This window comes from Saccoglossus kowalevskii, chromosome 14 (genome assembly GCF_978046115.1).
Source record: "Saccoglossus kowalevskii chromosome 14, keSacKowa6.1, whole genome shotgun sequence".
Classification (NCBI taxonomy): domain Eukaryota; kingdom Metazoa; phylum Hemichordata; class Enteropneusta; family Harrimaniidae; genus Saccoglossus; species Saccoglossus kowalevskii.
The window spans coordinates 7,812,738-7,956,688 of NC_140654.1; the positions used below are offsets into that span (position 1 = coordinate 7,812,738).

General features: G+C 36.8%; 5 protein-coding genes across 6 annotated transcripts; 2 read left to right on the forward strand and 3 right to left on the reverse strand.

Moving 5' to 3' along the window:
• The first annotated feature begins 56,664 nt into the window (after positions 1–56,664).
• LOC100370834 (acetylcholinesterase-like) lies at positions 56,665–63,386 on the forward strand. Its single transcript, XM_006811244.3, has 9 exons — positions 56,665–57,126; positions 59,343–59,499; positions 60,134–60,319; positions 60,414–60,610; positions 60,987–61,143; positions 61,327–61,505; positions 62,002–62,131; positions 62,435–62,573; positions 63,056–63,386. Exons 1-9 carry the CDS (start codon positions 56,665–56,667, stop codon positions 63,384–63,386), a joined length of 1,938 nt encoding a protein of 645 aa, XP_006811307.1.
• A 4,229-nt stretch (positions 63,387–67,615) lies between these two features.
• On the reverse strand, positions 67,616–84,078 carry LOC102808431 (uncharacterized). 2 transcript variants are annotated; one of them, XM_006811245.3, is made up of 10 exons: positions 83,450–84,078; positions 76,100–76,311; positions 74,708–74,816; positions 72,897–73,016; positions 72,106–72,293; positions 71,133–71,255; positions 70,194–70,350; positions 69,728–69,880; positions 69,377–69,424; positions 67,616–68,457 (listed from the first exon to the last, which is right to left on the reverse strand). In XM_006811245.3, exons 1-10 carry the CDS (start codon positions 83,487–83,489, stop codon positions 68,285–68,287), a joined length of 1,323 nt encoding a protein of 440 aa, XP_006811308.3. In that variant the 5' UTR covers positions 83,490–84,078; the 3' UTR covers positions 67,616–68,284. The 2 variants fall into 2 exon arrangements, with proteins under 2 accessions (XP_006811308.3, XP_085363977.1); XM_085507851.1 differs by lacking the exon at positions 69,377–69,424 and having other exon boundaries at positions 83,450–84,077.
• An 8,506-nt stretch (positions 84,079–92,584) lies between these two features.
• Positions 92,585–95,869, forward strand: LOC100370142 (uncharacterized). Its single transcript, XM_002730499.4, has 2 exons — positions 92,585–92,793; positions 95,385–95,869. The coding sequence occupies exons 1-2, from the start codon at positions 92,686–92,688 to the stop codon at positions 95,853–95,855; spliced, it is 579 nt and encodes a 192-aa protein (XP_002730545.1). The 5' UTR covers positions 92,585–92,685; the 3' UTR covers positions 95,856–95,869.
• Positions 95,870–103,296: 7,427 nt separating this feature from the next.
• LOC100371137 (solute carrier family 68 member 1-like) lies at positions 103,297–110,580 on the reverse strand. The gene is made up of 5 exons (XM_078006760.2): positions 110,447–110,580; positions 108,856–109,803; positions 105,061–105,212; positions 104,670–104,753; positions 103,297–104,147 (listed from the first exon to the last, which is right to left on the reverse strand). The coding sequence occupies exons 2-5, from the start codon at positions 109,789–109,791 to the stop codon at positions 103,847–103,849; spliced, it is 1,473 nt and encodes a 490-aa protein (XP_077862886.1). The 5' UTR covers positions 109,792–109,803; positions 110,447–110,580; the 3' UTR covers positions 103,297–103,846.
• A 1,492-nt stretch (positions 110,581–112,072) lies between these two features.
• On the reverse strand, positions 112,073–116,020 carry LOC144345003 (solute carrier family 68 member 1-like). The gene is made up of 4 exons (XM_078006729.1): positions 115,139–116,020; positions 114,469–114,623; positions 112,827–112,910; positions 112,073–112,358 (listed from the first exon to the last, which is right to left on the reverse strand). The coding sequence occupies exons 1-4, from the start codon at positions 116,018–116,020 to the stop codon at positions 112,073–112,075; spliced, it is 1,407 nt and encodes a 468-aa protein (XP_077862855.1).
• Positions 116,021–143,951: the final 27,931 nt, after the last annotated feature.

The following is a 143,951-nucleotide window of genomic DNA, read 5'->3' on the forward strand; positions in this document are numbered from 1 at the left end:
AATAGCTCAGTTGGGAGAGCGTTAGACTGAAGATCTAATGGTCCCTGGTTCAATAACCCGGCGGGTTCGCACGAGCCTGACACTAAAACAACCATTTCGACAACTCATGTGCCAGTGTTCAGTGTTTGAACAAGCGGTCAGTGTTTTTAATAAGCGAGTGAGAAAAAAAAAGGGATAAAAACATGGTCGTGTTTCCGGTCGGAAATTAAGTGATATGTTATAAAATGTCATAAAAGCGAAATATTGGGCGAAATGAGTATTGATGCCCATTTATAGTTGGCATGCGTCACCGAATGGGGACATGGTTAGAGTTGGTAGTACCATGCAAGGTACTAATCCATGGTAGTACCAGTACTAGTATACGCGGGGAGGGAGTCCAGAGAGGGAACAGCCAGCATCCCTTTTACGGGAAAACATGAAATCTCGACGGATTTGTTTCGTTCTCACATGTAATATCAGGTTTTGCGGGCTTCTGAGTTCAAAAATGATGACTAAATCAGCTAAAAAGCAAGCGTTTAGAAACATACCTATGCAGAAGTTGGTTTGCCAGTACTTAATCCATTTTTAACACCTAGGCTACTCTATTGACATTGGTTGTTTATTTCATTGATTTGGCACTTGAGGTAGCTGATAAGCCGTGTCGAAAACGTGCACAAAACGACCATTCTGTGCACGTTTTCGACACGGATTAAAAACCAGTTGTAAGCACAAATTTTCATATGTATAATATTCCAGAAATAAATAACATTAGCTTTCTCGCTATTATTAACAGTTTCCCACTTTGAACAATCCAAAATATGCGAGATGAGTGTGAATAGCCAAATACTGTTTCGTTGCCGAAATAGATCAGTTGGGAGAGCGTTAGACTGAAGATCTAAAGGTCCCTGGTTCAATACCTCGGCGGGTTCGCGCGAGCCTGACAGAACTGTCCCGGGTTTCGGCAGATTATATTTTTTTACTCTTTTCTCCTGATTTTTTTAATTAACTCTTTCAATAGTTATGTTTAAATACTAGTAGTGTATGCATATGTATAATATGTTTATCAAAGTTACTGGTTTGACGACAAAGAGACTTGTGTACGGCGTATACGTCCAAAAAATATCAGATCACCAAAAAAACGAATAACACTATTACCCAAAAACAAATCGTAATACAAATGTTAGGAACGTTTAGAGATACTGGAGAGTACTAACCAAAGCGGCCAAAATACGGCGTTTTACCGAGGGTTGATATCAGAGTATTCCAAAAGGCAGTTTTGCGTAGACGGTAATACATGTATATTCTCATTGTGGAAATAATGTGTAAATATATTTTGTTTTCTATAAACTTATATCGATAACATTCCAGGTCAGCACAGTCCCACTGGTCAGCTGGATACTCTGGTTCCTGGTGCCAGGAAACTGATTTACGTAATTTGTGAATGAGACAAAACACCTGTTACCATTCGTTCTCATTCAACAATTACGCATTGACTACCATGAGTTCAACCATGGAACTAAAACCCATCCAATTGTAGTTCCATGGTATACTCATTACTATCAGCTGGCAATTTAAACTGAAATTGTGATCGGCTACGTATAATATTCCAGAAATAAATAGCATTAGCTTTCTCGCTATTATTAACAGTTTCCCACTTTGAACAATCCAAAATATGCGAGATGAGTGTGAATAGCCAAATACTGTTTCGTTGCCGAAATAGCGCAGTTCGGAGAGCGTTAGACTGAAGATCTAAAGGTCCCTGGTTCAATACCCCGGCGGGTTCGCACGAGCCTGACAGAACTGTCCCGGGTTTCGGCAGATTATATTTTTTTACTCTTTTCTCCTGATTTTTTTAATTAACTCTTTCAATAGTTATGTTTAAATACTAGTAGTGTATGCATATGTATAATATGTTTATCAAAGTTACTGGTTTGACGACAAAGAGACTTGTGTACGGCGTATACGTCCAAAAAATATCAGATCACCAAAAAAACGAATAACACTATTACCCAAAAACAAATCGTAATACAAATGTTAGGAACGTTTAGAGATACTGGAGAGTACTAACCAAAGCGGCCAAAATACGGCGTTTTACCGAGGGTTGGTATCAGAGTATTCCAAAAGGCAGTTTTGCGTAGACGGTAATACATGTATATTCTCATTGTGGAAATAATGTGTAAATATATTTTGTTTTCTGTAAACTTATATCGATAACATTCCAGGTCAGCACAGTCCCACTGGTCAGCTGGATACTCTGGTTCCTGGTGCCAGGAAACTGATTTACGTAATTTGTGAATAAGACAAAACACCTGTTACCATTCGTTCTCATTCAACAATTACGCATTGACTACCATGAGTGCAACCATGGAACTAAAACCCATCTAATTGTAGTTCCATGGTATACTCATTACTATCAGCTGGCAATTTAAACTGAAATTGTGATCGGCTACGTATAATATTCCAGAAATAAATAGCATTAGCTTTCTCGCTATTATTAACAGTTTCCCACTTTGAACAATCCAAAATATGCGAGATGAGTGAGAATAGCCAAATACTGCCTCGTTGCCGAAATAGCTCAGTTGGGAGAGCGTTAGACTGAAGATTTAAAGGTCCCTGGTTCAATAACCCGGCGGGTTCGCACGAGCCTGACAGAACTGTCCCGGGTTTCGGCAGATTATATTTTTTTTACTCTTTTCTCCTGATTTTTTTAATTAACTCTTTCAATAGTTATGTTTAAATACTAGTAGTGTATGCATATGTATAATATGTTTATCAAAGTTACTGGTTTGACGACAAAGAGACTTGTGTACGGCGTATACGTCCAAAAAATATCAGATCACCAAAAAAACGAATAACACTATTACCCAAAAACAAATCGTGATACAAATGTTAGGAACGTTTAGAGATACTGGAGAGTACTAACCAAAGCGGCCAAAATACGGCGTTTTACCGAGGGTTGATATCAGAGTATTCCAAAAGGCAGTTTTGCGTAGACGGTAATACATGTATATTCTCATTGTGGAAATAATGTGTAAATATATTTTGTTTTCTATAAACTTATATCGATAACATTCCAGGTCAGCACAGTCCCACTGGTCAGCTGGATACTCTGGTTCCTGGTGCCAGGAAACTGATTTACGTAATTTGTGAATGAGACAAAACACCTGTTACCATTCGTTCTCATTCAACAATTACGCATTGACTACCATGAGTTCAACCATGGAACTAAAACCCATCCAATTGTAGTTCCATGGTATACTCATTACTATCAGCTGGCAATTTAAACTGAAATTGTGATCGGCTACGTATAATATTCCAGAAATAAATAGCATTAGCTTTCTCGCTATTATTAACAGTTTCCCACTTTGAACAATCCAAAATATGCGAGATGAGTGTGAATAGCCAAATACTGTTTCGTTGCCGAAATAGCTCAGTTGGGAGAGCGTTAGACTGAAGATCTAAAGGTCCCTGGTTCAATAACCCGGCGGGTTCGCACGAGCCTGACAGAACTGTCCCGGGTTTCGGCAGATTATATTTTTTTTACTCTTTTCTCCTGATTTTTTTAATTAACTCTTTCAATAGTTATGTTTAAATACTAGTAGTGTATGCATATGTATAATATGTTTATCAAAGTTACTGGTTTGACGACAAAGAGACTTGTGTACGGCGTATACGTCCAAAAAATATCAGATCACCAAAAAAACGAATAACACTATTACCCAAAAACAAATCGTGATACAAATGTTAGGAACGTTTAGAGATACTGGAGAGTACTAACCAAAGCGGCCAAAATACGGCGTTTTACCGAGGGTTGATATCAGAGTATTCCAAAAGGCAATTTTGCGTAGACGGTAATACATGTATATTCTCATTGTGGAAATAATGTGTAAATATATTTTGTTTTCTATAAACTTATATCGATAACATTCCAGGTCAGCACAGTCCCACTGGTCAGCTGGATACTCTGGTTCCTGGTGCCAGGAAACTGATTTACGTAATTTGTGAATGAGACAAAACACCTGTTACCATTCGTTCTCATTCAACAATTACGCATTGACTACCATGAGTTCAACCATGGAACTAAAACCCATCCAATTGTAGTTCCATGGTATACTCATTACTATCAGCTGGCAATTTAAACTGAAATTGTGATCGGCTACGTATAATATTCCAGAAATAAATAGCATTAGCTTTCTCGCTATTATTAACAGTTTCCCACTTTGAACAATCCAAAATATGCCAGATGAGTGTGAATAGCCAAATACTGTTTCGTTGCCGAAATAGCTCAGTTGGGAGAGCGTTAGACTGAAGATCTAAAGGTCCCTGGTTCAATAACCCGGCGGGTTCGCACGAGCCTGACACTAAAACAACCATTTCGACAACTCATGTGCCAGTGTTCAGTGTTTGAACAAGCGGTCAGTGTTTTTAATAAGCGAGTGAGAAAAAAAAAGGGATAAAAACATGGTCGTGTTTCCGGTCGGAAATTAAGTGATATGTTATAAAATGTTATAAAAGCGAAATATTGGGCGAAATGAGTATTGATGCCCATTTATAGTTGACATGCGTCACCGAATGGGGACATGGTTAGAGTTGGTAGTACCATGCAAGGTACTAATCCATGGTAGTACCAGTACTAGTATACGCGGGGAGGGAGTCCAGAGAGGGAACAGCCAGCATCCCTTTTACGGGAAAACATGAAATCTCGACGGATTTGTTTCGTTCTCACATGTAATATCAGGTTTTGCGGGCTTCTGAGTTCAAAAATGATGACTAAATCAGCTAAAAAGCAAGCGTTTAGAAACATACCTATGCAGAAGTTGGTTTGCCAGTACTTAATCCATTTTTAACACCTAGGCTACTCTATTGACATTGGTTGTTTATTTCATGGATTTGGCACTTGAGGTAGCTGATAAGCCGTGTCGAAAACGTGCACAAAACGACCATTCTGTGCACGTTTTCGACACGGATTAAAAACCAGTTGTAAGCACAAATTTTCATATGTATAATATTCCAGAAATAAATAACATTAGCTTTCTCGCTATTATTAACAGTTTCCCACTTTGAACAATCCAAAATATGCGAGATGAGTGTGAATAGCCAAATACTGTTTCGTTGCCGAAATAGCTCAGTTGGGAGAGCGTTAGACTGAAGATCTAAAGGTCCCTGGTTCAATACCTCGGCGGGTTCGCACGAGCCTGACAGAACTGTCCCGGGTTTCGGCAGATTATATTTTTTTTACTCTTTTCTCCTGATTTTTTTAATTAACTCTTTCAATAGTTATGTTTAAATACTAGTAGTGTATGCATATGTATAATATGTTTATCAAAGTTACTGGTTTGACGACAAAGAGACTTGTGTACGGCGTATACGTCCAAAAAATATCAGATCACCAAAAAAACGAATAACACTATTACCCAAAAACAAATCGTGATACAAATGTTAGGAACGTTTAGAGATACTGGAGAGTACTAACCAAAGCGGCAAAAATACGGCGTTTTACCGAGGGTTGATATCAGAGTATTCCAAAAGGCAGTTTTGCGTAGACGGTAATACATGTATATTCTCATTGTGGAAATAATGTGTAAATATATTTTGTTTTCTATAAACTTATATCGATAACATTCCAGGTCAGCACAGTTCCACTGGTCAGCTGGATACTCTGGTTCCTGGTGCCAGGAAACTGATTTACGTAATTTGTGAATGAGACAAAACACCTGTTACCATTCGTTCTCATTCAACAATTACGCATTGACTACCATGAGTTCAACCATGGAACTAAAACCCATCCAATTGTAGTTCCATGGTATACTCATTACTATCAGCTGGCAATTTAAACTGAAATTGTGATCGGCTACGTATAATATTCCAGAAATAAATAGCATTAGCTTTCTCGCTATTATTAACAGTTTCCCACTTTGAACAATCCAAAATATGCGAGATGAGTGTGAATAGCCAAATACTGTTTCGTTGCCGAAATAGCTCAGTTGGGAGAGCGTTAGACTGAAGATCTAAAGGTCCCTGGTTCAATAACCCGGCGGGTTCGCACGAGCCTGACAGAACTGTCCCGGGTTTCGGCAGATTATATTTTTTTTACTCTTTTCTCCTGATTTTTTTAATTAACTCTTTCAATAGTTATGTTTAAATACTAGTAGTGTATGCATATGTATAATATGTTTATCAAAGTTACTGGTTTGACGACAAAGAGACTTGTGTACGGCGTATACGTCCAAAAAATATCAGATCACCAAAAAAACGAATAACACTATTACCCAAAAACAAATCGTAATACAAATGTTAGGAACGTTTAGAGATACTGGAGAGTACTAACCAAAGCGGCGAAAATACGGCGTTTTACCGAGGGTTGGTATCAGAGTATTCCAAAAGGCAGTTTTGCGTAGACGGTAATACATGTATATTCTCATTGTGGAAATAATGTGTAAATATATTTTGTTTTCTATAAACTTATATCGATAACATTCCAGGTCAGCACAGTCCCACTGGTCAGCTGGATACTCTGGTTCCTGGTGCCAGGAAACTGATTTAGGTAATTTGTGAATGAGACAAAACACCTGTTACCATTCGTTCTCATTCACCAATTACGCATTGACTACCATGAGTTCAACCATGGAACTAAAACCCATCCAATTGTAGTTCCATGGTATACTCATTACTATCAGCTGGCAATTTAAACTGAAATTGTGATCGGCTACGTATAATATTCCAGAAATAAATAGCATTAGCTTTCTCGCTATTATTAACAGTTTCCCACTTTGAACAATCCAAAATATGCGAGATGAGTGTGAATAGCCAAGTACTGTTTCGTTGCCGAAATAGCTCAGTTGGAAGAGCGTTAGACTGAAGATCTAAAGGTCCCTGGTTCAATAACCCGGCGGGTTCGCACGAGCCTAACAGAACTGTCCCGGGTTTCGGCAGATTATATTTTTTTTACTCTTTTCTCCTGATTTTTTTAATTAACTCTTTCAATAGTTATGTTTAAATACTAGTAGTGTATGCATATGTATAATATGTTTATCAAAGTTACTGGTTTGACGACAAAGATACTTGTGTACGGCGTATACGTCCAAAAAATATCAGATCACCAAAAAAACGAATAACACTATTACCCAAAAACAAATCGTGATACAAATGTTAGGAACGTTTAGAAATACTGGAGAGTACTAACCAAAGCGGCCAAAATACGGCGTTTTACCGAGGGTTGGTATCAGAGTATTCCAAAAGGCAGTTTTGCGTAGATGGTAATACATGTATATTCTCATTGTGGAAATAATGTGTAAATATATTTTGTTTTCTATAAACTTATATCGATAACATTCCAGGTCAGCACAGTCCCACTGGTCAGCTGGATACTCTGGTTCCTGGTGCCAGGAAACTGATTTAGGTAATTTGTGAATGAGACAAAACACCTGTTACCATTCGTTCTCATTCAACAATTACGCATTGACTACCATGAGTTCAATCATGGAACTAAAACCCATCCAATTGTAGTTCCATGGTATACTCATTACTATCAGCTGGCAATTTAAACTGAAATTGTGATCGGCTACGTATAATATTCCAGAAATAAATAGCATTAGCTTTCTCGCTATTATTAACAGTTTCCCACTTTGAACAATCCAAAATATGCGAGATGAGTGTGAATAGCCAAGTACTGTTTCGTTGCCGAAATAGCTCAGTTGGGAGAGCGTTACACTGAAGATATAAAGGTCCCTGGTTCAATAACCCGGCGGGTTCGCACGAGCCTGACAGAACTGTCCCGGGTTTCGGCAGATTCTATTTTTTTTACTCTTTTCTCCTGATTTTTTTAATTAACTCTTTCAATAGTTATGTTTAAATACTAGTAGTGTATGCATATGTATAATATGTTTATCAAAGTTACTGGTTTGACGACAAAGAGACTTGTGTACGGCGTATACGTCCAAAAAATATCAGATCACCAAAAAAACGAATAACACTATTACCCAAAAACAAATCGTGATACAAATGTTAGGAACGTTTAGAGATACTGGAGAGTACTAACCAAAGCGGCCAAAATACGGCGTTTTACCGAGGGTTGGTATCAGAGTATTCCAAAAGGCAGTTTTGCGTAGACGGTAATACATGTATATTCTCATTGTGGAAATAATGTGTAAATATATTTTGTTTTCTATAAACTTATATCGATAACATTCCAGGTCAGCATAGTCCCACTGGTCAGCTGGATACTCTGGTTCCTGGTGCCAGGAAACTGATTTACGTAATTTGTGAATGAGACAAAACACCTGTTACCATTCGTTCTCATTCACCAATTACGCATTGACTACCATGAGTTCAACCATGGAACTAAAACCCATCCAATTGTAGTTCCATGGTATACTCATTACTATCAGCTGGCAATTTAAACTGAAATTGTGATCGGCTACGTATAATATAACAGAAATAAATAACATTAGCTTTCTCGCTATTATTAACAGTTTCCCATTTTGAACAATCCAAAATATGCGAGATGAGTGTGAATAGCCAAATACTGATTCGTTTCCGAAATAGCTCAGTTGGGAGAGCGTTAGACTGAAGATCTAAAGGTCCCTGGTTCAATACCTCGGCGGGTTCGCACGAGCCTGACAGAACTGTCCCGGGTTTCGGCAGATTATATTTTTTTTACTCTTTTCTCCTGATTTTTTTAATTAACTCTTTCAATAGTTATGTTTAAATACTAGTAGTGTATGCATATGTATAATATGTTTATCAAAGTTACTGGTTTGACGACAAAGAGACTTGTGTACGGCGTATACGTCCAAAAAATATCAGATCACCAAAAAAACGAATAACACTATTACCCAAAAACAAATCGTAATACAAATGTTAGGAACGTTTAGAGATACTGGAGAATACTAACCAAAGCGGCCAAAATACGGCGTTTTACCGAGGGTTGGTATCAGAGTATTCCAAAAGGCAGTTTTGCGTAGACGGTAATACATGTATATTCTCATTGTGGAAATAATGTGTAAATATATTTTGTTTTCTATAAACTTATATCGATAACATTCCAGGTCAGCACAGTCCCACTGGTCAGCTGGATGATACTCTGGTTCCTGGTGCCAGGAAACTGATTTACGTAATTTGTGAATGAGACAAAACACCTGTTACCATTCGTTCTCATTCACCAATTACGCATTGACTACCATGAGTTCAACCATGGAACTAAAACCCATCCAATTGTAGTTCCATGGTATACTCATTACTATCAGCTGGCAATTTAAACTGAAATTGTGATCGGCTACGTATAATATTCCAGAAATAAATAGCATTAGCTTTCTCGCTATTATTAACAGTTTCCCACTTTGAACAATCCAAAATATGCGAGATGAGTGTGAATAGCCAAGTACTGTTTCGTTGCCGAAATAGCTCAGTTGGTAGAGCGTTACACTGAAGATATAAAGGTCCCTGGTTCAATAACCCGGCGGGTTCGCACGAGCCTGACAGAACTGTCCCGGGTTTCGGCAGATTATATTTTTTTTACTCTTTTCTCCTGATTTTTTTAATTAACTCTTTCAATAGTTATGTTTAAATACTAGTAGTGTATGCATATGTATAATATGTTTATCAAAGTTACTGGTTTGACGACAAAGATACTTGTGTACGGCGTATACTCTGGTTCCTGGTGCCAGGAAACTGATTTAGGTAATTTGTGAATGAGACAAAACACCTGTTACCATTCGTTCTCATTCACCAATTACGCATTGACTACCATGAGTTCAACCATGGAACTAAAACCCATCCAATTGTAGTTCCATGGTATACTCATTACTATCAGCTGGCAATTTAAACTGAAATTGTGATCGGCTACGTATAATATTCCAGAAATAAATAGCATTAGCTTTCTCGCTATTATTAACAGTTTCCCACTTTGAACAATCCAAAATATGCGAGATGAGTGTGAATAGCCAAGTACTGTTTCGTTGCCGAAATAGCTCAGTTGGGAGAGCGTTAGACTGAAGATCTAAAGGTCCCTGGTTCAATAACCCGGCGAGTTCGCACGAGCCTGACAGAACTGTCCCGGGTTTCGGCAGATTATATTTTTTTTACTCTTTTCTCCTGATTTTTTTAATTAACTCTTTCAATAGTTATGTTTAAATACTAGTAGTGTATGCATATGTATAATATGTTTATCAAAGTTACTGGTTTGACGACAAAGATACTTGTGTACGGCGTATACGTCCAAAAAATATCAGATCACCAAAAAAACGAATAACACTATTACCCAAAAACAAATCGTGATACAAATGTTAGGAACGTTTAGAGATACTGGAGAGTACTAACCAAAGCGGCCAAAATACGGCGTTTTACCGAGGGTTGATATCAGAGTATTCCAAAAGGCAGTTTTGCGTAGATGGTAATACATGTATATTCTCATTGTGGAAATAATGTGTAAATGTATTTTGTTTTCTATAAACTTATATCGATAACATTCCAGGTCAGCACAGTCCCACTGGTCAGCTGGATACTCTGGTTCCTGGTGCCAGGAAACTGATTTAGGTAATTTGTGAATGAGACAAAACACCTGTTACCATTCGTTCTCATTCACCAATTACGCATTGACTACCATGAGTTCAACCATGGAACTAAAACCCATCCAATTGTAGTTCCATGGTATACTCATTACTATCAGCTGGCAATTTAAACTGAAATTGTGATCGGCTACGTATAATATTCCAGAAATAAATAGCATTAGCTTTCTCGCTATTATTAACAGTTTCCCACTTTGAACAATCCAAAATATGCGAGATGAGTGTGAATAGCCAAGTACTGTTTCGTTGCCGAAATAGCTCAGTTGGGAGAGCGTTAGACTGAAGATCTAAAGGTCCCTGGTTCAATAGCCCCGCGGGTTCGCACGAGCCTGACAGAACTGTCCCGGGTTTCGGCAGATTATATTTTTTTTACTCTTTTCTCCTGATTTTTTTAATTAACTCTTTCAATAGTTATGTTTAAATACTAGTAGTGTATGCATATGTATAATATGTTTATCAAAGTTACTGGTTTGACGACAAAGAGACTTGTGTACGGCGTATACGTCCAAAAAATATCAGATCACCAAAAAAACGAATAACACTATTACCCAAAAACAAATCGTAATACAAATGTTAGGAACGTTTAGAGATACTGGAGAGTACTAACCAAAGCGGCCAAAATACGGCGTTTTACCGAGGGTTGGTATCAGAGTATTCCAAAAGGCAGTTTTGCGTAGATGGTAATACATGTATATTCTCATTGTGGAAATAATGTGTAAATGTATTTTGTTTTCTATAAACTTATATCGATAACATTCCAGGTCAGCACAGTCCCACTGGTCAGCTGGATACTCTGGTTCCTGGTGCCAGGAAACTGATTTAGGTAATTTGTGAATGAGACAAAACACCTGTTACCATTCGTTCTCATTCACCAATTACGCATTGACTACCATGAGTTCAACCATGGAACTAAAACCCATCCAATTGTAGTTCCATGGTATACTCATTACTATCAGCTGGCAATTTAAACTGAAATTGTGATCGGCTACGTATAATATTCCAGAAATAAATAGCATTAGCTTTCTCGCTATTATTAACAGTTTCCCACTTTGAACAATCCAAAATATGCGAGATGAGTGTGAATAGCCAAGTACTGTTTCGTTGCCGAAATAGCTCAGTTGGGAGAGCGTTAGACTGAAGATCTAAAGGTCCCTGGTTCAATAGCCCCGCGGGTTCGCACGAGCCTGACAGAACTGTCCCGGGTTTCGGCAGATTATATTTTTTTTACTCTTTTCTCCTGATTTTTTTAATTAACTCTTTCAATAGTTATGTTTAAATACTAGTAGTGTATGCATATGTATAATATGTTTATCAAAGTTACTGGTTTGACGACAAAGAGACTTGTGTACGGCGTATACGTCCAAAAAATATCAGATCACCAAAAAAACGAATAACACTATTACCCAAAAACAAATCGTAATACAAATGTTAGGAACGTTTAGAGATACTGGAGAGTACTAACCAAAGCGGCCAAAATACGGCGTTTTACCGAGGGTTGGTATCAGAGTATTCCAAAAGGCAGTTTTGCGTAGACGGTAATACATGTATATTCTCATTGTGGAAATAATGTGTAAATATATTTTGTTTTCTATAAACTTATATCGATAACATTCCAGGTCAGCACAGTCCCACTGGTCAGCTGGATACTCTGGTTCCTGGTGCCAGGAAACTGATTTAGGTAATTTGTGAATGAGACAAAACACCTGTTACCATTCGTTCTCATTCACCAATTACGCATTGACTACCATGAGTTCAACCATGGAACTAAAACCCATCCAATTGTAGTTCCATGGTATACTCATTACTATCAGCTGGCAATTTAAACTGAAATTGTGATCGGCTACGTATAATATTCCAGAAATAAATAGCATTAGCTTTCTCGCTATTATTAACAGTTTCCCACTTTGAACAATCCAAAATATGCGAGATGAGTGTGAATAGCCAAGTACTGTTTCGTTGCCGAAATAGCTCAGTTGGGAGAGCGTTAGACTGAAGATCTAAAGGTCCCTGGTTCAATAGCCCCGCGGGTTCGCACGAGCCTGACAGAACTGTCCCGGGTTTCGGCAGATTATATTTTTTTTACTCTTTTCTCCTGATTTTTTTAATTAACTCTTTCAATAGTTATGTTTAAATACTAGTAGTGTATGCATATGTATAATATGTTTATCAAAGTTACTGGTTTGACGACAAAGAGACTTGTGTACGGCGTATACGTCCAAAAAATATCAGATCACCAAAAAAACGAATAACACTATTACCCAAAAACAAATCGTAATACAAATGTTAGGAACGTTTAGAGATACTGGAGAGTACTAACCAAAGCGGCCAAAATACGGCGTTTTACCGAGGGTTGGTATCAGAGTATTCCAAAAGGCAGTTTTGCGTAGACGGTAATACATGTATATTCTCATTGTGGAAATAATGTGTAAATATATTTTGTTTTCTATAAACTTATATCGATAACATTCCAGGTCAGCACAGTCCCACTGGTCAGCTGGATACTCTGGTTCCTGGTGCCAGGAAACTGATTTACGTAATTTGTGAATGAGACAAAACACCTGTTACCATTCGTTCTCATTCACCAATTACGCATTGACTACCATGAGTTCAACCATGGAACTAAAACCCATCCAATTGTAGTTCCATGGTATACTCATTACTATCAGCTGGCAATTTAAACTGAAATTGTGATCGGCTACGTATAATATTCCAGAAATAAATAGCATTAGCTTTCTCGCTATTATTAACAGTTTCCCACTTTGAACAATCCAAAATATGCGAGATGAGTGTGAATAGCCAAGTACTGTTTCGTTGCCGAAATAGCTCAGTTGGGAGAGCGTTAGACTGAAGATCTAAAGGTCCCTGGTTCAATAACCCGGCGAGTTCGCACGAGCCTGACAGAACTGTCCCGGGTTTCGGCAGATTATATTTTTTTTACTCTTTTCTCCTGATTTTTTTAATTAACTCTTTCAATAGTTATGTTTAAATACTAGTAGTGTATGCATATGTATAATATGTTTATCAAAGTTACTGGTTTGACGACAAAGAGACTTGTGTACGGCGTATACGTCCAAAAAATATCAGATCACCAAAAAAACGAATAACACTATTACCCAAAAACAAATCGTAATACAAATGTTAGGAACGTTTAGAGATACTGGAGAGTACTAACCAAAGCGGCCAAAATACGGCGTTTTACCGAGGGTTGGTATCAGAGTATTCCAAAAGGCAGTTTTGCGTAGATGGTAATACATGTATATTCTCATTGTGGAAATAATGTGTAAATGTATTTTGTTTTCTATAAACTTATATCGATAACATTCCAGGTCAGCACAGTCCCACTGGTCAGCTGGATACTCTGGTTCCTGGTGCCAGGAAACTGATTTAGGTAATTTGTGAATGAGACAAAACACCTGTTACCATTCGTTCTCATTCACCAATTACGCATTGACTACCATGAGTTCAACCATGGAACTAAAACCCATCCAATTGTAGTTCCATGGTATACTCATTACTATCAGCTGGCAATTTAAACTGAAATTGTGATCGGCTACGTATAATATTCCAGAAATAAATAGCATTAGCTTTCTCGCTATTATTAACAGTTTCCCACTTTGAACAATCCAAAATATGCGAGATGAGTGTGAATAGCCAAGTACTGTTTCGTTGCCGAAATAGCTCAGTTGGGAGAGCGTTAGACTGAAGATCTAAAGGTCCCTGGTTCAATAGCCCCGCGGGTTCGCACGAGCCTGACAGAACTGTCCCGGGTTTCGGCAGATTATATTTTTTTTACTCTTTTCTCCTGATTTTTTTAATTAACTCTTTCAATAGTTATGTTTAAATACTAGTAGTGTATGCATATGTATAATATGTTTATCAAAGTTACTGGTTTGACGACAAAGAGACTTGTGTACGGCGTATACGTCCAAAAAATATCAGATCACCAAAAAAACGAATAACACTATTACCCAAAAACAAATCGTAATACAAATGTTAGGAACGTTTAGAGATACTGGAGAGTACTAACCAAAGCGGCCAAAATACGGCGTTTTACCGAGGGTTGGTATCAGAGTATTCCAAAAGGCAGTTTTGCGTAGACGGTAATACATGTATATTCTCATTGTGGAAATAATGTGTAAATATATTTTGTTTTCTATAAACTTATATCGATAACATTCCAGGTCAGCACAGTCCCACTGGTCAGCTGGATACTCTGGTTCCTGGTGCCAGGAAACTGATTTAGGTAATTTGTGAATGAGACAAAACACCTGTTACCATTCGTTCTCATTCACCAATTACGCATTGACTACCATGAGTTCAACCATGGAACTAAAACCCATCCAATTGTAGTTCCATGGTATACTCATTACTATCAGCTGGCAATTTAAACTGAAATTGTGATCGGCTACGTATAATATTCCAGAAATAAATAGCATTAGCTTTCTCGCTATTATTAACAGTTTCCCACTTTGAACAATCCAAAATATGCGAGATGAGTGTGAATAGCCAAGTACTGTTTCGTTGCCGAAATAGCTCAGTTGGGAGAGCGTTAGACTGAAGATCTAAAGGTCCCTGGTTCAATAGCCCCGCGGGTTCGCACGAGCCTGACAGAACTGTCCCGGGTTTCGGCAGATTATATTTTTTTTACTCTTTTCTCCTGATTTTTTTAATTAACTCTTTCAATAGTTATGTTTAAATACTAGTAGTGTATGCATATGTATAATATGTTTATCAAAGTTACTGGTTTGACGACAAAGAGACTTGTGTACGGCGTATACGTCCAAAAAATATCAGATCACCAAAAAAACGAATAACACTATTACCCAAAAACAAATCGTAATACAAATGTTAGGAACGTTTAGAGATACTGGAGAGTACTAACCAAAGCGGCCAAAATACGGCGTTTTACCGAGGGTTGGTATCAGAGTATTCCAAAAGGCAGTTTTGCGTAGATGGTAATACATGTATATTCTCATTGTGGAAATAATGTGTAAATGTATTTTGTTTTCTATAAACTTATATCGATAACATTCCAGGTCAGCACAGTCCCACTGGTCAGCTGGATACTCTGGTTCCTGGTGCCAGGAAACTGATTTAGGTAATTTGTGAATGAGACAAAACACCTGTTACCATTCGTTCTCATTCACCAATTACGCATTGACTACCATGAGTTCAACCATGGAACTAAAACCCATCCAATTGTAGTTCCATGGTATACTCATTACTATCAGCTGGCAATTTAAACTGAAATTGTGATCGGCTACGTATAATATTCCAGAAATAAATAGCATTAGCTTTCTCGCTATTATTAACAGTTTCCCACTTTGAACAATCCAAAATATGCGAGATGAGTGTGAATAGCCAAGTACTGTTTCGTTGCCGAAATAGCTCAGTTGGGAGAGCGTTAGACTGAAGATCTAAAGGTCCCTGGTTCAATAGCCCCGCGGGTTCGCACGAGCCTGACAGAACTGTCCCGGGTTTCGGCAGATTATATTTTTTTTACTCTTTTCTCCTGATTTTTTTAATTAACTCTTTCAATAGTTATGTTTAAATACTAGTAGTGTATGCATATGTATAATATGTTTATCAAAGTTACTGGTTTGACGACAAAGAGACTTGTGTACGGCGTATACGTCCAAAAAATATCAGATCACCAAAAAAACGAATAACACTATTACCCAAAAACAAATCGTAATACAAATGTTAGGAACGTTTAGAGATACTGGAGAGTACTAACCAAAGCGGCCAAAATACGGCGTTTTACCGAGGGTTGGTATCAGAGTATTCCAAAAGGCAGTTTTGCGTAGATGGTAATACATGTATATTCTCATTGTGGAAATAATGTGTAAATGTATTTTGTTTTCTATAAACTTATATCGATAACATTCCAGGTCAGCACAGTCCCACTGGTCAGCTGGATACTCTGGTTCCTGGTGCCAGGAAACTGATTTAGGTAATTTGTGAATGAGACAAAACACCTGTTACCATTCGTTCTCATTCACCAATTACGCATTGACTACCATGAGTTCAACCATGGAACTAAAACCCATCCAATTGTAGTTCCATGGTATACTCATTACTATCAGCTGGCAATTTAAACTGAAATTGTGATCGGCTACGTATAATATTCCAGAAATAAATAGCATTAGCTTTCTCGCTATTATTAACAGTTTCCCACTTTGAACAATCCAAAATATGCGAGATGAGTGTGAATAGCCAAGTACTGTTTCGTTGCCGAAATAGCTCAGTTGGGAGAGCGTTAGACTGAAGATCTAAAGGTCCCTGGTTCAATAGCCCCGCGGGTTCGCACGAGCCTGACAGAACTGTCCCGGGTTTCGGCAGATTATATTTTTTTTACTCTTTTCTCCTGATTTTTTTAATTAACTCTTTCAATAGTTATGTTTAAATACTAGTAGTGTATGCATATGTATAATATGTTTATCAAAGTTACTGGTTTGACGACAAAGAGACTTGTGTACGGCGTATACGTCCAAAAAATATCAGATCACCAAAAAAACGAATAACACTATTACCCAAAAACAAATCGTAATACAAATGTTAGGAACGTTTAGAGATACTGGAGAGTACTAACCAAAGCGGCCAAAATACGGCGTTTTACCGAGGGTTGGTATCAGAGTATTCCAAAAGGCAGTTTTGCGTAGACGGTAATACATGTATATTCTCATTGTGGAAATAATGTGTAAATATATTTTGTTTTCTATAAACTTATATCGATAACATTCCAGGTCAGCACAGTCCCACTGGTCAGCTGGATACTCTGGTTCCTGGTGCCAGGAAACTGATTTACGTAATTTGTGAATGAGACAAAACACCTGTTACCATTCGTTCTCATTCACCAATTACGCATTGACTACCATGAGTTCAACCATGGAACTAAAACCCATCCAATTGTAGTTCCATGGTATACTCATTACTATCAGCTGGCAATTTAAACTGAAATTGTGATCGGCTACGTATAATATTCCAGAAATAAATAGCATTAGCTTTCTCGCTATTATTAACAGTTTCCCACTTTGAACAATCCAAAATATGCGAGATGAGTGTGAATAGCCAAGTACTGTTTCGTTGCCGAAATAGCTCAGTTGGGAGAGCGTTAGACTGAAGATCTAAAGGTCCCTGGTTCAATAACCCGGCGAGTTCGCACGAGCCTGACAGAACTGTCCCGGGTTTCGGCAGATTATATTTTTTTTACTCTTTTCTCCTGATTTTTTTAATTAACTCTTTCAATAGTTATGTTTAAATACTAGTAGTGTATGCATATGTATAATATGTTTATCAAAGTTACTGGTTTGACGACAAAGATACTTGTGTACGGCGTATACGTCCAAAAAATATCAGATCACCAAAAAAACGAATAACACTATTACCCAAAAACAAATCGTGATACAAATGTTAGGAACGTTTAGAGATACCGGAGAGTACTAACCAAAGCGGCCAAAATACGGCGTTTTACCGAGGGTTGATATCAGAGTATTCCAAAAGGCAGTTTTGCGTAGATGGTAATACATGTATATTCTCATTGTGGAAATAATGTGTAAATGTATTTTGTTTTCTATAAACTTATATCGATAACATTCCAGGTCAGCACAGTCCCACTGGTCAGCTGGATACTCTGGTTCCTGGTGCCAGGAAACTGATTTAGGTAATTTGTGAATGAGACAAAACACCTGTTACCATTCGTTCTCATTCACCAATTACGCATTGACTACCATGAGTTCAACCATGGAACTAAAACCCATCCAATTGTAGTTCCATGGTATACTCATTACTATCAGCTGGCAATTTAAACTGAAATTGTGATCGGCTACGTATAATATTCCAGAAATAAATAGCATTAGCTTTCTCGCTATTATTAACAGTTTCCCACTTTGAACAATCCAAAATATGCGAGATGAGTGTGAATAGCCAAGTACTGTTTCGTTGCCGAAATAGCTCAGTTGGGAGAGCGTTAGACTGAAGATCTAAAGGTCCCTGGTTCAATAACCCCGCGGGTTCGCACGAGCCTGACAGAACTGTCCCGGGTTTCGGCAGATTATATTTTTTTTACTCTTTTCTCCTGATTTTTTTAATTAACTCTTTCAATAGTTATGTTTAAATACTAGTAGTGTATGCATATGTATAATATGTTTATCAAAGTTACTGGTTTGACGACAAAGAGACTTGTGTACGGCGTATACGTCCAAAAAATATCAGATCACCAAAAAAACGAATAACACTATTACCCAAAAACAAATCGTAATACAAATGTTAGGAACGTTTAGAGATACTGGAGAGTACTAACCAAAGCGGCCAAAATACGGCGTTTTACCGAGGGTTGGTATCAGAGTATTCCAAAAGGCAGTTTTGCGTAGACGGTAATACATGTATATTCTCATTGTGGAAATAATGTGTAAATATATTTTGTTTTCTATAAACTTATATCGATAACATTCCAGGTCAGCACAGTCCCACTGGTCAGCTGGATACTCTGGTTCCTGGTGCCAGGAAACTGATTTACGTAATTTGTGAATGAGACAAAACACCTGTTACCATTCGTTCTCATTCACCAATTACGCATTGACTACCATGAGTTCAACCATGGAACTAAAACCCATCCAATTGTAGTTCCATGGTATACTCATTACTATCAGCTGGCAATTTAAACTGAAATTGTGATCGGCTACGTATAATATTCCAGAAATAAATAGCATTAGCTTTCTCGCTATTATTAACAGTTTCCCAATTTGAACAATCCAAAATATGCGAGATGAGTGTGAATAGCCAAGTACTGTTTCGTTGCCGAAATAGCTCAGTTGGGAGAGCGTTAGACTGAAGATCTAAAGATCCCTGGTTCAATAACCCGGCGGGTTCGCACGAGCCTGACAGAACTGTCCCGGGTTTCCGCAGATTATATTTTTTTTTACTCTTTTCTCCTGATTTTTTTAATTAACTCTTTCAATAGTTATCTTTAAATACTAGTAGTGTATGCATATGTATAATATGTTTATCAAAGTTACTGGTTTGACGACAAAGATACTTGTGTACGGCGTATACGTCCAAAAAATATCAGATCACCAAAAAAACGAATAACACTATTACCCAAAAACAAATCGTGATACAAATGTTAGGAACGTTTAGAGATACTGGAGAGTACTAACCAAAGCGGCCAAAATACGGCGTTTTACCGAGGGTTGATATCAGAGTATTCCAAAAGGCAGTTTTGCGTAGATGGTAATACATGTATATTCTCATTGTGGAAATAATGTGTAAATATATTTTGTTTTCTATAAACTTATATCGATAACATTCCAGGTCAGCACAGTCCCACTGGTCAGCTGGATACTCTGGTTCCTGGTGCCAGGAAACTGATTTAGGTAATTTGTGAATGAGACAAAACACCTGTTACCATTCGTTCTCATTCACCAATTACGCATTGACTACCATGAGTTCAACCATGTAACTAAAACCCATCCAATTGTAGTTCCATGGTATACTCATTACTATCAGCTGGCAATTTAAACTGAAATTGTGATCGGCTACGTATAATATTCCAGAAATAAATAGCATTAGCTTTCTCGCTATTATTAACAGTTTCCCACTTTGAACAATCCAAAATATGCGAGATGAGTGTGAATAGCCAAGTACTGTTTCGTTGCCGAAATAGCTCAGTTGGGAGAGCGTTAGACTGAAGATCTAAAGATCCCTGGTTCAATAACCCGGCGGCTTCGCACGAGCCTGACAGAACTGTCCCGGGTTTCGGCAGATTATATTTTTTTTACTCTTTTCTCCTGATTTTTTTAATTAACTCTTTCAATAGTTATGTTTAAATACTAGTAGTGTATGCACATGTATAATATGTTTATCAAAGTTACTGGTTTGACGACAAAGATACTTGTGTACGGCGTATACGTCCAAAAAATATCAGATCACCAAAAAAACGAATAACACTATTACCCAAAAACAAATCGTGATACAAATGTTAGGAACGTTTAGAGATACTGGAGAGTACTAACCAAAGCGGCCAAAATACGGCGTTTTACCGAGGGTTGATATCACAGAGTATTCCAAAAGGCAGTTTTGCGTAGACGGTAATACATGTATATTCTCATTGTGGAAATAATGTGTTAATATATTTTGTTTTCTATAAACTTATATCGATAACATTCCAGGTCAGCACAGTCCCACTGGTCAGCTGGATACTCTAGTTCCTGGTGCCAGGAAACTGATTTACGTAATTTGTGAATGAGACAAAACACCTGTTACCATTCGTTCTCATTCACCAATTACGCATTGACTACCATGAGTTCAACCATGGAACTAAAACCCATCCAATTGTAGTTCCATGGTATACTCATTACTATCAGCTGGCAATTTAAACTGAAATTGTGATCGGCTATGTATAATATTCCAGAAATAAATAACATTAGCTTTCTCGCTATTATTAACAGTTTCCCACTTTGAACAATCCAAAATATGCGAGATGAGTGTGAATAGCCAAATGCTGTTTCGTTGCCGAAATAGCTCAGTTGGGAGAGCGTTAGACTGAAGATCTAAAGGTCCCTGGTTCAATACCCCGGCGGGTTCGCACGACCCTGACAGAACTGTCCCCGGTTTCGGCAGATTATACTTTTTTACTCTTTTCTCCTGATTTTTTTAATTAACTCTTTCAATAGTTATGTTTAAATACTAGTAGTGTATGCATATGTATAATATGTTTATCACAGTTACTGGTTTGACGACAAAGATACTTGTGTACGGCGTATACGTCCAAAAAATATCAGATCACCAAAAAAACGAATAACACTATTACCCAAAAACAAATCGTGATACAAATGTTAGGAACGTTTAGAGATACTGGAGAGTACTAACCAAAGCGGCCAAAATACGGCGTTTTACCGAGGGTTGATATCAGAGTATTCCAAAAGGCAGTTTTGCGTAGACGGTAATACATGTATATTCTCATTGTGGAAATAATGTGTTAATATATTTTGTTTTCTATAAACTTATATCGATAACATTCCAGGTCAGCACAGTCCCACTGGTCAGCTGGATACTCTAGTTCCTGGTGCCAGGAAACTGATTTACGTAATTTGTGAATGAGACAAAACACCTGTTACCATTCGTTCTCATTCACCAATTACGCATTGACTACCATGAGTTCAACCATGGAACTAAAACCCATCCAATTGTAGTTCCATGGTATACTCATTACTATCAGCTGGCAATTTAAACTGAAATTGTGATCGGCTACGTATAATATTCCAGAAATAAATAACATTAGCTTTCTCGCTATTATTAACAGTTTCCCACTTTCAACAATCCAAAATATGCGAGATGAGTGTGAATAGCCAAATGCTGTTTCGTTGCCGAAATAGCTCAGTTGGGAGAGCGTTAGACTGAAGATCTAAAGGTCCCTGGTTCAATACCCCGGCGGGTTCGCACGACCCTGACAGAACTGTCCCGGGTTTCGGCAGATTATATTTTTTTACTCTTTTCTCCTGATTTTTTTAATTAACTCTTTCAATAGTTATGTTTAAATACTAGTAGTGTATGCATATGTATAATATGTTTATCAAAGTTACTGGTTTGACGACAAAGATACTTGTGTACGGCGTATACGTCCAAAAAATATCAGATCACCAAAAAAACGAATAACACTATTACCCAAAAACAAATCGTGATACAAATGTTAGGAACGTTTAGAAATACTGGAGAGTACTAACCAAAGCGGCCAAAATACGGCGTTTTACCGAGGGTTGGTATCAGAGTATTCCAAAAGGCAGTTTTGCGTAGATGGTAATACATGTATATTCTCATTGTGGAAATAATGTGTAAATATATTTTGTTTTCTATAAACTTATATCGATAACATTCCAGGTCAGCATAGTCCCACTGGTCAGCTGGATACTCTGGTTCCTGGTGCCAGGAAACTGATTTACGTAATTTGTGAATGAGACAAAACACCTGTTACCATTCGTTCTCATTCACCAATTACGCATTGACTACCATGAGTTCAACCATGGAACTAAAACCCATCCAATTGGATGGAACTACTTCCATGGTATACTCATTACTATCAGCTGGCAATTTAAACTGAAATTGTGATCGGCTACGTACATATGAAAATTGGTGCTTACAAGTCTTAGTAGGGGATTTGGATTATAACACGATCTAAATCCAACGTTAAGCCTATAAACGTTCCATTGTTTTTAGTGCCAAATCCCTTTGTTAAGTACAACAACAAATATTTCATTGGTGTTTGTGAGCTCTTGTGTGATTGGTCAATGCATGGACAGCTCTTCCACTTCCGTGTTTTACTCCCTATCAATTTGGGCCCTGTTTAACCATAGACAGTATAGTAGTATAGTAACACCAATGTCAAACGCCGTAAGCCCAACGTAAGCAGGGCTGGAATATTATGATGAGCAAGTAAACAATGACGTCATATTTACTTCCATGCGATGTCACTAATTAATTGAATAAAATTAAAAGTTAGTTTCAGACGGCAGTAATGTTTCCGTACATGTTATATTCAGTCTGTACCCCATTTTCGACAAAATATTTGAATATTTTTGTTTTCATGGTGCATGAATCTTCTTATTATGTTATTTTCCACCGACTGTGCTCGGTTTTTGTTGTTCTGTCTTGCACTTATTTTGAAATTAACTTTCAATCTGTCCGTTTTCATGTCTGTCGTCATCTTGACTACTTATTCACACTCTTTCAAACGGAATGCATGTGTAAGTTTGTACCCCGTATTCGACAAAATACACGAATATTATTGTTTTCATGATGCATGAATCGTCAAATTTTGTTATTTTCACTGACTATACTTGTTTTTTGTTGTTGTCTGTCTCGCATTTTTTTAATAGACTTTCATTCCGTTTTCCGTTTTCCGTTTTCATGTCTGTCGCCATCTTGACTACACGTCCAGTCTTTCAGCCTGAATGCACATCTACCTACGTTATACTCTGTTTTTATTAATAATTTCAACAAAATAACTCGAATACTTGTGCATAAATGAGGCACGATTGTCTTTATTATTTTATTTTCACTATTTTCGGTTTTTTGTTAGCGTTTCAAAGGGTTTCTTTTACGTGACGATCAAGAAAACGCAAATCTTCGCTATTTTCGATGTTGATGCCCGGGCTCTGAATCACACACACAGAGTTGTTGACATGAATTGCTGTGTCTACTGTGTTTGGATCTTCTTCACTATCATTTCCACCGTCATCAAAATCCGAAAAAAAAATCGAGCAAATCATCTACACACGGGAACTCGTGATCAGCAACGGCCATTTAGAATATCGATGGAATATCGTAGGCGACTCTCATCAACGAAATTACGCAGTCCGCTTCATTGATAGTTTAGTTTGATAATTTATAAACTTAAATTCAGTGTGAGACTGTTGCTTTCAAGTTGTGTTAATACAAAGATGATTTAAACTTGTCCCTTCCGTTACCAACGTATTCCATATACGGAAATAGCATGTGTGTGCGTTTGCGTGAGTGAAAGATGCAGGCGAAATTTCTCGTCAGTTCTATATATTTCGAACGCGCGTGGTCGGCGCCTTTGATTGCGTTTATTTTGTTCTTTCATTCGCGAAATCTATCACTGGCACCGTTTATTTTGTCATGTCTCACAAATGAATGTCCAAGCTGACTTTGTTTTGGTTGTATATAGTTTTGTGGACAAGGGAGGTCATCTTGGTTGCCTAATTAACTAATTAAAATACCTGTCAGGCATCTCTACCTTAACGAGAAATGGAAATAAATGTTAACGGTTAGTTTAAATCAGCTTAACTTTTTTCCAGCCTACCCTGCTACAATAGAATCGCTGGAGTTGCTTGTCCTTCCTACTATATTGTCTATGGTTTAACTCCGGGGTTACGTCCAAACGCCACCCTCTTGACTGGAGATCTGTGTTAGAAAATAAACCTTTGTTGTTGCGGTGTACGCAAGAAGATGAACTACTTATGTTTTTAACATCACTTCACCTATTAACAATTCACCCCTAGACGTGATAATTTCATTTCAATAGTAAAAATCCGTTCTCAAAAATCCAAATAATCACAACCTCACCGAAATTCATTTTCTATTCTTACCCACAAGCCACACCCAGACCATTCATCAAAACGAGTGGTCTGGGGTATACTAGTACTCTGACCCATGCCGAGGACTTCCTGTTTGTAATGCTATATGATAAATCAGATTAACTATCACGTGAAACCAAAGACAATTGTCTTTGGTGAAACCAAATGAAAATCATTCTAAAATAACGTACTTATACCCAATTGATTCTGGAAAAAAAATGACATTTGCAATAATAATCGACGAGCAGGTACGGGTAGTAACGTTCGGTTGACGAAATAGACGATACAACAGTACTGATTGAACCTACATGAATGCTACTCTATTTCACATAACCAAATGTTGTTGTTTTTTGCTGTTGTACATTATCTTCGGTAATAACTCCGAAAGTGAAGTCTTATATCTTCAGCAGAACGTAGCCGTTAAAACTTGCAAAACGAGTCTGTTTCGATCCATCATCGCTTAAGCAGCATACAATTTATTTATTTATTGACTCATTTAAAAAATACGAACGGTGTCAATATTTAAAACTGCATTTTGTCTGTCTCTAGCGTGCCTCAGAATGATATAGATCTTGGCCGATCGTATTTTTACAAAGGACCTGAATGTACAGCACTAATTTCACCCAACCTCCTGCTCGCTTCTGTTTTTCGATTATCGTTTTTAATCGCTTTTGCAACCGCCTGTTGAATAATTTTCGCTTATTTTTTCGAGCGTGCGAACCCAAAAATATCGCCCGTCTGCATGATCGCATTTTAAATACATGGCTGTGGCATCAATGTGTTCCTGGTGTATCTGCTCTCTGCCCTAAGGAGTTAGCATTGCCTGTATCACGTAATTGTCTCGATAATCATGATGTTAAAACGATATAGCAGCCCTGGATTCAAACGGAACACAGTCCCGCTGTACGTTCGCGAACGAAAAAAAGTATGATGGTTTGGAAGTGTCGTTCGAAATTAAATAATGGTTAATACTCATTGAATCCTCAAACTTTAGCACTAAAACAACCATTTCGACAACTCATGTGCCAGTGTTCAGTGTTTGAACAAGCGGTCAGTGTTTTTAATAAGCGAGTGAGAAAAAAAAGGGATAAAAACATGGTCGTGTTTCCGGTCGGAAATTAAGTGATATGTTATAAAATGTTATAAAAGCGAAATATTGGGCGAAATGAGTATTGATGCCCATTTATAGTTGACATGCGTCACCGAATGGGGACATGGTTAGAGTTGGTAGTACCATGCAAGGTACTAATCCATGGTAGTACCAGTACTAGTATACGCGGGGAGGGAGTCCAGAGAGGGAACAGCCAGCATCCCTTTTACGGGAAAACATGAAATCTCGACGGATTTGTTTCGTTCTCACATGTAATATCAGGTTTTGCGGGATTCTGAGTTCAAAAATGATGACTAAATCAGCTAAAAAGCAAGCGTTTAGAAACATTCCTATGCAGAAGTTGGTTTGCCAGTACTTAATCCATTTTTAACACCTAGGCTACTCTATTGACATTGGTTGTTTATTTCATGGATTTGGCACTTGAGGTAGCTGATAAGCCGTGTCGAAAACGTGCACAAAACGACCATTCTGTGCACGTTTTCGACATGGATTAAAAACCAGTTCTAAGCACAAATTTTCATATGTATAATATTCCAGAAATAAATAACATTAGCTTTCTCGCTATTATTAACAGTTTCCCACTTTGAACAATCCAAAATATGCGAGATGAGTGTGAATAGCCAAATACTGTTTTGTTGCCGAAATAGCTCAGTTGGGAGAGCGTTAGACTGAAGATCTAAAGGTCCCTGGTTCAATACCTCGGCGGGTTCGCGCGAGCCTGACAGAACTGTCCCGGGTTTCGGCAGATTATATTTTTTTACTCTTTTCTCCTGATTTTTTTAATTAGCTCTTTCAATAGTTATGTTTAAATACTAGTAGTGTATGCATATGTATAATATGTTTATCAAAGTTACTGGTTTGACGACAAAGATACTTGTGTACGGCGTATACGTCCAAAAAATATCAGATCATCAAAAAAACGAATAACACTATTACCCAAAAACAAATCGTGATACAAATGTTAGCAACGTTTAGAGATACTGGAGAGTACTAACCAAAGCGGCCAAAATACGGCGTTTTACCGAGGGTTGATATCAGAGTATTCCAAAAAGCAGTTTTGCGTAGACGGTAATACATGTATATTCTCATTGTGGAAATAATGTGTAAATATATTTTGTTTTCTATAAACTTATATCGATAACATTCCAGGTCAGCACAGTCCCACTGGTCAGCTGGATACTCTGGTTCCTGGTGCCAGGAAACTGATTTACGTAATTTGTGAATGAGACAAAACACCTGTTACCATTCGTTCTCATTCAACAATTACGCATTGACTACCATGAGTTCAACCATGGAACTAAAACCCATCCAGTTGTAGTTCCATGGTATACTCATTACTATCAGCTGGCAATTTAAACTGAAATTGTGATCGGCTACGTATAATATTCCAGAAATAAATAGCATTAGCTTTCTCGCTATTATTAACAGTTTCCCACTTTGAACAATCCAAAATATGCGAGATGAGTGTGAATAGCCAAATACTGTTTCGTTGCCGAAATAGCTCAGTTGGGAGAGCGTTAGACTGAAGATCTAAAGGTCCCTGGTTCAATAACCCGGCGGGTTCGCACGAGCCTGACAGAACTGTCCCGGGTTTCGGCAGATTATATTTTTTTTACTCTTTTCTCCTGATTTTTTTAATTAACTCTTTCAATAGTTATGTTTAAATACTAGTTGTGTATGCATATGTATAATATGTTTATCAAAGTTACTGGTTTGACGACAAAGATACTTGTGTACGGCGTATACGTCCAAAAAATATCAGATCACCAAAAAAACGAATAACACTATTACCCAAAAACAAATCGTGATACAAATGTTAGGAACGTTTAGAGATACTGGAGAGTACTAACCAAAGCGGCCAAAATACGGCGTTTTACCGAGGGTTGATATCAGAGTATTCCAAAAGGCAGTTTTGCGTAGACGGTAATACATGTATATTCTCATTGTGGAAATAATGTGTAAATATATTTTGTTTTCTATAAACTTATATCGATAACATTCCAGGTCAGCACAGTCCCACTGGTCAGCTGGATACTCTGGTTCCTGGTGCCAGGAAACTGATTTACGTAATTTGTGAATGAGACAAAACACCTGTTACCATTCGTTCTCATTCACCAATTACGCATTGACTACCATGAGTTCAACCATGGAACTAAAACCCATCCAATTGTAGTTCCATGGTATACTCATTACTATCAGCTGGCAATTTAAACTGAAATTGTGATCGGCTACGTATAATATTCCAGAAATAAATAACATTAGCTTTCTCGCTATTATTAACAGTTTCCCACTTTGAACAATCCAAAATATGCGAGATGAGTGTGAATAGCCAAATACTGTTTCGTTGCCGAAATAGCTCAGTTGGGAGAGCGTTAGACTGAAGATCTAAAGCTCCCTGGTTCAATACCCCGGCGGGTTCGCACGAACCTGACAGAACTGTCCCGGGTTTCGGCAGATTATACTTTTTTACTCTTTTCTCCTGATTTGTTTAATTAACTGTTTCATTAATTAAGTTTAAATACTAGTAGTGTATGCATATTTATAATATGTTTATCAAAGTTACTGGTTTGACGACAAAGAGACTTGTGTACGGCGTATACGTCCAAAAAATATCAGATCACCAAAAAAACGAATAACACTATTACCCAAAAACAAATCGTGATACAAATGTTAGGAACATTTAGAGATACTGGAGAGTACTAACCAAAGCGGCCAAAATACGGCGTTTTACCGAGGGTTGGTATCAGAGTATTCCAAAAGGCAGTTTTGCGTAGACGGTAATACATGTATATTCTCATTGTGGAAATAATGTGTAAATATATTTTGTTTTCTATAAACTTATATCGATAACATTCCAGGTCAGCACAGTCCCACTGGTCAGCTGGATACTCTGGTTCCTGGTGCCAGGAAACTGATTTAGGTAATTTGTGAATGAGACAAAACACCTGTTACCATTCGTTCTCATTCACCAATTACGCATTGACTACCATGAGTTCAACCATGGAACTAAAACCCATCCAATTGTAGTTCCATGGTATACTCATTACTATCAGCTGGCAATTTAAACTGAAATTGTGATCGGCTACGTATAATATTCCAGAAATAAATAGCATTAGCTTTCTCGCTATTATTAACAGTTTCCCACTTTGAACAATCCAAAATATGCGAGATGAGTGTGAATAGCCAAATACTGTTTCGTTGCCGAAATAGCTCAGTTGGGAGAGCGTTAGACTGAAGATCTAAAGGTCCCTGGTTCAATAACCCGGCGGGTTCGCACGAGCCTGACAGAACTGTCCCGGGTTTCGGCAGATTATATTTTTTTTACTCTTTTCTCCTGATTTTTTTAATTAACTCTTTCAATAGTTATGTTTAAATACTAGTAGTGTATGCATATGTATAATATGTTTATCAAAGTTACTGGTTTGACGACAAAGATACTTGTGTACGGCGTATACGTCCAAAAAATATCAGATCACCAAAAAAACGAATAACACTATTACCCAAAAACAAATCGTGATACAAATGTTAGGAACGTTTAGAGATACTGGAGAGTACTAACCAAAGCGGCCAAAATACGGCGTTTTACCGAGGGTTGATATCAGAGTATTCCAAAAGGCAGTTTTGCGTAGACGGTAATACATGTATATTCTCATTGTGGAAATAATGTGTAAATATATTTTGTTTTCTATAAACTTATATCGATAACATTCCAGGTCAGCACAGTCCCACTGGTCAGCTGGATACTCTGGTTCCTGGTGCCAGGAAACTGATTTACGTAATTTGTGAATGAGACAAAACACCTGTTACCATTCGTTCTCATTCACCAATTACGCATTGACTACCATGAGTTCAACCATGGAACTAAAACCCATCCAATTGTAGTTCCATGGTATACTCATTACTATCAGCTGGCAATTTAAACTGAAATTGTGATCGGCTACGTATAATATTCCAGAAATAAATAACATTAGCTTTCTCGCTATTATTAACAGTTTCCCACTTTGAACAATCCAAAATATGCGAGATGAGTGTGAATAGCCAAATACTGTTTCGTTGCCGAAATAGCTCAGTTGGGAGAGCGTTAGACTGAAGATCTAAAGGTCCCTGGTTCAATACCCCGGCGGGTTCGCACGAACCTGACAGAACTGTCCCGGGTTACGGCAGATTATATTTTTTTTACTCTTTTCTCCTGATTTTTTTAATTAACTCTTTCAATAGTTATGTTTAAATACTAGTAGTGTATGCATATGTATAATATGTTTATCAAAGTTACTGGTTTGACGACAAAGATACTTGTGTACGGCGTATACGTCCAAAAAATATCAGATCACCAAAAAAACGAATAACACTATTACCCAAAAACAAATCGTGATACAAATGTTAGGAACGTTTAGAGATACTGGAGAGTACTAACCAAAGCGGCCAAAATACGGCGTTTTACCGAGGGTTGATATCAGAGTATTCCAAAAGGCAGTTTTGCGTAGACGGTAATACATGTATATTCTCATTGTGGAAATAATGTGTAAATATATTTTGTTTTCTATAAACTTATATCGATAACATTCCAGGTCAGCACAGTCCCACTGGTCAGCTGGATACTCTGGGTCCTGGTGCCAGGAAACTGATTTAGGTAATTTGTGAATGAGACAAAACACCTGTTACCATTCGTTCTCATTCACCAATTACGCAATTGACTACCATGAGTTCAACCATGGAACTAAAACCCATCCAATTGTAGTTCCATGGTATACTCATTACTATCAGCTGGCAATTTAAACTGAAATTGTGATCGGCTACGTATAATATTCCAGAAATAAATAGCATTAGCTTTCTCGCTATTATTAACAGTTTCCCACTTTGAACAATCCAAAATATGCGAGATGAGTGTGAATAGCCAAAAACTGTTTCGTTGCCGAAATAGCTCAGTTGGGAGAGCGTTAGACTGAAGATCTAAAGGTCCCTGGTTCAATACCCCGGCGGGTTCGCACGAGCCTGACAGAACTGTCCCGGGTTTCGGCAGATTATATTTTTTTACTCTTTTCTCCTGATTTTTTTAATTAACTCTTTCAATAGTTATGTTTAAATACTAGTAGTGTATGCATATGTATAATATGTTTATCAAAGTTACTGGTTTGACGACAAAGATACTTGTGTACGGCGTATACGTCCAAAAAATATCAGATCACCAAAAAAACGAATAACACTATTACCCAAAAACAAATCGTGATACAAATGTTAGGAACGTTTAGAGATACTGGAGAGTACTAACCAAAGCGGCCAAAATACGGCGTTTTACCGAGGGTTGATATCAGAGTATTCCAAAAGGCAGTTTTGCGTAGACGGTAATACATGTATATTCTCATTGTGGAAATAATGTGTAAATATATTTTGTTTTCTATAAACTTATATCGATAACATTCCAGGTCAGCACAGTCCCACTGGTCAGCTGGATACTCTGGTTCCTGGTGCCAGGAAACTGATTTACGTAATTTGTGAATGAGACAAAACACCTGTTACCATTCGTTCTCATTCACCAATTACGCATTGACTACCATGAGTTCAACCATGGAACTAAAACCCATCCAATTGTAGTTCCATGGTATACTCATTACTATCAGCTGGCAATTTAAACTGAAATTGTGATCGGCTACGTATAATATTCCAGAAATAAATAACATTAGCTTTCTCGCTATTATTAACAGTTTCCCACTTTGAACAATCCAAAATATGTGAGATGAGTGTGAATAGCCAAATACTGTTTCGTTGCCGAAATAGCTCAGTTGGGAGAGCGTTAGACTGAAGATCTAAAGGTCCCTGGTTCAATACCCCGGCGGGTTCGCACGAACCTGACAGAACTGTCCCGGGTTTCGGCAGAATATATATTTTTACTCTTTTCTCCTGATTTTTTAATTAACTCTTTCAATAGTTAAGTTTCAATACTAGTAGTGTATGCATATGTATAATATGTTTATCAAAGTTACTGGTTTGACGACAAAGATACTTGTGTACGGCGTATACGTCCAAAAAATATCAGATCACCAAAAAAACGAATAACACTATTACCCAAAAACAAATCGTGATACAAATGTTAGGAACGTTTAGAGATACTGGAGAGTACTAACCAAAGCGGCCAAAATACGGCGTTTTACCGAGGGTTGATATCAGAGTATTCCAAAAGGCAGTTTTGCGTAGACGGTAATACATGTATATTCTCATTGTGGAAATAATGTGTAAATATATTTTGTTTTCTATAAACTTATATCGATAACATTCCAGGTCAGCACAGTCCCACTGGTCAGCTGGATACTCTGGTTCCTGGTGCCAGGAAACTGATTTACGTAATTTGTGAATGAGACAAAACACCTGTTACCATTCGTTCTCATTCACCAATTACGCATTGACTACCATGAGTTCAACCATGGAACTAAAACCCATCCAATTGTAGTTCCATGGTATACTCATTACTATCAGCTGGCAATTTAAACTGAAATTGTGATCGGCTACGTATAATATTCCAGAAATAAATAACATTAGCTTTCTCGCTATTATTAACAGTTTCCCACTTTGAACAATCCAAAATATGCGAGATGAGTGTGAATAGCCAAATACTGTTTCGTTGCCGAAATAGCTCAGTTGGGAGAGCGTTAGACTGAAGATCTAAAGGTCCCTGGTTCAATACCCCGGCGGGTTCGCACGAACCTGACAGAACTGTCCCGGGTTTCGGCAGATTATATTTTTTTTACTCTTTTCTCCTGATTTTTTTAATTAACTCTTTCAATAGTTATCTTTAAATACTAGTAGTGTATGCATATGTATAATATGTTTATCAAAGTTACTGGTTTGACGACAAAGATACTTGTGTACGGCGTATACGTCCAAAAAATATCAGATCACCAAAAAAACGAATAACACTATTACCCAAAAACAAATCGTGATACAAATGTTAGGAACGTTTAGAGATACTGGAGAGTACTAACCAAAGCGGCCAAAATACGGCGTTTTACCGAGGGTTGATATCAGAGTATTCCAAAAGGCAGTTTTGCGTAGACGGTAATACATGTATATTCTCATTGTGGAAATAATGTGTAAATATATTTTGTTTTCTATAAACTTATATCGATAACATTCCAGGTCAGCACAGTCCCACTGGTCAGCTGGATACTCTGGGTCCTGGTGCCAGGAAACTGATTTAGGTAATTTGTGAATGAGACAAAACACCTGTTACCATTCGTTCTCATTCACCAATTACGCAATTGACTACCATGAGTTCAACCATGGAACTAAAACCCATCCAATTGTAGTTCCATGGTATACTCATTACTATCAGCTGGCAATTTAAACTGAAATTGTGATCGGCTACGTATAATATTCCAGAAATAAATAACATTAGCTTTCTCGCTATTATTAACAGTTTCCCACTTTGAACAATCCAAAATATGCGAGATGAGTGTGAATAGCCAAATACTGTTTCGTTGCCGAAATAGCTCAGTTGGGAGAGCGTTAGACTGAAGATCTAAAGGTCCCTGGTTCAATACCCCGGCGGGTTCGCACGAACCTGACAGAACTGTCCCGGGTTTCGGCAGAATATATATTTTTACTCTTTTCTCCTGATTTTTTAATTAACTCTTTCAATAGTTAAGTTTAAATACTAGTAGTGTATGCATATGTATAATATGTTTATCAAAGTTACTGGTTTGACGACAAAGATACTTGTGTACGGCGTATACGTCCAAAAAATATCAGATCACCAAAAAAACGAATAACACTATTACCCAAAAACAAATCGTGATACAAATGTTAAGAACGTTTAGAAATACTGGAGAGTACTAACCAAAGCGGCCAAAATACGGCGTTTTACCGAGGGTTGATATCAGAGTATTCCAAAAGGCAGTTTTGCGTAGACGGTAATACATGTATATTCTCATTGTGGAAATAATGTGTAAATATATTTTGTTTTCTATAAACTTATATCGATAACATTCCAGGTCAGCACAGTCCCACTGGTCAGCTGGATACTCTGGTTCCTGGTGCCAGGAAACTGATTTAAGTAATTTGTGAATGAGACAAAATACCTGTTACCATTCGTTCTCATTCACCAATTACGCATTGACTACCATGAGTTCAACCATGGAACTAAAACCCATCCAATTGTAGTTCCATGGTATACTCATTACTATCAGCTGGCAATTTAAACTGAAATTGTGATCGGCTACGTATAATATTCCAGAAATAAATAACATTAGCTTTCTCGCTATTATTAACAGTTTCCCACTTTGAACAATCCAAAATATGCGAGATGAGTGTGAATAGCCAAATACTGTTTCGTTGCCGAAATAGCTCAGTTGGGAGAGCGTTAGACTGAAGATCTAAAGGTCCCTGGTTCAATACCCCGGCGGGTTCGCACGAACCTGACAGAACTGTCCCGGGTTTCGGCAGATTATACTTTTTTACTCTTTTCTCCTGATTTGTTTAATTAACTGTTTCATTAATTAAGTTTAAATACTAGTAGTGTATGCATATTTATAATATGTTTATCAAAGTTACTGGTTTGACGACAAAGAGACTTGTGTACGGCGTATACGTCCAAAAAATATCAGATCACCAAAAAAACGAATAACACTATTACCCAAAAACAAATCGTGATACAAATGTTAGGAACGCTTAGAGATACTGGAGAGTATTAACCAAAGCGGCCAAAATACGGCGTTTTACCGAGGGTTGGTATCAGAGTATTCCAAAAGGCAGTTTTGCGTAGATGGTAATACATGTATATTCTCATTGTGGAAATAATGTGTAAATATATTTTGTTTTCTATAAACTTATATCGATAACATTCCAGGTCAGCATAGTCCCACTGGTCAGCTGGATACTCTGGTTCCTGGTGCCAGGAAACTGATTTACGTAATTTGTGAATGAGACAAAACACCTGTTACCATTCGTTCTCATTCACCAATTACGCATTGACTACCATGAGTTCAACCATGGAACTAAAACCCATCCAATTGTAGTTCCATGGTATACTCATTACTATCAGCTGGCAATTTAAACTGAAATTGTGATCGGCTACGTATAATATTCCAGAAATAAATAACATTAGCTTTCTCGCTATTATTAACAGTTTCCCACTTTGAACAATCCAAAATATGCGAGATGAGTGTGAATAGCCAATTACTGTTTCGTTGCCGAAAAAGCTCAGTTGGGAGAGCGTTAGACTGAAGATCTAAAGGTCCCTGGTTCAATACCCCGGCGGGTTCGCACGAACCTGACAGAACAGTCCCGGGTTTCGGCAGATTATACTTTTTTACTCTTTTCTCCTGATTTTTTTAATTAACTCTTTCAATAGTTATGTTTAAATACTAGTAGTGTATGCATATTTATAATATGTTTATCAAAGTTACTGGTTTGACGACAAAGAGACTTGTGTACGGCGTATACGTCCAAAAAATATCAGATCACCAAAAAAACGAATAACACTATTACCCAAAAACAAATCGTGATACAAATGTTAGGAACGCTTAGAGATACTGGAGAGTACTAACCAAAGCGGCCAAAATACGGCGTTTTACCGAGGGTTGGTATCAGAGTATTCCAAAAGGCAGTTTTGCGTAGATGGTAATACATGTACATTCTCATTGTGGAAATAATGTGTAAATATATTTTGTTTTCTATAAACTTATATCGATAACATTCCAGGTCAGCATAGTCCCACTGGTCAGCTGGATACTCTGGTTCCTGGTGCCAGGAAACTGATTTACGTAATTTGTGAATGAGACAAAACACCTGTTACCATTCGTTCTCATTCACCAATTACGCATTGACTACCATGAGTTCAACCATGGAACTAAAATCCATCCAATTGTAGTTCCATGGTATACTCATTACTATCAGCTGGCAATTTAAACTGAAATTGTGATCGGCTACGTATAATATTCCAGAAATAAATAACATTAGCTTTCTCGCTATTATTAACAGTTTCCCACTTTGAACAATCCAAAATATGCGAGATGAGTGTGAATAGCCAAATACTGTTTCGTGCCGAAATAGCTCAGTTGGGAGAGCGTTAGACTGAAGATCTAAAGGTCCCTGGTTCAATACCCCGGCGGGTTCGCACGAACCTGACAGAACTGTCCCGGATTTCGGCAGATTATACTTTTTTACTCTTTTCTCCTGATTTGTTTAATTAACTGTTTCAATAGTTAAGTTTAAATACTAGTAGTGTATGCATATTTATAATATGTTTATCAAAGTTACTGGTTTGACGACAAAGAGACTTGTGTACGGCGTATACGTCCAAAAAATATCAGATCACCAAAAAAACGAATAACACTATTACCCAAAAACAAATCGTGATACAAATGTTAGGAACATTTAGAGATACTGGAGAGTACTAACCAAAGCGGCCAAAATACGGCGTTTTACCGAGGGTTGGTATCAGAGTATTCCAAAAGGCAGTTTTGCGTAGATGGTAATACATGTACATTCTCATTGTGGAAATAATGTGTAAATATATTTTGTTTTCTATAAACTTATATCGATAACATTCCAGGTCAGCATAGTCCCACTGGTCAGCTGGATACTCTGGTTCCTGGTGCCAGGAAACTGATTTACGTAATTTGTGAATGAGACAAAACACCTGTTACCATTCGTTCTCATTCACCAATTACGCATTGACTACCATGAGTTCAACCATGGAACTAAAATCCATCCAATTGTAGTTCCATGGTATACTCATTACTATCAGCTGGCAATTTAAACTGAAATTGTGATCGGCTACGTATAATATTCCAGAAATAAATAACATTAGCTTTCTCGCTATTATTAACAGTTTCCCACTTTGAACAATCCAAAATATGCGAGATGAGTGTGAATAGCCAAATACTGTTTCGTGCCGAAATAGCTCAGTTGGGAGAGCGTTAGACTGAAGATCTAAAGGTCCCTGGTTCAATACCCCGGCGGGTTCGCACGAACCTGACAGAACTGTCCCGGATTTCGGCAGATTATACTTTTTTACTCTTTTCTCCTGATTTGTTTAATTAACTGTTTCAATAGTTAAGTTTAAATACTAGTAGTGTATGCATATTTATAATATGTTTATCAAAGTTACTGGTTTGACGACAAAGAGACTTGTGTACGGCGTATACGTCCAAAAAATATCAGATCACCAAAAAAACGAATAACACTATTACCCAAAAACAAATCGTGATACAAATGTTAGGAACATTTAGAGATACTGGAGAGTACTAACCAAAGCGGCCAAAATACGGCGTTTTACCGAGGGTTGATATCAGAGTATTCCAAAAGGCAGTTTTGCGTAGACGGTAATACATGTATATTCTCATTGTGGAAATAATGTGTAAATATATTTTGTTTTCTATAAACTTATATCGATAACATTCCAGGTCAGCACAGTCCCACTGGTCAGCTGGATACTCTGGTTCCTGGTGCCAGGAAACTGATTTACGTAATTTGTGAATGAGACAAAACACCTGTTACCATTCGTTCTCATTCACCAATTACGCATTGACTACCATGAGTTCAACCATGGAACTAAAACCCATCCAATTGTAGTTCCATGGTATACTCATTACTATCAGCTGGCAATTTAAACTGAAATTGTGATCGGCTACGTATAATATTCCAGAAATAAATAACATTAGCTTTCTCGCTATTATTAACAGTTTCCCACTTTGAACAATCCAAAATATGCGAGATGAGTGTGAATAGCCAAACACTGTTTAGTTGCCGAAATAGCTCAGTTGGGAGAGCGTTAGACTGAAGATCTAAAGGTCCCTGGTTCAATACCCCGGCGGGTTCAACGAGCCTGACACAACTGTCCCGGGTTTCGGCAGTTTATACTTTTTTACTCTTTTCTCCTGATTTTTTTAATTAACTGTTTCAATAGTTATGTTTAAATACTAGTAGTGTATGCATATGTATAATATGTTTATCAAAGTTACTGATTTGACGACAAAGAGACTTGTGTACGGCGTATACGTCCAAAAAAATATCAGATCACCAAAAAAACGAATAACACTATTACCCAAAAACAAATCGTGATACAAATGTTAGGAACGTTTAGAGATACTGGAGAGTACTAACCAAAGCGGCCAAAATACGACGTTTTACCGAGGGTTGGTATCAGAGTATTCCAAAAGGCAGTTTTGCGTAGACGGTAATACATGTATATTCTCATTGTGGAAATAATGTGTAAATATATTTTGTTTTCTATAAACTTATATCGATAACATTCCAGGTCAGCATAGTCCCACTGGTCAGCTGGATACTCTGGTTCCTTGTGCCAGGAAACTGATTTACGTAATTTGTGAATGAGACAAAACACCTGTTACCATTCGTTCTCATTCACCAATTACGCATTGACTACCATGAGTTCAACCATGGAACTAAAACCCATCCAATTGTAGTTCCATGGTATACTCATTACTATCAGCTAGCAATTTAAACTGAAATTGTGATCGGCTACGTGTAATATTCCAGAAATAAATAACATTAGCTTTCTCGCTATTATTAACAGTTTCCCACTTTGAACAATCCAAAATATGCGAGATGAGTGTGAATAGCCAAATACTGTTTCGTTGCCGAAATAGCTCAGTTGCGACAGCGTTAGACTGAATATCTAAAGGTCCCTGGTTCAATACCTCGGCGGGTTCGCACGAGCCTGACAGAACTGTCCCGGGTTTCGGCAGATTATACTTTTTTACTCTTTTCTCCTGATTTTTTTAATTAACTCTTTCAATAGTTATGTTTAAATACCAGTAGTGTATGCATATGTATAATATGTTTATCAAAGTTACTGGTTTGACGACAAAGATACTTGTGTACGGCGTATACGTCCAAAAAATATCAGATCACCAAAAAAACGAATAACACTATTACCCAAAAACAAATCGTGATACAAATGTTAGGAACGTTTAGAGATACTGGAGAGTACTAACCAAAGCGGCCAAAATACGACGTTTTACCGAGGGTTGGTATCAGAGTATTCCAAAAGGCAGTTTTGCGTAGACGGTAATACATGTATATTCTCATTGTGGAAATAATGTGTAAATATATTTTGTTTTCTATAAACTTATATCGATAACATTCCAGGTCAGCATAGTCCCACTGGTCAGCTGGATACTCTGGTTCCTGGTGCCAGGAAACTGATTTACGTAATTTGTGAATGAGACAAAACACCTGTTACCATTCGTTCTCATTCACCAATTACGCATTGACTACCATGAGTTCAACCATGGAACTAAAACCCATCCAATTGTAGTTCCATGGTATACTCATTACTATCAGATGGCAATTTAAACTGAAATTGTGATCGGCTACGTATAATATTCCAGAAATAAATAACATTAGCTTTCTCGCTATTATTAACAGTTTCCCACTTTGAACAATCCAAAATATGCGAGATGAGTGTGAATAGCCAAATACTGTTTCGTTGCCGAAATAGCTCAGTTGCGACAGCGTTAGACTGAATATCTAAAGGTCCCTGGTTCAATACCTCGGTGGGTTCGCACGAGCCTGACAGAACTGTCCCGGGTTTCGGCAGATTATTCTTTTTTACTCTTTTCTCCTGATTTTTTTAATTAACTGTTTCAATAGTTAAGTTTAAATACTAGTAGTGTATGCATATGTATAATATGTTTATCAAAGTTACTGGTTTGACGACAAAGAGACTTGTGTACGGCGTATACGTCCAAAAAATATCAGATCACCAAAAAAACGAATAACACTATTACCCAAAAACAAATCGTAATACAAATGTTAGGAATGTTTAGAGATACTGGAGAGTACTAACCAAAGCGGCCAAAATACGGCGTTTTACGGAGGGTTGGTATCAGAGTATTCCAAAGGGCAGTTTTGCGTAGACGGTAATACATGTATATTCTCATTGTGGAAATAATGTGTAAATATATTTTGTTTTCTATAAACTTATATCGATAACATTCCAGGTCAGCATAGTCCCACTGGTCAGCTGGATACTCTGGTTCCTGGTGCCAGGAAACTGATTTACGTAATTTGTGAATGAGACAAAACACCTGTTACAATTCGTTCTCATTCACCAATTACGCATTGACTACCATGAGTTCAACCATGGAACTAAAACCCATCCAATTGTAGTTCCATGGTATACTCATTACTATCAGCTGGCAATTTAAACTGAAATTGTGATCGGCTACGTATAATATTCCAGAAATAAATAACATTAGCTTTCTCGCTATTATTAACCGTTTCCCACTTTGAACAATCCAAAATATGCGAGATGAGTGTGAATAGCCAGATATTGTTTCGTTGCCGAAATAGCTCAGTTGGGAGAGCGTTAGACTGAAGATCTAAAGTTTCCTGGTTCAATACCCCGGCGGGTTCGCACGAGCCTGACGGAACTGTCTCGGGTTTTGGCAGATGATATTTTTTTACTCTTTTCTCCTGATTTTTTTAATTAACTCTTTCAATAGTTATGTTTAAATACTAGTAGTGTATGCATATGTATAATATGTTTATCAAAGTTACTGGTTTGACGACAAAGAGACTTGTGTACGGCGTATACGTCCAAAAAATATCAGATCACCAAAAAAACGAATAACACTATTACCCAAAAACAAATCGTAATACAAATGTTAGGAACGTTTACAGATACTGGAGAGTACTAACCAAAGCGGCCAAAATACGGCGTTTTACCGAGGGTTGGTATCAGAGTATTCCAAAAGGCAGTTTTGCGTAGACGGTAATACATGTATATTCTCATTGTGGAAATAATGTGTAAATATATTTTGTTTTCTATAAACTTATATCGATAACATTCCAGGTCAGCATAGTCCCATTGGTCAGCTGGATACTCTGGTTCCTGGTGCCAGGAAACTGATTTACGTAATTTGTGAATGAGACAAAACACCTGTTACCATTCGTTCTCATTCACCAATTACGCATTGACTACCATGAGTTCAACCATGGAACTAAATCCCATCCAATTGTAGTTCCATGGTATACTCATTACTATCAGCTGGCAATTTAAACTGAAATTGTGATCGGCTACGTATAATATTCCAGAAATAAATAACATTAGCGTTCTTGCTATTATTAACCGTTTCCCACTTTGAACAATCCAAAATATGCGAGATGAGTGTGAATAGCCAGATATCGTTTCGTTGCCGAAAAAGCTCAGTTGGGAGAGCGTTAGACTGAAGATCTAAAGGTCCCTGGTTCAATACCCCGGCGGGTTCAACGAGCCTGACACAACTGTCCCGGGTTTCGGCAGTTTATACTTTTTTACTCTTTTCTCCTGATTTTTTTAATTAACTGTTTCAATAGTTATGTTTAAATACCAGTAGTGTATGCATATGTATAATATGTTTATCAAAGTTACTGGTTTGACGACAAAGATACTTGTGTACGGCGTATACGTCCAAAAAATATCAGATCACCAAAAAAACGAATAACACTATTACCCAAAAACAAATCGTAATACAAATGTTAGGAACGTTTACAGATACTGGAGAGTACTAACCAAAGCGGCCAAAATACGGCGTTTTACCGAGGGTTGGTATCAGAGTATTCCAAAAGGCAGTTTTGCGTAGACGGTAATACATGTATATTCTCATTGTGGAAATAATGTGTAAATATATTTTGTTTTCTATAAACTTATATCGATAACATTCCAGGTCAGCATAGTCCCATTGGTCAGCTGGATACTCTGGTTCCTGGTGCCAGGAAACTGATTTACGTAATTTGTGAATGAGACAAAACACCTGTTACCATTCGTTCTCATTCACCAATTACGCATTGACTACCATGAGTTCAACCATGGAACTAAATCCCATCCAATTGTAGTTCCATGGTATACTCATTACTATCAGCTGGCAATTTAAACTGAAATTGTGATCGGCTACGTATAATATTCCAGAAATAAATAACATTAGCGTTCTTGCTATTATTAACCGTTTCCCACTTTGAACAATCCAAAATATGCGAGATGAGTGTGAATAGCCAGATATCGTTTCGTTGCCGAAAAAGCTCAGTTGGGAGAGCGTTAGACTGAAGATCTAAAGGTCCCTGGTTCAATACCCCGGCGGGTTCAACGAGCCTGACACAACTGTCCCGGGTTTCGGCAGTTTATACTTTTTTACTCTTTTCTCCTGATTTTTTTAATTAACTGTTTCAATAGTTATGTTTAAATACCAGTAGTGTATGCATATGTATAATATGTTTATCAAAGTTACTGGTTTGACGACAAAGATACTTGTGTACGGCGTATACGTCCAAAAAATATCAGATCACCAAAAAAACGAATAACACTATTACCCAAAAACAAATCGTGATACAAATGTTAGGAACGTTTAGAGATACTGGAGAGTACTAACCAAAGCGGCCAAAATACGACGTTTTACAGAGGGTTGGTATCAGAGTATTCCAAAAGGCAGTTTTGCGTAGACGGTAATACATGTATATTCTCATTGTGGAAATAATGTGTAAATATATTTTGTTTTCTATAAACTTATATCGATAACATTCCAGGTCAGCATAGTCCCACAGGTCAGCTGGATACTCTGGTTCCTGGTGCCAGGAAACTGATTTACGTAATTTGTGAATGAGACAAAACACCTGTTACCATTCGTTCTCATTCACCAATTACGCATTGACTACCATGAGTTCAACCATGGAACTAAAACCCATCCAATTGTAGTTCCATGGTATACTCATTACTATCAGCTGGCAATTTAAACTGAAATTGTGATCGGCTACGTATAATATTCCAGAAATAAATAACATTAGCTTTCTCGCTATTATTAACAGTTTCCCACTTTGAACAATCCAAAATATGCGAGATGAGTGTGAATAGCCAAATACTGTTTCGTTGCCGAAATAGATCAGTTGGGAGAGCGTTAGACTGAAGATCTAAAGGTCCCTGGTTCAATACCTCGGCGGGTTCGCGCGAGCCTGACAGAACTGTCCCGGGTTTCGGCAGATTATATTTTTTTACTCTTTTCTCCTGATTTTTTTAATTAACTCTTTCAATAGTTATGTTTAAATACTAGTAGTGTATGCATATGTATAATATGTTTATCAAAGTTACTGGTTTGACGACAAAGAGACTTGTGTACGGCGTATACGTCCAAAAAATATCAGATCACCAAAAAAACGAATAACACTATTACCCAAAAACAAATCGTAATACAAATGTTAGGAACGTTTAGAGATACTGGAGAGTACTAACCAAAGCGGCCAAAATACGGCGTTTTACCGAGGGTTGATATCAGAGTATTCCAAAAGGCAGTTTTGCGTAGACGGTAATACATGTATATTCTCATTGTGGAAATAATGTGTAAATATATTTTGTTTTCTATAAACTTATATCGATAACATTCCAGGTCAGCACAGTCCCACTGGTCAGCTGGATACTCTGGTTCCTGGTGCCAGGAAACTGATTTACGTAATTTGTGAATGAGACAAAACACCTGTTACCATTCGTTCTCATTCAACAATTACGCATTGACTACCATGAGTTCAACCATGGAACTAAAACCCATCCAATTGTAGTTCCATGGTATACTCATTACTATCAGCTGGCAATTTAAACTGAAATTGTGATCGGCTACGTATAATATTCCAGAAATAAATAGCATTAGCTTTCTCGCTATTATTAACAGTTTCCCACTTTGAACAATCCAAAATATGCGAGATGAGTGTGAATAGCCAAATACTGTTTCGTTGCCGAAATAGCGCAGTTCGGAGAGCGTTAGACTGAAGATCTAAAGGTCCCTGGTTCAATACCCCGGCGGGTTCGCACGAGCCTGACAGAACTGTCCCGGGTTTCGGCAGATTATATTTTTTTACTCTTTTCTCCTGATTTTTTTAATTAACTCTTTCAATAGTTATGTTTAAATACTAGTAGTGTATGCATATGTATAATATGTTTATCAAAGTTACTGGTTTGACGACAAAGAGACTTGTGTACGGCGTATACGTCCAAAAAATATCAGATCACCAAAAAAACGAATAACACTATTACCCAAAAACAAATCGTAATACAAATGTTAGGAACGTTTAGAGATACTGGAGAGTACTAACCAAAGCGGCCAAAATACGGCGTTTTACCGAGGGTTGGTATCAGAGTATTCCAAAAGGCAGTTTTGCGTAGACGGTAATACATGTATATTCTCATTGTGGAAATAATGTGTAAATATATTTTGTTTTCTGTAAACTTATATCGATAACATTCCAGGTCAGCACAGTCCCACTGGTCAGCTGGATACTCTGGTTCCTGGTGCCAGGAAACTGATTTACGTAATTTGTGAATAAGACAAAACACCTGTTACCATTCGTTCTCATTCAACAATTACGCATTGACTACCATGAGTGCAACCATGGAACTAAAACCCATCTAATTGTAGTTCCATGGTATACTCATTACTATCAGCTGGCAATTTAAACTGAAATTGTGATCGGCTACGTATAATATTCCAGAAATAAATAGCATTAGCTTTCTCGCTATTATTAACAGTTTCCCACTTTGAACAATCCAAAATATGCGAGATGAGTGAGAATAGCCAAATACTGCCTCGTTGCCGAAATAGCTCAGTTGGGAGAGCGTTAGACTGAAGATTTAAAGGTCCCTGGTTCAATAACCCGGCGGGTTCGCACGAGCCTGACAGAACTGTCCCGGGTTTCGGCAGATTATATTTTTTTTACTCTTTTCTCCTGATTTTTTTAATTAACTCTTTCAATAGTTATGTTTAAATACTAGTAGTGTATGCATATGTATAATATGTTTATCAAAGTTACTGGTTTGACGACAAAGAGACTTGTGTACGGCGTATACGTCCAAAAAATATCAGATCACCAAAAAAACGAATAACACTATTACCCAAAAACAAATCGTGATACAAATGTTAGGAACGTTTAGAGATACTGGAGAGTACTAACCAAAGCGGCCAAAATACGGCGTTTTACCGAGGGTTGATATCAGAGTATTCCAAAAGGCAGTTTTGCGTAGACGGTAATACATGTATATTCTCATTGTGGAAATAATGTGTAAATATATTTTGTTTTCTATAAACTTATATCGATAACATTCCAGGTCAGCATAGTCCCACTGGTCAGCTGGATACTCTGGTTCCTGGTGCCAGGAAACTGATTTACGTAATTTGTGAATGAGACAAAACACCTGTTACCATTCGTTCTCATTCACCAATTACGCATTGACTACCATGAGTTCAACCATGGAACTAAAACCCATCCAATTGTAGTTCCATGGTATACTCATTACTATCAGCTGGCAATTTAAACTGAAATTGTGATCGGCTACGTATAATATTCCAGAAATAAATAACATTAGCTTTCTCGCTATTATTAACAGTTTCCCACTTTGAACAATCCAAAATATGCGAGATGAGTGTGAATAGCCAAATACTGTTTCGTTGCCGAAATAGCTCAGTTGGGAGAGCGTTAGACTGAAGATCTAAAGGTCCCTGGTTCAATACCCCGGCGGGTTCGCACGAACCTGACAGAACTGTCTCGGGTTTCGGCAGATTATACTTTTTTACTCTTTTCTCCTGATTTGTTTAATTAACTGTTTCAATAGTTAAGTTTAAATACTAGTAGTGTATGCATATTTATAATATGTTTATCAAAGTTACTGGTTTGACGACAAAGAGACTTGTGTACGGCGTATACGTCCAAAAAATATCAGATCACCAAAAAAACGAATAACACTATTACCCAAAAACAAATCGTGATACAAATGTTAGGAACATTTAGAGATACTGGAGAGTACTAACCAAAGCGGCCAAAATACGGCGTTTTACCGAGGGTTGGTATCAGAGTATTCCAAAAGGCAGTTTTGCGTAGACGGTAATACATGTATATTCTCATTGTGGAAATAATGTGTAAATATATTTTGTTTTCTATAAACTTATATCGATAACATTCCAGGTCAGCACAGTCCCACTGGTCAGCTGGATACTCTGGTTCCTGGTGCCAGGAAACTGATTTACGTAATTTGTGAATGAGACAAAACACCTGTTACCATTCGTTCTCATTCACCAATTACGCATTGACTACCATGAGTTCAACCATGGAACTAAAACCCATCCAATTGTAGTTCCATGGTATACTCATTACTATCAGCTGGCAATTTAAACTGAAATTGTGATCGGCTACGTATAATATTCCAGAAATAAATAACATTAGCTTTCTCGCTATTATTAACAGTTTCCCACTTTGAACAATCCAAAATATGCGAGATGAGTGTGAATAGCCAAACACTGTTTAGTTGCCGAAATAGCTCAGTTGGGAGAGCGTTAGACTGAAGATCTAAAGGTCCCTGGTTCAATACCCCGGCGGGTTCAACGAGCCTGACACAACTGTCCCGGGTTTCGGCAGTTTATACTTTTTTACTCTTTTCTCCTGATTTTTTTAATTAACTGTTTCAATAGTTATGTTTAAATACTAGTAGTGTATGCATATGTATAATATGTTTATCAAAGTTACTGATTTGACGACAAAGAGACTTGTGTACGGCGTATACGTCCAAAAAAATATCAGATCACCAAAAAAACGAATAACACTATTACCCAAAAACAAATCGTGATACAAATGTTAGGAACGTTTAGAGATACTGGAGAGTACTAACCAAAGCGGCCAAAATACGACGTTTTACCGAGGGTTGGTATCAGAGTATTCCAAAAGGCAGTTTTGCGTAGACGGTAATACATGTATATTCTCATTGTGGAAATAATGTGTAAATATATTTTGTTTTCTATAAACTTATATCGATAACATTCCAGGTCAGCATAGTCCCACTGGTCAGCTGGATACTCTGGTTCCTTGTGCCAGGAAACTGATTTACGTAATTTGTGAATGAGACAAAACACCTGTTACCATTCGTTCTCATTCACCAATTACGCATTGACTACCATGAGTTCAACCATGGAACTAAAACCCATCCAATTGTAGTTCCATGGTATACTCATTACTATCAGCTAGCAATTTAAACTGAAATTGTGATCGGCTACGTGTAATATTCCAGAAATAAATAACATTAGCTTTCTCGCTATTATTAACAGTTTCCCACTTTGAACAATCCAAAATATGCGAGATGAGTGTGAATAGCCAAATACTGTTTCGTTGCCGAAATAGCTCAGTTGCGACAGCGTTAGACTGAATATCTAAAGGTCCCTGGTTCAATACCTCGGCGGGTTCGCACGAGCCTGACAGAACTGTCCCGGGTTTCGGCAGATTATACTTTTTTACTCTTTTCTCCTGATTTTTTTAATTAACTCTTTCAATAGTTATGTTTAAATACCAGTAGTGTATGCATATGTATAATATGTTTATCAAAGTTACTGGTTTGACGACAAAGATACTTGTGTACGGCGTATACGTCCAAAAAATATCAGATCACCAAAAAAACGAATAACACTATTACCCAAAAACAAATCGTGATACAAATGTTAGGAACGTTTAGAGATACTGGAGAGTACTAACCAAAGCGGCCAAAATACGACGTTTTACCGAGGGTTGGTATCAGAGTATTCCAAAAGGCAGTTTTGCGTAGACGGTAATACATGTATATTCTCATTGTGGAAATAATGTGTAAATATATTTTGTTTTCTATAAACTTATATCGATAACATTCCAGGTCAGCATAGTCCCACTGGTCAGCTGGATACTCTGGTTCCTGGTGCCAGGAAACTGATTTACGTAATTTGTGAATGAGACAAAACACCTGTTACCATTCGTTCTCATTCACCAATTACGCATTGACTACCATGAGTTCAACCATGGAACTAAAACCCATCCAATTGTAGTTCCATGGTATACTCATTACTATCAGATGGCAATTTAAACTGAAATTGTGATCGGCTACGTATAATATTCCAGAAATAAATAACATTAGCTTTCTCGCTATTATTAACCGTTTCCCACTTTGAACAATCCAAAATATGCGAGATGAGTGTGAATAGCCAGATATTGTTTCGTTGCCGAAATAGCTCAGTTGGGAGAGCGTTAGACTGAAGATCTAAAGTTTCCTGGTTCAATACCCCGGCGGGTTCGCACGAGCCTGACGGAACTGTCTCGGGTTTTGGCAGATGATATTTTTTTACTCTTTTCTCCTGATTTTTTTAATTAACTCTTTCAATAGTTATGTTTAAATACTAGTAGTGTATGCATATGTATAATATGTTTATCAAAGTTACTGGTTTGACGACAAAGAGACTTGTGTACGGCGTATACGTCCAAAAAATATCAGATCACCAAAAAAACGAATAACACTATTACCCAAAAACAAATCGTAATACAAATGTTAGGAACGTTTACAGATACTGGAGAGTACTAACCAAAGCGGCCAAAATACGGCGTTTTACCGAGGGTTGGTATCAGAGTATTCCAAAAGGCAGTTTTGCGTAGACGGTAATACATGTATATTCTCATTGTGGAAATAATGTGTAAATATATTTTGTTTTCTATAAACTTATATCGATAACATTCCAGGTCAGCATAGTCCCATTGGTCAGCTGGATACTCTGGTTCCTGGTGCCAGGAAACTGATTTACGTAATTTGTGAATGAGACAAAACACCTGTTACCATTCGTTCTCATTCACCAATTACGCATTGACTACCATGAGTTCAACCATGGAACTAAATCCCATCCAATTGTAGTTCCATGGTATACTCATTACTATCAGCTGGCAATTTAAACTGAAATTGTGATCGGCTACGTATAATATTCCAGAAATAAATAACATTAGCGTTCTTGCTATTATTAACCGTTTCCCACTTTGAACAATCCAAAATATGCGAGATGAGTGTGAATAGCCAGATATCGTTTCGTTGCCGAAAAAGCTCAGTTGGGAGAGCGTTAGACTGAAGATCTAAAGGTCCCTGGTTCAATACCCCGGCGGGTTCAACGAGCCTGACACAACTGTCCCGGGTTTCGGCAGTTTATACTTTTTTACTCTTTTCTCCTGATTTTTTTAATTAACTGTTTCAATAGTTATGTTTAAATACCAGTAGTGTATGCATATGTATAATATGTTTATCAAAGTTACTGGTTTGACGACAAAGATACTTGTGTACGGCGTATACGTCCAAAAAATATCAGATCACCAAAAAAACGAATAACACTATTACCCAAAAACAAATCGTAATACAAATGTTAGGAACGTTTACAGATACTGGAGAGTACTAACCAAAGCGGCCAAAATACGGCGTTTTACCGAGGGTTGGTATCAGAGTATTCCAAAAGGCAGTTTTGCGTAGACGGTAATACATGTATATTCTCATTGTGGAAATAATGTGTAAATATATTTTGTTTTCTATAAACTTATATCGATAACATTCCAGGTCAGCATAGTCCCATTGGTCAGCTGGATACTCTGGTTCCTGGTGCCAGGAAACTGATTTACGTAATTTGTGAATGAGACAAAACACCTGTTACCATTCGTTCTCATTCACCAATTACGCATTGACTACCATGAGTTCAACCATGGAACTAAATCCCATCCAATTGTAGTTCCATGGTATACTCATTACTATCAGCTGGCAATTTAAACTGAAATTGTGATCGGCTACGTATAATATTCCAGAAATAAATAACATTAGCGTTCTTGCTATTATTAACCGTTTCCCACTTTGAACAATCCAAAATATGCGAGATGAGTGTGAATAGCCAGATATCGTTTCGTTGCCGAAAAAGCTCAGTTGGGAGAGCGTTAGACTGAAGATCTAAAGGTCCCTGGTTCAATACCCCGGCGGGTTCAACGAGCCTGACACAACTGTCCCGGGTTTCGGCAGTTTATACTTTTTTACTCTTTTCTCCTGATTTTTTTAATTAACTGTTTCAATAGTTATGTTTAAATACCAGTAGTGTATGCATATGTATAATATGTTTATCAAAGTTACTGGTTTGACGACAAAGATACTTGTGTACGGCGTATACGTCCAAAAAATATCAGATCACCAAAAAAACGAATAACACTATTACCCAAAAACAAATCGTGATACAAATGTTAGGAACGTTTAGAGATACTGGAGAGTACTAACCAAAGCGGCCAAAATACGACGTTTTACAGAGGGTTGGTATCAGAGTATTCCAAAAGGCAGTTTTGCGTAGACGGTAATACATGTATATTCTCATTGTGGAAATAATGTGTAAATATATTTTGTTTTCTATAAACTTATATCGATAACATTCCAGGTCAGCATAGTCCCACAGGTCAGCTGGATACTCTGGTTCCTGGTGCCAGGAAACTGATTTACGTAATTTGTGAATGAGACAAAACACCTGTTACCATTCGTTCTCATTCACCAATTACGCATTGACTACCATGAGTTCAACCATGGAACTAAAACCCATCCAATTGTAGTTCCATGGTATACTCATTACTATCAGCTGGCAATTTAAACTGAAATTGTGATCGGCTACGTATAATATTCCAGAAATAAATAACATTAGCTTTCTCGCTATTATTAACAGTTTCCCACTTTGAACAATCCAAAATATGCGAGATGAGTGTGAATAGCCAAATACTGTTTCGTTGCCGAAATAGCTCAGTTGCGACAGCGTTAGACTGAATATCTAAAGGTCCCTGGTTCAATACCTCGGTGGGTTCGCACGAGCCTGACAGAACTGTCCCGGGTTTCGGCAGATTATTCTTTTTTACTCTTTTCTCCTGATTTTTTTTATTTACTGTTTCAATAGTTAAGTTTAAATACTAGTAGTGTATGCATATGTATAATATGTTTATCAAAGTTACTGGTTTGACGACAAAGAGACTTGTGTACGGCGTATACGTCCAAAAAATATCAGATCACCAAAAAAACGAATAACACTATTACCCAAAAACAAATCGTAATACAAATGTTAGGAATGTTTAGAGATACTGGAGAGTACTAACCAAAGCGGCCAAAATACGGCGTTTTACGGAGGGTTGGTATCAGAGTATTCCAAAAGGCAGTTTTGCGTAGACGGTAATACATGTATATTCTCATTGTGGAAATAATGTGTAAATATATTTTGTTTTCTATAAACTTATATCGATAACATTCCAGGTCAGCATAGTCCCACTGGTCAGCTGGATACTCTGGTTCCTGGTGCCAGGAAACTGATTTACGTAAGTTGTGAATGAGACAAAACACCTGTTACCATTCGTTCTCATTCACCAATTACGCATTGACTACCATGAGTTCAACCATGGAACTAAAACCCATCCAATTGTAGTTCCATGGTATACTCATTACTATCAGCTGGCAATTTAAACTGAAATTGTGATCGGCTACGTATAATATTCCAGAAATAAATAACATTGGCTTTCTCGCTATTATTAACCGTTTCCCACTTTGAACAATCCAAAATATGCGAGATGAGTGTGAATAGCCAGATATTGTTTCGTTGCCGAAATAGCTCAGTTGGGAGAGCGTTAGACTGAAGATCTAAAGGTCCCTGGTTCAATACCCCGACGGGTTCGCACGAGCCTGACAGAACTGTCCCGGGTTTCGGCAGTTTATACTTCTTTACTCTTTTCTCCGGATTTTTTTAATTAACTCTTTCAATAGTTATGTTTAAATACTAGTAGTGTATGCATATGTATAATATGTTTATCAAAGTTACTGGTTTGACGACAAAGAGACTTGTGTACGGCGTATACGTCCAAAAAATATCAGATCACCAAAAAAACGAATAACACTATTACCCAAAAACAAATCGTAATACAAATGTTAGGAACGTTTAGAGATACTGGAGACTACTAACCAAAGCGGCCAAAATACGGCGTTTCACCGAGGGTTGGTATCAGAGTATTCCAAAAGGCAGTTTTGCGTAGACGGTAATACATGTATATTCTCATTGTGGAAATAATGTGTAAATATATTTTGTTTTCTATAAACTTATATCGATAACATTCCAGGTCAGCATAGTCCCACTGGTCAGCTGGATACTCTGGTTCCTGGTGCCAGGAAACTGATTTACGTAAGTTGTGAATGAGACAAAACACCTGTTACCATTCGTTCTCATTCACCAATTACGCATTGACTACCATGAGTTCAACCATGGAACTAAAACCCATCCAATTGTAGTTCCATGGTATACTCATTACTATCAGCTGGCAATTTAAACTGAAATTGTGATCGGCTACGTATAATATTCCAGAAATAAATAACATTGGCTTTCTCGCTATTATTAACCTTTTCCCACTTTGAACAATCCAAAATATGCGAGATGAGTGTGAATAGCCAGATATTGTTTCGTTGCCGAAATAGCTCAGTTGGGAGAGCGTTAGACTGAAGATCTAAAGGTCCCTGGTTCAATACCCCGACGGGTTCGCACGAGCCTGACAGAACTGTCCCGGGTTTCGGCAGTTTATACTTTTTTACTCTTTTCTCCGGATTTTTTTAATTAACTCTTTCAATAGTTATGTTTAAATACTAGTAGTGTATGCATATGTATAATATGTTTATCAAAGTTACTGGTTTGACGACAAAGAGACTTGTGTACGGCGTATACGTCCAAAAAATATCAGATCACCAAAAAAACGAATAACACTATTACCCAAAAACAAATCGTAATACAAATGTTAGGAACGTTTAGAGATACTGTAGACTACTAACCAAAGCGGCCAAAATACGGCGTTTCACCGAGGGTTGGTATCAGAGTATTCCAAAAGGCAGTTTTGCGTAGACGGTAATACATGTATATTCTCATTGTGGAAATAATGTGTAAATATATTTTGTTTTCTATAAACTTATATCGATAACATTCCAGGTCAGCATAGTCCCACTGGTCAGCTGGATACTCTGGTTCTGCTTCTGTGATTTACGTAATTTGTGAATGAGACAAAACACTTTGTACCATTCGTTCTCATTCACCAATTACGCATTGACTACCATGAGTTCAACCATGGAACTAAAACCCATCCAATTGTAGTTCCATGGTATACTCATTACTATCAGCTGGCAATTTAAACTGAAATTGTGATCGGCTACGTATAATATTCCAGAAATAAATAACATTAGCTTTCTCGCTATTATTAACCGTTTCCCACTTTGAACAATCCAAAATATGCGAGATGAGTGTGAATAGCCAGATATTGTTTCGTTGCCGAAATAGCTCAGTTGGGAGAGCGTTAGACTGAAGATCTAAAGGTCCCTGGTTCAATACCCCGGCGGGTTCGCACGAGCCTGACAGAACTGTCCCGGGTTTTGGCAGTTTATACTTTTTTACTCTTTTCTCCTGATTTTTTTAATTAACTCTTTCAATAGTTATGTTTAAATACTAGTAGTGTATGCATATGTATAATATGTTTATCAAAGTTACTGGTTTGACGACAAAGAGACTTGTGTACGGCGTATACGTCCAAAAAATATCAGATCACCAAAAAAACGAATAACACTATTACCCAAAAACAAATCGTAATACAAATGTTAGGAACGTTTAGAGATACTGGAGACTACTAACCAAAGCGGCCAAAATACGGCGTTTCACCGAGGGTTGGTATCAGAGTATTCCAAAAGGCAGTTTTGCGTAGACGGTAATACATGTATATTCTCATTGTGGAAATAATGTGTAAATATATTTTGTTTTCTATAAACTTATATCGATAACATTCCAGGTCAGCATAGTCCCACTGGTCAGCTGGATACTCTGGTTCTGCTTCTGTGATTTACGTAATTTGTGAATGAGACAAAACACCTTGTACCATTCGTTCTCATTCACCAATTACGCATTGACTACCATGAGTTCAACCATGGAACTAAATCCCATCCAATTGTAGTTCCATGGTATACTCATTACTATCAGCTGGCAATTTAAACTGAAATTGTGATCGGCTACGTATAATATTCCCGAAATAAATAACATTAGCTTCCTCGCTATTATTAACCGTTTCCCACTTTGAACAATCCAAAATATGCGTGATGAGTGTGAATAGCCAAATACTGTTTCGTTGCCGAAATAGCTCAGTTGGGAGAGCGTTAGACTGAAGATCTAAAGGACCCTGGTTCAATACCCCGGCGGGTTCGCACGAGCCTGACTGAACTGTCATGGGTTTCGGCAGATCCTTTTTTGTTACTCTTTTTCCCTTAGCTCTTTTTAACTATTTAAGATAAGTTTCTTTTTCCCACTTTGAACATCACTCAGAAACTGCGTTAAACATAATATGCAGCTTATCCCCACTTTCTGCTGCCAACAAAACATCGCCAGGATATAGAAGTATACTGAAATTCATTAAACCTTCATTACAAAGAAAGCCACCAAATTGTGTTCCTTAACATGCGCAGTAAAATCTTTAATAAGTATAGAAAACAGAGTTGGAGACAAAACGTCTAGTTGCCTAACTCCACAATTAGTTTCGAACCAGCCAGTGCAATGCGTGCCATTGTTGATCAGTACATAGATATGATTGCGTGACAGTCAAAGGCATTTTTCGTGTTAATAAGAGCGGCAGACTTTGATAACCATGTCTCAATTCTATTTTCTTAATACAGTAGTAAGAAAAATGTGTCATCAGAACATGCCATATTTTTTCTAAAACCATTTTGCTCATTTACAAGTAAATTATTACAGCAAAGGAAATTTACAAGTATATTGTTGAGAATGACACTATATACGTTGCCCACCGCCGACAGTAAACTAATGTAACTGCTGTTAACTACTAGGACCCTGCGATCGCTCCTTGTTTTCTTTGGGATTTGGGAAATAATAGCCTTCATATTGGACCACAGAGAGTGGATCTGTTCACGGTAAAAAATACATCTGTAAAATTGAGCGGGTTTGCACAGACCAAATAGTTTTTAATACTTCATTTGGCAAACCATCTATTCCAACTGCCTTGTCAGTTTGTTTTCCTAGCTTATTTATATTGTCCCAGAATGCATTGGGATTGTCATTAGAACTGCTTTCTGTGTATTCCTACTATATACAGTCCTTTTCTATATTCACTTTCATACTATATATATATACATTTTTGTTTTCCATTTTTAGAGCAAGACGATTTAAAAAATAATTTGTCCAAATTTCAGAATGATTTTCGATTTTTTAACCACTTACCAGTACCTTTAACACAAATACGGAGATTGTGTTGCAGGTTTATATATTTCATTAAAATAAACTTCACAAAACTTGACATGCGTAATATCAAGAAGTTTCTGGGACGATATATTTTGTTCTAATTGCTGCATTGATTCCAACAATGTCTGACGACAGGTTTCCGGTGAAGTTTGAAGGAAAGTTTTAAACATCATGTTCACGTTTCTGGAAACTATGTTTATCACCCACTTTCCTACTTCAGGCAGTAGCGGCAGCATCAAGTTAGCCAGTAACCCATATAACGTTACCTGACGCCTGTAGAGACAATTTTAGACAATTTCAGGGGGTTTATGCCTATTGCAAAAACCATTTGTTTTCACTGATTTGATGTTTTCAATGGAGTTTATGTACACAAAATTGTCAGGCAAGCCATGTGCTCCCCAGCTATTTTACAAGTTTACGTGGATTTAATTTAGCGAATTTCACTTATCAACGAAAATAGCGAAATCAAAAACCAACAAATAATGAATGTTTTACAGTATCTCATATTAAACGGTGTAAATTATGTTTTATCAAACAAAGATACACAAGTATTAACTTAAAGTAGTACACCTGTTAATACAACTATGAGATAACAATATACAGCCAACTACAGCTTTGTCTTTACTGCTAATTGAGGTATAAATATCACATAATAACGTCAATAACGGGAACATGGATTTTTAACCTTTTGAATTAATTTCCCATTGGCTAAAAATCTCCATCAAAATTAGAGAAAATATAAAAAAAAACAATAAAATGCAACCTTATTTTATGAACATTTACAACAGTTTGATAATACTGTCGAAATATTAATATATGTGATATAATATAATATATTATACAATGTATCAATTAGTCCAAATAATAGAATTTACTGATTAACATAAATTATGGCATACTGTTTCAGCGCCGAAATAGCTCAGTTGGGAGAGCGTTAGACTAGGCTCAATAAGCATTAATTTCTAGTTAATTAATGTATATCTCATCACACATCATATCAAATAATACAAAATTTGCGTTTTTTACTGATGAACGTAAATTACGGCTATATGTTTAAGCGCCGAAATAGCTCATTTGGGAGAGCGTTAGACTGAAGATCTAAAGGTCCCTGGTTCAAAACCCCGGCGGGCTCGCACGAGCCTGACTGAACTGTCCCGTGTTCCGGCATATACTTTTTTCCTTCCTTGTTAATTTCCTTCAACAGTCAATCTCGAAAATTGAAATGTATCTTTAAGAATATTTAACCTTTTAAATTGAAATTTCCGGGATTTTAATTTGGAACAACATATAAAAAGCAAATAAAAGTATATTTGTTTATTAAACCTTAAAAGTGTTAAATATTGAATACCATCACAATATTTTCCCCACAAAATTTGTGTTGAAATTTTTTTTCATATATATTTTACTATAAATTCCGTATTCATTTTGAATTAATTTATCATTGGGAAATACAAGTCTCTAACAAAATATTTGAGAAAATATAGAAAGAAAATAAAATGCAACTTTATTTTGTGAAAAGTAACCACAGTTGTCTAAGACTGTCTGAATATTAATATATGTGATATAGACGAGCCTGACTGAACTGTCTCAGGTTTCGGCATATACTCATTTTTATTCAATGTCATGTGACTGAGTTGAAACCAATCACAGCATGCATAACAGCAGTGATAGATGGCGCTATTCATTTCCAAAACAAAGTCCGGCAACCAAGAAGTTAATTATTGATAGAAATATATTTTCAGTTAGTCATTACTACCTACGACCAGTTGAACATTGTGCCTCGACCCCTGACCGTCGCCATTTTAGTTTAAGGCGGCAAAGTAGACATCACATTTGTTTCCGCCATGACTGCCTTGTTTTGTGTTGTATTATCGCTTTCGCTATTCCACGGAGCAACAAGTCAAAACCCACGTCTTAATGAGGATATCATCGGCGGGCCCAACGCGGACGAAAGGCGAATGTCAGACAGTCTATACTTGGGCCTAGAATACGTAGAAATCACTTTACCATATTACGGCGTTTTACAAGGACGAAAGTTTCGCCTTGTTACACCATGGCTGACGTACGTGAGAGAAAAAATATTCTGGGCCGAACAGTTTCTCGGTATACCGTTCGCGAGGCCACCTGTCGGCGAGCTCCGATTCCAGCGTCCCGTACACGCCGATCCCTGGCAAGGTGTTTACTCGGCGACGTACCATCGTAGCGCTTGCCCACAAACGCTCACATATATCCAGACAGTGTTACCAGACTTTGATTCCAGGAAAATACAAGAAGACTGTCTATACTTGAATGTTTACCGACCTTCAGTGAGTATATAGTTTAGAATCAAGTTTAAGATTTAGTGACACAAAAATGTCTGTTAGCATCATCTACGTAAAATTCTTTTGTAATGACGTAATGTTTACTTTGTCAGTTCATTTTGTTGAACGAAACATCTTTACTAGTCATGTTCAGAGCGAAATAAATTTTGACGAAATTGTACTGGTCATAGTATATATATTAGGAATCAAATCAATTATTCATTGAGCCTAACCTTGAACTTCGAATGAACGAATCATTTCCTGTTTAATTTCGCATTTGTTTTTGAAATTGATATAGACGTCGATTTTTATTGAAATAAAATAGTCTTTGCTTCGTTCATTTTAGATATGTGCGCCAGCTTTTACTGAATTTTTTTCATAGGTTTGTGGAAAAACAAAAGTTCACACATAGTAGTTAATACATAAATGGTATATACATGTATATATATATATTTTTTTCATTTGTTGTTGTTGTTGTTATATTTCTGCTACCAAGCGACTATAACAACCCACGCTAAAAACCCAAAAGCTCAGTGGGTAGACGCTTGTTTGTAAACATTGACACGCTATGACCATCTGACGCATGCGTAGGTGACGAATCCCCCGCTTTAAATGAAACAACGCAAAATCATAATTGGCGAAATCACGAAATCACACATACGTCGTTCGTAATCCAGGTTATTTATCTATTTTATTTTCAAAATAACACAGCGAAATCATGTTCCAGTGATATTTCTAGATCAGTATCAATCGATGTTTCGATGAGGCATATCTTCTACACTTTGTAAGAGGTGGCTTATATTAAGGTGTACATATATTGTCAAAACTTAGTTGAAAGAGTAAATTGGCCAAAAATGAAAGCTGAAATTAAAAAAGTTACGGTGTTAGCGTTTTATATTGACAGGAAACTGACGCATTGCATCGAGTAACGAGTAAGTTATTATTTGTCAACACTGACCTCAATCCCCTTCCCATAGGTCTTTGCGTTGTACGCAATAGTACATGTCAAACTGGTTGTAGTTTGAACTAATCTAGGAATTACTTTGAGATTACGTAATCTTCGATTTTTGATGTTTGGACGCTATAAATAATATATATTCAGGAAACAACTCAAAAATGTGGTCTGCATCTCAAACCTATTTTTACAACCAGTCCCGTACCCATCTTTAGCTCCGCTGTCGACTTTGTCGAGCGGAGGTTCATCATATGAGTGCTATTGTCCGTCATCGTCCGGCGTCCGTCGGCGTCCGTGTCAACTTTTTTTTATTTTTTTGACTTCTTTTTGAAAACTACAAGCCTGATTGCTTTGATACTTGGTGTATATGTACCTCTTTTAGATTTATTCATTTCGTGATGATTACAATAATTCCCTAATTTTAGTGAATATTTTTGTCATTTTTGGTAAAAAGTGATATTGTCGACTCCTTGTTGAAAACAGCAAGTAGATTGCTTTGCTATTGTACATATAGGTACCTCAGGTTGACCTCTCTCAGATGTGTTAATTTAATGAAGATATCTTCAATTTTCTAATTGTAATGTGCATTGCTAACAGCAGTGCTATCTCAGCCGAGCGGTTGAGCGGTTTATGTATTACTTTTTTCACATAGAATTCCGTGTATTAACTCCATAAACCGCATCTGGTATTATCACGTTTATTTGAAAAGTTCAGTACGTGATCCCACTTTTTCACATATGGCCCTACATGGCAATAAGTAATCTATTCGCAAAATATCAAACATATCCTATGACTTTCATGAGATTGTATTGAGCGGCCTTAACTAGGTAATCCCTGAAATGATTGGAACGCATTGAAGGACTCCAATGTTTCAAAGTCGGTATTTGGTGTTCTTCATGTTTGCCACTCGAAGAGCGCATTAAATTATCATGGGAAAATCATTGTTTATCAACACAAATCTCGGGTACATATACATCATTAACTATACGTGCAACAGGAGAGCCATCTCAGTGAGTGCGTTAAAATATGTCTTCTCTCAATTCAAACCGTTGAACAGTTGTCAATGACAAGAAGAGTAGAAAATTTAAATTCTGAATATTACAGTATTAAATATTCTTCGCTTTAGACGGGATCATCTTAGATTATAGTTAATTTCATAATGCTTCCTTCGTCCGCTGCATGTGACTGGACGCTATGAGAAGGATGATAATATACACGTGTACACTATGTAATTGTTATTTAACATCGTTGTGCCATCTATTTATAGCGTGAACTTGGTATATATGACCCTCTCCTGCCTGTCATGGTGTATTTTCATGGAGGTGACTGGGACTACGGAACAGCTGAAATGTACAACGGTACATTCATGTCGGCGACTAGAGACGTCATAGTCGTAACCACCAATTATCGACTTGGTGCTCTGGGTGAGTTAGGGATGGACAATTATTTCCATTGGGGGTGTTGATAGACTAGAACCGGAAACAATAATTACGGCAAGAAAAAACATGTCGCGTTAGCATACTACGTTACGTTACTACGTTTCACTGGATGTAAAAACAGTATTATGCTGGTAACCCCAGAATTGAATTTGTATTAAAGTCATTCCCACTTTGCATAATCCACTAAAAACACTTCTCACTGACCCCTAAGCTTTGTCATTTGAATAATACCTCTCACCGGCCCATGTAAGCATAATAATGGTTTTGCAACGTTGCACAGTTCACGAGAACTCTTATCCAACAGCCTCGAAATCCTAAAATACAGTAAGTCTTGCATATACAGGCCCCTTAATGAATAAGGAGTTTCTGTCAAGTTTGCGCTCAGGCTGTCTTCAGTGCTCCAATATTTCAGGATTTGAAACTAAACCAACTGATTTTGTCATTTTCTTCATAGCGATTACAATAATTAGTGGAAGGCGTTCTACATATAATACAAAGTGAAAGCGCAACTTTACCTCTGCCCTCAAGTCAAGTCAAGTGAATTGACCCACTTGCTATTCACAAGTACCCAACATTTCAGTCCATTGTTTATTCATATTATTATTTTGATAATTTCTAGGATTTCTGTGTACCGAAGACGAATACTCCCTGGGGAATTATGGACTATGGGACCAACTGGAAGCCTTGAAATGGGTACAGGAAAATATCCAGCATTTCGGTGGAGATAGTAGAAGGGTGACAGTATTCGGGGGCGGAGCCGGAGGAGCAAGTGTCGGCCTTTCATTAATGTCGCCATCTAGCGAAGGTAAACAAGTGGATACATACGCATAACGCTTATACGTACCGCCCTCTACGATATGTATTACAAATTATCTTGTTTTACACCTGTATTTTTCCAGGTCTCTTCGAACGTGCAATTATGCAAAGTGGCACAGCTGTATCGCCGTTTGCCGTGATTCTTCCGCCGTACAAACCAAAAGATTCAGCGGTGCAGCTTGGCGAGGCATTCAACTGTCCCACAACGTACTCATCGTACGAACTTGTAGAGTGTTTAAAATCCCTACCGTATTCAAACATTTACCTAGCGGACATCCAGGTAATTCAAAATACTACGAGATTATTACGAGGATACCTCAAAGTATGCACGAAGACAGTAACGCGCAGCGGAGGTCGATGCGACTTCGCACTGTCTGAGTCCATACTTTGAGGTATCCTCGTCAAAACCTTATTATTATACATTTTTTGCCTTCCAAGGATACATCACGGGAATGCCGAAATCCAAAAAGTTTAGAACAGAATCAAAATTTACGACGTTACGGTAACATATGTATATTAATAGAATCTATCTTTAATTCCAATATTCCGGACGAGTATATCGTACACCCATAAAACAAGCAATGAAAATTACACAATTACAAAACTTTTAGCAAAAAAATGGTGATGTTATTGCATTATGTAAATTTGTTTATCAGGGAAGTCCCGATGCAGGTGCCTGGGCCCCAGTTATTGATGGGCCAGGTAACGGACGATATCTACCCGGTAATCCGTACGATCTGCTGGTTGGTGGGCATTTCAGAGAAGTCGATATCATCAATGGTATTGTCAAAGAAGAGAGATCATACAAATTACGTAAGTTGTTGCAGCAGTCCCTAATTAGGTTATTAAGTACTCAATGATGAATGGTTTTGATGATCATTTAATGATGATTTCTATGTTGGTAACATTTGACAGTCAATCGTATTGTGTTCTATTGCATAGTATTGCGTTGCGTTTTACTGTGTTGCGTTGTGATGCGTTCTATTCTATTAACAGTGGATATACCAGGAGTACATTACGGCGTCAGGCACGAGTACTTCATGATGGGCGTACACGATGAGGTCTCACAGCGGCACATTTTCGGTGTCGACACCCTCACTAACATCTCCGTATTCGAATATACAAACTGGACAATGCCGTTGGATGAAACGTCGATTAGGGATCAATACATAGACGTAAGTTTCGTTCAGGTAACATAGCGCGTGTGAATTCTGACCAAACTAAGTCATTATATGCTAGTCTGAACGAGGAGTGTCACATATCACACACATAGAAATGTAATGCTCTCCATAACATTGCTTTAAAAAGACAATAAGAGTGTAGAAAATTATCTGCCGAAATCCGGGACAGTTCAGTCAGGCTCGTGCGAGCTCGCCGTGGTTTTGAACCAGGGACCTTTAGAACTTCAGCCTAACGCTCTCCCAACTGAGATATTTCGGCATTGAATCAATTTGCAGTAATTTAGGTTTTTAGGTATATTTTGGGTGATTTGATGCATGATATATTGTAATAATAATTTAATGTTTATAAGTTTCGTCAAATAATTTTGGAAACTGTAAATACACTCGCATATTTTTGATAAAATAAAATAAATACTGGAAGGTCATACGGTACTAGTATGCTAATAAAACTTGGACACCGTCACGGTAAGTTTCTTTTTTCCTATTTCAGATGTTGACCGATAGAGATTTCGTTGCTCCAATGATTCAGACAAACCGTTATCACGACCAGAGTTCAGCATATGTATTCATGTACACGTTCAACTATACCGGAGAGGTGAGCCCCTTCCCGGCATGGATGGGTACGTATCACATCGACACAACTAATCAGGGGCATACTGTAAAATGACTAATTTTCACCGGGTTTAAATTTCACTGATTTACCACTGGTATTGCAGACATATTCAGTGGGTTTTAAATTCACGGTTTTATCATTTAGATATTGTGTTCTATGCTAAATTTTACATATTCACTGGGTTTTAATTTAGCTCATTTTTCAGTCAGCGAAATAAGCCAAATTAAAACCCAGTGAATAATTAACCCCTTTATAGTATATCTACCACGTTATCACGTGCCTTCATTTAATTATTGAATTCCTTTGTTAGGCGTGCCACATGGCGGGGAACTCCCATATGTATTCGGTGAACCAATGAGTATGGGACTTCAGAGACAAAACTGGACTAATGATGATAGAACAGTTAGTGACCTGATGATGACGATGTGGTCAAATTTTGCAAAATACGGGTAAGTGGTGTCTTTTAAATGAAACTCACAATGATACACCTTTCGCGCTTTGAAGACCGTCTACAACGTCACTGGAGTGTTGATCCGTGGTCAACGGACAATAATACGAATAGTGTTTTTGAAAGATTTACTTTATCTGAAAAACAGAAAAAGAAAAAAAACGACTACACAACCAAACGGAGTTGTCGCTTTCAGGGATATTCCTTTCCACCACTCTACCGCACATTAACGTCACTGAAACATTTTTTTGATAGAGGGCGCGATTTCCAGGACGAAAAATATCCACGAATACTTTTTCTTACAATGAATCAAGAGAAAGATTTGGGATGAAATATCTCTTTAAAATATATGTGAATCGATTATTTTCCTTTCTCTCAATTATGCGTTTCAACTTTCGAGATTGCGTTATAAGATTTACACGAATGTCCCTCGGGATGTCGTCGTACTGTACATAAAAAACGTTTTTATTATACCCCTTGTAGAAACCCAACACCCATGATTGGCAGTGTTTCCAACCCACCAGCGTACCAGGAACCAGAGTATCCAGCTGATGAGTGGGACTATGTTGACCTGGAATGGTACCCATATAAGTTCATAGACAATGAAACATATATACACATTGATATTAATTCTACAATGAGAAAAGATTACCGTCTACGTAAAACTGCATTTTGGAATATTTTGATACCAAATCTCGGTGAAACCCCTTCGTCCATTCGCGATCGCTATTATTACCACTCTATAGCATCTTTCAACATTCCTAACATTTTTATTACGATTTGTTTTTGTGTAACAGTGTTTATTCGGGGTTAACGGTGGTCTGCGTTCTTCTTTTGGACATGTACAATATACAGGTGTCTCCGTGTGGTCAAGCTAAGTAACTTTGATAAACATGCTATATGTATATACCAATGCGCTTTTTTAGAAAGATGTCTTTTAAGATTCATACTGCCCTCAGTGTTCGTACCAGAGTTCTTTAGTTTGTTTTTGACGTCAGTGAGTGTCATCATTTGCGTATTCGATTGTTCAAATAAGGCCTATTTCTATTTCAGGTTGTAATATACTTCAATAAGTAATTGCCAATTTGTTTTATAACTCATCTGAATCTGTTTTATGTCTACCAGCCTGGATATATATTTGTGATTTATGATTTTTGGGCATATAATTATCAATTGTGAAAAAAAATCCATCACTTTTCACTGATTTGCGGAGATGCGGATTGGTTTTGGACACAACAATTTTCGTCAAATGTAAAAATAGATTTGCTTGACAACGCATGATTTACTTATCGATGTGGTTCTGGTAAGAGTTAGAATTTATTGCCAACGTTTGAAATGGACATTGATTTTGAATAAACAAATTTGGACATGTTTCTATGCAAGTATCTCAACCAAAAAAAAACATTCATATTTAATGTTCTTGTCTAGTGTGGCCTGGTTTCACGATGTTACAGACCGGTTTCGTTTGGTAATACTGTAAAATCATTTATTTTTACTAACATTTAATTTCACTTTTTTATGTTCTGAGCATATTCACTGTGTTTTAATTTCACGAATTTGTCAAGAAAACAATTAGTTTGATTGTCATTCTATATGTTCATGTAGATTTAACTTATCAGCGGATTTAACTTATCAGCGGATTTTACGAAATTAATTCCCAGGGAATAATAAATGCATTTAAAGTAGACATATTGCAATTATAAATCTTTCTGAAAACAAAATATATTGGAATAATATATATATATATATATATATATATATATATATATATATATATATATATATATATATATATATATATATATATATATATATATATATATATATATATATATATATATATATATATATATATATATATAATTATTGAAACTGTTGATGAAAGAAGTTAAACAAAAAAGAAAAAAAAAATATCTGCCGAAACCCGGGACAGTTCAGTCAGGCTCGTGCGAGCCCGCCGGGGTATTGAACCAGGGACCTTTAGATCTTCAGTCTAACGCTCTCCCAACTGAGCTATTTCGGCGCTGAAACAGTTGTTAGTTATTTACGTTCATCACTGAAAACACATATTTTTTATTATTCGATAAATCGTATGATGATATGTTAATATTCAGATAGTCATAGTAATTGTGGTCACTTTTCACAAAATAAACCCACATTTATTTTTTATATAACTCTCTCCCAACTGAGCTAGTATTTCGGCACTAAAACAGTAGGCGATCCTTTACGTAAATCACTAAATACTGAAACCTCCATGTTTTTTTTCTATATTTCCACAAATACTTTGATCAAGTCTCGTAGCCAATGGGAATATTATGGCAAAATTAACAAAAAATGAAAGTAAATACAAAAAACAAGAAGGAAAATGTTGCGACACAATTTTAACACTTCTTGAAAAATAAAACTACTTTCCAATTGTTTTTTTTTTATTTTGTTGTCCAAAAATAAAATTTAATTTTCTAATATATCCATTTATTAGGTTAAATAAATTTATACACGTGACCATTTTTTTTCCTTTTTTCATATCGTTGGATGTCGCAATTTAAAATCACAAATAAATTTAAAATGATAACAATTTACAGTCGGGGGCTTCTGTTCGTTTATATTTTATTTTATTTTTATATCGCATTGAACTCGATATCTTTGTGTATGTTTGACGTTTGTCTGAGCAAACAATAGCAAGAGATTAAATCACACGACAATTTAAATTACTAATCACGCGTTGGGTCACTGGCATACTGACCCCCGGGGCACCTATATAATTTGATTTAACCACCTATGGATTTCAGTATCAGTGCACGCCATGACTGAATTTAAGTATGATTAGTTAAAATTAGTTGTATTTTCACCATAAAACGAAGACATCAATTGCTTCGAAATTGCGACCATAGTGGGTCTGTGTCATTTTTTGTCACCTTTTCTCTGATAATGCTGTGGTGTCACGTGATTACTCTTGTTTTGACACATTGTCACGGTACTAATTATGCTTGGATTATTATTGAAGACCGAGACTTTTTTAGTATTCATATTGTCACAAAGACCAATGTCAAAGAACTTGAATATTTGTTTTAATTTATAATCTTTTATTTAGTCAGTTGTTAATGCCAAATGTTTGTGTACAGCGCCACCACACGTATCAGATATGGCATCTGTTCACCGAAGTTAGTAGTTTTATGGACATGCGTTAGTCTAAGTTTTATCATGTTTTCGACTTTCTCTATATTCTTATTAGTCTTATTTTTCAACGGTATATTTTAACTGTCTTATGCCTCGTGTTATTTTATTCTATTTTGAAAATAAAAATAATAATAATAATAACATGTAGTAAATTGTTAATTCCAACATGTATGTTCACATTAAAGTAGGTCTACGTATAATTTATGTGTAAGTTGGTCATAAAGACCAGTCAGGACGGTGTTTTCAAAACATTGGTGTAATTTTCAATTAAAAATGTATTTTCTCCACTCACTGCGAGATTACGGAAATATTTTATTTATTCTTTAATATACTTTAGACGGAAAAGAGGTGATCTCTGACCTCTGACCCAATTAAAAACTTTGAATTCTGTGCAGTAAATAGGAATGACTTATCCAACAGTAATTTGGAAGACCCTTCAAAAATAAAGTACGCACTGCATACAAACAAATGGTCTTGAGTGAACACAACAATGAACATTAAAGCGCGGTAGTCGTCGCGCTGCGCATGTGCGAAATATATGGGTCTCATATAAACAAAGATGGCGACTTTGACTGTTGCGCATATCAACGAGTACGAACTGAGACGTTTCCAAGCTTTAATTATGTAATTTTCATGTTATTCGAAGGTATCAAGGAGTCACCGGCGGTAATCAGTGCAAGTCGCGCCCAGGTCAAACCTCAAACTTGTGATTTCCATTTGAAGAGCGCATTGGATTGTGGGAAAATCAATGTTTATCAACACAAATGTCGAACATGCGCAGCGCGACGACTCGGACTACCGCACTTTAAGTTGAATTAAGTTGAATACCGAAGTGTTTAGAAACCACGACCTTTTCTTCTGTCAAGTGCGGGCTACTTCATTATTTTGGGATTTGTTGCCAAACCAACAGATTGTATCATTGTTTATGTGAACATAATAATCAACAGAAGGTACGATCCCCTATAGGTGTTCTCCGTTTTTTTTTAAATATGGATCTTCTAAAAGGCTTCTACGCCATATAACATATAACGAAGATAAAGGAAAGAATACATGTGCATATCACTTATACATATCAAAATACGATCTGTAATGAAAATGCTCGTGTTTTACAAGCATTTATGCAGAGTAGCACAGCTGTATCACCGTTTACCGTGATTCTTCCGCCGTTCAAACCAAAACGATTCAGCGATGCAGCTTGAAGAAGATTTCAACTGTCCCACAACGTTCTCATCATGCCTAACATTCCTACCGTAGTATTCAAACATATGTGGGACGTCCAGGTAAATTGCACCCTTGTAAAACAGTTACAATGAATACAAAAATGACTTTGATTTGCAAAAACATCGGATTCCGTCCCGCGGCAATTGATAAGACATTTACCATGTATGTATGTAACAAATTTCAAATTCAATGAATTTTGATGAAATTATGTAAATTTAGCTGTCAGGGAAGTCCAGTCTCCATTAATATATCTGTTCTTAAATGGCCGTCGAGATCTCGACTTGAGACCGAGAGATACACGTGACGTGATTATGCTGATCAAGTTGATGGGTTAGGCAACGGGAGTTATCCTCCTTCACGTAATCCGGTCAGTTGGCATTTCAGAAAAGTCAAAGAAGTGCGATCATACGAATTACGTAAGTTGTTACAGTTGTCTCTCATTTTGTTGTTGAATACTCGCCGATGAATGATTTTTCATCAAAATTGATTTATACAATTATTGTATTGTATTCAATAATTATACCAGATGAACGTTACTATTCAGTTTTTGACGAGAATTCCATGCGATGACTATTACACGTTGTAGTTTAGCACGTTGGCACCTGGTGACACGCAGCCAATAAATAATACGCATAAAACACACACTTACGCTATTAAACAACAATTATTCCAGAAGATGGGTCAATTAGCTAGTCCATTTAGTTATCATAGTTTACAAACACGCAGAAACAGCATATACTATATTTGACACAATGAATTATTCTTTTTAACCAATTTTAAACAGTATGTAGGAGATTATCTTATGTGGTCTGTTCATTGTCATATCATAACATTCAATTATTGGCTTTGTTCATGTCCGATTTATATATCTTGACGAATATTACTTTGACCAAACTATCAGAAAGCTATAGTAAGAGCCCATTCTGATTGGCATCCACCTTTGTTCTGTATAATATTACGTAACATATTCTCCCGTTTTTCTAACTTCGGAGATTTTCCTGCGTAGTCCTTGCTGTATGAGACCAGGTATAATTCTGGTATTTGATGAGAAGAGATTGCTTATATACAACGGTTGAAAATAGGCCACGTCAAGTGTGGCACGCATGTGCGATGATTGATGCCACCATGTCGACACCGCGGAGGGAATGACACAACTGAGTATAGCACCGATTATAATATATGTAAATTATATACAATGACGTCACAAACTTATTTACATATACACGAATAAATAAAACGATTTTCTATAATGAATGGAAAGTGTTTTCGGGGACATTAAAGCTATTTTTACCATCAATATCAGCAAATGACGTGTCACCTTTCTGTATATACAAAATATATTGCTATGGAAACGGATGTGTGGATACAAATTACTATTGTATTGAATGTCATTGTCCTTGCTGTATTGGTTACTCTGGCTGGTTTGGATATCTGTTGCAGTTCTGTTGTTTTTGTAGATTGCTTTGGGGCCTCCAGTGTCGTCGGTTCTAAGATAAAAATAAAAAAAAACACTAATTTGAATTTGAATTTGATTTCAAATAATGTATTTACTGATTTTTGTTATTTTGTTATTATTACGTCAAGGTCAACCTAAAGCAAGCAACACAACAATTGCTCACTGAGATCATTTCCAATAAAACGTAATGTTTTCTTCATAATAACAATTTGTGAAAACCTCATATGATGCGAAATCTGGGTGGAGTACATTTCTCCAATAATTTGATTTTTTTTAAGAAATGATACCGTGGGACAATGGCGTCCCAAAAGTTCTAATACTTTTTCACATATATCGGCTTTCTTCTATGTCTTCTGACATGTAAACGTGAGTAGGCTCTCGCCGGCCGAACGGCACCAGACCTCACTTGTTGGGTTTGGATCACCATGGAGGACACAACTCACGCGACCTCTTCAGGCTAACATAAACGTTGACCATTTGAGATTCAAATAAAAAAACAACAAATCGTTTTGCTTACCAATACAATGCTACAGATGGAATATTAAATTTTTGTGATACCACTTGTTCAATAATTGACTTTTATAGAAGCAATTATAAAAAAAAAACAGTTTTAAATATGCAAATGTAAATGGATATCGACATGCTTGGATTGGGCATGCGTGGTGGTTAAATGACAGGGAAATTCCATCAAGACGAATTGGAGCATTGCATTGTGGGTTTACATTAACACAAACAAATGTAATTACAGTTAGATGCATTACAAGGATTCAGACTGAAAAAAGTAAAACATGCCCCAAAATTCATAGCATATGCCCAAGGTCACGGAACATGCGCAATATATCCCACGATTGAGGAGATGTTAGAATGGAATTTATAAGATTGGGGCTTGTCAGCCTATGAGAAAACCATTGGATTATATTATTAGTGGTGATATCACTTTGATGTAATACCTTTAGAACTCCTCAAACTAATCGTACTTGGGGGGTTACCTCTTCCATCTTGAAGGCACGAAAGTAGATCGTGGCAGAGTGAAAGAAAGCGGTAATCAAAGAGAAAATAATGAAACAAAGATAAAACATCAATTGTATTTTTCATAAAAAAATCCCCCAGTTTCCAGCCACATTATGACATGGTCAATAAATTCTAATATAATACACACCTTTTTAAATCCACTATGTGCAGTGTAAGTGAAATGCATACCGACGGTAATGTGTCTGCATGCGTACAACCAATTGAAACAATCACTGCGCATCTAACATAATCACTTGAAATTACAACGCAACTTACAGTGTAATACATACCTGGACAATATGACGGAGTGGCACTCATTTCTAATAATGTCGCTACTATTGCTTTTGTAGTTTTGGCTAAAAATTGTATTATTTCTGGCGTAATTGGGTTGACGTCATCGCACAAACGATGATGACAAGATTGCATGTATCCCCGGAAATTAGCTGTGAGAAAAACAATATAAATTAATATAAATATCATTGTCATCTTTATTTAAAATGTAAATCATCAAGTGTAATAAACTAACTTCAATATCAATATGAACGTTAAATCTGATTTTTATAAATTTAAATCAGAAAAAAAAGTACAACCACGATAACGAAATCGACTCTGAAGGATGCCCTCCCAGAAATAAAAATAATATCGCATTTATCGCAAAGTCTGATAAGTTTATATTTAATTTAAGATCATGAACACTACAAAACAGTAAAACTTTGTCGTTTTTTATTGACACTCAAATGCAAGTAATTCTTTTACCTGAATCAGTGAGCTGGACAGCTTTAAAACTATTACTGTTTCGCCAGAAGTTATGATGATCGCTTCTAAGCTGGTTGGTATAGAAACGTTCCTGGTATGTAGTAGGCTGACCAGTGATAGGAAGTAACAGGCATTCAATACGATACGCACTACCATCCTGAAATTACGAATGGAGTCAAAGGCATGTACAGTAAATGTGAATGGCCGCTGAGATCTCGTTGAGATTGCCACGAGACTTGTCTTTTTGCCCCTCGAATAGCGTTCCATTCTCAAGTGCTTCACTGATCTTTCTAGCCATGGCATTTGGAAAAAGTGGGCGCAATGACGTGGGGGGGGGGGTAGAATGATTAAAAGTAAAAATCAAGTCTTATGGCTTTTTCGCGCTCGATATATTGGTGGTTATTTGCATCGAAAACAATTGGAGAAAACAATACGAAAGACTAAGATTGACTGCTACCATTTTCTGTATATCATAACTGTGGTCATTAGCAGTAACACATCTCTACAAGTTATCAAAAAATCGCCACAAAAAGAATTATTATAGGAGACTTTAAAAAAAATCCATTTGATCGAAACTATTTTGGATAATGAAAACGTGAATCTCAGTGGTGTCGTTTCTTGCTACCAGGCAAGCATTTTGGTGCCTAGGATCTGTATCACCCATCTTATAAGTGATGATGCCTAGGCAGAGGATGTGTTACCCACTTTATCAGTAATGATGCCTTCAAAAACATTGTACTAGATCTTAAACATGATTTATTAATATCAATTTGAGTTGTGAATCAGGGTGGTAATCACCAGGCATGACATCAGGCTATCAATTATGCAGTGTGATCATCAGTGATTCTATAAACGACTTAATTTCTTAGTAACCGATTGGTAATATTGTACAGTACGCCATACTTTGTAACTAGTTTCACTCAATCAATTAAAACTTACCTGACTGTTATAATGAGACGCGAAGGTTTCCATTAATGTTGCATCTTCTGGTCGTGAATAGACAAATAAGAAATCCCCACGAAAACCATTATCACGAATTCTAGTGTACGTATCCGTAAATAACTAGAAGAGAGAAACATACTAACTAATATTGATATGGGCATCTCAAGAAGTCCGGTCCGGGAAAATATATTACAATCAATACATATTGATCACACTATTAAAGCGCCTAAGTCGTCACGCACACATCGCATGGGTCCCACATTAACCAGGGCGCGTTGCGGCGACTGTGACACTTTGAAGATGAAAGGCACAATGCAATGATATACTGATGTCAGATATGTTTAACGCCGAGGAGTAATCATACCTACACGTGACGTGATCCCGTTACCAGATAATATTCGCTATTTAGCAATCCCAAATTATCACGTTTGAAGTGCCGTAATAAATATACGAGTATCCGTTGTCCGTTCACTCATACACAGTGAAACGAATTTAAAAATAACTGCGTCATCGGATATCGACATCAAGTGTGTTTTGCTACTGTGCTTAGGGCTCCACTCAGGGACAGTTGAAACCTGCACCCATGCGCTTAGATAACAAATGGTACGATATACATGAAATGCCTTTTTTCTTTACATGATGTTTTGTAAGGAACATATGATTACGATACAGACACATTTATTTATTATAAAATTGGATATTATTTTTTGTTGAAGTAAAGCGATTTTGTAATATTTGACTAATACAGTGTTTTACATTAAAGGGCGGCAGTCGTCGTGCCGCGTCCTGTTCGATATGGGACTCATAGCGACGTATACAACGCGTGTAAAATACGTTTATTTACATGAAATTCGAACACGCGCTGCGCGACGAACACCGCGATTTAACCATGTTTTGACTGAAATCCGTGACATGCTTGCCGAGTCATATATTTTTTTCCCATCCAGAATGTTGAGTTGATACTACTTACAACATTAAAAGCACCTGGCAGATCTTGCGTGTTGTTATTGTCATCCCAGTTCATCAAAGTATCAGCGATGAAAGCTCCCTGGAATTCAGGGGAATCACGATCCTGCAGGAACGAGACCAGCCAGTCTTCCACAAAACGCTGACTTCCACATGGTACATTCCAATAGCATGGGTCATCTGCCCAAGATACTGTCAATTCAGAAAAAAATGAAACAAAACGTTCTTTAGGTAATTAACAGTTCAGTGTGGAATATGGGTAATGTTGAGTTGAGATACTACATGTATTTGGTTTGATGAATTGATTAGTCGTAAATGGCCGCCAATATCACACCCACTGTTTCAAAAATCATGGTTACACCATTTAACCTTTTCACCACTAAATTTTTCAACAATGTTTCCTTATATTCTTTAATATTTCTGAAAAAAATTCTGTTTTGAAGGAAAGTGCAGACTAAAAACAAGACTATTTTGTGAATTTGCGATGAAAAGATGGAACTGGTGATGAAAAGATTACGGGGCAAAATAAATCGCGTGGCACTCTCGCTCTCAACGAGATCTCGACGTCCATTTGCATCAAAGTATATTGTGAATACTCACTGGTACGTACACAGTCTATTATCAACAGGTCGTCGAGGGACTCTGGTACGTACAATTAATTGAAAGTGCTCGTAGTTTATTCTTACAAGCGATACCTGTGTGAACATGCTGTAAACAAAACCCCGTATTCTTCATGTATTATTGTGTAAGTAATATACAAATATACTGTGAATGTTTTTTTTATGAAAATCTGACCTGTGAACTCCGCGTAGTCGAATGCCACGAATATGATTGTGTATTCTGGATTGCAATGTGACGTCACCACTCGAGCCGTCTCCAATAGTAATGCCATGCCACTTCCGTTATCGTCAACGCCTGTAAAATAATGTGGTTTTTCAAACACTATATAATAGCAGTGATACCTTGCTTCTATTATTTTACACGTTATTTCAACATTTATGTAAAACATTCACTTTTTATTTAACCTATGTATGGTGGACATGTAATGCTACATCATGGATACTAACAAGAAAGCGATAATATAATGTTATTACGTGGATACCTCAAAGTATACACAAAGACAGTACAGCTAGAGTATCGACCGACGCGCAGGACTGTCTGAGTGCATACTTTGAGGTATTCTCGTAGTAACCTTATTATTATACATCTTTTTCCATGGGGAATGCCGACATCCAAAATATTTAGAACAGAATCAGCGAACTTCTTTGTGTGGAGTCCGGACAAACTCTGGTAGCTGCCATGTTGGTTTGTTTTATTAGAGGACGCTTACGTGCGTAATTATTCCATAATTGGGACGTCGCATTTCCTTATATGGTAGGATGAAAATACCTTGTAAAATACCGCAAATTACGGCACGCTGTAACTTATGGCGTTACGGCGACAGATGTATAATAGTATGCAATAATGAATGTGGTGTCAATTTCTTAACTTTCGGATCCCAGTAGCCAAGTGTTACTTACTCGTTTATAATGGTTATTTGGTTGCATAAGTTATATGTTTTTGTACAACGTTGAATACGTTTCATCACGTCTAGTACGCAAATAATTTTTCGAGCCACCAAAAGTAGAAAAACGGTATAATTGTGTGTTTTTTTTATTCATTTTCAGCTGGACAATATGTGTTTTCTACGAACAAATTTATTTCCTACATGTCGCGTAAGCAACCGTTATATCTTTGAACAGTGGTTATTGCAGTAATTCACCAAGACCTTAAAAAGGAGGGTTGAGGAGATTAATTTGTATCAAGTTTTGTTGTAATAATTGTTGTAATAATTGTGTCCGATTATCTTGACCAACATAATAACATTCATTGAAATAGGAAATATTGTAATGGCAGCATTTGTTCGATGAAATAAGGATAACACGAATTTGTGATTACATTCACTTATAGGTAAACCCAGGACGCATGTGCCCTCGATTTTTTTAGTATTTTTATCACACGAATATTACTATACTGCTATGTTTTTAGCCGAAATATATTTTTAGTTCACGATAAATGATTACCTTAATGTTTTAGCAAGATGCATACCAAACAGCATTGTATAAAATTACGTAATCCACACTGCCTCTAAAAAAAATTGTATATTGAAAACTACGTAATAGTTTGAAAATGTATACATCAGTGTTGTATCCCCGGCACTCTGGCGGCCATTTTTAGTTTCAAAAATAAACTAGACCCGTTCACATACTCGCCGATATTAGTACGAGGGTTCCAATTTAGTTCGAGTTCCAGATCTTCAAAAGGTCATTGAAAGCGATAAATATACCCAATTTCAAATATTAAGTGGAAAATACTATATACAATAAATCAAATTCATCATATCTTATTTTGGTTCCCACGAATCATGTTGTGTTTACGTAACTCTTGTCACCGGAGACTTAATACGGGTCTTGCCTGGGAGAAAAGTATATTGTAAATTATTAGCTTGTATTGATTACAACAAGGTCGAACAAGCACCGATATGCCGTGACCACAATCCCACTTGTATAATTACTGCACATATAACACAATACAGTATATATATAATTGAATCATAACAGACATACCAGGCGTTGTATCGGCTGTGTCATAATGCGATCCTAGCAGTACGATCTTATCGTCCGACGTCATAGCTTTCTGGCCGTTCAGGATACCAATTACGTTGGATCCTGTGAACTGATCAAATACGTACTTGTTATCAGTATTGACATCAGAACGTCCTTCATCGCGTTGATTGACATAAATATATATATGTTCTTTGTAACATTGTTTTAGAAACTTCGTGTACGTGGTTGTTTGGCTAGATATTGGCACCACAAAACACTGAGAGAAGGGATTTGTTTTTGCATCCGTTTCAATCCCACAACCACCATGGGAATATAAACGCAACGATGATACTTGTAACGCACCCTCCTTTGATTTCAAATTGCAGCACGAGCAATGTCAACATAAAAATGAAACTTAAACAGCACCATTACACGAGTGTATAAATCGTCCAGAAATTTAAGATTTGTAGTTTTGGGACTAACATACGGCGTTCGAAGGAGTATGCACCAAATAATAATTCTGGTAATAGAAGTTCGTATAGATCTGCTTGAAAGCAAAATCTTGTGCAAATTTGTGCATAACGGCGGAGCATGAATACGACACTGTCGCATTGCTCATTTCCAATACTGTCTTCCCAGTACATTTTGCATATATATCAACGTATACCAGTGTTCTGAAATTATAATCTCGAGTTGTGGCATTGTCTTAAAGGGCGGCAGTCGTCATGCCGCGTCCTGTTCGATATGGGACTCATAGCGACGTATACAACGCGTGTAAAATACATCGTTTATTTACATGAAATTCGAACACGCGCTGCACGACGACCACCGCGCTTTAAATAAACATAACAACGAATCATACTCCGGTCAGTATAAGGATGTTTCTTGAAAATAATGGTTACAGTTTAGTGAATGTCAATTATTTTGTGAGTGTCAGAAAACTGTCAAATATGCTGTCTAATACGGTACAATGCCATGTATTAAATTGACGGTGATTATATACCAAGATGAGGTACTTTTTGTTATTTAAAAAATCTTGATTCTGGAAATTTATAAAATTGATAAAGCAAATGATGTTATGTGTTTTCCGGAACTGCCCCAAAATAGTAATTATTTGAGTAATTTTTACAAAATACGGTACTGTATCACATTACTTGAATATAATGTTGTGTTATATTTTATTGGAAGTGTTGTTTTTTAATTGTACAAATTAAACCATTGTACATTGTAATGGAATTTATTATGTGTGATGTCTACCTTAAAATATACGTGGGTGTGGTGAATTGTATATCTTCACCATTCTCGGCTAAGGATCATAACTAAGTGTCAGTCTATGTTAATATTTATAGTTTATTTAGACCGTGTTAAACCATCCAAAACGTTGGTGTATAGTCCCACGGGTTATATACTTACCTCTGGTTTCCTAGTCGCAAATTCATGCATTGACACATCTAAACCATACTCGACAAACCTGTCTCTGATGAAATCGCGGACTGCATACTTGGCTGTGATGTTAATATCATGTCGACGAAAGTCGTTGAAATGCTCTTTTAATAATATTTCCAGGTTGGCGGTGTTTACGAATGTGTAGGCATGTATGGTGGTCATTAGTCTGACGAAGACAGCTGGTAAGAAAAATCACATGAAAGCGGAGATGAGCGATACCATAACACAGACTAATGGCCACATACCTCAAAATACAAAACTATTGATCACAGTTGTCGTGTTAAAAGAAATCTGGGAGTGTGGTTATTAATGAGTCTGTGCAGTTAACGTCCATCCGTTACTCTTCGAAGTATGTTATGGGTCAGTATTTTACTGAGGGGGTTAAAAGCTGAATAAATTTATTGGCGGTGAAGGAGAGGGCAACATTTACACGCCAGCCTCCACAGACAATGTTGGCGTAATAGATGGCCGTAACTTTTACCTTAACCCTTTCCGGTGGGCCATCATTGGCCTTTTTTTATTTAACTTTACATTGGACATGAAACGCATTTTTTGTTTTGCTTTTTAACATATATACGATTGATGATTCATTTTTTCTAAATAAAATGTACCCAAATTTAGACTGTGGGTTTAATAAACATCATTTTATACCAGGATATCGTAGCAAATGTACTATGTATCTGAGTAGGGTTTATTATTGAGGGTTGTACGCGGGATTCCCTCCCACGAGGCAATACTAGTACGGCTATACTTTTTGTTAAGAAAACGTTTATTTGTTCAAGTCAAAATGCCACCACTGGAATGGCCAAATCAATCTATTAACTATTGTACAAACACAGACCGTAAAAACAAACTAATGCAGGCGTACGTGTATTACTGGAATGTTTTGGCATATGTCAAACAAGTAACAGTGCTCGGTGACCCTAATGTCGTTCAGTACGGCGCATGTCCATTTAACTTCACAGTCCATTTGCTTCGAATTACGTCCAATGCAGGTGTCATTGTATAAGATGGTTTGAATCGTCAATGTTTTGAGGTTAAACCACAAAACTCACGTTGACAGCTGAAACCCCAAATCACCACATACGACGGTATGCATGTCAAAAGACGATATATGAATAATGATCATCAGAAAAGCAGTACAGAAAACCACAAACGGAAGTCTTTCAAATCGCAATATGTTAGGTATGGGTACCAAGTATACAACGCTTGCAAACTACACTGTTTGTTTACACCAACTTCGCACGCAAACAGCACAACGACCACCGCCCTATAAACAAATGAGACGTATTTAAACACATTTTCGACCTGTCCAGTGAATTCGTGTCTGGGAAAACAAATTCCAATACCACTTGATATTTGTGGGGACAGCTAGGACAAAATATAAGTGTGATGAGATGGATAATATTACAGTTTAGTCTAAGTACATCCATCTCCCACGTCACGGTGTATGGATATCACGTATAAAGTAAATATATAGACACGCTCTTAAGAGGTTGTAGTCCCAATAATAGTGTTAATTGTATTGGCCACGGTGTATGAATTAACACATAGACCATGGGGAAGAAGAGAGTGTACTAAAACCTCTCATTGCATGATAACTTGTAGTGTTTGATCCTTTGAATGTGTGTACCAATCGAAAGCAAACACACACCTGATGAAATAAAGGTTATTGCCTCGACGCATTGTGCACATTTCGCTCGGACGCATACTTCAGCCGTGGAGAGGTAAAGTATTTCTGCACTGCGCAATAAATAAATAAATGGACTTTCCTGTGAGAACATATGATTGGAATGTGCCATAATTTATGTAGTTGATAGAATAATTGAGCTCCTTTTTCTAAGCTTCATGACAGCCTCTTACATGCAAGTGCATCATCTAAGCATAATAAAACCTGTGGTTCAATTAGAAATCCGAAAAAATAAAAGTATTACAAATTAAAAAAAACATAAATGTAATAAAACATAAATCCAAAGTTCTTCCAAGTTGGACTGAACTGAACAGTTTGTTGAAAAACTGGCAGTGGCGGCGACACAGGGGGTCAGAGAGGCGATCGCCCCCTAAAAAATGTTGGGGCGTCGTCCCTCCAAAATCAAGCTGAAACCCTTTGTCTCAGCACAATTTGCCCCTCAAAATGTAGTAAATAGCGTTTCAAAGGGTCTAGATTTCCGAATAAAGACGCGCCTTCGGTGCAAGGTTGGTAAGCAGACCTAACACCCTCATGCAACATTTCGTGCCGCCACCTCTAACTGGTATACAGTTATCATGTTCGTTAGCGTGTTCGTTTCGCTATTTCGTAATCATATTCTATCATAAACAGCATATAATGAGAATTATTTTCTGTAGAACCGTTTATTTACTATTGTAGTCCACTCTTATTATATCTATTTACTGAATATGTAAGGTGTATTTCAGAAATTAAAATAATACCTATTTTTAAATTTTATTGCAAAAATAAATGATACACTGCTAAATATACATGTCGACCATGCTAACTTGAACAAATTAACACAAAGCACAACTTCATTATTCTCAATATATGCATTAAAGTTGCAGTTATGTGCAATATAATGTTTTTTGGACATTATGTACATGCATAGATGAATGTTAGTATATAAAAGTGCCGTGCATAAACCCTCGGAGCTTTCCTTACTCACAAATCAACGAGTCTTCTGTCCAGGGTCGGATTCTGAATTTTACTATTAACTAAATCTTCTTACAACCACTTCTATAGCATTGCTATTTGTAAACATTATATTTGTAGGTAACGTACATTTCACCCAAAATATTACCCACCCAATCGGATCACTTCAAATAACGTTAATCCTTGGGACTGTTTTTCTAAACACGGATGGAATACGAAAATGGTGAAACTTTTGTTTTCCATAGCCCTTTTTAACAGGGGCTGATTCAATGAATATGAAATTTATTTGTGTTACTTACATTCAACTCATAAAATATCCGTGAAAATAAACTTAATACAAAACAGCTCAAATGTCGTTTCACTGAAAATTAATTCCAGCTAATATAAAATATTTCACAGTTATTGTTTGTATTACTACTTTGAATATGCAAACAGAACCAAAATGATTATAAATTTGCAATTTCACATAAAGTCGCCACCACTTATTTCCCATTTGGTGCCACAAACGTATTTTTGTTAAGTTTTACATGGATTAAAAATATGAAAAAATTTATATATTATTTTGATATTCATGTAGAAACACTATGGTGGTCTTTAGCTTAGAAATCGCGGTGTATAGAAAACAAAATATCGGTTTAATAAATAGAAATAATTTAAATACTCAAGCTTGTACATTAAATTCAATTATGAACCAGTTTGGTTTAATCAGTACATCTGGTTACTTCTTCTCTTGACAAATGCCTTCAGGTTATTGTGTAGAACGACGGTGACCTCTGACCCTCAGCATGGACGTGACACCGAAGTATTGGTAACACATGGAGACGAGAATTGGCGTTGGGAATGAAAAATGTCGGTAAATTACTATCACATTTTGTCGGCAATTATGAATAAAGATCGTAAACATGAACCCTGCCCTACTATATATGGTAAGTGGGTTTGACTATGTCAAAATCCAGGGTATGCATACTTTAATAGATGGCTTGTGGCTGTGTGCACCGCATGAACCGACCCCTATTTTGAGCCAGGATTTTTAATAATACCACCAAAAAGCGAGATTTGTGTCGTTTTTCGGCCAATTTGAGGTTAATTCGTGTTAGATGTTAACAATACTGTATTGCTTCTGTCGACACACGTCAACCGGTGATTTGATCGTCTTGGTATATTCGATTAGAAGGACCAAATTGCCATATTGCCATTGACATGATAGTAGACCGAAACCATAGTTTGCCTATGTTTTAACGGGTTTTCCATATGCCCATTACTCCGGTGTCTCCTGAAATTTAAGGGTATGTGTACCTGACTGGCGACGTTGCGTTTCTTCTCCCTATCCACGAACACGTGCCCTGCACTGTGTATTGAATCCATTAACATGACCACGACATCATGTAGGTCAGTAACAAATGCATCTCGTCAAACCACACAGGAAGGCACACAACGCATGGTCGGTAACCGGATAAAGTCCCTCCAGGGGAAACAAAACAATCCATTAAATATACACCGCTTTCGGGAATTGTTTGAACTTACAAGACGATTATGTCTGTTTGTATATTATCAAGGGGTCCTTGATTAGAGTTTTCTCCTCCCATCATATTTAATGCTTGTATTTCAAGCTATTGTGATACTAAAGTGAAGGGCCTTAGTTAAATATGTGAGTGCGATTTTAGTGATAACTAACCGACTTTGAATTGTTGGGGAGACTTTTCCACTCCGAAGGATGAATCGGGTAATTTGGCGGCGCTCTATACGTAATGTGATGGTACAAGTACTGATTAATATTTGCTTAACAACAACAACTCGTTTCAATTTGTTGAAGTAAATATGAATGAAATTATGCCCTTGACTGTTGTGTTATATGTGGTATATGTGTTGATTACACTATATGTATGGTTTACTGTTATTTGTTCTGCTATTGTTTCCCCATTTATAGTCTATATGAAATACATAGTGGTTCATCACTCATATTTAGTAATGTACATATGGCAACAAATTCCCTGTCATCAACAAGAAAACACAGGTGTCTTTTGAACGTAAGTTTGCGTGAGTATGGGAACCAAATCCAAATCTCGCTCACTCACTTTTGCCATGCCTGTGATATTTCATATGATTATGAACAAAGACGGGCGACTTTGACTATTGCGCAGAGCAACAAACTGAGACGTTACTAAGCTTTAACTATGTCATTTCGTTGGTGATTGGAAGGTATCGAAGGAGTCGCCGGCGGTAATATGTGTACGTTGCGCCTTGGCAAAAACACATACTCGTGATTCCATAAATAGCGCATTGGATTGTGAAAAAAACAATGTTTATCAACACAAATGTCACACATGCGTGGCGCGACGACCATCGCCCTTTAAGCGAGTTGTCCTCTCATGGTACAATCTATCAACGTCATGATATTAAAAAAGTGATAATCACCTGTAGCAAAAACGTTACAATCACCAGTTTGATCGGCTCATTCCAGTCACGCGCGGTCCAAGATGTCATGACAACATACGCAAAATGTTCATGGTAAACGCAGCGGATACGTTGTCGGTAGATCAATTTCCGGAAAAGGCTAAAACGGACGGATATGGTGTCTAATTTCTTTAGCTACTCAACACATTGAATAAGCAGGTGCAGTGGGTTCAGGGCTGTCAAATGTTCGCATACAGATGGCGCATAGTTTTAAAATTCTAACATTTTCTTGATAGAATTTGCGTGTACATCGGATATTGACTGGTGTATGTATTCTATAAAAGTTAGCAGTGCTTTACATCGAGATTAGACAGTTCCAACGTGTACTTTTGTCACTAGTGCATGAGTGGGCGTGATCCATGAGAGGTCATTGTCCTCATTTGAATCTATTTATTTGTTGAAAATAGAACGAATGATACTTGTTTTGTTAGTAGTGTTAGCAGCTGTACTTATGTACGTATGTCTCCATGGAAACGAGGGAATTACAGTAATTCACCGTTATCCGTATACTAGTGTAACATGACGCCTTTAACTCATAACTTATCTTAATAATTATTACTAAATGTTAGTTAAACATGGGTATACTAGTTATTAATGTGTACTTTATATCTTACTATTTACTAGTTTTCGACTGGTGTATTACGATGGGTAATTTATTTTAACTGAAAACAGGTGTTATTTATTTTCGTTGATTTGTCAAAAAATGAGGAAGAAAACGTATTTTACTTTTCACTGATTTACTCTGGCGAAAATAAATTGCAAGTGAAAATAAAATATACTATATTTCGTCAAAGGTAATTGAACTATAGCTATTGAATGGTTGGTTTACTGGCCAATGATAAATGTACTAGTATGCAGTTTTATATACGGGTATGTATAGATAACTGTACAATTCAATAACCGGCGGATATGTTAATTATTTAATTCGGTTTATTTTATTTCCGTTGACATCGTTGGATACAATTTCGCGTTTAAATAAAATATTTCGTTGGTGGCCCGGAATTATTTCTGCACTCTTTGTAAATTTGGCCTACTTTAAATGTAACATTACAGCCACATTATGACTCTCTTAATTCAACATGTGACGTCACGTTTACCACGGTTGAGAGGTTTGGAGAACTGAGTACCTTTTTATGGCACGTTAGTTTTTAGACGGGTCACTGCCAGTGTGTCATAATATGTACGCCCTTGGGATACTTTACCCTAAAGATCGTCCAACCCAAACCCGTACCCACTTCAGTAAAAAATATCCTAGCCGAGTATGCCAGCTGACAGCGATAACATTCTTTGCGCACATCATAGTCTCACTTGGCTACCCCCATACAAACAGTGGTGTGGTCGGCAGTGAAGTATGTTGTACACTATAATCTTTGTTGCAAAGAATGTGTGCATGCCAGCAACTTATCTCGCCAAATTGTTTACTTGAACAACATTTTCAGTTTCTTTTCTGTTTTCCTTGTCCAACAAAGTGTTACTGTTTTTTGGAATCGTTATACTATTGGAAACAGATTCATACGATCTAGCTAGTATTGCACAATGCATGTATTACTGGTGCACGACAATGTAGTTTCATTCGCTGGTCAACAACACATGCATTGGCGGCGAGTGTGTTTCAACTTTCTCTTCGAGTAACTTGTCTGAACAAACATCGCCCTGTTTGTAACGCGTGGTTGGTTTTTCTGAGGCACTGGAAAGGGCGTTATAGCGTGGGATGCCACTGTCTGAATTCTGAATAAGTACAGTGTAATGGACTATCAGACGACTTGTTTATCAATAGTTATAAGTGAAAATACATTAAAATAAAGGAGACCAAGTGCGTTATTGGGATAAAAATAGAGATAGTAACATTACTACGTCACAGGCGCGCCATCATGCTACGGAGATTGGCATCATAGTACCTTACATATACCTCCGGGCCTTGGAGTCGTGACCGTCGGACTGTTAACTGCGAACTGAAAATGGCAGGACACGTAATGTGGGTTTGATTGATATTACCAGTGCTACAATAACACTCGTATATAATGCCAGGCTAGAGCGTTGTAAAAACACGGGGAACTAAATGCGTGTACGTAATTCTGCCTTGGGTGCCTATGTCGCTGCACGTGAACAAAGCAGGCATCCGACCACAATACCACTGGCATCACAGTGAATAACAACAACAGTGACTAATTAACAAGTCTAGGAGGGAGGTTGAGAGTGATATTCAAAAGATAACTCACCGAATAAACATACTGACGTCCGCGGCGAGTGTCGAAACATCGTCCCCCGATATATCTAAAGTGTGGCTCATGAAATGTTGTTCGCTGCGTGACTGGGTGGTAATAAAAACGCAGCAACCATTGGCGTGGGTTCAAGTTGTTTACAGCGAAACGGTGTCAGAACGATCACATTGCTAAGTACATTGAAGCACCACTATGTCTAGTTAATAATTATCCCCCGTACACGGACTGTTGGCAAGTAGTATATTGCGGATGCGTGCTGATCGACACACAGACTCACCGAGCGAGCGAAACCCGTAGACGAACTCTGAACTTTTACTTGTGGTTAAGTGTCAGTTTACCAGCCGGTTAGCCGAGTAGCGGGAATCGGTTCGTGATAAGACTCGTACCACGTACATACTACTATGGCGCATAAACACAAATTGTGCGTGGTTATCGGGATAACAGCATGCTATGGAACTTGAGACGCGCTCTATTGGAACTTCCAAATGTAATAACGCACACACGAAATAAAGCCGCCAGGGAAATGCTTTCAGACAATAACAGTTCACCGATAAATTCCGAAAATTTGACGTAAACATAAACGCAAAAGCATTGAGGAGCCTGCGTTAAATTGGGCACAACCTCCAGTGCATTCCATTAGACTGGTAAACGTACACACGATTGGATTTGAAAGTGATTTGCTAATCCACCCAGGTCAGGGGTCACTGACACCTCTCCCGACGATATGACAAATACTTGTGTTCAGCTCCACGGTTCAAATATCAATTTACTCTATTCAATGATTGTCAAAAAAGTGTCTTAATCTAAAAGGGTTCGACCAACTCAGCTAATGTGGGCAATGTGTGTCCTGAGAAATGGGGGGGGGGGCATATAGTATATTTTTAATATATTTGACATCTATTTGTCAAAACAGCGTATTGTAATCCACATTTAATAACAGCACTGTGTTAATATCACCATCTTTAAAAGTATAATACCATGCTTATCGAATATTATTCTCTTACAATCTGATTAAACTATCGTAATGTTGCATAATATTGTTTATTACAAACATTAATTATACTCTCCTCGGTAATTTATTTTAAAATAAATAAGCGATAAGTACGTTGTAGTGAAGGTAAATTGGTCCAAGTTTCGCATTTTCGGTCAATAACAAGAACTCGAACGAGAAATATTAGGCAACGAAATATTGTTCCGTATTATGGGTCGGATGTACATTCTCTGAAATAACGGGAATACGTTAAAAAATATATCTGAGCCAGGTCATTTGCATATACTTTGCATATACTACGTCACAGTTTACATAGTAAGCATTCAATATATGGTGTGTACATAACGTATCAGATCTTGTAATCGTATAATGGAGTGTAGAATAAACGCGGCCATGCTCAGAGCTAACTTCATCGATCATCATAATACTGTCTCGGCGGGTGGCTTGCTCTCTTTATTAATGTGTTAGTTCAAAGTAAATGGTTGTGACGCGCGGCAAACTACAAAGATATAGAATATACTGGCGTCAGAATTAATAACGATCTAGCAAGCTAGAACTGTCCATTCGTACAGATTGGTGTTGAACTTGATTCAGCAAACCATGGAAACAAAAAAGTTGAGATGAGACGGAACAGAGATTTCGTTTGAACGCCAAGTAACGCTTACGAGAGAGAAATGTTAGGTTGCACCAAGGCTTTTTTGAATTGGTTAAAGGGCGCTCTAGAAGGGCGTTCTACACGTCTAAACTGGTTACGGCATGGTGATTAAAAGTGCCGAGAATCTGACAATTAATTAGGCTACGCGTATTCGCGGCGACAATTTGTTGGTCGAAGTTTCTTCAATAGAACATTTTCCGTTCACTGCGAGAATCACGCGTTATGCGTGAAATCGAACGTAAAAACAGGACAAACGTTTAACAAAGGTCATAGCGTCGTAGTGGCGTCAAACATCGCGTGGGATTCGACAAACGCGAAGTATTTTGATGGACATTTCCATGCTTAATCATGTGCTACCCACTTATCATGATGGGCATTTTTGATTAAGTAAGGGTATTCCGAAGCAATATTCCTCTGTCGAAGATCGGTCGGTCGATGTGAGTTACGAAATAAAGAAATTCTAGTTCAAAATCAAATCGTTCGACTTTTGCGGCAGACATTCGACGCGTGTCTTTCATACATCTCGCGAGATTTCGTAATTGTACGGAAAATCACCTATTGTAACAGTTGTATAAATCAGTTAAACGGTGGTGAGTTGATGGTTACGGCACAGAAACAACTAAAGCTTTGCATTACCGCTGAGGCTAAGTTAGTGCCTCGTATACCCGTATCTAAATAATACAAGTGGGCTCAAAGCGAAGAATGATACAGGACATACTTCGTACATCCTCAGAGGTTGTTCTATAAAAACGTTTGAGTGAATAATAGTATATTGTAATTAATATATTGTACCGGGAGATGAATCGTAATATCTGCCAAATGTCATTTGAAAACAAAATAGTTAATTTAAGTGAGTATTTGGGTACTAGAGTATGTTCATTTTAATAAACCAAGATAACACGCGACTCAAATATTAGCATAGAAAATTATTTCTGGCGCAACAAACTATAGACCGTACCCCAATTTACTGTATTGAATAAAATGACTTATATGCAACGAGATTAACAGTAAAACATTGCATCTGGTTCAGTAGTGTTCATACTTTGCTTATTCGGCACAATGTGAGTCAACTATCAAGAAAACAAATAGACAAATCTACTAAATGGACGTAGGTGGCGCTGTGATCTCGATCATAATGCCCGTAATGTGTCATCGGAGGTCATCATATCCACAAGTGCGTCCCTGGAAGTCACCATCTCCAAAAGTGCGTCCCTGGGAGTTACCATCTCCAGAAGTGCGTCCCTGGAAGTCACCATCTCCAAAAGTGCGTCCCTGGGAGTCACCATCTCCAGAAGTGCGTCCCTGGAAGTCACCATCTCCAAAAGTGCATCCCTGGAAGTCATCATATCCAGAAGTGTGTCCCTGGAAATCACCATCTCTAAAAGTCCGTCCCTGGAATTCACCATCTCTAGAAGTGCGTCCCTGGAAGTCACCATCTCCAAAAGTGTGTCCCTGGAAGTCACCATCTCCAAAAGTTGCGTCCCTGTAAGTCACCATCTCCAAAAGTGCGTCCCTGGGAGTCATCATCTCCAAAAGTGCGTCCCTGGAAGTCGCCATCTCCAAAAGTGCGTCCCTGGAAGTCACCATCTTCAAAAGTTGAGTCCCTGGAAGTCATCATCTCCAAAAGTGCGTCCCTGGAAGTCGCCATCTCAAAAGTGCGTCCCTGGAGGTCACCAACGCTCAAGAATGTCATTATTGGTTACCATTGGCAAAAGTATGAGCCACTGGAGGAGCACAGCATAGCCCAACATATGTCACTGAACGTCACCGCCACCGAAAGTGTGTCACATGTTACCGTTCCCCCATTGAAGTAAGTCACAGAATGTTACGATTATCGAAAACTGTCACATGGTATTACAGACGTTTTCACCTAAATTGTGTCACAGAATGTTACCGTCACCCAAAGTTACATCGCCTAAAGTTTGTCACTGGAAATCATCATCGTCTAACCAGGATGTAACTTTCACCTAAATGGTCATGGTCGTATATCACCCACTACGGCGTGATTAGACATTCACTCACAATGTATTATTGGTATGAATCCTAATATTGTTGCAATTATCCAAAAACGTAATAAATGTACCATTTCCCTATTTTAAAAGAGCGGGGTCGAATATTGGCATGGTGAATTATTCCTGTTATAACAACGATAAACCACTACCTCCGTACCCCTACTTACTGTATTTAAAACAATGAGTTATATGTAACTAACTTAACAGTAAAACATTGCAACTGGTTTCGTATTGTGAAGATCTTGCTTATTCAGCACAATGTAAACTACATTGTTTGTGAGTCATCGTTCTTGAAAAACGAGATAAATTTACAAATTGAACGTTGATGGCGCGATAATCTCGATGCTAAAAGACCGGGTAGTTTTTCGATGTTTATCTTTTGTTATTACAGTATATGTTTATATTATACATTGCTAATAAACGATTATTAATTTAAAATATATCATTAATATTTTTTCGGTATGTCTACTCTGGTATGTCTACTGATGTATTATAGTCCACATTGCATACCTTAATGTGAATTATTTTTAATATAATGTCAATTGTTGTGAGTAAATTTATTATAAAAAAACACTTTCCCATTAAGATAATAAGTGTTATTACTTTACGCTCATTCATTATTGTTCTTTCTAGTTAAAATTCTGTAAAACAAATGTGTTTGTTTCTTTTAATGTGGTATTCCTGCTAATAAACTTAATTACTGGTATTGTATAATTACCAACGAAATTCCACCATTTCATGGCAATTTGACAGTTTAAAAACAAGTGTTCTGAAAGTCTACTGCATGAAAAAAGTGAACACAATAGCGAATGTTTTATCTTACAAATATACAGCATGGAAGTAAGCGATGTTGACGTTTCCATTGAAGTTCTCTTGACTTCATGTCGATTGTTACATTACAAACCATATTCCATTATTGTTACTAAATGTATATATGTACAACGAGTGTACACATTAGTTGTCTTATCGCAACTGCTGACTTATCTATAATAACATTCAGTTCTGCTTAACTTAAAAAATTGCACTATGATCTCCATTTTTTTGCGAACAGCATCTGAGAACTCTAGAAATCTAAAGATGTCGGTTAGCCCATGTGATCAACAATCTTAATAGATTGATTGTCAACGTTGAGGGCGCTGTAACATTAGAATCGACGAGCGCATTAAAGATTTTTAATACAAGTATTACAAAGACATACAGTATATTCACTCTGTTTTGAAGGGTTATAAAATTATTCGGTAAGTAATGGACCAGCCGTATGATATACGATAGGCAGGACATCATTGTTCTCTTCATACTGGCCACGCATTCAACACACTGATATAAACGCAGCTATAATTGATTCAACATGTTTGAGCACAGTACGCCAAATAACATGTTGCTGTAAAAACATGTTCACTCATTTGCATATATGACTACAGTATGGCAGTTGTTTCGTTGAAGTACTTGAAATTTTACATGACTCCGTCACAATTGTATTGTTCTCCCAGATTTAATATGTTTCATTTATGTTTCACACAATAGATAGATTAAAGCGAAACTGGGAGCCTTTCGTAGATTTTCAGTGAGATAAAAGTGTTTCAAATTTCGTATTTTTTAATTAACACAGAATATAGTTTACTGAGAAATTAAATAATAAACTTCATTGAACTTAAATGCGGGGCGGGGGGGGGGGGTCGTCGCCCAATTTACCACATAACCCAAAGTTCCACTGGAGGTTTCACACGAATTGTGTTCACTGGAGGTGAAAAAATCGCCTAATAGACGGGCACATTAAAAATATACCAATGGAGGTCATCCAATGTATGTCAACATCGGTATAAACCAAATTGAAAATAAACTCATTTCTCATTTTTTTCAATAACATACTTCCAATAAGTAAACTGAGTATAATTGTGCCAACACCGGAGATATTTAGTTTTGGTTCATACGTTGAAATACATTAATATGAATCGTAATATTATTACCAACACTCAAAAATGTAACACAGTGTAACATTTCCCTTTTATATAAAAAGCGAGGTTGAATAATGGCATGGCTAAATAATTTCGATCAAAATAAGGATAAACCACTGATTCGGTGGTTCATACATAACGGGATTAACGATAATACGTTGCAACTTGTTTCGTATCGCACAGCTTATTACGCAACAATACATAATTTACGTCCTGGGAAGTGAAATAATAAACCAATCGGACTTGACCTCGATGCGAAAGTGTAATCACTATGTGACAGTATGAGAAACTGTGGTATAACAGCTGAGTTAAAATGATAACGGATTGCACAGTAAACTTAAAATCGACTCAATTTCCCTTGATGGGGCATGCTAATTGTGAAGTTTTCCTTATAAAATGGAAAAATTCAGCGTCAATATATGTTTATAATTAGTTACGTAAATTTAGTCGAACGTATGTGTGCTTCAGTCATTGATACAGCTATGGATATCGTTGACTTACATGTAAGTACACGATTGATGCGGAGATGACGGAATACTGCGGCTGGAAATTAATGATTGCTTTTAGCGTCATGAATCTATACTAGGCTAGTTGGATTACGTGAAAACACATGTATGACTCGTATATGTATGTGAAGCGAAGCCTACTTGCACTGAGTACAGAAACAACATCTGATATGACGTCAATACAAAACACATGTACACCGCTTCTGACTGGACAACAGGCTAACCCATATCGTAAACATCCCTACTCGAGAACTTTTACATTCAATAAGTTTATTCTGAAAACCCGTGAGAACACCATTGATAAGCAAATATCCGTTGTACAACTGAAACTATACGTACATTAATCCAACTACGCGCATCGTATTGATTACCGATTGTACTAAATTCACAAATGTCGCGGTACACAAAAACCGACTCAAAACAGTTACCCGTTTGTACAATACTAGTATACAGAATCAATCCCGAAAAATGTCCCTGTGTGTTCATTTATGTCAACTAACTGCATTGACCAACTTGAACGTTTACAACTTATAAACGAAGTAGTCAAATTAATGACGGTCCTACAAGTTCATTGTAATCACGTACAAAGAAACACTATTGACTGGTCTTGACTTCGGAATAGTCTACAAAAATATGTATAGTGCGTGATTGTGTTATTCGCATAACAACGTTAACCAATTTAGGATCTACATATGTTTTTCTTTTGTATTTTCTTCATTTGATTACAGTATTCTGACTTATTGTGGATTATACGGTCACGGTGGTTTGATCGACATACCAGATTATACGTTTCAATTATTTCACATTTTGACAGATAAAAGATTTTAAACTATTAAAACAACGGCAAATGTTTCATGATTTTGGAAAGCTCAAAGTGTGTTAAAATTAGTCGGCTGGTTGAATATATAAAATAATTTAATCAAAAGGACGATGTCTTAATTAAGGGTTAATGGTAGAATGGTAGAATGATTTTGTTTTCCAATATTTGTGTTAATATTGATATTATACTTCAAACAATAAAATAGAATGTTGGAACAAAAACGATATTGTGCTTTTTATTTTTTACGGGGTCCATTACAGTTTCCACAACGAACACAAGTGTAGCCCAAGTTTCTACCCTATTTACGAGTGAATGGCGTAACTCGGTCATACAAAATTTTGTAGTTTGAACAACCCGTTTCGAAATTAATTCGGTAGTTTAATAGTAGTTAAATATTAATTTGATTACTAAATCGACATAAAGGAACTGTGATTTAGCTAATTTTGTAGGTAATAATAAACAAATTATATGCAATATTATTTTTAATGTCAAACAGTTCAATATTTCTGCCAGTATTTGCGTTCCACCATCGGGTCCAATGATATAGCCAGTTTAAGAATTTAAAAAGAATCCCAATCTTGGGCAGCACAGAACATAACAGTTATTGTGCACTTGGAGAATTTCAATCACCCGTGAAAGGATTCATTTGATGAATAGAAGAGAGATTATTCATATAACCACACATAAGCGTCATTGTCAACGAGCTAACAAGCGTCTTTGTGTGAAAGGACCAGCACCGTTGTTCCTTTATGCTGTTTGTTTGGAAAGACTGTTTGCATACGTGATTGAATACGACCGTTGGTGCAATAGCTTTGGCAGTAGCAACAGTGCTCGTCCCGTGTCAAAGTTCCGGGTATAGTGTTTCCGCTACTTTCCATGTGTTTGAGTCAATTGTATTGATGTGTACGTCTGAAAGTATTTCGTGTTGTTGTACAGCTTACACCGCCTTGGTTGCACGCACTTTGCGTTGATTCATTAAACTATTAGATCGAGAGACAGGTTGCCCATTGTTACTTCAATAAAGAGGATAAATAGCCTACAGACAACCATAAATTGGAAACCAACGCACCGTGTCAGCGATATTCGTGGTCTTTTCTCCGCCATGATGAACACAGGGTAGCGCTTTCCGGGAGCGTTGTATAAATCGACTCACTGACAGGCTGGGACAATGTCCATATCCAACTAATGGAAATAGTTTCTTGACTTTCCGGGTCGGTATTCCGTTCAATACAAATAACCGAAAATGTACGTAAATAAGTTCAGATGAACAAGACTCGCCGACTAGATCACGTTTCAATGGAAATGGCAGCATTATACATTCAAGACGTTTATTTTGTTTCTCAAAATATATTCTTCCATATGTCTTTTATTATTCTTTGGTTGTCTATTTATTATTTTTTTAGATTTCTACGCTGAAATGAATTAATTTTCGTTTGTCTTACTTCTTAATGTAACAATGTATGTTAAAGAAGATCAAAGCTGAAAAAAAAAGAATATTTTTTTTTCATGATCACTCACTAATACTGGAAGTGGCTTTAGATAAAAAAAAAGACAAACAGGCTTTGTGGCAGACTAGTACCAGACTGTTGCATATGCTTTCCTGTATATAAATAACATAGTATAGCGTCTGTGTTGCAAATAATGTCAAGTGACTTTAACGAAAATTTGTTTGGTTTCAGCATGGAAGGTACTAACGGATTTCTTCCATGGTTTCAGTTTTAATGTATTATGAAAGCAGTAATTTCCACTCACTGCTAAAGCGTTCCAGTCAGAATCAACTCATTAATAATAGATATAGATGTCGAAAATAACATTGGTTTTGCTGTATTTGAATTTTCACACAAATATATGGTACCTTTGTATACATTGAAATACTGCCTCTGATCTAAAACTTGCCTCCAAATCCAGCATGCCAGACTTCCGAGTCCATGAGCAACCGGTTACAGAGTTTAAATAGTACTTTCATATTAATAATAACTTTAATAAAACACTGAAAACAACTGCGGGTAAATTACAAAAACAGAGCACAAGAACGAATATTGAGTTTATAACGCATAACAATGCTCGAAACCTTGATTTGTACCATGCCCATACGCCGTACATACACTGGCGTTGGATGCGAAAGTAGATACTTTTCATTTTCCGTCATTCATATGCAAATTAGCGCGACCTGCTCATTATGAAAAAGGTCAGCGTGAGCTGTGAATATCGTGTGTGTGGATGTAATACATACCCCGTTGGATCTTTTGTCGCTGTCCTTGTTGTGGCTTTCAGGTTGAAATCGTTACACTTTCATGATGTTTGTTTATAGAAAATTAATGGCCAGGCGGCGACAGGACACCAACGCTGCCGAAAACGGTACTGAACCAGTGAACGACAACAAGGAGGCTGAAGAATCCAAGGTAATATACGATGTATTTCGACTTGTCTCGCCGAATTTAAATGTTCGCCGCGTCGCCATTTTGCTTTTTGTGTTTTCGTTATTTTCGTATAGGTGGCATATCTGTCGGAATATGTTCAGCGAAAGTGTTCTGTACAATTTAATTTAATGTCTGCATCAACGTATATTTGATTTCCAGCGATATGCAGCTGAACGTAAAAACCCCACCCTAAAACGCTGCATCCAACGGAAGCATTTTCCTATGCATTTTAAACACTGCAAATTACCAGTACTAGTAATTGTGCTATCAATCTCACGGTAATAATATCGTGATGCATATTGTCTTAAAATTCCACGTCAGTTTTCTAGTGATGGATGTGTCCTGATAGATCATGATGGAGTCCGAGGCAAGTTGAAAAACAAGCAAGCATGTTTCCACGCACAGTAGTTTCACGTTGACAGATTATAAATGCAACGCCTTGTTTGTCGAAGCGTACGTGTTTAAATACTCACGACAGAGGCTGGAGCGAACCAATGTCTAAAATCAGTGATGTATTCAACAAAAATCCCGGGACAGATTAAACAAAACCGATGGCCAAAAAAGAAATGTTCACATCTCGTCCGTCCGCGCCGCGATCTAGGTCAAGATCGGTAGATGATTCGGAAAACGTAGCCATTTTGGAAATTTAATAAGTGTTGGATGAATAAATCGGGATATAAATTGGCGGGAAAACATCAATGGACAACGCCGATATTGAATAAGACACGGTCGCACTTTAAATTGCAAATAAGGCATATAACAGTTAGCATTCCAAGTCTGGCATCGTTCAAATTACACTGTGTATTGCTGCATACCCCAGAGTTCACACGCTGTTTACGCACATTATCGCCGTATTTAATGTTAATATAATTCAATCGCTTAAATTAAAAATATGCAAGTTGGAAAATATACAAATCCGTCACGGTACGTGGTTGATACGATATCCTCAAATCTAAAAACAAACACCGAAATTGAAATAACGGTTTCATAATACTTAACGGTAAACTATTACGTGAGCTGATCTTTTTATATATTTCAATTTCAATTTCAAGGTTTGTATGATTGTTGTCAGTAAATTATCCCATAATGTCACTGCATTGTGGGATCAGGTATATATTTAGCATTACTGTACCTGTTTACGATTCAATGAAAATTATTATTAATATGTCGCAATGTGTTTTTTTTCGCATGTACTAGTATACAAAATGCTCCACGGCGAGACCGCGCCTTTCAGAGGTGACATGTATTCAATAGAAGGGACCAATTACGTGTGATGTAATACTAGTATATCTCACTGACACGGTAACCATAACAACACTTTAACGTATCTTTGATACCACATAGGAAAAGTGATATCGGAACTTAACTCTTAAAGTATGCTGCGTTTAACGCAAGTCGGCGGGATATGTTCCTGTAATTCGCGTTGACGTAATATTATGTTTCTGGTCTGTTGTATAACTCGTTACATTTCTACTGGTGTCGTACGTCTCCGCATCACGTCGTCCTATATAATGTTATGCATGAATGAACTCTGAAATCCCGCTTCTCAATATAAACAGAGCATATTTGTTTAATTTATACCAGGGGGTCTGCAATGCTAAGAACATGAACCCTACGCCATGCAGCTTCTGAGGTCAACTGCCAACTATGTATCCACGTAATTGGATTCACATAGCATGACATTGTCTGTAAGCCGGTTGTATGCCTTTCAAGTTGGCGTCTGTGTTAGTCGCCAGTTTACGTTCGACACACTTTTAAATGCGCACCCTGTACTAGTAATAATTCATATTTCAGATTATACATATATCCAATTTCGCGATAACAATTTTATATTTCAATTGATAACGGATTTTATTAAATGAAGCCACTAGTAACCGTGATGAAGCACCATCTGACGTTTTCCTGGAAGACAAAATAGACAATGATTCGATAATCTATTTATTCATAATTCAAATAATGCCTCGAATCGTGACGGGTATCCGGATTCATCCTTACGGACAGGAAAGCCAGCGACCAGTGGTAAATACAACAATGCCGTATTACTGAAACGGACAAATGAAATATTGTGTCTCTTAGTGACGTCATGTACATGTGTTAAATCTAAGCGTAGTATAGTTAACGAGGCAGCGCTCACTGCAATTATGTGAACGATTTATATATGTTAACAGATGCTCTTTCCATAATTCGTACGCCGCTACTTGACCACACAGCTTATCAGCTGAGTTTGCGATAAAATATGCAGATGATTTTATGCTGTTTTCTCTATTCAATATTTAAAGCCCAGGAGTCGTCACCTGCGCATGCGGCAGACGGTCATAGCCTGTCGTTGTTTACATACAAGCGTCTACCCACAAGCCTCTGCGTTTTAACGTGCGTTGTTATCGTCGCCTGGGACTCAATTCCCGCGCATGCGCAAATGACGATCCCTCCACTTCAACGGACACGTATTGTTTTGAAAATTAAGAAAATGTTGAAATGATGTGCGTGACCGAGCCGAAGATGACGATAATTCAACGCCAAGTTCAATTAATAATTGAGTTGTCTGGTTCTAATTAACTTCTTTACATTTTTAGGTACAGTCTCCGAAGAAAGTCAAAAAACAAAAAGCAAAACCTGTGAAAGTATGTGACAAAAACGCAGAGAAAGCGCAGGTAGAAGAAAAAGGTCAGCACACCCAGGTGGAGACGTACATCAGCCGAATAAAATACAACGATACTCGCTTCAATAACGAGCCGGATTTCAGTCTTCATACCGAGGACATCGAATTCAGGATCCATTCCTCGCTGCTGAAAGAGAAGAGTGAATACATACAGAAAGCGCTATCAGCTGAGGCAAAGTGCATTGATAGCGTCGGTAAGGGGCATGGTATCGAGTTCGTGAAGCCACCGCCCACGGCGCGAGCTCTCCGCATATTAATGGACTACGTTTACACGGAGAAAATGATTGTAGCGGATGACGAGAAACAGGAAGTTTATATCGCAGCGAGGGTCCTTGGCATTCAAGTCGATGAGGAAAAACTAATAGGATGGAATAACCCCAAATAAACAGACAGTTTTCATTTTTTGCAATTGATATCTTGGGATAATAGTTATTAGCTCGCAATGTATTGGGGAAAATATGCGCGGCTTTTGTACTTCATAATTTGTTGGTGTACTTAATCGTCATCGTTGGTTGTTCACTCAGACGGGACAGTTTTTTTTTATAACCAAATATTTGCGTCCAGAAAGCCCATTTGTACAAATACATCAACCTAAGCGAGCACACTGATTTACTCAGTGTGATTTCAGTGTTGTCCAATGAAACATGGCCGCTATTGACACTGCCATTTTGATTAGAACACAACATGTTTGATTACAGCCTCTAATCAGAACTCTTATATCCAACTTATAATTCATATTTTGCATTGGTTTATAAGGTTTCTGAACGTACATGGCTTTTTTTTTTGGGGGGGGGGGGCAAGCAGCGTCGGTTGTGAGGAGGTGATTTTGGGGCGTTTTGTATATAAGGTATAGATATTAATTACATGTATATTGTCACTGTCGTCATCATCACCACCATCGTCGTACACAAATGGTATTATCGTTATGTTGTTGTTATAGTTACCAATAGATACAATCTGTAAATGGTCGGTTATCATATGGCGTACAATGCTCACATGATGTGAATCAATCCTAGAATACTAGTAATATGTGTGCCAAAACTTAAATTACCAGCATTTAGATTAAATCCTCAAATCCTTGTTTCGGATATTTTGTGTACATGTTTATTTCATTTATACATTTAAGTTAGCAAGTGTAGCATATGATTGGTTTTACGAGTCGGAAATTTAGTTGATATGCTTCTCATTTGACCGTGTATCATTGTTTTGTTCCAATGTAGTGTTCATTCCTGCCAACTATGCCCAGTGTTCAAATTTTAAATTACTGTTAGAAAATTAACCGACAAAAGGCAATCAATACACTTATTGTTGAACTTTGAACTTTGACCTGAAGCTCATCCGATTATTATCGCGGATCTTTGATATCCCGTCCGTGTCACGTGCTCAGTTTGTTGTATTTATTAAATGTTTAAAATGTATCCACCATTATCTATCTATATCTGATATTTGTACGAATTCAGCACATCATTTGTCAATTACGTGACGTCAGGTATCATTATGCATATCTATTTATATAAACAGGTATTCCATGTTTGTCCTGGAATTTTTCTGTCTGTTGTCATGCCAAAACTTTTACAAGTTCTTTCACGAAGAAATCGCAAATTAAATCGATCTGCCATTTTAATTTTTAATTTACTTCAATATGGTATTGTAGTAATGTTGTTATATTTATTCAGAATAATGTATACATACAATATAACTGACGTCATCTTTACTTAACTGACGTAATATTTTCAGTTTAGGCTCAGAATATAAAAATGAGCCAAAACTAACCCAAGTTTAGTATTGTTATTTATTATTAGTGTGTTCGTACATTGTTTGTATATATTATTAACCAGGGCTTCCTTTTCTGAGTCTTTTTAATCTGCACAATGGGAATGCTTCTGTTTAAAGATAATTTCAAGCTAGCTATTTTTCAGTTTGATTATATGAGCTTGTATGGTCTTGTACGGGTTTTTTATATTTACTAGTTAAATTCACACCAATATCGGTTTCGAATCCATATCCCACAATTCGCGTTGGCACATTTACCTTACTCTAGTCTAGTATGCAGCAGTTTCCATTACAAAATTGAATGTATTCGATTCCTTCGTAAAACGATCAAATATTATGGTGCCTCCGTCGTTGCGTGTTCAAGTTCAACGTCAAATAAACTTTTTGTCTCTAATTACAACTGACTTTGACGTCTTAATTTCGATCGAGTAATCTTTGATTGTGTAATTTAGAATAACTACGTTAAATATTATGTTTTAAGTAAGCATGTTTCACAAATGTTTCCCCTCCCACATTATCGCACAATATGTACATCCATAACGCCCATAATATGATTTTAATCGACACAACAACTCGTTGTTACCAAGGTTACGCCCTTTTTCATTGAATGCATTGATACGACAATGATTCACCTCATCTATTGATATACAATATTACATGAAAATTAATTATTTCATACTGTAAAAAATATAAAGATTCTGATCTATTTGACCTTTGCCCCTATAGACTTGTGCCGTAAAATTGTTGAGAAACACGCACACAACTAGCGTGCCATGTGTTTTGTTAGCGCCAGGTTATCGGAGCCATATGTTTGTGCGTCACCAGGATATCGCGTGTCATATGTTTGAATATTGGCAGGATATTGCGTGCCATATGTTTGTGTATCGGCAGGATATATAGCGTGCTATATATTTGTGGATCGGCAGGATATCGCATGCCATATGTTTGTGTATCGGCAGGATATCGCACGACGTATGTTTTTGTATAGGCAGGATATCGCGTGCCTTATGTTTGTGTATAGGCAGGATATCGCGTGTCATATGTGTGTGTATAGGCAGGATATCGCGTGTCATATGTTTGAGTATCGGCAGGATATCGCGTGCCTTATGTTTGTGTATCGGCAGGATATCGCACGACGTATGTTTGTGTATCGGCAGGATATCGCACGACGTATGTTTTTTGTATAAGCAGGATATCGCGTGCCATATGTTTGTGTATCGGCAGGATATCGCGTGTCATATGTTTGTGTATCGGCAGGATATCGCGTGTCATATGTTTATGTATCGGCAGGATATCGCGTGCCATATGTTTATGTATCGGCAGGATATCGCATGCCATATGTTTGTGTATTGGCAGGATATCGCGTGTTATATGTTTGTGTATAGGCAGGATATCGCGTACATTATGTTTGTGTATCGACAGGATATCGCGTGCCATATGTTTGTGTATCGGCAGGATATCGCGTGCCATATGTTTGTGTATAGGCAGGATATCACGTGCCTTATGTTTGTGTATCGGCATTATATCGCGTGCCCTATGTTTGTGTATCGGCAGGATATCGCATGCCATATGTTTGTGTATCGGCAGGATATCGCATGTCATATGTTTGTGTATCGGCAGGATATCGCATGCCATATGTTTGTGTATAGGCAGGATATCGCATGCCATATGTTTGTGTATCGGCAGGATATCGCTTGCCATATGTTTGTGTATTGGCAGGATATCGCGTGTCATATGTTTGTGTATAGGCAGGATATCGCGTACCTTATGTTTGTGTAACGGCAGGATATCGTGTGCCATATGTTTGTGTATCGGCAGGATATCGTGTGCCATATGTTTGTGTATGGGCAGGATATCGCGTGTCATATGTCTGTGTATAGGCAGGATATCGCGTGCCATATGTTTGTGTATCGGCAGGATATCGCGTGCCTTATGTTTGTGTATTGGCAGGATATCGCGTGTCATATGTTTGTGTATAGGCAGGATATCGCGTATCTTATGTTTGTGTATCGGCAGGATATTGCGTGCCATATGTTTGTGTATCGGCAGGATATCGCGTGCCATATGTTTGTGTATAGGCAGGATATCACGTGCCTTATGTTTGTGTATCGGCATTATATCGCGTTCCATATGTTTGTGTATCGGCAGGATATCGCGTGCCTTATGTTTGTGTATCGGCAGGATATCACGTGCCTTATGTTTGTGTATCGGCAAGATATCAAGTGCCATATGTTTGTGTATCGGCAGGATATCGCGTGCCATATGTTTATGTATCGGCAGGATATCGCGTGCCAAATGTTTAGGTAATGACAGAAAATCACGTGACATATATTTAGCTGTCGCCAGACTGTCATGTGCCATAAATTTTCGATATAACCGGAAAATCGCGTGCCATATTTTTAGCTATATTCTTAAATTTCGTCGAGATATTATGTGACACATGTTTTAGATGTCATATGTTTACCGTAAATCCCTAAAACACAGCATTGTATTCTGTTGAAATAATACAGGGGAATGTGTCGTGCAAATCATTCTAGTTGTAGAAATTTAAAGTAGTGAAACACCATCAAGTATTTTTTGGAAATTTGGAGTACTATTCTCATCATAAAAAACATTAAAATCATTGAAAGAAACTAGGTACTTGGAAACGTTGCCTAGCAACGTGGCAATTGTGACAGCATCACCGCTTGATTATTGTACAACAAAGATTGACTTGGTATCTCGTTGTAATACATAATGCGTGCATTTTTTGTCACGTGACTTCCATTGCTAGTAATGATTTTTTTTTTATATCCTGGGTGTTATCAGTAACATAGCAACGCTGGAATGCATGCTGTCACAACCATGTAACATGGTTGATGTCATTGAACATCGATAACACTACGGTACAGACTTTCCGTTTTCGACATTGTGAAGTCTTTTTGTTTTTTGAAAAAAAACCCCGAAAACAACTGATTTTGACAAGAAATATACTACGAATATTCCATAACGAAATATACAATGAAGGGAATATTAAATACAAAGCATAATTGGTAAAGTTCTCGATATGTTTACATTTCATTTATCTTATTATGAACAGTGACTTTAATAAATATGATTGTAGTGTTCGATTTTATCACCAAAATTAATTTCAAAACTTTGTATAACGCTTCTCACTAACTTGGATAACACAGTAGAAACCGGGAAACAAAATTGTTTGAGTACACGGGTTCAATTTATTATTCACAATACGATAACATTCGAAATCAGAGGTATGTTACTTTCTTTAAAATTTACAAAAAGGTAGTGGTTTGATATCACGTACAATATGTTTGGGTAGCGCCAGTATATCGCGTACCATATATTTCGAGGTATCGCCATGATATCGGGTGACATGTTCTATACATCGGCAGGATATCACGAGCTATATATTTGGGTATCGTCATGATATCGCGAGACATATGTTTGCGTATCACCACGATATCGCGTGATATATGTTTCGAGGTATCGACATGATATTGGGTGAAATGTTTATGTATCGGCAGGATATCACGAGATATATATTTGGGTGTCGTCATGATATCGCGAGCCATATGTTTGCGTATCACCAGGATATCGTGTGATATATGTTTCGAGGTATAGTAATGATGTCGGATGACATGTTTATGTATCGACAGGATATCACGAGCTATATATTTGGTAATCGCCATGATATCGCGAGCCATATGTTTGCGTATCACCAGGATATCGCGTGATATATGTTTCGAGGTATCGCCATGATATCGGGTAACATGTTTATGTTTCATCAGGATATCGCGAACTATATGTTTGGGCATCGTCATGATATCACGAGCCATATGTTTGCGTATCACCAGGATATCGCGTGATATATGTTTCGAGGTATCGCCATGATATCGGGTAACATGTTTATGTTTCATCAGGATATCGCGAAATATATGTTTGGGCATCGTCATGATATCGCGAGCCATATGTTTGCGTATCACCAGGATAACACGTAACATATGTTTGCGTATCACCAGGATATCGGGTGACATGTTTATGTATCGGCAGGATATCACGAGCTATATATTTGGATACCGCCTTGATATCGCGTAACATATGATTGCTTATCACCAGGATAACGCGTAACTTATGTTTGCGTATCACCAGGATATCGGGTGACATGTTTATGTATCCGCAGGTTATCACGAGCTATATATTTGTATATCGCCTTGATATCGCGTAACATATAATTGCGTATCCCCAGGATATCGGATGACATGTTTATGTATCGGCAGGATATCACGAGCTATATATTTGTATATCGCCCTGATATCGTGAGCCATATGTTTGAGTATCGCGGGGATAACGCATGATGTTTGTTTAGATATTACAAGGATATGATATGCAATTTATTTGAGGGTATCGCCATGATAATGCATGTTATATGTTTAGGTGTCACCATGATATCAGTGCCATATGTTTGAGGGTATCGCGTGCTATATGTTTAGGTGTCATCGGGAAATTAGATGCCACTTTTTTAAGCATCAAGCAGTTTTCTGAAATAGAGGATTTGTTATAATCCCTTATTTCGAGTACTATTCTCATCAACAAAAACCTATTATGATCATTGAAAACTTTACCCAGCAACTTGGTAACTGAGGTGGTAGCACTGTTTGATTTTAAGATAACGAAGAATTACCGTAATTTACCGTAAATTAGTGCATATTTTTAACGGAGCTAATCCTGACATGATCGGGTTGCCACCACGACATGCGCCCTCTATGTTCATTTATTTTTGTTACTATTAAGTAGTAAAATATAGTTTTAATATTTACCTCTTATGCTAGTAGGTAAAGTAAGTTGAATTTGACACATGTACGTAAATACACGCAACTCGCGCTAAATGCTAATAGTTTGTGGTGCATTTGTTGTGTTCAGCCTAGAAGAAATTACTCACTCAGTGACAGTTTATATTTTTGTGAAATTATTTAAAGCTGGGCGGTGACCGTTGCTATGGCGAGCATTCGATATGAGTCACATATTCTCGGGGGAGGTTTTGGGTTTGATTGCTCTAGAAATGACGTTGAGGGCGCTTTAATTACAAAATGGACAAAAATGAAAATCATAACAGCGGCTCGTACCATATTACATCAACAATGGGAGTACAGCATGCAACAAAACTGATAGAGCGTTATATTATACCTCGGCAATTCAAGTGATGCAATGATTGCCAAGAAAAAAAATGTTTCATTTGCGTACTTTTGCAGTCAATACTATGAATGATGCAGTGCAAATGTGATAATATACATACCGAAATACATACGTATGTCATGGTGTAATGTATTTGTACCTCTGTACTTTATATCAGTACTACATATGAGAATGATGAAGCTAATGGGATACTGTAAGTACTGAGCAGGCATGGCCGCGTTTAAGAAAATATTTAAGAAAGTATCATTATTTTATATGTCTCAGACCATTATATGCAGACGTAAAATGAAAACAAAACAATTCCAAAATCAAGTCTACTTTAGTAAAGTATCGATACTAGAAAACAGAGGTCTGAGAGGTTTTCGGGTTAGATAAACTTAAACAGAAACGCCAGTTTCGTTGTTAGCGATTGAAGTGAGCCCTCACACGTCGTGTTTTCAAATGGGGAATAATGGAAGCGGTTTATTGGTTAAAATGAGCCATATGACAATATTACGCTCGCTGATAAGCGAGTTGGTCTGACATCTCTCCTCACGCGATGTTATCTTGGTGAAAATACAAAGTTCAGTCACCAGACTCAGCCAAGTAAGTACGAGTCGAGTCAAGCCTCAAGCGGTCAGAAAAAGCTAGAAAACACACAAAAAAACCAGTTTTCAAATATATGAACAAATTTTAATCCCATATGCTTAACAGAACTCATAGCGCCCTCTGAGTTTGTGTGCATATTGACCCAGTAACTAATAATGTTTCGCTATTTACAGTTAATATCTGTACAAACGCTATTGCTCGCCCAAGAGCACAACCATTCCCGCTACATTCCCATGATGCACTGCATTGTCTTAAGAACGCTCCGCATGAAATGGATTTCCCATGCATGCAGTTTATTGTGGCGTTTTCACCAACTCAAAAAGTTCAACGCCTATCTTTAAAAGACATTATTCAGATTCTACCCATGTACAATAAATAGAATAATGACCCTGTGGTCCTAATAAGATAATTACAGTATATTTATAGAATAAATAGTAAATTTTCAATAGATACCTAAAGTCAGATACAAACTGACACAGCATATATTAATTTAAAAATGCCTCGTACTATTTTTAAACATAGCAAGACATGTGAGATCATCTCTCCACCTTTCTTTTGTCCCCTAAAACCCATTGCAATACTTGGTCCAGTGTATCTAATATTTTGTTTTGTTTCGAGAATGGCATGTTGGCTTTATTCGTTCGTAGTTTTGCTCGGGTGTCGTAAAAAAAACGATGGCGTAGAAAAACTGCATGCAAGTTGCCGAATTGTTACTCAGGCTGAACACAACTGAGCGAGAGCTTTCTAATTCCAGAATAAACACAGGATATTGAAAAAACCTAAGACGATTTATAATGCTAAATGTTCTTCCTTCACTGAGCTTTAAATATTAGACACAAAAATGGTGCTGACAGTTTTAGGGCTAGTTAAGTGACTGTCCCGCAGCGTGTATTTCAACCACAGCGCTATCTGTACCAACCCACACACAAATGGAATAAGCCACACTATTTGAAACATGACGTAATGTAGCTGACCAATTATATCCGGGTCAGTTGTTTCTCCAGAGCGGATGTCTTGGAAACCATTTTTATTCAAGATGGCGACGATAAGGATAGGTGCGATGGATTGGGCCGGTTTGATAATCACGGCATTAGCGGCGAAGAACATAGATGACAGTGGGTTTCTGGAAATAATAAACAAACTTGTAATTAGAATACAATTATTCCCGATTAAACAAACAGTGGTAAACCATAGTCAAACAATTAAATGAAAAATAATCGATCTTCTTGGACGGACTGCGAAATACTAATATAACTTGTCTATTTCAGGTCCATTTCAGTTTCTAACTTTGAATGGGTTAAACCATGTACAGTTGATACAGTGGAGTCGGTAATACGCAGCTGTAACGCGATATTCACTATGCATTCACAGGGTCGAATTGAAATATATCCCATGACGTCGTAGGTTTTAGAAAGCTCTAGGAACAAACTTGAATGATATTAAGGAATAGCCTTGGATATCACAACCAAACTGTGAATGAGCACGCCAGCCAGTCGATAAACACCGTGGTCATGTAAGTAACGTGGTTCCTCATGAAGTAAAAAGACAACAACTATGTGTTTCATGTTTCATATAATATTGCCGAGTGAATTATTGATGAAAATCGTCAGGTCATGCAGAGTTATGAATAAATTTATCCCCTTACACTCGTTTGTTTTTCTCCATGTCAGCATCTATATTATCCGCTAATAGCAGATTAAATAACTTAGAAGCCGCCATTGGTAGTGAACTGCAATGTAAAAATATCAGTACAACATGTTAAGAGTTCTAGAAGAAAAAAACTCAAATAGACAATCACATAAAATACATACAAGAACTTCAATTTATTCGCATAAGTTTTGTCTGAAATTATTAATCGAAACTAAAATTTAAACTACAAAATAAAAAAGCAACGTATTTGTTTTGGTTTACTACACCATCTGTTTACGCCGATGACATAATTAAGGAAATCTTTTTCTCGTAACATTACGTCATGGAACGTAATCCGTAAATATTTTTGTGAAAAGAAGAACAATTCCGTGATTATAACAACTTACGTATCTATGACGAAAAACATGACCAGAAACAAGGGATGGGCTGACGACATATACAGCAATATAGCAGTGAACACCTTGACACAGAACAGCATTAAATACACTCGATAACCACCGACCCTTTCGACAAAGGATGTTGTTAGAATCACAAATATCTAGAAAAAGAACATACCGAAGTGCTGTTAATATAAATTTCATGAAAAGATAAGTTTTGAAGACGTTTTATGACGATATTCATGCTTGATCAGCATTTATCGTAAATTGGCAATGTTAGTTTGATCGAGTTACTCAAGGATAATGTGTAATCATTAATCAGTGCGTACCAAAAATTACAAACGCATGCGCATTTGCATTTAATCTATGTTACCAAGCGACCAAAAAAACATAAATATTTGACTAGTACATATTCTATTAAAGTATGTATATCAATATATTACTAAACGTCCCATATTTCATCTGTATGCAAACGAGGGCGCTGTACTGTTGATACCAGCTGTGCACGGCTAGGTGTATAATAGTGTAAAACTTAACAATAAAATGTCATGCATAGCACGCACATGCTGTCAGCTGAGTGTGAAATATTACATAAAGTTAAATAATGCGACACCACTTATGGAAAATAAAACAAACCCATAAAACGATGTTAATACGTCTGGGCCAGGGACATTGAATACGGAGTCCTACATTCAGGAATATAAATACTTTGAACTGAAGCAGGCCAATGAGTCGAGTACCCAGAATTATAATGACATTAAAACAGTGTGCTGTCTATTTTCAAGAATCAACTATTAAACAGTTTGCCATAGATGATGAACATCACAAAAATGAAACTGATTTAAGCACGCTGGTTTTTGCAACAAATTATTTTCAAAACAGAGTAGATCGCAACATATTATTATGATGTGATGTCTACATTTTATAAACCACACGTGCTCTAGAATCGCTCACATAGGCCTGGACGAAGTAGATAGGCTTCCTGGTAAAATTTACTCTCTATTCTTCGTATACAATACAAACGACACGGTGACCGCCATCTAAGGTACATTATCATCGAACTTTTATCTAGGTTAGTTTGACCTTAGTATAAATATTGAAAAAAAATGTACTACATATATAATCGGAAATAATAGAAAATTATCTTCTTTGTTGACATGAGCCAAAAAAAATATACTGTTGTTAAATATATATATTATATAAAATATATTATTTTGAAACGCCATTTCAACCGTGTTTTTTTTTTCTAACACAATTCAATTGAAAATTTTCATAAATAATTAATGAGCTGCGTAGTGCGAAAATTGAAAATGGATCCAGCAGGTTGATCGTGTCACGGTCATGGTTCCCAATGTGGAATATGATTTATTCAGTTGGCACATATTTACGGATATCACTTACACTGTTAAATACAAAAGTTATTGCAGACAAAAGTCGCTTTCAAAGACTTGTATAGACGAGACAGCAAGAAGTTGACATGCCAATATTTCTGAGGTGGTGCTAAAGCTTAAAGTTTTCTGCCAGATTATACTGTTTTGTTGCAGTATTCTTATATTTTTTCAGTTATGGTTCTCTTCTGAACTTTTTTTTTTTTTATTCTAGCGTTTCATTCACTTCATCATAAACAGATAATGGTTTCTACGCAAACTATTTATTCTGATTTCTTCCGTGAAGACAGAGCAGTTCACGCGGTCACTAAATTTACTCAAAGCTTAGCTCCAACGTTTAGCACAGATGCTACGATATCTGTAACGCCTGATTGATTACATTACAGTCGGATGTTAATGAAATATTGTTAATGTAAAAAATTACAATATGCCTAATCAGACCATGTGTTACATGTTGTTTGGATACCAGTCTATACAAATAAAAACAAGGATTTAGTGAGATGTATATGTATATGTTAGCTGTCCTGACGCCAGCATCCCATATAATGTACGTGTTCAGTGGTTAGTATGGACGGGATTTGAGCAACTGCTTTGCAAAATCAAAGAATGGCGTTACGACAAAGGAAACATCACAGCTGAGTGCTTTTTATCAGTAACAGAATAAATACAAACAAGCACAAAAATTAAAGGTAAACAGCCAAGCTGAAAGACTTGATTAATTGAGGGAGCATTTTTTGAATAGTCTTTGTGCACAAAGACAAAATGAAAAAGGTCGTAATGACTTATGGAATATCAGAAGAAACAGTTTCTGCCATTAAGGCTTTACCATAATACCAAATCCGTAATCAGATCCCCCAGATAGTGATACTTAATAGTTTGACATATATACATGCTGGATTTCCAACAAGGGGACACCTTTTCTCTTTGTCATTACCCTGGACTATTTACTTCGCTCAACTCTCGATAACATTCATGACATGGGATTTATTCATACAACTGTAAAGTTCACGGATTCAGATTTTGCATATGATCGAGCCATACCAACCCCTACATAGTCTTGTGAACACATGACGTCAATTTTGTCGTGAATTATACGATAAGACAGAATGTATCACACCTAATACTTTTATAAACCTTTGCGAGCGTAAAAAGACAACCACTAAACAAGATGATGATTTCTAGAAATCAGATCTACTAGATGATCTAAAGCACAGCTCCTTTTTTCAAATTCGTACCATGTATGGTGGTATTGAATGGACTAAATCCATAGAGTCGAATCTTGTTGGTACTATCACGGGGAAAATCTTCTCTGAGGGGTTCTCCACACGTGTCAGGGGGGAATCTCGTCTCGTCTCTCTCTCGCGTCCCCTTGAGGTACGGGATCGAGAAAGTCTCTTAGCTTTACAGTCAAATAAGACACACACAGCGAAATACGTTTCAACTTTCGTCTTAGTCGATCAGTCGAGCACTCTATAAGACACAGCGCCCTGGGGAAAAGTCCCCAAGACTATCGCAAGGCTTACCCAAGACTCGCCCAAGACTCTCCAGGACTGGACTCTCGACTGCGTCTATCGTGGTGTACTCGCCAAGACCAACTCAAACTCTCTTTATTCATTTTCAAAACATTAACCAATTACAAAGCAGTAAAAAGACTCTAGGGCGTAACCTTCAATCATAAAGCCAATCACACTAAGTACTGAATACGTCATATCTTTTGATTAATCGTTCACTACATTAATAACTACGAATACTAACTGTCAGAAATAGTAGTCCGAATAGCGACGGTTATCTCGTAATTAGTTCCAAATCACTGAGCCAAGTTCCGTCCAAAACTTCACATGGCCTAAACGATGCCAGACATAACACAGCCATTCAGCTAATTAAGTCGATTAACAGATACGCAAAAACAATTTCATCACAGTACTTACACTCGCTCTCAACATTTCAAGAGAAAGCACCTTTAGAAAGGAACAATCATATGGTGATCTGCCAGCCATCTCACGTATCCTCTGTCAAATGTGCATGCATGTACTGGTAACTGTCTGCGTGCGAAATAAGAGCTAAATAGCGATATTTTGCTCAGAATGCCCAGACTGCCGCATTCATCGACACATACTAGTATATTAGCCAGCTACGCTTAGTCACCAGATGCATTCCAGAAGGACTGCGATGGATGTCGTTCCCAAATCATGGATTTCCGAGCTAGCTTGACCTGATGATGATTTACATCGTTTCAGACATGTTTAATAATGAACAATTGCGTTTAAATCCCCATTCTAGTTTTATAATATGCCTAGATCTAATGTGGTCACGATAATGACTAGTATACAGTCAACGTCCCTGTCGAAAACAACAAGACAAAAACGGCTATGGCGACGGAAGTTATATACATGTACATTCTAGTTACAATTCTTACCTGAGGTAATATGAAGACGGATCCATACAGCGCTTTGCGCAACATATTCGGTAAAAGATACGACGGTATGAGCTCATCGGCAAATATACTTAGGAAATTTCTACCAAACGTCATATGAAATTCCGCGAAGAAATTAACAAATAGTAAAATAACCAGGTTCCATTGCGAGAATATCTGTTTATACAATGTCCATATAGATGTCCGTTCATTGTCCAATAGGAGATCACGGTCCCAGATTCGTTCCCCGTCTGCAGGGGACTCGTACTCACTTTTTAGTGATTTCACCGCTATATGCATAGCCAGCCAGCTGGTTATTGCAACCATGATACAGAACCCTTGAAATCGTCTGATATTAGTGAAATTATTTGAGATCATCTCAGCCCATAGCACGGCACTGGATCCGAACAGCGAAGCAAACTGGCTGTACTTAGTAAGCCGCAATCTTTCTTCATGACGAAAAGATATTTCAGCATAGAGGGCGCTATGCGCAAGCAATACAAACGTCAGCAGGGTATCGTATAAACACAGCGAGACAACCAAATGCAAACCAGCTAACCATTCATTGTGTTCATAGTCCCCCCATGGAAACCACGGTAGTATAAAACTAATAGCTAAAAGCGGCGCTCCGTACAAAATAGTAAGTCTTCTGCGGTGAAAAATCGCGACGGCGGAGGTGTCTTGAATATATGCAAATAACGGGTCATTAAGTGAGCTCCAAAACAAATATATACCTTCGGCTAAAGTAAACCACCGTTGTGATATTTTGTAGGTGTTGAGAAATAAATTAACATAATAGAATGTGAAGAGTGAGTTCAGCATAGACAATGCAAACTGGATGAGTGCAAATGAAAACGCGTTGTAGTGGACTTTCATTTTCGATACTTCGCGTATAACCTCTACACCTCGGCGACTTCCGTCACGTAGCCGCCTTCGCATATACCCCAATACCTACGTGGAAAATATATACAAACTGATCAATAAGTCAGCGTAAAATCGAATAAAATTGATCATCAAATAACAAAGCGAAAATCGCTCGTTAGAAATCAAAGCAACTACTGTGACAGCTGAGAGTATACTCTTTTGCGGCATAACAATATAAGTGAACGCATATGCCAGTTTGCGACACACACAGATATGGCCTGACTTTCTAATCAAAATATGAATTCGAAAACATTCGAATCATTACTGTCACAACGATGGCGATTTCTATTTTTAGAACAATTCATCGTCGATAAAACCGGCTTCCATTATAGCACAATGTGTAATGGTTTTCGCAATTTTCAGATTGTATGTTTGAAATTTCAAAATACAGTATTCTACTTTACATCTCGATTGACATTGCTATGATATGTCTATCGGAGCGAATGGAATTCGAATTATTTTACTAATGTCATAGAAATAGGGAACACGACACATGTATATAGAGTCGGGAATAAATGGAAAATTAGCTCGGCATCCACAGATAAATTACTGTTGCACATAAATTCGTCCCAAATTAATTTGAAATATGTAAGAGTACTAGTGTTTCACTGAATCAGTTCTAACCCAATCATGGCTTAGGTCAGTATGACTGCGCACACCGCGCGCTTACCTAAATATATCGATGAAGTTCCCTTTTTATGCGCTTGGTATTTGGAACATCTCAACTTGTCTTCGTGTGGCTGTATTTTCAAATAGCGTTCATTAACGTGACAAACCTGTGTCATGAGACGTGGCACGGCGAATATACTAACGGAGTACAGTATAGGTTAATCCCGCAAACACTGATATGCAAATGAGCAATATGCGATCCCCCTCGGTCACAGCTGCGGTGCGCACGGACTGGAACATAGATCATGTGATGAGCGTCCACGGATTGTGAAACAACTACACGTACAGTCAACGCAACTGTTACCCACTGTGATTATCACCAGAATCGCATTAATACTGACGATTTGTACGTAACGAATATTTACATATAGACGTTTTAATAGTAATAGTTTAACGATGAGACGGGGCACGTAAGAGAGTCACACCAGTAGTTCGCCCGAAGTTCAGCATGTCAGAATCGCATATTGCAGTAAATTAGGGGATTATTCGCAAACGTTCATCATCATCATCATTATGTGAACCGTAAAAATGTTAAATCACAGACCATAATGCTTTATAAATGATTCTATAGTAATATATGCGTTTTGCTGTGGATAACTAGATGTGATACTGCAATCTGTGGTCATGAGTTGTTTTTTTTTATTGCGCGGACAATTAATTGCTACCGGGTGTGTATTTCTAATACTACAATGTATTTATAAACATTTGCATATTATAATCAGTACATTGGATCTGGTATTCATAACTCCCAAAATTGAGTTTTCATTTATATTGCACGATTGGGCTAAAATATACACGTGACGTACGACACAAACTAACATACTAACACTCAAATGTAACTTGATCCATCTGATAGACAGAACATAATTTACCGCGAAACCCGATGAAACATTTCCCCATTCAATTTAATCTATAATTGATTTTCGTTTAAAAGGGATATATAATACACGTGGATACCTTATTTACTTTAGACAATTTACATGGTGTATTTTTATATGTGACATGTTATTTTATTTAATCGCTATCTTCATAGTTTTTACACATCGGCACACGGTAACAATAGAGTCACATTAAATCATATGAGCATATCATTCCATTGATGCTTTGCATGTTCGGTAATCATATACGTGGTTTGTTGACACACACATTAGACATACAGATGCTGCTTTCAATTATTCACTCAATTAATACATGTGTAGGCAAACTAAAACACCATGGCAACCACCAGGCATGACGAGTATGCGTGGTCGTCACGTGACTGTGAAAACGGTGTTTATATAAAATAATTCAGTTTGTGACACGGGTAGCTGAAACCGCTGCCACCGGTTGACTAAGATTCTCTTCCACCAAGCCCATCTTCGTCGTACATTTGGAATGTACCGATATTAAATTGATATCAGTTTGTCTTCATTTCCTGGTAATGAAGTTACATCAATACAATTAACATATGTATTAAAAAACGTGATGGTGATATGTGCTCATTCTGACGTGGGCTGGAGTTTTACTAACAACCGTCCACTAGCTTGTCAAGGTCGAGTGAGTTGCGCCCTCCGCGGTGCTCCATAGCCGTTAGTGGGGCCTGATGCCGTTCGGCCGTCGAGGGCGCCACACACGCCTACATGTCAGGCTAACCATCCACGTACTTGGGCAATATCTTCAAGTGGCTGTCTCGTAGTGTGTATTTGGTCCATATCAAAGCTTGTACCAATCCTAACACCAATGGAAACAGGCAGATAATTTGAAACATGACGCTATGCAATTGAGAAATTACATCCGGGTCAAAGTGTTCTCCGATTTTAACTTGTTCGTATCCATTTTCGTTCAGAATGGCGACCACGAGCATCGGCGCCAACGACTGAGCAGGTTTGGTGAATAATGCATTTGTGCCAAAAAACATTGATGATCGAGGAGAACTGGAATAAAATTTAAAAAAAGCATGTTTCCAGTGTATTTTTCTGTCACACTAATAGCCTACATTAAAAAAACAGTACAAGTAAAAAAAAACCATCATATTCAAATTCAGAATCTGTAATTGCAAATTTACGTTGTACTCCAAGACCACGCACAAAAATCATGCAAAAAGATCGTAATTAAAAGACAACAACCGAATACGAGGCCAAATCGCAAGTACAAAACAAAAGATAAATATACTACAATACACATTCAAATCCGTAAACAAATATGAACCCACAGGGCATAGAGCCAATAAAATAATGTAGGGTAAAATTTCGAAATAACTGAACACTCACGTGTAGCTTTCGCCAAATATCAATAGGATTTAAATATCAGTGGATTATACAAATACATATTCAATCAATTAAATCACTTGTGAAAAACTGTGATTGGGTATTGTCATATTAATGATCAGGGATATATCTCACCTTCTTCGATATTTCTTGAGATCGTCATCAATACAATCTGACATCAATATGCCTAAATATCGCGATGTAGCATTGGGAACAATCCTAGAAATTAAACATAGACATTCGTAAAAAAAGTTTGTTTTACAACTCTTCTATACTGCTGAATATATAGATCATACGATCTTCGCATCCGAAGCGAAAAAAATAACCAAAATACCTTTAAATTTGGTATATTGGTAGGTGGTGCCGTGAGGTAGTCTAACAACTGCCCTGGACAAAAAATGTTTTCCACTGACTCTAATTCCAGACACAACGCTTTTGGCTGCTTTTGATATTGATGCATTGTCAGAAGGTTTAATTTTGTCAAAACACGATCACATTGCTATATGTAGCCTATTTGCAGACATTACTCTTTATATTGAAGCATGTAATAGATAATGTATATTCTTCTTCACATAACTATAACAATAAGGTAATCATATTGTTTGCATAATTCAAGTAAATGTAAATTGTGTAATTTGTAACCATATTAACACGTCTAGTTGTGAGAAATGAGGTAACAATAGTTTCAGTTGCATTCAGAGGCATAGCAACACGAACAACTGCCACAAATAACTGAAACTACATCTGAAATAATTGTATTTTATATAATACAGCTAGTTGATCATAAGTTGATCATCATAACAAAAATCAGTGGAAAGCGCCCTCTGTTATTAATATACAGTCATTTACCATTACAGTTCTTGAGAAAAAAAGCTGAGCACAACACGAAAACAATCGGGGATCACTCTTCCTTCAAATACTATAATAGACGTTAATTTCTGACGTCACGCGTTCTTGTATTACTGGTTGTTTCTATGGTTACGTGCATCACTTAAGAGGTTATCAACTGATACTAAGTTGTTCGTAGAGCTGGTTAGTACTAGTAACATCATCGGCTAGATTATCAACCAACCAAGATGAGTGGATAATACGGTCCATGACAATGCGAGTATTAAGTAGTATCAAGTGATATCACACGAATTAGTTAAAGGGTGGTAGTCGTGGCGCCACGCATGCGCGAGATATATGGGTCTCATATAAACAAAGATAGCGATTTTGACTGTTGCGCAGATAAACGAGTACAAACTGAGACGTTACCAAGCTTTAATTAGGTATTTTTTAGGTGATTGTAGGTATCGAAAGAGTCACCGGCGGTATTCAGTGCAAATCGCGCACAGGTCAAACCTATCACTTGTCATTTCCGTTAGAAGAGCGCATTGGTTTGTGGAAAAATCGTGAGTTGTTGGAGTTGCGCTTACCATACCCGAGTTATGCTAATTAAGCGTGACGTCTAAGCGCGTTGGTGAACGCGCATTTGCAGTTAAGGCTTTTCACGTTTCAGTGATATTTTTTTGTCATTATCGCCATGGTTACAGTGGAGTACCAGTTAGTGATAATTCACGTTAAACATCACTATTGGGAATGATATAATTCATGATCATGTGATAGTCTATTTTATATTCAAAAATTATCAGTTCGAATGATGCTCAATACGAAAAAGAACTTTGAAACTGGCGTGTATCAACAAACCCTGTGTAAATTTCACAATCTACGCTGACACGTGACATTGGTGAAGAACGTTGCCAGACAAAACATGGATGATAACCATAATACGTACGTGTCCACCAGAATAAAGCAAACAAGTATCCATGGATGTGACGGTCCGATCAAATACATCAGAATTGCAGTACATATCTTGATGTAAAACGTCATCTGATATAATTTGAACGCTCCAACTTTTTGGACAACAGGACTCCATAGCAGGACGAACACCTGTAAAAGTTAAATGTCTAATTATTATCGCCAAATAGCTCTTTCTAGCGTTTAATCCCAGTTTAACTTAAAGTTTGTGAAATAATATAATTGCCAATGAATAACTTTACTAGGTGCAAGTAAAAGTGTGCCACAGAAATTGTCAGTAAATAACATACAGATGACGTAATAGTATACGTAAACCTAATCGCATCCATTCTACGCAATATGCAATACACCTCTAACACGGATATATTGCAAGTGCTGTAACGTTGGAGATTAAATAATTGTATTTGACATATATTAAAAGGTAATACAGTTTAACGTTGAACAGCGGCGGCGAATTTGACAATATAATGCTAGAACGTATATTTGTATAACTGTATACGGTGTTATATAATGTTCTAACACTGGGTGATTCCGAAAATGAAATTATAATGTAAAACTATAGCAACTTCATTCCGTTGAATATTACGCCGAGTTAAACTTCATATTAATGAGACTAATTGTGCGATCAAGTCAAATATCAAACTAACCTGTGGTAAAACAAACACTGAACCGTACAGCAATTTCTTCACAAAATCAGACACCTGTTCACTGGGAAGAAGTTCGTTGGCGAGAATACTGAGGAAATTTCTCCCATACGTCATATGGAATTCTGTACAAAAGTTGACCATGACGAGAATAAGGACGTTTCTCTGGCGAAATATTTGCCAATATCCACGAAATATTGACAACGGAGGTTCGTTTTCGGAATTCTTTACCTCCTGTTCAACATCCTTTGTTGGACGTTTCACGTCAACGTCATATTCGCTTCTGGCATTCAACCCCGTATAGGACATTGCCAACCAACTCAGTAACGCTACAAGAACACAGACTATTTGGAACATCCTGAAATTATTGAGGCTATTGGAGAGTAACTCACACCAAAACACGGATGAAGATCCGATGACGTTACCTATCACTCCGTAACGGGTGAGACGGAGCCGATCATCGTGATGTTTCGACATTTCCGCGTACAATGTGCACTGAGCGAGCAATACAAACGTGAATAACGCGTCATAGGCACACACAGATACCAATAAATGTACTCCTATTAGCCAATCATTTTGTTTATATTCGGCCCATGGAAACCACGGCAACAGGAAACTAAGTGCAAACACGGGAGCACCGAAAAGAATTGAATAACGTCGCCGTTTGAAAATAGAATGCGTTGAGTTGTCTTGGAAATATGCAAATAATGGGTCATTAATTGCGTTCCATAATAAGTATATAATCTGTGCGACATTGAACCATTCTTGTGATATTTTATACGTGTTGAGAAATAATTTGACATAATAGAAAGTGAAGATCGAGTTCATCATGGAAGCAGCTATTTCGGTGGTGGCGTAAGCCAACGCATTTTTGTGGAGCGCCATCGTGGGCAAGAATCAGTAGAGCTGGGGCAAGTTGAACACCTGCAACATAAACACAGAACGACGTTGACGTCACAAGAAACCATGATAAAATTCAAGCAGGAGAGCACTAGACGGTTATATCACATGATACCCTGAACAATACCCATAGATTTAAACATAGTTGAACTCTGGTGACCTTGCCCTTTGTTATATAATATAATTCCCTTTATCATAGTTTGTTTCAATATAAAAATGCATTGTCATAATTAATTTTGAATACAAACAAGTTTTGGGGTTGAACCAACAGTGGGGAATCAGTCTACCGAATGTCCTTAAAAGATGTAAATATCTTACAAAAACATTGGTGCCTTATTTGTTTAATTATTTTAAGGAACATAATTTCCAGCTTTATTGAAAGTAATTGAGATATTTTAGAATAAAAACAAATGTCTCATTGCAAGAAAAAAGTGCTGCATTTAGATGTGAATAGATTCATAAAACATGCAAGATAACAGAAAAATTTAGCTGGCTTTAGTTCAAGTATTTTGTACAGGTGTCTGTCAAAAATGAATGATTCACTGAGACAAATATGAACTGCCTCATTGTGTGACTACTGTATTATATGAAAAGTAAAAAAACACCCTTTATGAATAGCTATCATGTTGCAAGCTCTGCTTTCTATGCAAATCAACTTAAATAGTTGGTGTCCAGTGGAGGGAGAAGTCAACAGTACTGTTGCCTCCTGAGAAACTACATCTTCAAACACTGCAATCTCTGAAGTGCGTTTTTAAACTAGTATTATAAAAAATCTATGATTCTGTTCTAATAGCTGAAACATATTCCTGTGAGTTTTCATTTGTCGAATGAACTGTTTGTCAAATACAGAATACATATATTTTAGAATAATTTTCTTTTTAAAATGTGGATGAAATGTTTTGCTTTTAATGTATTTTTTATGTATTGTTTTTGATTTGATAACTTTTGACTAAACAGATTTTCTATTAGCTTCAGATCTTGATCAAAGTTTGGCACCCAGTTCATAGCAGTGCTTATATTGATTTTCTGACATCTTGTTTTCTGTAAACATTTTATTGGTAGGTTTGCAAATGTGTATCAGACTGTGCAATCTCTCCATGAGTTGGTTTTGCAACCCAGTATGGGATTCTGAGATACATTACCAAGGATATTATTACAAGATAAATCATTTGCTCCATTGAACACATACAACAATGCATATTTCCACTGAGATCAGTGACCTTTGATGTGTATCACCAGTGATCAGTCAAGTAGAAACAGTCAAAATATTTTATCAGATTTTCTCAATTTTTGCATGATATTTTCATACAGGACATCTGTTGTTCAAACTCAGGGAAGACTTTATACTGATGAATAAGGTGACCAAGTTTGATAAAGTTTGGAATAGAATTAGTAAAGTTATTATGCACACAATAACAATTATTAACGACGACAACAACAACAACAACGACGACGACGACGACAACGCCGGACAAAACGTTTCCCTTAATATACCTTTCCCTTCCATCTTTGATGGTACGGGCAAGGTAATAAAATTTAAACTTAAAGCGCGGTAGTCGTCGCGCTGCGCATGTGCCACATTCGTGTTGATAAACATTGATTTTCCCACAATACAATGCGTTCTTCAAATGGAAATCACAAGTATGAGGCTTGACCTGGGCGCGACTTGCACTGATTACCGCCGGTGACTCCTTCGATACCTTCCAATAACATGAAAATTACTTAATTAAAGCTTGGAAACGTCTCAGTTCGCACTCGTTGATCTGCGCAACAGTCAAAGTCGCCATCTTTGTTTATATGAGACCCATATATCTCGCACATGCGCAGCGCGACGACTACCGCGCTTTAAGTTATTGATTATGTGAGATATGAGAATAGGTTTACAAAGTAGTTAAGAGTAGTTAGTATTACGAGTGATGTTTCACAGGAGGGCGCTCTACTCATCCAACCACCTTACAGTACTAACATGTCCACAGTTTATTCGCAGCTAACGAAACAAATCCCAAATCTCATTTTTTCCGCGACGTGACTGTGATATTAACGTCGTAAAAATATCAGCATAGAAAGTATTGTAGCGCATTATATTGCAAAACAGATATTACAGTTCAGTAAGCTTGGAGGTTGTTCCTAGGCAAAACATAAAAACTCAAAACGTATGAAGTCGTATTAGTCTGGCTACATAAGGAAGTATCCTAACTACAGAATATTTAATGCATTTTCCACAGAGTTCTGGTACGACACCTAGATCCAAAATTTGGCATTACATAACTTGTTATGATATGTGTAAATATAAATATGAAATGAGACAAACAAACCTGATAAATCTACCATATAATTGGGGTTCGACCAATAACAATTCTGTATTATTATCACACCTTTTTTTCATTATGCCTGGTATTAGTGCTTATTTAGTTGTCTGAGATAAGTGTAAAATATGGAAAGCCGTACGGGACCCTGCTGCGTCAATTTGAATTGCATGGTGCAACATATAGCTTCAAAATTATGCTGCTTCTTCAACAAAAATGCGATTTCCGATGTCTATGTTTACCAATTGTAGTAGTAGCAATCAGCGCAAAACTTATTCACAGTCGTTGCTAATTAATTAGCAGTTGTCGCAAAACGAGTTGTAGTAGTCGCGATTTAACGGGTGATGATTTGTCGAAGTCACTAACATCATGCAGCATATTTGTCGCAGACGCGATTCTTTAATTTATAGATGACGAAATTTCCTTTTCCAAGTTGACGAAGCGAACGAGTCCCCTATGGAAAGCCATACGAGACCCTGCTGCGTCGATATAAATTGCATGGTAAAACATATAGCTTCAAAATTATGCTGCTTCTTCAACGAAAATGCGATTTCCGATGTCTATGTTTACTAATTGTAGTAGTAGCAATCAGTGCAAAACTTATTCATAGTCGTCGCTAAATAATTAGCAGTTGTCGCAAAACGAGTTGTAGTAGTCGCCACTAACACTTAATTTCTAGATGACGACGACTTTTCATTTTCAAAGATGTCGACGCAAACAGGTCCCCTAGTAGACGACGCAACTTGCACTTTTGAAGTTGTCGACGCAAAATCAGTTCTCCTAGGAGACTTTACACTTTTTATTTCAAGTTGACGCAGACGCATATTTTCTAGTACTAAGACGACGACGCAAAATGTACAGTGCATTTTCAAGTTGACGCAGACGCATTTCGAGATCTCGCGTCTGCCGAGAACATGTAAATGACAAAAACCCGGAAGTATGGTCATCGATTTACCAGATCTGAGATGGTCATGTTCAATAATGTATGTTATTAATCGGTTTTAGTATTCCACAAAATATCGCTGAAATATCCAGTGTACACGGTAAAATATCTCGTCCCCTGTTATGTGTTTTCGTGTAGACCACGCAAAATGGGACACTGTTTATTGCTACCGGCAATTTATGTTGCCTTTTTCTTATCTTTAGGGGTTGGTAATTTTAAATCATAGGAAGTGGCTGGAAAATTTCTTTTAAAAAAATGCAAGTTAGACACAAAGAAAGAAAATGCATGAAAGAAGGACATTCAAGATAAATAAAAACGTACAGATAAGACACTGTGAAAAGTATTGCACTGGCGATACACTTCCATCTCCCTATATTTTAAATGCCCAACCCTTTATGTTGTGCTATTTAATGTACACCTGAGATGAAAACTGGTGTTTCATAATTACTTGCTATAATTATTATAATTACTTAATTGCTATAATTACTTAATTGCTATAATTACTATAATTACTTAATTGCTATAATTACTTGTGATAGGGAATGACAATTTATTTGCAGAAATGTTTTCAAGTACCGATAAATTTGCAATCACATTTAATCAAATCATACAAATTTGACTTGAGGAAATTAAAGGTTGTTTTATCAGTGGCATGCTAATTATTATTTAGGTCACTGAGCAAATGCGAATCTGCAAAGTGCAAGTTGCGTCGTCTACTGGGGGAACTCCTTTGCTTCGTCAACTTGGAATATGAAATGTCGTCATCTATAAATTAAGGAACCGCGTCAGCGACAAATGTTAATGACATCTGAAAAATCATCACCCGTTAAATCGCGACTACTACAACTTGCTTTGCGACAAATGCTAATTAATTAGCGACGACTGTGAATAAGTTTTGCGTTGATTGCTACTACTACAATTGGTAAACGTAGACATCGAAAATCGCACTTTTGTTGAAGAAGCAACATAATTTTGAAGCTATATGTTTTACATGCAATTTATATTGACGCAGCAGGGTCCCGTACGACTTTCCATAGTAAGAATATGTATACAGGGCTGTTTCTGCTAATTATTTTGAAATCATTTAAATCCAACCATTACGTAATTATAGTTGCAGGAGTGAATATTTCCATCAGGCAAACTTAAATATTTGCGTTTATATATTTTCATATAGAAGAGAAAACAATAATATTTTGGCGACCTGTGATGAGGCCAGACACAACACAATGTTTGGGCCAAGCTGCTGGTCTCGTTGTGATGCAAATGTATCTTGTTAATAAAGTACTTTAATATATGTCATTGATTATATCACAGTTGAGAAATTGTTGTTCTATAAAGTGTAATGCAAACTGAATTGGCACGGAGCACGCACAATGGTACATTGTTGCACGAGCACGCACAGGGAATGTTAGCAAGGCGCGACATTGCACTTTTTAACGTTATCCGATATTATCGTCTAAAAATGTCTAAGTTAGACAGGTCTGTTTGGGCAACTATTGCAACTGTTCGTTTTTCTCCGATATTATCGATAATATCGTCTAACAATGTCTAAAAAAGTCTAAAAATGTCCAAGTTAGACAGGTCTGTCTGGGCAACTATTGCAACTGTTCGTTTTTCTCCGATATTATCGATAATATCGTCTAAGAATGTCTAAAAATGTTTAAGTCAGACAGGTCTGTCTGGGCAACTATTGCAACTGTTCGTTTTTCTCCGATATTATCGATAATATCGTCTAAGAATGTCTAAAAATGTTTAAGTTAGACAGGTCTGTCTTGGCAACAATTGTGACAGTTCGTTTTTCTCCGATATTATTGATAATATCGTCTAACAATGTCTAAAAATGTCTAAGTTAGAAAGGTTTGTCTGAGAACTACTGGGACAGTTCGTTTTTGGTGGGAATATCGTCTAACAACGTCTAAAAATGTCTAAGTTAGACAGGTCTGTCTGGGCAACTATTGCAACTGTTCGTTTTTCTCCGATATTATCGATAATATTGTCTAACAATGTCTAAAAATGTCTAAGTAAGACAGGTCTGTCTGGGCAACAATTGCGACAGTTCGTTTTTCTCCGATATTATCGATAATATCGTCTAAAAATGTCTAAGTTAGACAGGTCTGTCTGAGAACTATTGGGACAGTTCGTTTTTCTCCGATATTATCGATAATATCGTCTAACAACGTCTAAAAATGTCTAAGTTAGACATGTCTGTCTGGGCAACTATTGGGAGAGTTCGTTTTTCTCCGATATTATCGATAATATCGTCTAACAATGTCTAAAAAAAGTCCAAAAATGTCCAAGTTAGACAGGTCTGTCTGGGCAACTATTGCAACTGGTCGTTTTTCTCCGATATTATCGATAATATCGTCTAACAATGTCTAAAAAAGTCTAAAAATGTCTAAGTAAGACAGGTCTGTCTTGGCAACAATTGCGATAGTTCGTTTTTCTCCGATATTATCGATAATATCGTCTAACAATGTCTAAAAAAGTCTAAAAATGTCTAAGTTAGACAGGTCTGTCTGGGCAACTATTGCAACTGTTCGTTGTTCTCCGATATTATCGATAATATCGTCTAACAATGTCTAAAAAAAGTCTAAAAATGTCTAAGTTAGACAGGTCTGTCTTGGCAACAATTGTGACAGTTCGTTTGTCTCCGATATTATCGATAATATCGTCTAACAATGTCTAAAAAAAGTCTAAAAATGTCTTAGTTAGACAGGTTTGTCTGGGCAACTATTGGGACTGTTCATTTTTCTCCGATATTATCGATAATATCGTCTAAAAATGTCTAAGTTAGACAGGTCTGCCTGAGCAATTATTGGGAGAGTTCGTTTTCCCCCGATATTATCGATAATATCGTCTAACAATGTCTAAAAAAGTTTAAAAATGTCTAAGTTAGACAGGTCTGTCTGGGCAACTATTGCAACTGTTCGTTTTTCTCCGATATTATCGATAATATTGTCTAACAATGTCTAAAAAAGTCTAAAAATGTCTAAGTTAGACAGGTCTGTCTGGGCAACTATTGCAACTGTTCGTTTTTCTCCGATATTATCGATAATATCGACTAACAATGTCAAAAAAAGTCTAAAAATGTCTATGTTAGACGGGTCTGTCTGAGCAACTATTGGGACAGTTTGTTCTTCTCCGATATTATTGATAATATCGTCTAACAATGTCTAAAAAAGTCTAAAAATGTCTAAGTAAGACAGGTCTGTCTTGGCAACAATTGTGATAGTTCGTTTTTCTCCGATATTATCGATAATATCGTCTAACAATGTCTAAAAAAAGTCTAAAAATGTCTAAGTTAGACAGGTCTTTCTGGGCAACTATAGGGACAGTTCGTTTTTCTCCAATATTATCGATAATATTGTCTAACAATCTCTAAGTTAGAAAGGTCTGTCTGGGCAACTATTGGGACAGTTCGTTTTTCTCCGATGTTATCGATAATATCGTCTAAAAATGTCTAAAAAAAGTCTAAAAATGTCTAAGTTAGACAGGTCTGTCTTGGCAACAATTGCGATAGTTCGTTTTTCTCCGATATTATCGATAATATCGTCTAACAATGTCTAAAAAAAGTCTAAAAATGTCTAAGTTAGACAGGTCTTTCTGGGCAACTATAGGGACAGTTCGTTTTTCTCCAATATTATCGATAATATTGTCTAACAATCTCTAAGTTAGAAAGGTCTGTCTGGGCAACTATTGGGACAGTTCGTTTTTCTCCGATGTTATCGATAATATCGTCTAAAAATGTCTAAAAAAGTCTAAAAATGTCTAAGTTAGACAGGTCTGTCTTGGCAACAATTGTGACAGTTCGTTGTTCTCCGATATTATCGATAATATCGTCTAACAATGTCTAAAAAAAAGTCTAAAAATGTCTAAGTTAGACAGGTCTGTCTTGGCAACAATTGTGACAGTTCGTTGTTCTCCGATATTATCGATAATATCGTCTAACAATGTCTAAAAATGTCTAAGTTAGACAGGTCTGTCTTTGCAACTATTAGGACAGTTCGTTTTTCTCCGATATTATCGATAATATCGTCTAACAATGTCTAAAAATGTATACAAATGTGTTTATAGTGGCATAAACTACTAAAAAAGGTAATTTACCCGGACAGCGATTTGTCGAGAAATAAATGTTTTATTATAATCATCCAGGATTGTTTTTAGTCTGAAAATTATATTCCACGTATTAGTATAGCCGAAACGTTCGTCCACTGATTATAATTTTAAAAAATGCGTCCAAGCATTACGTTGAACGTTGAAAACATTCGAAGGGAATGACTTAATTTTACCTTTCCCACGTTCAGTTAATTTGAATATAAATTACAGAATTAATTAATTATAAACCTCAACAAATACTTTATCTTTCTAAGTATAAACAAATAATCCTTGACAACTGACAGCGTAACGAATCATATCTACTCAAGAACGATCGGATTGCACTAGTGGCGGACGTAACAGAAGTACATAACAATGCCACGTATAGTATAAACTAAATGTTTATTTACGTACTTTAATAGATAGATAAAATGTAAAATGTGTTAGTGCTACTATTGTCTCAGTGAAAACTGGACAAAAAAGTTTAATAGTGCAATTTAGTTCACGACTTGCCGCGTAGAGTATAAATAAAAAGTTTATTTACGTACTTTAATAGATAGATAAAATGTAAAATGTGTTAATGCTACTATTGTCTCCATGAACATAGGAAAATATTTCCATGGCTATTTATTCGTAATGCGGAATTAAGTATAGTTAATTCAGACACGAGTATGTTGGGTTTTTACGTAACGGCCGTAGAGTTGTCTTCCTTCCTTTCGGCTTTAAAGCATTTCCCACCAAAAACACCGAAACGCTGGAAACAAGTTAACAAATACGTCTCGCATGTCACATTACCGATAAAATGTAATATGACAAAGTTCCCGCTGGGTATGGGTGTCTAACTTAGACATTCTTAGACGATAATTTCGATATTATCGATAATATCGGATAAAACTATCTTACCCAATAGTTGCCCGCACATGGTTGTCTAACTTAGACTTTATTAGACGATAATATCGGAGAAAAAGTTAGACAGGTCTGTCTGGACAACAATAAGAATGTCTAAAAATGTTTAAGTTAGACAGGTCTGTCTGGGCAACTATTGGGAGAGTTCGTTTTTCTCCGATATTATCGATAATATCGTCTAACAACGTCTAAAAATGTCTACGTTAGACAGGTCTGTCTGGGCAACTATTGGGACAGTTCGTTTTTCTCCGATATTATCGATAATATCGTCTAACAATGTCTAAAAAAGTCTAAAAATGTCCAAGTTAGACAGGTCTGTTTGGGCAACTATTGCAACTGTTCGTTTTTCTCCGATATTATCGATAATATCGTCTAACAATGTCTAAAAAAGTCTAAAAATGTCCAAGTTAGACAGGTCTGTCTGGGCAACTATTTGCAACTGTTCGTTTTTCTCCGATATTATCGATAATATCGTCTAAGAATGTCTAAAAATGTTTAAGTCAGACAGGTCTGTCTTGGCAACAATTGTGACAGTTCGTTTTTCTCCGATATTATTGATAATATCGTCTAACAATGTCTAAAAATGTCTAAGTTAGAAAGGTTTGTCTGAGAACTACTGGGACAGTTCGTTTTTGGTGGGAATATCGTCTAACAACGTCTAAAAATGTCTAAGTTAGACAGGTCTGTCTGGGCAACTATTGCAACTGTTCGTTTTTCTCCGATATTATCGATAATATTGTCTAACAATGTCTAAAAATGTCTAAGTAAGACAGGTCTGTCTGGGCAACAATTGCGACAGTTCGTTTTTCTCCGATATTATCGATAATATCGTCTAAAAATGTCTAAGTTAGACAGGTCTGTCTGAGAACTATTGGGACAGTTCGTTTTTCTCCGATATTATCGATAATATCGTCTAACAACGTCTAAAAATGTCTAAGTTAGACATGTCTGTCTGGGCAACTATTGGGAGAGTTCGTTTTTCTCCGATATTATCGATAATATCGTCTAACAATGTCTAAAAAAAGTCCAAAAATGTCCAAGTTAGACAGGTCTGTCTGGGCAACTATTGCAACTGGTCGTTTTTCTCCGATATTATCGATAATATCGTCTAACAATGTCTAAAAAAGTCTAAAAATGTCTAAGTAAGACAGGTCTGTCTTGGCAACAATTGCGATAGTTCGTTTTTCTCCGATATTATCGATAATATCGTCTAACAATGTCTAAAAAAGTCTAAAAATGTCTAAGTTAGACAGGTCTGTCTGGGCAACTATTGCAACTGTTCGTTTTTCTCCGATATTATCGATAATATCGTCTAACAATGTCTAAAAAAAAGTCTAAAAATGTCTAAGTTAGACAGGTCTGTCTTGGCAACAATTGTGACAGTTCGTTTGTCTCCGATATTATCGATAATATCGTCTAACAATGTCTAAAAAAGTCTAAAAATGTCTTAGTTAGACAGGTTTGTCTGGGCAACTATTGGGACTGTTCATTTTTCTCCGATATTATCGATAATATCGTCTAAAAATGTCTAAGTTAGACAGGTCTGCCTGAGCAATTATTGGGAGAGTTCGTTTTCCCCCGATATTATCGATAATATCGTCTAACAATGTCTAAAAAAGTTTAAAAATGTCTAAGTTAGACAGGTCTGTCTGGGCAACTATTGCAACTGTTCGTTTTTCTCCGATATTATCGATAATATTGTCTAACAATGTCTAAAAAAGTCTAAAAATGTCTAAGTTAGACAGGTCTGTCTGGGCAACTATTGCAACTGTTCGTTTTTCTCCGATATTATCGATAATATCGACTAACAATGTCAAAAAAAGTCTAAAAATGTCTATGTTAGACGGGTCTGTCTGAGCAACTATTGGGACAGTTTGTTCTTCTCCGATATTATTGATAATATCGTCTAACAATGTCTAAAAAAGTCTAAAAATGTCTAAGTAAGACAGGTCTGTCTTGGCAACAATTGCGATAGTTCGTTTTTCTCCGATATTATCGATAATATCGTCTAACAATGTCTAAAAAAAGTCTAAAAATGTCTAAGTTAGACAGGTCTTTCTGGGCAACTATAGGGACAGTTCGTTTTTCTCCAATATTATCGATAATATTGTCTAACAATCTCTAAGTTAGAAAGGTCTGTCTGGGCAACTATTGGGACAGTTCGTTTTTCTCCGATGTTATCGATAATATCGTCTAAAAATTTCTAAAAAAAGTCTAAAAATGTCTAAGTTAGACAGGTCTGTCTTGGCAACAATTGCGATAGTTCGTTTTTCTCCGATATTATCGATAATATCGTCTAACAATGTCTAAAAAAAGTCTAAAAATGTCTAAGTTAGACAGGTCTTTCTGGGCAACTATAGGGACAGTTCGTTTTTCTCCAATATTATCGATAATATTGTCTAACAATCTCTAAGTTAGAAAGGTCTGTCTGGGCAACTATTGGGACAGTTCGTTTTTCTCCGATGTTATCGATAATATCGTCTAAAAATGTCTAAAAAAAGTCTAAAAATGTCTAAGTTAGACAGGTCTGTCTTGGCAACAATTGTGACAGTTCGTTGTTCTCCGATATTATCGATAATATCGTCTAACAATGTCTAAAAAAAGTCTAAAAATGTCTAAGTTAGACAGGTCTGTCTTGGCAACAATTGTGACAGTTCGTTGTTCTCCGATATTATCGATAATATCGTCTAACAATGTCTAAAAATGTCTAAGTTAGACAGGTCTGTCTTTGCAACTATTAGGACAGTTCGTTTTTCTCCGATATTATCGATAATATCGTCTAACAATGTCTAAAAATGTATACAAATGTGTTTATAGTGGCATAAACTACTAAAAAGGGTAATTTACCCGGACAGCGATTTGTCGAGAAATAAATGTTTTATTATAATCATCCAGGATTGTTTTTAGTCTGAAAATTATATTCCACGTATTAGTATAGCCGAAACGTTCGTCCACTGATTATAATTTAAAAAAATGCGTCCAAGCATTACGTTGAACGTTGAAAACATTCGAAGGGAATGACTTAATTTTACCTTTCCCACGTTCAGTTAATTTGAATATAAATTACAGAATTAATTAATTATAAACCTCAACAAATACTTTATCTTTCTAAGTATAAACAAATAATCCTTGACAACTGACAGCGTAACGAATCATATCTACTCAAGGACGATCGGATTGCGCTAGTGGCGGACGTAACAGAAGTACATAACAATGCCACGTATAGTATAAACTAAATGTTTATTTACGTACTTTAATAGATAGATAAAATGTAAAATGTGTTAGTGCTACTATTGTCTCAGTGAAAACTGGACAAAAAAGTTTAATAGTGCAATTTAGTTCACGACTTGCCGCGTAGAGTATAAATAAAAAGTTTATTTACGTACTTTAATAGATAGATAAAAATGTAAAATGTGTTAATGCTACTATTGTCTCCATGAACATAGGAAAATATTTCCATGGCTATTTATTCGTAATGCGGAATTAAGTATAGTTAATTCAGACACGAGTATGTTGGGTTTTTACGTAACGGCCGTAGAGTTGTCTTCCTTCCTTTCGGCTTTAAAGCATTTCCCACCAAAAACACCGAAACGCTGGAAACAAGTTAACAAATACGTCTCGCATGTCACATTACCGATAAAATGTAATATGACAAAGTTCCCGCTGGGTATGGGTGTCTAACTTAGACATTCTTAGACGATAATTTCGATATTATCGATAATATCGGATAAAACTATCTTACCCAATAGTTGCCCGCACATGGTTGTCTAACTTAGACTTTATTAGACGATAATATCGGAGAAAAAGTTAGACAGGTCTGTCTGGACAACAATAAGAATGTCTAAAAATGTTTAAGTTAGACAGGTCTGTCTGGGCAACTATTGGGAGAGTTCGTTTTTCTCCGATATTATCGATAATATCGTCTAACAACGTCTAAAAATGTCTACGTTAGACAGGTCTGTCTGGGCAACTATTGGGACAGTTCGTTTTTTCTCCGATATTATCGATAATATCGTCTAACAATGTCTAAAAAAGTCTAAAAATGTCTTAGTTAGACAGGTTTGTCTGGGCAACTATTGGGACAGTTCGTTTTTCTCCAATATTATCGATAATATTGTCTAACAATCTCTAAGTTAGAAAGGTCTGTCTGGGCAACTATTGGGACAGTTCGTTTTTCTTCGATGTTATCGATAATATCGTCTAAAAATGTCTAAGTTAGACAGGTCTGTCTGAGAACTATTGGGACAGTTCGTTTTTCTCCGATATTATCGATAATATCGTCTAAAAAAGTCTAAAAATGTCTAAGTAAGACAGGTCTGTCTTGGCAACATATGCGACAGTTCGTTTTTCTCCGATATTATCGATAATATCGTCTAACAATGTCTAAAAAAGTCTAAAAATGTCTAAGTTAGACAGGTCTGTCTGGGCAACTATTGCAACTGTTCGTTTTTCTGTCTGAGCAACTATTGGGACAGTTCGTTTTTCTCCGATATTATCGACAATATCGTCTAACAATGTCTAAAAAAGTCTAAAAATGTCTAAGTAAGACAGGTCTGTCTTGGCAACAATTCCGACAGTTCGTTTTTCTCCGATATTATCGATAATATCGTCTAACAATGTCTAAAAATGTCTTAGTTAGACAGGTTTGTCTGGGCAACTATTGGGACAGTTCGTTTTTCTCCGATATTATCGATAATATCGTCTAACAATGTCTAAAAAAGTTTAAAAATGTCTAAGTTAGACAGGTCTGTCTGGGCAACTATTGCAACTGTTCGTTTTTCTCCGATATTATCGATAATATTGTCTAACTATGTCTAAAAAAGTCTAAAAATGTCTAAGTTAGACAGGTCTGTCTGGGCAACTATTGCAACTGTTCGTTTTTCTCCGATATTATCGATAATATCGACTAACAATGTCTAAAAAAGTCTAAAAATGTCTAGGTAAGACAGGTCTGTCTTGGCAACATATGCGGCGACAGTTCGTTTTTCTCCGATATTATCGATAATATCGTCTAACAATGTCTAAAAAAAGTCTAAAAATGTCTAAGTAAGACAGGTCTGTCTTGGCAACAATTGCGATAGTTCGTTTTTCTCCGATATTATCGATAATATCGTCTAACAATGTCTAAAAAAGTCTACAAATGTCTAAGTTAGACAGGTCTTTCTGGGCAACTATTGCAACTGTTCGTTTTTCTCCGATATTATCGATAATATCGTCTATCAATGTCTAAAAAAAAGTCTAAAAATGTCTAAGTTAGACAGGTCTGTCTTGGCAACAATTGTGACAGTTCGTTTTTCTCCGATATTATCGATAATATCGTCTAACAATGTCTAAAAATATCTAAGTTAGAAAGGTTTGTCTGGGAACTATTGGGACAGTTCGTTTTTCTCCGATATTATCGATAATATCGTCTAACAATGTCTAAAAATGTCTAAGTTAGACAGGTCTGTCTTTGCAACTATTAGGACAGTTCGTTTTTCTCCGATATTATCGATAATATCGTCTAACAATGTCTAAAAATGTATACAAATGTGTTTATAGTGGCATAAACTACTAAAAAAGGTAATTTACCCGGACAGCGATTTGTCGAGAAATAAATGTTTTATTATAATCATCCAGGATTGTTTTTAGTCTGAAAATTATATTCCACGTATTAGTATAGCCGAAACGTTCGTCCACTGATTATAATTTTAAAAAATGCGTCCAAGCATTACGTTGAACGTTGAAAACATTCGAAGGGAATGACTTAATTTTACCTTTCCCACGTTCAGTTAATTTGAATATAAATTACAGAATTAATTAATTATAAACCTCAACAAATACTTTATCTTTCTAAGTATAAACAAATAATCCTTGACAACTGACAGCGTAACGAATCATATCTACTCAAGAACGATCGGATTGCGCTAGTGGCGGACGTAACAGAAGTACATAACAATGCCACGTATAGTATAAACTAAATGTTTATTTACGTACTTTAATAGATAGATAAAATGTAAAATGTGTTAGTGCTACTATTGTCTCAGTGAAAACTGGACAAAAAAGTTTAATAGTGCAATTTAGTTCACGACTTGCCGCGTAGAGTATAAATAAAAAGTTTATTTACGTACTTTAATAGATAGATAAAATGTAAAATATGTTAATGCTACTATTGTCTCCATGAACATAGGAAAATATTTCCATGGCTATTTATTCGTAATGCGGAATTAAGTATAGTTAATTCTTACACGAGTATGTTGGGTTTTTACGTAACGGCCGTAGAGTTGTCTTCCTTCCTTTCGGCTTTAAAGCATTTCCCACCAAAAACACCGAAACGCTGGAAACAAGTTAGCAAATACGTCTCGCATGTCACATTACCGATAAAATGTAATATGACAAAGTTCCCGGTGGGTATGGGTGTCTAACTTAGACATTCTTAGACGTTAATTTCGATATTATCGATAATATCGGATAAAACTATCTTACCCAATAGTTGCCCGCACATGGTTGTCTAACTTAGACTTATTAGACGATAATATCGGAGAAAAAGTTAGACAGGTCTGTCTCGACAACAATAAGAATGTCTAAAAATGTTTAAGTTAGACAGGTCTGTCTGGGCAACTATTGGGAGAGTTCGTTTTTCTCCGATATTATCGATAATATCGTCTAACAACGTCTAAAAATGTCTACGTTAGACAGGTCTGTCTGGGCAACTATTGGGACAGTTCGTTTTTCTCCGATATTATCGATAATATCGTCTAACAATGTCTAAAAAAGTCTAAAAATGTCTAAGTTAGACAGGTCTGTCTGGGCAACTATTGCAACTGTTCGTTTTTCTCCGATATTATCGATAATATTGTCTAACAATGTCTAAAAATGTCTAAGTAAGACAGGTCTGTCTGGGCAACAATTGCGACAGTGCGTTTTTCACCGATATTGTCGATAATATAGTCTAACAATGTCTAAAAAAGTCTAAAAATGTCCAAGTTAGACAGGTCTGTCTGGGCAACTATTGCAACTGTTCGCTTTTCTCTGATATTATCGATAATATCGTCTAACAATGTCTAAAAAAAGTTTTAAAAAGTCTAAGTTAGACAGGTCTGTCTGAGCAACTATTGGGACAGTTCGTTTTTCTCCGATATTATCGATAATATCGTCTAACAATGTCTAAAAAAAGTCTAAAAATGTCTAAGTAAGACAGGTCTGTCTTGGCAACATATGCGACAGTTCGTTTTTCTCCGATATTATCGATAATATCGTCTAAAAAAGTCTAAAAATGTCTAAGTTAGACAGGTCTGTCTGGGCAAATATTGCAACTGTTCGTTTTTCTCCGATATTATCGATAATATCGACTAACAATGTCTAAAATAGTCTAAAAATGTCTAAGTTAGACGGGTCTGTCAGAGCAACTATTGGGACAGTTTGTTCTTCTCCGATATTATCGATAATATCCTCTAACACTGTCTAAAAATGTCTAAGTTAGAAAGGTTTGTCTGGGCAACTATTGCGACAGTTCGTTTTTCTCCGATATTATTGATAATATCGTCTAACAATGTCTAAAAATGTCTATGTTAGACAGGTCTGTCTGGGCAACTATTGTGACAGTTCGTTTTTCTCCGATATTATCGATAATATCGTCTAACAATGTCTAAAAAAGTCTAAAAATGTATTAGTTAGACAGGTTTGTCTGGGCAACTATTGAGACAGTTCGTTTTTCTCCGATATTATCGATAATATTGTCTAACAATGTCTAAGTTAGACAGGTCTGTCTGGGCAACAATTGTGACAGTTCGTTTTTCTCCGATATTATCGATAATATCGTCTAACAATGTCTAAAAATGTCTAAGTTAGACAGGTCTGTCCTTGCAACTATTAGGACAGTTCGTTTTTCTCCGATATTATCGATAATATCGTCTAACAATGTCTAAGTTAAACAAGTCTGTCTGGGCAACTATTGGGAGAGTTCGTTTTTCTCCGATATTATCGATAATATCGTCTAACAATATCTAAAAATGTCTAAGTTAGACAGGTCTGTCTGGGCAACTCTTGGGAGAGTTCGTTTTTCTCCGATATTATCGATAATATCGTCTAAAAATGTCTAAGATAGACATCTCTGCCAGAATTTCATTAGATTTTATTAGACGATAATTATCCGATAATGATTTATATGACATTGTCGCGCCTTCATGGATTATTGCCCAGTAGAGTCGCATGTATATCAACAATGACGGTATCTTTGATGTACTTATCAACTGACCTAGCCAGTATGCATTGTTTCTAGTGTTGATTGGGGCAACATAGAGAATGCGTCTTTGAGTACGTGTCAATCACACGTGATCCGACGCATTATGGACGAACATCGTTTTAAACCGTCACCCAACTCGCACCATAAACTATACATACAGCTTACGGGTACACCACCATTACACACTGTAATGTAGTCTGTTTTTGTATTGTGGTATATATGCAACACGCTCCCTACCCGTGACAATGGAACGCTGATGGGTACAGAGGTCATTCACAAATGATAACCATACATCGAACAACATAGCGAAGCTGAATAATTTTTGTCAACATACTTACCTGGGTATTTCGCATTAAGATCAGCGCATCATGTTATTGTATACCAGACTATAGTGCGGACGTTAATGAACTTCATGTGCAATGCAGAGTAGTTGTTCTTATACACCGTCCCTTATTGTTGCCTGTTGTAATTTTAGTGCAGCCCGATGTTACTGCGCCCGCATCGATATAATTTGCGTATATGACCACTGGACGCAATGATCCCGGGATCCGCCATAGGCGGCAGTATTTTCATGCGAGGTCAATTTTGGATCACCAGGTCATTCCTAAACGCGTAATTAGGACTGAGACGAGAATCAATTTTGGGTGCCAGAAATCAATCAAAGACGCTTATTTTGGTATAATTTGCGCTGTCAAGACAAAGTTCAGGTTAATAAAATAAGATTGACGACGTTTTCCCAGGAAAAAAAGTGAATTATATGTTGAAAAAAGCGGAGAAAAATTGATACGCAAAAATCGTGACGTCGACTCTACGCATGTGTGGTAGACGTGGTTTGGCGGTCTAGGCTAGGATTTCAAAATGGTCTCTGAAGGAGTCGGGAAGGCAAGATGGAACTTTTATAGGGGCAGACTGACATAATAAAGCACAATACACATTCGAATAAAATAATAACAACTAAATTTAATACTAAATATTCCTATCACAATTAATATATGCTAGCATATAAAGAAAGACTTATCTGATCAGCTTAGTGAAAAATGATAATAAAGAGTCAGTGTCAAACTTCAGTGATGATCACGTGATGAAAGTCAAGCCCACGGTGTATACATTGTAGTTCTCCCACACAATGGAGATGAGGAGAGTAGCTGTGCGCAGTTGAGTAAAGTTATTGTAGCAAGTTCAGATCTGGAGCTCAATGCGGTAGCAGACAGCAAGTAGTCAAGCTGTGACACAAAGGTACTGGCAAAGATCAGGAATAGGTAGCCTCCATAGAGTAGGTTCCATCATTGGATACAGAGTCATTTGTAACCCCTATAGTCTGTGGTCTTTCCAGCTATCATTGACTGTATGTAACAGTACAACGTACAGTGTCATCTTGCAGGAGCCTCATACTTGAGCTGTTGACTGCTAAAAGTTTCACCGAGGACTGACTAAATGTTAGTTTAGCAGCTGTTGGTCAATGTCATTGGTAATGCAACAATAAACACATAGTTTCTCATGTGTATCTGTTTACGGAAGATGGGCAGTTTTAATTACTTTATAGGGGAACCGCCCTTGAAACTTGTCATCATCTTGTGATATAGAATCACAGTTGTTACTTTAGTACTTGACAGTTCCCACGGCTAAAGTTGGGCCCAAGCGTGATAGAATGTAACTTAAACTAAAAGAGTGTCTAATATTAAGTTTACTCAGTACATCAAAGGCCTGTTTCACACATGCAATGCAGTGTCATGGAAATTGTCTACAGTACACGTACACGCATCTTTCGATGACGTAGATTATTTTGCTACTCAGCCCAGGACGCCGTACATACATTGTACTAATAGAAGAGCTCTTGCCCTTTTCCACAAATTTTAATATATTCTTAACAATTGCTTTACCTCTAAAACTCTGCACACCATGCTATGATCATTCAGTGTTTTGAACTAAACGACTCATCGAATTTATTGGCACATGATGTCATGAATCAGGAGATCCAATGGCCAAAAATAAATCGCCAAATATTGCATCGTCCATAAATGATGACAGCGATTTACTAGGCCTATGGCCTATGATTTGTGTGTTGTGCACATGTACGGTGCGACTAGTAACAATTACCTAACCTACCGGTCCTTCACGGCCACAGTTGTCACGATGTATCTCAATAAAATAACATCTAAAACCAAAATAAGGCCGATATGTGTTAGGCACAAGTGATTTTAAAATCCAAAAGGGATAACTACATTTCTTCATTTACTGAAAGACCCTTCCTGAAAAATAAGGAATCTGTTAAATTTTTTCACAAACCTGCATTAGCCATCAAAATATAGACATTTCAAAATCAGTTCTGATTGTTGAAACCTGGAAACCCCGCAAAATGGCTACCATTTGTTATGCAAATGAGGTGATCTTAAGAGCATTGATTAATACAATGTCATTGACCTTTCTTCTTGATTTTAGGCACAGGAAATTGCTTATTAGAAGAAGATGAATCTCTACAGGGCATTTTTCATCTTACCAATAACAGAATTGCTCAAACACAAAACCAAAATAGCAAAAACGTCCAAAACACAAAAATGTGTGTTTTTGGGTATATAAATCCAAGATGTCCAGCAATCTTAGTCTTGAATTAAGTCGAAAACTTCATCAAAATTGTGTAAAAACACCCAATTTTGAATTAAATCGACCAAAAAGTTTTTGAAATGGCTACTAACACTATCAAATTAGCAGACAAATTCACCACAACAGTGACACACTGATCCATACTATACCTTTTGACATACATCATTGCTACGAAAGGCACGTGAGCTGCACTTTTTAATTTTCCAGTGATTTTCAGTCTAGTATTAAGTAGTATGGACATGTGTATTACCATGGCTATTGCCATATTAATAATACATTAACTAACATATTTGCAATAATTTGTTGCAGCTGATATCCTTTTAATTCAAATGGCACTGGCTTTGCACACAGCTCTGTGAAACTTTTCAGGATGTTGTTAATTTGGGTATATTCAATATTTTGGTTTACTTTAGTTTACAAATAAACAAATACTAATGAAAAGGTTGCAAACACTACCATTGCCGGTCAAACGTTACATCACTTGTGTGCATGTAGGATATTTCTTATTAACTGTAGTACTTTTTTTGGAGGATGGTGTGGCCCTGAAAAGTGCCATTTTGCTTGTGTATGCTAGATGGCTCACATCTGGGAGGGCAAACTGAATTTCATTGTTTTGATAATTGTAAACCCCACATTGCCCCTGAAGTAAAATCTCTAAACTCCTCTGTTAAATTGTATGGGTAAACAATTAATTTGCCAAATGCCACAGCACTATTTTAAATCTCCCACACTAAAACACGTTTTGTGAGTAAATTAGGTTTTTTGAGGTAAAATAGATTACAGCTTATATACAGCTTATTCCTGGAACATTTTTATGATTGACATCTTCCCCATCCATCAAACATATTAGTGTCTACCAGTACTCATAAGTACACTATCAACTCTGTCTCTTTGTTATGCAAATCACAAAGTTTTAGTTGCGGAAAGTAATTAGTATTCATATTGGAGGACGTCATATTAAAACTCATTGCGCTCTATTGCGCACACACTACGACTGAGTGGAAACCCCTAAAACTGTGGCAAATAGTCAGTCCTTGGCGCCTGTAATTGTGGAATCTTGTCATAGGTTATACATAGTTAGGAAAACAACCTTTTGGGCGAACATGAAACTTAAATAGGGATATCCAAGCCACAAACCTGAGAAAACACTTGAGAAACGTCACAATGACTCGCTCACATAAACAGGAAACGGAATATAGTTATATCCCATAATATGAATCAGATGACGCCGTCTTTGGTAAACTTTGACACAAGTGGTCAGTTGCGAAGATGACGTCTCACAGTGTGGTTCATTGACGATCATCGCTGCCGATGTTTAGTTCATGCAATGTTGGTAGAGTATTTTGAGTCATTTGGTCCACGTTGTTTAAACGTATGTGTACTGGTTCAACAGCATCAACCCTTGCCTAACGAATTTGTGTAACAATTTAACGAAAAATTGGTAATAATCGATAGTGCTTATTTACATGGGTCCAGAATAGGCGCCCTCATCGCTTAATGGCCCTATATAATGTGTAAATACTTGTACATTAATAGTCTGGTCTATGCAGCCAGTAATAATGACATTGCAAGAATGGCATTGGCAAAATGATGACCTCGGATGTAGCCATGTCTAGGACATGGATATGATTTATAGTCCTTGCCCATTAATGTAATGTTATAGTGTTTATGAAGTATGTCATGATTAATCATGTGTGACCACGCCATTGATTATTCGGCATAGGCTACCACACATTGTATAATATTGAGCAAAAAGTCATGCAAAAAATTGTATTTCATTCACCACATTGGCATGGCTGGCTGTACCCATTCTTACTTTTTCATGACCATTGTTTGGCCCACTACAATTTCTTGTGATTTAGGCGTATTTTTGTCACATGCAAGAAACAGCAAGAGCCGCAATGTGAACATCAAAAATGCTCTTATCATGCTTGTGATGTTGCTATTGTAGGTAAATGGCCACAGCAGGAATGTACATAACTGTCATTTATTAGGCAGTAACTGATAGGGGCCAATTCCTTATGCTGATGTCTACATACACGTGTACATCAGTGAACGTTTTGCTGTCACCAGCTGCCATTCTTGAAATGGTGCCACCGATCAACAATTCATGCCACTCACCTCAACCTTAAACAATGAAATGTGTTGTCATTTGTTAATAAGGCCAAATTTTTATTTTTATGGAAATGAGTTACCTTTTTCTAAAATGAACACAAGTTGATATTAATATCATCATGTAAAAAACAATTGTTTAAAATGATTGTATTTGATGTAGACTGAACATGTTGGGGAAAAAATAAATCTAAAATAATAAAATCCCTGCCTAACTACCCAATATTTTTTACCCTAATACTGGAAACACCAAATTTGTTTTTCACTGGCCTCATAATGGTTTGAGATTTTTTCAACATGTGTCCACATAAATAATGAGGGATAAACTGGTATTCTGTACAAACAGGTCCATGCATTTACATTCTATGTTTCTGGTTTGATGTTGACTCATTTACAGCCCTGTCATTGGTGATACCAGGATTTTACTCCTTATAACATGTGTGTGGGCTGTCTTATGCAAACCAACAATGCTGTATTTGCACATTGTCAATTCACTTAGATTATATATCAGTTGGCACATTGCCATTGCCATGCGATAAATTCATTATTTGTATGAGTTCTATCAGTCTGATGGGATTGATTTCATCAATGATATTCCTATGAAGTACAATTACATTTCATATAGTCTCTTTGCACCTACTTTATTTCCGATTCATTCTGAATGGACAGTTGCATGAACATACAATAGCCTAAAAGTAATGGGGTATATTTGTACGACACCCTGTAATTTTGCATGATATGGGTCTATAATACTATCGTGTAAATGTTGTAAAAGTTAACTACTGGTTTTGTAAAGTTTATTGTTGATTCATATATACAGATAACAAGATATAATATTTTCGGCAATATGACTATTACCAAATTGGTTGTTGGTGGTGATACTTATCATTTGGGTCTTCCATCAACACTCATGCGCTTTTGCACCACGAGTCGTTTCATGCACATCATACCAGATTTAATCATGACACTCTGTTGACAACACTAATTTACCTCATTATAATGTAAATGTGCATAACCTGTGTTTATTTTCAATGAGAGGATGCTTGAATGCACGGTAGTGCTTTCAGCATCCTCTCGCCAGTTATTTACAATGTGCCTCAAGATTTAATTATGGAAAGTCGAATCATTTCCAAAGCATTATCTATTTCAACAATGTTCTTCCTATTGAACATTCCTCTACTCAACACCTTACTCAAATCATTCATTACCTTTATGTAATCTTTACCACTTACTTGTTTTTTATTTTCTTCCAGGCGAGATAATTCAACCATCACCTGTACCTCCTACTGGTTAAACTTGACAATTATTTTTACTTTATTCTTACTCGAATGTTTTTTGTAAACTTGTTTTTTATTGTTGTTTAAAATAAAAAATAAATACTTTATTATTTCCTTGTTCATTACAGACGATTATTTTATTCACACTATTTTTACCTGGTTGTCTTCCAACTAGTCTGCTAGTGATGTCTAATAGCAACTGGCCAAATTACAATCAAGTGGTGGGTGGGTCACAGTTAAATACAAATAAGCCATTCACTGCCAAAGAACAAATATAATCATTCTTTCCGATCAAGTACTTTAACCTCCTCCTCTTGATTCAAATGACATAACCAAAAGACTTAAGACATCACCTACTTCCTATAACACACAACACCATATTCACATAATTGTTCATACATGTATACATTGTCACAGCAAAATCAATTCCATAAATTTACCAATGGCTCAAGCAAATCATTTGCCCATATTAACTATAGCCTCTTCTGTAAGCCATCTAATACTTGTGGCTTGTGTTTCAATTACATAACGTTAGTCCCAAAATGTCAGCTTCTATTATTTGAACACTCTGGAAAAACACAATCCCATTATCAAGGTCACGTTTATATTGCGCTGGTCCCGCTAACTATGGATATGGCGCTACCCGGTATGGTGGAGGGGTTGCCGCCGAAACATGGTTTATTTTACGCATATTATTTTTCTAAATAATCAATTAAAGATATGTGATTTCATCATTTGAAGCTTGGCAACTGGCGGAGCACTACTGTTGTCCATCACCTTCAGCCCTTCTAGCGGCTGACTTTCTAAATCGAAAAAGAATTTAATTAGCATATCTGTAACTGATTTGTAACATTATATTGTACAAAGAGAGAAAAAACATGTCTTATAGACCAAATTAAAAAAAATCACAACAAAACTATAAATACTACAGTAGTATATTGATAGAAAGAGATAAAGAGTATATTGTATACATCTATATGTATTTGTGTATTTAGGCGTTGGATTAGGGAAGATTGTGTTTCTGGAATATCGAAAATGGGTTAAAGATGAGACCTTAACATTTCCCATCATGTCTTGCAGATTGTATATTTCCCTGTTTTTCGTGGTGAAACACTTCTGCTGTATATTTTGTTTCCACTAATATACGCTGGTATTATTATTATACTGTATTTCAAGGTTACAAAAAATCAAAATATAAAATCAAACACACAACATACTAAGTAAAACTATGCAAATATAGCAATATTCTATACAGCAGACACATCTTAGAAATAACACGTGCGACAGAGCCCTGACTGGTATACAAACGATTAGAAAAACGAATAACACAAACTACGTCTTTGTGCACGGATGTGTTACAAACATTGAGCCTGGGCTACAATCTAACTCAAACCCCATTAAAATGCGAAATACGATGTTGAATGCCACTATTAATTTACCAAAAAAAAACAACCAAATATTTTCGCAATCTGGAAAAGAAGCGAGGAAGTGAAAACAACACCTCTTAGGAAACTCCTTGTAAATTTATGGCGGAAATGAGATTATACTATGAAAAAAAATACACACCTGAGAATTGCCCGAACGATGAAATAGATACTTACTCGTATGATATTAATCTTGAAAAGTTCATAACTAACAACGAAAAGCATGAATTAGATGAACCTGTTTCCTTTATTGAATGTCCAAAAGCTGTTAACAGCCCAAAATATAATAGACCGCCAGGCAGTGGCTTAGACTAGCATTGCTCCGATTAATTCATAAATAAACTTTTTAAAAACTGGATTCCCAAAATCTTCTAAATCAGAATTATAAAAGTAATGCTCCTGTGCTTTTATCAAGGTTACAGCCAGTCACAGGATAACCAATAATGATCAAACTGTATATCCAAAGAAACGCTTTTTGGTCAATAAGTTGAGCTTTTTTACGATGTATTTAATAATTGCTGAACTTAAAAATATCCCAAGCGCCGTTCAATTTTTAGATTTTCGGAAGTCTTCCAACACTGTAGAGTGGCCATTCTATTTAAAGTAATGAACAAATTCAATGTCGGTAATAAATTTATTAACTCATTGTACACAGACAGCTCAGTCACGGCTACTTAACCTATCGCGAGAATTTAGTCCCAAGCGAACAACACACACTAAGACCGCAAAGGCTCATGGGTAGACGCTTGTTTATAAACAATGACGCGCTATAGCCATCTGACACATGCGTAGGTGACGACTCCCTCGGTTATTGCACACAAAGAGCAAACATGTCTATTACACAATAATATGTATATTTTAATGCTCATTCTTTAAATTTATATCGTATAATATATATATGTCATTATATTTCATCAGGAATATAAAATTTGTCAAATTCTACACACGATTTAATATTTTTATTTTTTGTTTTAACATTGGTTTGTATTATGATTCAAGACAAGGAAAAACAAAATCGTAAAAAATAAATAAACCCTCCTACCAATTACTTTGTAATGTATATATTATATAGACCAAGGAAACACATATATTCACGTATACACAGCGTCATATGAATGAGTCTACTATATTATACGACGTGTAATTCTTTTGTGTCCAGATGACTGTCTTGCAAAGTATATTTAGACCAGACCAACGTCTGTATTAACCCAAGAATCAATGGCACAACACATACAATTTGAAACATAGCTCCGTGTAGGTACAAAATATCACTCGGGTCAGAATCCGTTTTATCTTTCATGGAGTTGTAACCACTTCTACTCAAAATGGCGAGTGCTAACATTGGCGCAAGAGAGGACGTGGGTTTGACGATTAAGGCATTCAAGCCGTAAAACATCGAAGATCGCGGTGATCTGAAATTAAGCACAGGGTGTAATTAGTACATATGCCATAGCTATATTCATATATTTATTAGTCAACATACAAAGAATAAATACAAATAACTTGCGTATAACTGACAATGGGGGAGCTGGATGAAACCGACATATACATCTTCTATTTTTTCTGAGAATATTCGACTTTCAACTAAACTCCATATTTATGGCGTGCACAGCGACTTTAAACTGGCGTAATGTTAGCCTGAATATTGGCTTGAAATGTTGCATATAATTCTAATTTCACAACTGCTCAGATTTATGTGTCACAAGCCTTGTTTTTAAATATTGACAGAAACAATTGTCCATTTTCCACACCATCTTGTTCACATGTTTAGCTATAAGTGTTTGTTACTTGAAAGTCAATGTTTATTTAGCATTCGTAAAACCACTCTTTTATTATTTTTGTTATTTATTCAATAACAACTAATCAGTATTTAATTATTTTACAATTGATAAACACTTTTAGATACACTCTTTCAAGTTATCGAACTTTTATGCATCATCTTGTTGTGCACTTTAAAAAAAAACAATTCCCGAGACAAAGACAGGGTTAATATAGTTGATAAGTAGCATTGCCAATTACAGATAGTTTTACTAACCAATGGTTTATAATTTGCAGTAGGATTCACTGTGCCATTAACACACTTACATCCAGTGCCACATCACTGGTAGTGTGACTAATCAGAATGGAAGTTTATTGGTGTGTTATAGTGACAAGAACATTTCGAAATAGTGTTCATTCGCACAGTCAGGTCAGGTCAAGTCAAGTTATTTATACAGTGAGTAACTGATAATTGGATGAAATCGACGAGTTGCGCAACTTCTCATATATACTACGTAAACCAAGCATGTAAATGAAATGAACCGATACAACAATGAGCATACATGTATAACTATGCTATTTCACGCATGACTGTCTGTTATTGCCACCAAAGATTACTAGTCGAGTAAACAACGGGAATCTCATGATTTAAAACAAAATTATAATTACAACTACTGAGTATGGGCATCAGGCATCGATTTATGAAATTGTAAATATGAGAAGTCAACTGCAGTCAATAGAAGGGATACACGATATTGTTTCACTATAATCTCCGATAATTATATATACAAAAAATATCGTATAATCATCAGCACTTGTTGAAAGATTCTTACTTATTGTTGGATGTTTTCATGTCTTCATCAATGCAGTCAGACATCAGTAAATTAAAATACTGCCTTGTTGCCATGGTAATACATCTGTAATCAACAATAATATTTAACTCAAATGCTTGACCACTTGTTAAAATATACATTAAAATCAGACAATACTGTAAAACTTCATAAAAATATAAAAGCAAAATAAACACAACTTACGAATCAGTCAAAATAAATGAAGCAAGTATCCATGAGTGATGTGGACCAATCGCGTACATTGTTGCCGAGGAAACGATTTTTATGTAAAAAGTTATCTGGCACACTTTGAATGCCCCCAACTGTTTAACGACATGACTCATAGCAAGAACACATATCTGTAATAGAAATATACTAAATATATTGTTGTTGTTCAACCTTTCACACCTGGTTCATTTTTGATCTTGGCCCTTTTCTCTGGGCAACAACAACAACAAAATCAAGGTTGGCCGTAACTCCACTTTAGGTTAATTGTTGATGAAATTGCGAGTCACTAAATATGGAATTCGAAGTTAACACAATGAAAAATGATTTTTGTCCATAAATGGAAAGTAGACTTACTGTTAATGAAAGTTCAAGTTTCACAATAAGTTAACTGTTAATCGATATTGCCTGCATCATCGTTCCAAAATATACCCTGCGTAACTATTTTTTTTCGTTTTTCAAACATTTTTCATTCAAGTTGTCATTCAGACACACTATAAATGACAAGATCTAAGACGCGGCTGCCCTCTAACTGTTAAAAGTACTCGCATGACTACTAACAAACATTGCATTCGCACTACAGTCGTATGCATGTCAGAAAAACCTACGTTTTATTGTAGCAGCCTTTATGAGCGTTTCACCGAAGCTAAAAGCTGTAGATGCTGCGACAAAATGTTTTAAAGAGAACACATTGAAACTTGCTACTAAAGTTACCAAACTTACGAAGTAATAAATTCGCTTGTATAAAAAACGGATGTCTCTGGTGGTCAATGTTTACGCCATTCTTAAGATTACTATAGTAATGTCATGACCTATGTAGTTACACTGAACAACCAACTCGACATTTTGAATGCCCATCTACATTCAGTAACTACATCAACTCTTTATACACAGACAGCTCAGTCACAGCTACGTATCTCAATCTATTTGTAACGCGGCATTCGACAAGATTGTCCATTATCGGCTTTATTTTCTTATTAGTAGCCGACATCGGTGGAACTAATTGCGATTGTATTTAACAAATTACCTCAGCACTAAACACAAAGGAAGGTTTATCGGCTTAAAGTAAGATTCAGACCGCGTTGTAATTCAAATCCCCCTTGGAAGAGTTGTAAGCAGAAATTTTCATATGGCATGATAACCAAATAAAGATGCACAAATGTTGGGAAGAGTGAACAATCTCTATTTGAAAGTGAAATGATTTATTAATTAATT

Coding starts and splice junctions, on each gene's coding strand:
- LOC100370834 (XM_006811244.3), top strand. CDS start 56,665: ATGACTGCCTTGTTTTGTGTTGTATTATCGCTTTCGCTATTCCACGGA. Junction 57,127..59,342: donor TGAATGTTTACCGACCTTCA/GTGAGTATATAG, acceptor ATCTATTTATAG/CGTGAACTTGGTATATATGA. Junction 62,132..62,434: donor CCCCTTCCCGGCATGGATGG/GTACGTATCACA, acceptor TTCCTTTGTTAG/GCGTGCCACATGGCGGGGAA.
- LOC102808431 (XM_006811245.3), bottom strand. CDS start 83,489: ATGTTTCGACACTCGCCGCGGACGTCAGTATGTTTATTCG. Junction 76,312..83,449: donor GACGTCAGTATGTTTATTCG/GTGAGTTATCTT, acceptor TTTTCTTACCAG/CTGTCTTCGTCAGACTAATG. Junction 68,458..69,376: donor TAGTTTGAGGAGTTCTAAAG/GTATTACATCAA, acceptor TTTTTATCTTAG/AACCGACGACACTGGAGGCC.
- LOC100370142 (XM_002730499.4), top strand. CDS start 92,686: ATGATGTTTGTTTATAGAAAATTAATGGCCAGGCGGCGACAGGACACC. Junction 92,794..95,384: donor AGGAGGCTGAAGAATCCAAG/GTAATATACGAT, acceptor TTACATTTTTAG/GTACAGTCTCCGAAGAAAGT.
- LOC100371137 (XM_078006760.2), bottom strand. CDS start 109,791: ATGCGAAGGCGGCTACGTGACGGAAGTCGCCGAGGTGTAGAGGTTATA. Junction 105,213..108,855: donor CCGTCTTCATATTACCTCAG/GTAAGAATTGTA, acceptor TTCTTTTTCTAG/ATATTTGTGATTCTAACAAC. Junction 104,754..105,060: donor ATGTTTTTCGTCATAGATAC/GTAAGTTGTTAT, acceptor TTTACATTGCAG/TTCACTACCAATGGCGGCTT.
- LOC144345003 (XM_078006729.1), bottom strand. CDS start 116,020: ATGGCGCTCCACAAAAATGCGTTGGCTTACGCCACCACCGAAATAGCT. Junction 112,911..114,468: donor TGCTTTATTCTGGTGGACAC/GTACGTATTATG, acceptor TTTAATTTCTAG/GATTGTTCCCAATGCTACAT. Junction 112,359..112,826: donor CTCAAGAAATATCGAAGAAG/GTGAGATATATC, acceptor ATTTTATTCCAG/TTCTCCTCGATCATCAATGT.